Here is a 144,179-nt window from a genome sequence, read left to right as displayed (position 1 = left end):
ATTCACTGAAGCGATCTACACAGGCTTCCAACAGAAAAGTCCCTAATGGAGATGAAAAGTCAGACTTCTGCTCCCAGCTCCCTGGGAGAAAAACAGCCACAGCCAGCACCCTGAGTTTGTGTCTTGGGCATGTGGAAAAACAGGTCAACTGATCCCTGCATGTTTTGGTTCCACCTCTGACTGACCTAGCTTAGTTCCAACCAGGTGACTAGAACTATGTGAAGGAGCATGCTTCCTCCACTTGATTGAGGGGTGGGAGGCAGTCCCAAGGAAAGGGATGGAGAGGAGAAGGCCCACCCCCTACAATGGACCTCATACATATCAAAATTACGTGTAGCAAGCACTGTTAATCATATATTGAAATGGCATTCTGATGAAATGGAAATACTGAAAATTAATAAGAAAAGTAAGATACCCAAACTAAAATAAGTGTTTCAGAATGTGGTTCACAGCTCGAGGTGGCAGCAAAACTGGATATAAGACAAGGGCGCTTCCCTCTCTATACAAACTGTGTTATGGAAAGATTTCTTTCTTCTCCTGGGAAACAGCAAGACACTTGCTGTTTTGCTAGAGTAATTTTAGTAAGTGACTAAGGTAAACATGGCAAGGCAATAAAAATATAAAATATTAAAATGGTTGAATAGACAGAAAGTAGCTCGTATTTCAAGTAAAGACCGGCTTTTGAGAATGTGATGCTTTCACATTTGTCTAGATAGGGATAAAAGATATTTTAGCTTGAGATGAAATTATGTAGATATGAACTGCAGAAGTGGGGAAGCTTCGGTCCCTTCTAAAACTACTTTTTCTGCAGTTACCAAATGCATATGAGTGCTACCATAGCTGAACTGCCCACGTGGCACAAGAAGCCCATGCTTGAAAAGAACACACCATAAGGTACCATTACTATTATTAACAGTATTTGTACAAGGGGGTACCCAAAAAAAAGAAAATCGAATTATCTTTTGGAGGGTGGGCCCCTTGTAGTACACTCGGAATTTGTTCCTCCAGATCAAACAATCAACCAAAGTTTTTATCTGGAAGTTTTGAAAAGCTTGCATCAAGATATGCAGAAGAAACATCCTGAATTATGGCAAACAGGTGACTGGTTCTTCTGCCATGACAACGCACCTGCCCACACTGTGCTGAGTGTTCAGCAGTTTTTGAACAAAAACGGCGTGACCTCTGGAGTCCCACCTTACCTATTCACCCAAATATGTTTGTTTGTTGTCCCAGATGAAAAAAGCCCTCAAAGGGAAACATTTTACTGATGCGGAAGAGGTGAAACAAACAAAAAAAACAGCAGAAGCACTAAAAGACATCAAAATTGACAAGTTCAAAAACTATTTTGAGCAGTGGAAAAAGCATCTTGATAGGTGCACTGCTTCAAACGAAGAGTACTTTGAAGGTGACTGAAGTTTAAACATGTAAGAATAAATTGTGTAATTTTTTACAAGTAAATTCCGGGGCTTTTTTGGGAGGGTCCCCCTGGTATAGCACAAGCACAGACCTCCTTAGTAAGTTGGACAGCCTTATCATTTTCTCTTTGCAGATGAGGATACCGAGACTCAAAATGATTAAATTACCAACCCACACAGCTGGTGAAAAGTAGAAATTCAATTGTTGGTCCTCTAAATCCACATCAAAAGCATTTCCTATAACATCATTTTATATTCGAGCAATTTTAGAAGCTAAAAGAGAAAAAAAAAGCTAGCCGGCCATGGTAGCGCACGCCTGTAGTTCCAGCTACTTGAAAGGCTGAGGCGGAAGGATCGCGGAGCCCAGCAGGTCGAGGCTGCGGTGGCCGGGAGCGGCCACTGCACTCCAGTCTGGGCGACAGAGTGAGACTCCAACTCAAAAGAAAAAATAAAAAATAAAAATAAATTAAAAAAAAAAAGAGAAAAAAAGTGGGAATAAACCACTGAGAGTTCACCTGAAACATCTATGCCCCAAAGATTGTTAGGGAGAGAGGTGACATTTATAAAACATTAGGGACCATCCCTCTGTTTCCACAGAGATTTCCACTCACTAACAGTCATTCAGAAAAAGTCCGAAGGCACGTGGAGAGAAGGCTTCCTGGTCACTCTCACAGCACTGTCCTTTTCAATGGAATCACCCACAGAATTCCATTTCCCTCCTTCCCAACTTTAATTCTTTCCATTTCCTCCGAGGTGCCTTAAATCAGGCTAATACATCCAGAATGTTTGCAGACTAGTTTTTTGAGATTGTTTCCAAAAAAATTTATAATGCCTAGAAAGAAAATGTTTGGAAAGCTCCACAGGACAATGGTTGAGGTCGACCAAGAAGAAGGAAGATGGTAGTTGTTCAAGGTCCATTTATGAGTGAGAACATGTGATACTCAGTTCTTTGTTTCTGTGAGATACCACTCAGTTTTATAAGCTCTAATTTCATCCACGTTGCTGCGAAGTTCATGATTTTGTTCTTCTTTATGGCTGTGTAATATTCCATTGTGTATATGTACCACATTTTTTTAATCCAGTCCTCTTTTGATGGGCAGCACGGTTGGTTCCATGTTCTTGCTACTGTGAACAATGCTGTGATAAACATACGTGTGCTGGTATCTTTTTAGTAGAGTGACCTGAGTTCTTCCGGGTATATTCCCAGTAGGGGGATTGCGGGATCATATGGAAGGCCCCCAATTTCAAAATTAAAAGAAAAGAAAAAAAAAGAAGAAGGAAGAGTTACCACAGGGCTGCCTGTGTTTGAATTAAGCACTTGGTCAGTAGAGTCAGCTACCTAGCTCTCAATCCTAGCTTAATCACTTCCTAGTTCTATGATCCTGGGCAAGTTATTTAATCTCTCCGTGCCTTAGTTTCCTAACTGCAAAATGGGAAAATATGTGTCTACCTCATAGGGTTATTACAAATATTGAAGCAGTTAATATTTGTAAAACACTTAGAACAATGCCTAGCATATAGTAGGTGCCATATGTGTGTGTGCATGTTTTACAATAAACTGGACTGAACAGGATTGCTGGAGTCCTTTTGAAATTTAGATAATACTATAAGTGATTAGTTGTCCTTTCGTTTTTAAGTACCTGAACTCTTCTGGAAGTAAGAGTTGGTGGGGTAAGAGCAGAGTCAGCATCCCAGATGAAAGCCTATGGCCTGCCCAATAAAGGGAGAGATGGGGCAAAGGAAGGATGAGGGGCCAAGTACAGTAATTCACACCTGTAATCCCAGCACTCTGGCAGGCCAAGGTGGGAGGACCATTTGGGGCCAGAAGTTTGAGACTAGCCTGGGCAACATAGCAAGACCCTGTCTCTACAAAAAATTAAAATATAAAAAACAAAAGAAGGAGGAGGAAAGGGGAGAATCAAGGAAGGCTCTTTTTCAAAGTGAAGTGTATACCTGCCACCAGCAAAGATGACTGCTAGACATGAAGTAAAACCTCATCTGGTACAACATACAGAACAATCTGGATAAAATTAACTGTCCAAGCACCAGGGCATGGAGAATGTCTGGGCCCCAAGTCAGGTGGAAAGTATAGGAAACTGGGAAAGAAAACCGTGACTCTCAATGCTGAGATTCTCAAGGGTGACATCCGCAGTGAGTAAAACATAGCCTCTCCTCCTCCATAGAGAAAGCAGGAAGTAATATTCAACTTGGCTGTTTTGCCTTGCCTCTGGGTGATGGGTAGAAGCGGGGTAATCTTGCCCTCAAAATTATTAACTACAAGCTCACAATAAAATGGGTTTGGGTCTGTAATTCACATTTGCATGATTTTCCCAAATACCCAATGTGAAAATTTAGCTTAAAGAGGTCCCCAGTTCAAGCACTTCAAATGCAGAACCTCAAAGATTTCTCACAAGTAAAGTTGTAAAAAAGAAAAGCAGACCTTATGGTAAAAAAAAAAAAAAAACAGAGGAAATGAGCCACTTGAGTGAAACAAGAAAGTGATAAGTCCCAGAAGCAGACCCACAAATGCTTCAAATGTTGGAAGTATCATAGCAAGTTTTAAATAAGCATGTTTAAGATTTCAAAGAAACAAAAGATTGTTGAAAGTATTGTGAAAAAACAGGAGTCTATCAAAGCAGACCAGACATATCTAAAAAAGGACCAAACAGAATTTCTAGAAGTGAAACTCTGTATCTAGGTTAAACAACATATTAAATATGGTTGATGAGAGAATCAATGAGGTGAGATGTAGATCTGATTACCCAGAAGGCATCACAGAAAAATGAAGTGATGAAAAAAATGAGGAAAAAGTGAGAAGACACAATGTAGACTCCAGAAGAGGTATCTGAGATAACGTGGAGAGGCAACATTCAAGACAGTATCTGGCAACTTTCTAATATTGATGAAAGATTCCAATCCTTAGATCAGGAAGCCCAAGCAAAGTAAATAAAATGGAGTAACAGATAAGTTATCATGAAACTGCAAAACACCAGAGGAGGAAATCTATCAGAAAAGACAAATGATCCGCAAAGAATTCACAGTATGACTAACAGCTAACTCCCCACAGAATAATGAAGCCAGATGCCTGTGAAATAATAACTTCAAAGAGCTGGAAAAAAATAACTGTCAATCTAGAAATGTGCATCCAGTGATCGAAGCTGGCGCACAGTAGAACAGCTGTAACAGGCATTAAAATTTTGAAAAACTTCCTCACCTGGTGGCAAAGAACTGCTGCGCTGAGCCCACCCCCTGGCCAGGCACCCCTCCACATGGCCCTGCCACCATTACCCCTTTCCTGGGATGACGTCTGTCTAGCAACGGAAATGTCAGTTTGGGCCACAGCCGGGAGCTTCCAGGACCATCCCACCCCCACTAGCCTTCCCAAGTGCCCTCACCCTTTCCAGGGACCAATTAGCCCTTTCATGCCCAGCCATCCCCGCACCCCCTTGACTCCCACTCATCCCTCCCTGTCCCCATTTCCTCCTGGCAGAGCCACTCCATCTTCCTGTGGGAAAGATGGCAACCTCTGGGCAAGGTTGGAATTCAGGCAATTGTCCAGAGCCTATGTGGTTCTCAGGCGGCGGCTGCCCACGGCTAACAAGCTGTCCTTGAGAGCCGTTCTTCAGTGACCACTGGGAGGAGCTGCAACCCCTGTGGATTTTACCTTTGGGAGGGCAGGAAAGGAACAAGACAGCGGGGTGACAGGGCCCGGCCAGCCATCAACGCGGGCTCCGGGGGCACAGTAGGCATTCCCATGGCAGGAATCTTTAATGACAGTAGATCCAGCCTATAAATCAAATCATTAGTTACAATCTCCCCACAAAGAACACTCAAGACACAGATGGTTTAGAAGTGAGGTCTCCTGAGTATTCAAAGAACAGATACATGCAAACGTATACAAGTTCTTTCAAACAAAGGGTAACGGGGGACATTCTCCAATTCATTTCAAGAGGCTTGGTATACTTGATGCTAAAACCAAACATGAACATTAGAAGAAAGTAAAATTCCAGCTTATTTAGGGACATGGATGCAAAGGTTCTAAACAAACATTAGTAAACCAAGTCAGGAAAAGTATAAACCTGATAATGCATAGGCATCGAGTTGAATGTATTCAAAGGGGCAAAATTAATTCAACTTGAAGAAAAAACTAGGAATTCAATTCACTGCTTTAACAAATTCAAGGAGGGAAACCAAATGATCATCCTAATAGATGCAGAATAAACTTCAATAAAATATAATAACCATTTGTGATTTTTAAAAATCTTTTCACAAACCAGCAATAGAAGAGAACATGTTTAATCTGATAAAAGTGTAACTATTTTTAAATCATGCAAATATTTTGCTTAACGGTGAAACATAAATGGATTCCCTTTAAAATCAGAAAACAGACAAAGATGCCTATTGCCATTTTGTGTTTATTGTATTGGAGATACTTGCCAGCGTAAAACGAGAATAGGAAATAAAAGGTACAAGGAAGGAAAAGAATGAAATCTCTCATTATTTGCTTATAATGTGATCAACTATATAGAAATCCAAAAGAATATATACACTAAAAGCTAAAATTAATGAATTTGGCAAGTCTTCAGAATAAAGAATCAATGCACAAAAACTTTGATTTCACAAGCCGGTCACAAAGAAAAAGTAATTTAAAGTAAGATACAACTGGGAACTCTGCTTCTGATAAAAGCAGATGAGGTGAATTTAATTTGCACTAACCATCCTACCTAAAATAACTAGAAAATCTGTACCAAATATACAATGTTTTATAGCTTGGAGGACAACAAAATAGGAAGAATTTGTGGCAAAGATATAAGAAAATATAACACACCATAGCAGTCACCAGGAATAGAGATTCAGAAAGTCAGAATATAAAGGGAGAATGAAAGGTTGGTATGCTGTATGAATGTCAGGCAAAATTGACTTGAAGGCAAGAAAAAAAAAGACTTTTAAGAGGTAAATAGGGACATTTCATAATGATGAACATTAATTGTACCAGAAAAGGTACAATTAAGTAATATGGTCTCATGCTGCTGCTTTATTCCATTTATATAAAGTTTTAAACCATTTTATTTAGAAAATTATGGAAGGGAGGAAGGGAGGCAGTGCTCTAAGCTGAGAATAATGATCAGAATAATCATCATGTCTCAAGTAGAGAAAGGGGGTGTGGACAAGGAGAGGCACTCAGCAAGCTTCAGGCAATATTCTATTTCTTGGCCTGAGTAATGATTACTCGGGTGTTTATAATAATTCATTAAACTGTGCAATTTTTATGTGTGTGTTTTATTTAACAAGAATGCAGTTTTTAAAATGGCATTTGTAATAGCTACAAAAATAAGGTTTTTGCAGAAAATCATGACTTTTTATGGAATGGCATTAAAAATACATAAGTAGGCGAAAAAACATGGATAGGAAGACTCGATTTTGTGCAAACCCTCAATTCCATCCAATTTAGTATAGATGCTATGCAATATATATCAAAACCCAAACATGTGTTTTTATGCAACTTGAAACATTGATTTTATAATTTATACAAAAGAGATGAACAGTATGTAAGTCAAGGTTCAAACAGACAAGCAGAACCAGAATATCAGAGAGAAAGAGAAACAGACAGGCATACAGAGAGAAACAAGAGAAAGACACAGAGATTTATTATAAGAAATTGGCTTATATATGATTGTAGGAGCTGGCTACACAAGTGCCAAATCCATACATGAACACAATGGGACTCCACAGGAACAGGCTGGAGCTCTCGTCTACAGGTGGAATTTCTTCTTTCTTTTCTTTTTTTTTTAAGAGTTGGAGTCTCACTCCATTGCCCAAGCTGGTGCGCAGTGGCATGCTCACAGTCACCCCAACATTGAACTGCTGGGCTCAGGCTATCCTTCTGCCTCAGCCTTCTAAGTAGCCAGAACTACAGGTGTGCACCACCACACCTGGCTAATTTTTTGATTTATTGTAGAGACAAGTTCTCACCAAGTTGCCCAGGCTGGTCTCGAACCTCTGGGCTCAGGCAGTCCTCTTGCCTCAGCCTTCCAAAGTGCTGGGATTACAGGCTTGAGCCACTGGGCCTGGCCGAATTTCTTCTCTTTCCTGGGGAAACCTCAGTCCTGCATTTAAGACCTTCCAACAGATTGTCAGGACCACCCAGATAATCCAGGATAATCTTCCTTACTTAAAGTCACCTGATTAAGGGCTTTAATTCCATCTGCAAAATTCTGTCATAGCAACACCTAGATTAGTGTTTGCATAACTGGCCTGTAGCCTAGCCAAGTTGACAGATCAAAAAAGCCATCACAAATAGACAAGACATATTTGCTGAAACAGACTTGTCCTTCCAGGTAACAAGGCATATGATAACATTGTATTAATTAGGCTGTGTGGTAGTGAAGAGCACAGAGTGGAATTGAAACAGAATAGAGAGCTACTAAACAGACTCGCATATGTAATGAAAGCTGAAAAAATGACTGAATTGGCATTGGAGATTGGTGAGGGAAAAGGCTGGTTATTCAGAAACTGGTGCTAGGAGAACTGGTTATCCACACAGAAAGTAATGAAAATCAATCCCTAGTCATACTACACACACACACACACACACACACACACACACACACACACAGAGAGAGAGAGAGAGAGAGAGAGAGAGAGAGAGACTGACAGACAGGGAGAGAGAAAGAGAGGGGAGAAGAGAAAGAGTTAACAAAACTATAAAGGTAGAACATCAGCTATGTTGACAGGCAGCAGTGCTTTATGATAAAAATGATCCCTGATTGATAGACTACATCTAGCCCAGGAAGACTATAAAAGAACCATAAATACCTGGTCAGAAGCTTCCTTGATGCTATGTAACTTTTAAGTAGGCCTTTCCCTTGCCAGAACCTGGAAATCATGACCATGGATACAAGAAATACTTGTTTCTACAGAGAGATTTCTACCGAGAGATTGGGGCTTCTAAGTCATTGTGATGCCCTTCCCCATATCTGAACTGTCCCTATGGGGCTAAAAAATGGCTTCTGGCGTCCTGGGTGGAATCCTGCTAAAGAGATACAGAGATGTGCCCTGCCAGCATGCTGTACTTCGTGTCATGAACCCTGGCACCAGGACAGCCTATTCAGGCATGAAATGTCTAACTGATCAAGCATTTGGGAGAACTGCCCACACAAACACACACATAGACATACACATACACATTCCACGTGAATTAAGAAAAAAATATTAAAGGTAACTTTTTAAAACATTTAGCAGCAAATCTAGGAGCATTGATTAATGACTTCAGAGTAGGGAAGGATTTCTTAAACACAAATAAAAGAAACATTGGTATATTTGACTATATTAAATGTTTCAAAACTTTTATTCATCTTATTCATCAAAGACAACACTAAAAAAGTGAAAAGATGGGCCACAAACTGGGAGATAACATTTGCAAAACACCTAACCAAATATCGCAAATTAGAAATACCCATGACACAATATGGAAAAATAAACTCTACAAAGTGGGCAAAAGACATGAATAGGAGTTTCACAGAAGAGGAGGAAAAAAAATAACTATAATTCCTTAAAAGACATCCAACTTTACTGTATTAGGAAAATGCAAATGAATATCAGATATCATTTCACATATATAGTGAAATACTCACACCTACCAGATTGAAGAAAATGTAAAGTCTAATGTACCAACAGTAATCAAGGATGTGTAGCAATGGGAATTCTTTTATATTGCTAATGTGATTATAAATTGAAACACAATAACTTTGGAAAATATTTTGATGTCTCCTAGTAAATTGGACATGCACGTACTCTTCCACCCAGTAATCCTCTTCCAAGGATTGTAACAAAAGAGAAACTCTTGTAGGTGTGTGCAGAAGGCATGCTTAAGGATGATCACAGCAACATTATCATCATAGAAAAAAATGGCAATGTCTTGATGTCAGTCAAGAGTAAAACTAATCATCAATTTCGATATATTCATGCCACAAAACATTACACAATAATGAAAAAAAGCCAGCTACACATATCAGCATGATGAATCTCAAAAATATATGCATGAAAGTGCAAGATACAAAAGAACACAGACTGTAGTTCCACTATATAAAGTCCAAAGACAGGCAAAACTAAATAATGCATCGATTAATGATAGATGCATATGAAGTAAAATTAAAAAGAGAAGCAAGAGACTGACATGCAAAGATTTTGGAGGGTGGTTCCCTGTGGAGCAAGGGCAGAGAAATATACATAATCAAGTGGGACACATAGAGGAATTAAAAAATGCTGGAAGCAGTCTGTTTCTTGAGCTAGGTGGGATGTATGTGGGTGCTCATTTTATTTCTATTATTATTCTTATAAATATACATATATGTATATTTGCACATTATATATTTATTGACATAAAAATAAATTTTGAGGTGGGGTGTGGTAATCCCAGTGCTTTCGAAGGCCAAGGTGGGAGGATTGCTTGAGGCCAGGGGTTTGAGACCAGCCTGGGCCATGTAGCAAAATCCTGTCTCTACAAAAAATGTTCTGAAAACTTAGCCAGGCACAGGGGTGCATGCCAGTAGTCCCAGCTATTCAGAAGGCTGAGGCAAGAGGATCACGTGAAGCCAGGAGATTGAGTCTGCAATGAGCTGTGATCATGCTTCTGGTACTCCAGCCTGGGTAACAGAGCAAGACCCCATCTCTACAAAATAGAAAAAAAAAACAAACGTAGGCAGGGTGGTAGCACACCTGTAGTCCCAGGTACTCAGGAGGCTGAGGCAGGAGGATCCCTTGAGATCAGGAGGTTAAGGTTGCAATTAACTATGGTCATGCCTCTGTACTTTAGTTTGGGTGACAGAGCAAGACCCTATCTCAGGAAGGTGGGTAGGTAAGTAGGTAGGTCGGTAGGTAGACAAACACATAACAATTCTGAGGTAAGGAGTATGCCTTAAAAAGGATGGATGCCGGTTGGTTCCAGCAGCTACATGCTGGAGAAAGAAGCTTCTACTCCATTCCCAGAAGATGATGGGGCGAGGGATGAACCCACTCATGGTACAAGCGAGTCACCCTTTATAAAGCTGTTTTTTTTCCTGACTCACTCCTGTCAAACCTCCCCTTTAACCCAAGACCTCAGCCTCTGAAACCAAGCTTGCCCATTTCCAATTCCACAGCAAGCAGAGTATTCATTTCATACATACCTTGTTGTGAAAGGAAGCCATTTTGCAAATAGTTTGTGGCAAAAGGAAGGCAATGCCCCCATCACTGACATCACTGTCACTCCCACACCTATGCAGCCAGCAAACCTCAGTTGTAATCTTCCAGATTGCCAGTTTTCTTCCACTTGGCTCCTTCAGGTGGCCCAGCTAAAGCTAGTTCTGAAGACATTTCATCCTCTGTGGCATTTGGCTTAAAACTTTTGCTAGGGAGAACATGAAATGTTAAAGCCAAACTCCCCAGGAGGTTTTGCTCTTAACTAGAGTGTCTTCTGTATTTCACAAGATTCTCCCTGGCTGAATAGATGCCCTGTGATTCCGTTTGCTTTCCTCTCCAAAAGCTGCAGGGAAGGAGTGGAAAATAACACTTATTCCTAATTGTGATATCAGAAGTGTGAAAGAGACTTTTATGAATACTATTAAGGTGCATGAGAAAGTAGCTCCCAAGAAAATAGGCTCAGTTCTTAGTTTCCTTATGTCATATTTTTTCACTTTTAGCCAATAACATCTTTGTTCCCAGCACAACCTTAGTTCCAGGCTCCTTTGCCTTCCAACTTTCTTTCCTTTAATCTTGGCAAAAATCACCAGGAATAATAAACATGTCACTGTCTTCACAAGTTAAAAATATAGGTGAAAAGCTTTCCGTTGATTTATCAAACAAGTCTGATATGGGAAAATGTCATCATAAAACAGCTTTATGTTTCTGTCCCCTGCTTCTCCCAGGCCCTTGGTGAAAATGCGGGCTGTCCCTGGGGTCCTCCTGGTCAAGCACAGCTAACGCGAACGTTGTCAAAGTAGAAACTTGAAACTCCCGGCCCTGTCTGAATCCAAGAGGGCACAGAACATGCAGTTGTGCCCTCTCTGCTCCTCCAGCAAGGCCTGGCCCCGGGCAAGACTCCAGCCCTGCAGAAACAGCAGCGTCAGCATCTCTCCTCTTTCACCAGCCAGCCTTTCTCCTCTGCATCTGCCAGCCAGCTCCCCTGGTGTTGGATGCCCCTCCCGCATTGAAGAGGGAGAGAAGGTGGGAGGTGAGGGGGGAAGGAAAGTTTCCCCTGATTGGCACCATTGTGAGCTGGCTTCATGCACTCTGGGGCTGGCAGTGGTGTAGAGCTGACTGTTCCTATTGCTAGAGCTTTGGCAGAGGTGTTTGGTGACCCCCCCCTTATCAATCTGGATCGTTCCCTTCTGTTCTCTGGAACCAAACTCAAGCATCTCTATCCTGACTGCTTGAAACTCTTAGGAAATCTAGTCCCATCTTCAGCTTCTTTTAGCTGAACGATATTAGCATCTCCAGGCAGCCCCCTTGGATAAGGCTTGAGGTGACCCTATGCTGCATTTTTCACTTGCAAAAGGATGTCATCCAGTGGAAATCTCATCACCAAGCTCTGGTCCACCCCAACCCTGGAACTGTCTCCTCATGCCACTGCCCTACCAGTCTCTCAACCTTTAGACTTCTTGGGAGAGTGTCAATCGTCAAGCCACACTGACCCTGTAACTCCAAGAGGTACATACCCAGCTCTGGAGTGGTCTGTCAAAGCTCCTGCATGGTTTGAAGCCAGGGGCAGGCACCCCTCTCTCCTCTCCCCCTTGAGGGTGCTGATGGGGAAAGGGCAGACACAGCACATGTACAACTTTTTCTATACACCCTTCCCCACTCTCTGATGCCAGTTCACACTCTTGCTGTGGGAACAAGGCTTGGAAATCATCAATTCAGCTCTAGCTTTGGACAAATCCTCCAAAAATGGGTGGTCTCTTCCACCGTTTACTCCGAAAAGGATCTTAGGATCCTTTTCACTTAACACCATTTCACTTAACACCATGATCCAACTAGGTCTTACACTGTGCAGGGCAATTGGACACACAATGATGAAAGGAAGTGGTAGTGGGGGATCTTATCCAAGCAGGTCATAAGGGTCTCCTCTGCCTCTCTCCCAGTTTGCAATGAGGACACTTGGAATATTTTAAGGAAGAAAATAAGCTGAGTACAGTGGCTTTCACGCCTGTAATCCCAGAACTTTGAGAGACAGAAGTGAGAGGATTGCCTGAGCCAACAGGTTCAAGACCAGCCCAGGCAACTTGGTGAGAACTCAGCTCTACAATAAATCAAAAAATTAGCCAGGTATGGTGGCGCACACCTGTAGTTCCAGCTACTTGGAAGACTGAGGTGGAAGGATCACCTAAGCCCAACAGTCAGAGGCTGCAGTAGCCATGAGAATGCCACTGCACTATAGCCTGGGTGACAGAGTGAGACTCTTACTCAAAAAAAAAAAAAAAGGAAGATAATAATGAGATGTATATTTTGAAAAACCCATCTTAGTGGCAGGTTGGAGAATGACACACAGGACTTGGAGACCGGAAGCAGGGAGGCCAAGTGAAGGTACAACCATCTTGGGTGAGAATAGAACTAGATTTGGAAAACCACTTGGGGAGTTCACCCATGTTGAAGGTTGCATTCATCAGAACACAGGCTAAGATGCTATAACAAGGAAACCCAAAGTAGAGCAGCTTAAATGTCCCAAGTATTCCAAATGTGTGAATGAGCTAGGGCAAGGCTCAGTCGATGACAGGCTGGGGGTCCAATCCAAACCACTGCCTGTTTTGTGAATGAAGTTTCATAGAAACTCAGCCACATTCAATCATTTTTCTGTTGTCTATGCCTATATTCCCTCTACAACAGCCAAGCTGAGTAGTGCCACAGACATCCCATGGCCAGAAAGGTCTAAAATATTTGCTTTCTGACCCATTACTGTCCAACCAACCCCTGGTCTGGGGCAAATTAGTTGTCTCCAAGTCTCATGTCATCCAGGGCTCCAGGCTGGGTGTGATCTTGGCCATCTCCAACAGGGATCTCTCACAGTGGGCTCAGGGAGGTTATTGCAATAGTCACCAGTTCTCAGTCAGGAACCCAACCTGTTCTCAGCTGTCACCCAACACCATACAGCCGCAGAGGAGGCTGGAAATGCAGACTCTCTTGCCACTTGGTGGTGGGTCCAACTGAAATTACTCTCTACTGCGTTTTATCTACTCTTAAGACATGCATATTCACATTCTGACATCGCTGAAACTAGCACTCATTTTACAATCACCGTCAGCCTGGATTGAAGTGGCATTTCTCCAGAGTTGATTTGCATCTCTTTCTCCCAGCAATCTAGGGATGTTCCCAACAAGAGACTACTTTGAGTTAAATTCTCTGCTTGATTTTGTTTTTAAACCACAGTTAGTATGAATTCAGACCACAAGCCTACATGAATAGTAGCTCCTGGTTTAAGTTATCAGAGGATATTTCCTTTTTTCCTAACTCCGCTGCTGTGAGACATGTTTCTTTCCTGTCTCTGTGTATGTGTGTGTGTGTGTGTGTGTGTGCGCGCGCGCCTGTGTGTGCACGCACGTGTGTGTGTTTGAATGGCGTGTACTTCTTAGGTCCCCTTCACTGAGGCGTGGCCCTTGGTGTCCCACCTTTGTTTGGCGGTTTCTTCCTAGACTCCCCATTCTCGAGTGTTTTTTCTTTCTTAGTGATAATATAAAACATGGTGCATCTTACAGTAAAGACATCTCAGATTTTATAAACTGTGGTAAAAGAAAATAGAAGGAGAATACCTATCGGCAGGCAGGTTAATAGTCTGCTCCAGGTGTTAAAACACCAACTAGAAGTTTATAAGATGGAGAAAACAAAATGTTTACCCAAACTTTTCTCAGTGAGAGTAAGCAAAGTTGGAACAAATGTCTTAAGGGTTACTGTGTACTGAGATCCCTGAGGGCCTTGTGTGGATCATGAACTGCCTTCTAAGGAATATATGGGGATGGTATGAGTTCATTGCTAGATGATGGCTGTGCTAAGTGTGGTATGGGAGGGTGGGGCGGCATGGAATTGCTTCAGACCTTACAGGAACTACACATGCCACTAGCTCTCCTTCTTGAGGCTTCTTCTATACATCCCTGTCCTCTAAAAAAACTGAACAGAAATGTAAAATAAGAGTTAGAGGAGCCCCCAAACATTGAATCTACAACCCATGACCACAAAGGACAGTTGTGTAAAAGGTGATGAGTGCCTGAACCAGGATGGAGTAATGGGGATAGAAAGACAAGGATGAGACTAGAGGATAAGCAGGGATGATGGTGACCCTGGCTTCGGGCTGTGATGACTCTGTGTGGCAGTGCCATTACCTGGACAGAAAACACACTCAAAAGACAAAGCAGATTTGGGATGTGAGGTGTGAAGTGTAACGCATGCCAAGAAGGAAGAGATGAGCCATTGGTGGTTAAAATTTATTAAAGAAAAGAAAAGAAGGGGGCTGGTGACTGGTAGAGAGAAACCAGCAGTCTGCTCTTTTGTAGACCACTTATAAAACTCCAGTCTTGGCTTAGTGGGTTTTGAGAAGCAATTTTAGAGAGTTTTGGATTGGGAACCAAGAAGTAGTTTTGGGAGTTTGAGTCGTCTGTCTTCTGGCCTTCAAATGCAGATATTGGTACTGCTGAGGTGGGTCCTATGGCCTTGAAGTGCAGATGTGCACACTAAACCAGTCACACTTGTCTCTGAAATGCAGTCTTAGAAAAGCAAACACTGACAGTCAGTACCAGGCTGTTATCAGTCACATAGACTTGGGATGCGGTCTTGGTCTCAAGGAAAGCAGATATTGGCAGTAAACCAATTCATAACAGGATGCTGTTAGAGCACAGCGTTAGTTTTTTGGCCATTGCAACTCTGTGCTCCGTTTGTGAGATTTCTATGATGAGCTGTTTTAACTGCAACCTCCTCTCCCATCTCCCTACAAACCCTATCATGGAGGAAATTTGATTATTTGGCAGGTAAACTATATTTGAGGTATCTTGCTCATTTAATAGAAAAAGGAAGAAAAGGAGCCAGAAAATGAACATCCTAAACATACTCAAGAAAATAGCTTTTCTTTACATTTTAAAGATCATTCAATAATCAATCAGAAATGAACAGGGGAAAAAGTATGATATCTGAGTTTGGATACAAATAGAATGCTAAAGTTAGCCAACTAAAAGCATTAGTACAACAAGAAACACCTCTAATGTCTAAGTGTGTTATATAATAAACATCTACATTCCAACTCCTTCTAAGAATCCTATACAATAAGCACTCTCACTTTCATGATGCAGAAAAGAGGGTCAAGGTCTCCAGAGAGTCCTGAACAAGTTACTTTGAGACTCAGCCCCTCTTTTCTGCATCATGAAAACCTGTTCAGAACTCTCTGTTGATCTCACCATCATTGCCACAATGTCCAGCACATAACAGGAAGTCACTAAGTATCGGCTGGCTGACTGGCAAGCTTCTGCGGCATAGTGAGGAGCTAAGTCTCAAACTGGACCCAGATCAGAGGTTCTTCCACCCACCAGATTCCCTCACCTGGAGGACTAATTCTCTTCTTGGTCTCCAGGATAGTTCCCACTATTTGTGTTTCTCTGTCCTTTCCTTCACCTCTCCTCTTGTTCTTCCCACCCTTCTTCCTTGGTTCTATAGCCCTTTCTTGATCTACTGCATCTTCTTCTTTTACAAATAACCTAAAATGATTTTTAAGGAAAATAGCACAGCAAGAATAAAAACAAACAAACAACCAAAAAACCTGGAAACATCAGAATGAAAGAAAAAATGCAGATCTTAAAAATAAAGACTCAAACACTTCAAAACTTACATAAGCCAAGTTTAATTTTTTTAAACAGAAACAAATTTAAATTAGGCGGTGTGCTTTCCCAGAGAGAAATATACAAAGAGTATACACTCAGAGCCTCATTAGAATGAGATTGATATTACAGCATGATTATGACTATCTCTGGCTATACAAAAAAATGTGCTAATTAGGGTGTACTATTTTATTGCCGCCTTTCATTATCTAAGCATCAGCTCTAATATTTTATAGATAATTTTCTCCTCAATTACGATGGCCATTATTGGCCTTCTTCACAATGTCTTATCACATCTCTTGCCAGATTTTTATCTGGGGACACATTTTTCTAGTATGAGCACCATCATGCAGTCAATGCTTGTCTAATGTATTGTTATACTATAAAAAAAGATTTTAATCTGCTTAATAGGAACAGCAGTCAGCAGAATTCCTTGCAGAAGTACCAGTTCTCATGAACAACACTGTGGCTCACATGATATGGTGAGGAGGCGGCTATTTCTGTTCACAAGATAACTTTTGCCATAAAATGAAAATAGCCCAAGTGTCTTTACTCAACAACCAGCCTTTTTGGTGGGGAGAGGACTAAAGGATGATTAGAATTATTGTAATTTTTTATGAATAAAATGAAACAATTTTACATGGCATAGGTTGACATACACTTGTCACCATATATACTTGATCAAAATCAAAGGAGGGTCATGCTTTTTGGGACTTTTCAGTAGGATGAAAAGAAGCATTTCCCTATTTCTCCCAGCATATCTCAAGCAAATGCTGAATGCACACATTATATTTAAACTTGATGATGATAGGGAAACTGGGAATATAGGAAATTAAGAAAATATGGGGATCAGTCAACTGTATGCCATTTTGTCAAGTTAATTTAAAAAAAAATATTACCTGAAAAGAAGTAAAATCCTACTTCTTCAACCTTTAGTTTCACTAAAACTATTAATAACAAAATGTGGCTGGGCTCAGTGACTCAGCCTGTAATCTCAGCACTTTGGGAGGCTGAGGCGAGTGGACTGCCTGAGCCTGTGGGTTCGAGACAAGTCCAGGCAACTTGGCGAGACCTCATCTCTACAATAAGTACAAAATTAGCCAGACATAGTAGTGCACACCTGTAGTTCCAGCTACTTGGAAGGGTGAGGCGGAAGGATGGCCTGAGCTCAGCAGGTCGAGGCTGTGGTGGCTGTGAGCATGCCACTGCACTCCAGCCTGGGTGACAGAGTGAGACTCGAAAAAAAATTTAAAAAATTTTTTTAAAAATGTATCATCAATAATTTGGTCCTGCAAAGGCAAAGGCCTTTGTTAGATTATAAATTAGACTATGACAAGATAGAAATAAATATATATATAGTTTTTATATAGATATAGATATAGATATAGATATATAAACTAAGTACTTCAGGCTCACATGCACTTTGGCATCATGGAAGGCAAAGGCATTTGGAATCAGAAGACAATCTAATTAAATACATTAAAGATTTCTAATCTCTTGTCATGAGGCAATAAATATCAATAAAAAGTGAGTTTTCAAAAAAAATCTTGCCGGGCTCGATGGCTCAGCCTGTAATCCCATGCCTTGGGAGGCTGAGATGACTAGATTGCCTGAGCCCACAGGTTCGAGACCCGCCTGGGCAACTTGGTGAGACCTCATCTCTATAAGCAATCAAAATGAGCCAGGCGTGGTAGCACGCACCTGTAGTTCCAGCTACTTGGAAGGCTGAGGCGGAAGGATCGCCGGAGCCCAGCAGGTCGAGGCTGCAGTGGCCGGGAGCGGCTACTGCACTGCAGTCTGGGCGACAGAGTGAGACTCCAACTCAAAAAAAAAAAAAAAAAAAAAATCTTAGAAGAGAAATTGTTAAAATGGAATACAAGCTCATAAAATAATTGGATTTAAGATCACTGATGTAGACTGACATTTGTAGTTCATGCTGAGGTGTGCAGCCCAGACCCCGCTTTCTGAACAGAGGTGCCCATGGCCCCAGCTGTTGAGTGAGCTATTCATTACTTTCTCTAGGCTCTTCTCCTGGAACTGCCCTCAACCAAGGGAAACAGCCTTGTCCAAGCTTATGCCTCCTTTCCAGGGGCAGCCCACATCTTATTACTAGCTGTGCGGTACAGAGGTGCCTTGCTGCCTCTGCTGTGATGCTGAGCTCTGGCTTGGATTAGGGAAAGCCTGTGTCACGATTGCACTGCTGTCTGAGTTCTCCCACTGCCCAGGCTTGCTTCCCTCACTCCTCCCAAGTATTGCTGAGCTATTTGGGAGGTCAAGGTTGGAGGATTACTTAAAGAAGGACTGGGCAACATAGCAAGACCCCCTTCTATCTAAAAAATATTTTAAAAATTAGCCACATGGAACATGGGGGCTCACTGCAGTGAGCTGCAATTGTGCCACTGCACTTTATCCTAGGTGACAGAGCAAGACCCAGTCTCTAAAAAGGGGGAGGGGAGAAACAATGTCTGTATGTCTGTATGTTTGTCAACTCTCAGAAGAGAGGTTTTGCTGAGAGTCTGGAAGATTTACAGGTAAGTTATCTCAGCTACAGTACTGGAAAATCCACAGTTTCTCAGGCAGATTCTGTTCTGCCTGAAATGCTGTCAACCTGAGAAGAATGCAGAGGTCTCCAGTGATCAACAAGATGTGATGCATAAATATAATGAAGCTGTCTTATCTGAATATATCATCAAGAGGCAAAGAAAACAAAGTGCTCCAGTTTGGGTGAAGCCTTTTCCTTCCATCTTTAATAAGGCAGCAGAAAAACACCCGTGATTCGTATTCCTTAATAATATATTCTCTTTCTTCCAAAAGCACAACAGGACTATGAAACTGAATTTCTATTTCAAAAGTTAATTTTCACAATAGGCTTGTCAAATCTATTTCCTCTGCCTCTGTAATCATCCTCTTTACCTTCCTACACATCCTGTTTACAAACTCAGTGTTCCCTCTCCTTCCTCACCCCATCAACACCCACAGACACCTAGTACATTGCATTTTTCCCCACCTTCCTCACACCCCCACGCAAGCTAATGAGTTTTCTCCACACGACTTCTTAGGGGTTGAACTCCAGCATCTTTACTAACCAACTGGCAAGAAGTTTCCCAGAGGATTCACTACTCATTACAGAGAAGAGGCCTCATGGAAGGCAAAGGCATAAAGGTTCAAGTTTCGAGACCTGACCTGTCAATGAGTCAAAAAATCAATTTACTTGTTTGTGACCAGGAGTTAAAATAGAGTGAGGTTGGAAATATCAGAGTTCCTTGCATCTAATTAAGGATAAATACTATGTTAGGAAACTTTCGTATTTGTGTAGATGTATTGAGCTGCTATGTAGAAGTTTCCTTCTTAAGTTGAGTTGCAATCCAAAAAACTGGAAAAGCACTGAGGCAGAAATTTCGAGAAAGAGGGAGCTTTCCACAGAGTGAAATGCAGCAGACAAGTCTAGAAAGACAAGAGCTGAATCAGTGTTCATCGGATATGGTCAGCAGAGGTCTGCTGACCAGACCAGAGCAGTTCCATGGTGTAGTGTGTTAGAAGCAGAGTCCCCTGGTAATGGGCTCAGGTGGTGTGTGGAAATTTAGAAAGGGAGAGAACCTCTTTTTCTATATTTATAGTGATATATGTTATTATATATGAGGGAGGACCCCCAAAACCCAGAACCTATTTATTAAAAATTATGTATTTATTCTTACATATTTAAACTTCAAGTGGAGAGTACCCTCAAAGTACTCTCCATTTGATGCAATACACCTATCAAGATGACTTTTCCACTGCTCAGAACTTTCTGAACGCATCAATTTTGATGCCTTTAGTACTTCTGATATTTTTGTTTGTTTGTTTCATCTCTTCCACATCGACAAAATGTTTCTCTTTGAGGACTTTTTTCATCTGGGGACACACAAAAAAAGTTCCTTGGGGTGAGATCAGGAGAATAGGGAGGGTGGGGCTTGGGCGTCATAGCACTTTTGGTCAAAAACTGCTGAACACTCAGTGTGGTGTGGGCAAGTGTGGTTGTAAACCACCCATCATGAAATGGACAAATGCATTGAAAAATCCACTGAAGCCAAATGCAGGTTTTCAAAACAACATTAGCTGGTACACTGATGCCAATGGGTTTCTAGAACACTTACACAGTGGAGAAAGCCTGTACTATAAGGGACCTGCCCTCCAAAACATAATTCTGGGCTTTGAAGGGACTCCCTCTGTATTCCCATATCGTTACCTATTCTGAGGATCATCCTTGGGGTGCCTAGGGAGATAATGAATCTGAGGAGAGCGTTGGAACCTTGGAACAGTTGAATAAGGTAACTTTTCCCCTAAGACCTCATTTTCAAGAACCTTGGCAGAGCAGAAAAAGGGAGACAGCTATGGAGGATACTTGAGATAAGGCTTTCTGCCTATTTAGGACGGGGTTTAAACCTGCCCCTAGAAAGCGGCTGAGACATGGAGCAAAGTGGATCACTGATGGAGTGAGCTCTAAGAGCAAAAGGATCAGAGCATGGCTGGAGGAGCTGGTTATGATGAGGAAGTGGGTTCCGGAGAAAGGACAGCGTTCCCCACAGGCACACTGTGGGTGCACGTGGTGGCAATGGAAACCAGCGATTCACGTGAGAGCCTTTATTTCCTCCATAAAATAAGGTGGGCATTCAGAAATATCTAACTGTGCTGCCTTCATCATTTTAAAAATGTTGCATTTCTTCCTAGGGGATGCTAAATAGTTTCCATTATGGAGTCCACAAGTCAAGCAAGGATGTTGCCCAGCCAGGCCCGCACTAGCAAGGGAGCCCAGGAGGGTCTTGGGATGTGCTCCAGCCCCTGATTAGCGCGAGAAGGAGATGGTCCCGGGCATGTGTTGCCGGGCAGTGGCGGGACAGGCCATGCTATTGGTGGAGACAAGGTGCTCTGGGGCCCGCCCATTTGAAAAGTCAGCATGGGATCAACAGGCAATACATCCAGCGCCCTCTGGTGGCAAAAAAAGTAGCAGGTTGCACCTATTGACTAAAAGAGAAACCCCTGCAAACTGTCTACAAAGGACCAGGCGGTAAATATTATTTTAGGCTTTGAGGGCCGTCTGGTCCCTATACGTTTAAAAATAGGTTGGTTATGTTCCAATAAAACTTTATTTACAAAAACAACAGCAACAATAACAGGTGGTGGGTCACAGTTAAAGAGACCCTAAACTTGAGTATTTTAATAGGAATGTTATTGAAAAAGTTTCATGTGGTCCCAAAGCATATTGTGGCTCAGAGAAGGATATCATTTAGACAGTGGCCACAACATTAAACAAGTCCTAAAGATGCACAAATCATTTTAAAATTATATGATAAAGGGTTATAACTACTACTCAGATCTCTAGAAAATTGTTTTATGATGCATACAGTTTTGCTTCAGACAACAAAAGGGAATATCTTTTAAATGTATGTACTGATCTATTACTACATCCCATGCCAGTTACCTATTTTGAGGATCACTCTTAGGGTGCCAAGAGGGATAATGGATTTGAAGAAAATAATGAAACCTTGGAACAGTTGAATAAGGCGACTTGTCTCTTAATGACACTAAAATGATTTTCACGCTGCATGAAGAATGCAGATGAAGTTTGAGATACAGAGCTTGAGTGTTTTCTAATCTGAGATACTGTGTCATATAGTTTGGATGCTGTCCCCTCCAAATCTCACGTTGAAATGCCATCGCCAGTGTTGGAGGTGGGGACCTTAGTGAGAGGTGTTTAGGTCGTGAAGGCGGATCCCTTATGAATGGCTTGGTGCTGTTCTTCAGGTAATGAATGAATTCTTGCTCTAATAGTTCACATAAGAATCGACTTTTAAAAGAGCCTGACACCTCCTCTTTCTCTCTTGCTCGCTGTCTCGCCATGCAACACTCCTACTGCCTCTTCACCTTCCCCCATGATTGTGAGATTCCCAAGGCTCGCCAGAAGCAGATGCTGGCGCCATGCTTCCTGTGCAGAGCCAAGTAAATCTTTTTTCTTTATAAATTACCCAGCCTCAGGGATTTCTTTATAGCAATGCAAAACAGACTAACACATCACGACTGGGGGATGTCTTCCAGCAGTTCAGGAGTAATAAGGGCAGATTGCAAGTTTGGAGATCTTGGGCCTGAGTGTCAAGCACAGACACACAAATGAGTGAGACTTGGTTCCTGCTCATAGGAAGTCCACAGTACCTGGGCTGCTGTGCCACCAACAAGTCAGGAAGTTGATCATATATTCTAACCACATCTGGCCAACAGGGCTTCCAGTCTTCCCAGGAGGCACGCACCCAGAGGTAAGCATGGTTTCCGCCTCTGTTAGTAATGCTTCTATGTCCATCAGTTTGGATATACTAACAAAAGGAGCTTTAAGGTTAGCACATGGCTCATGAGACCAAAACATTCTCATGCCTGCATATGGAGCGACCGAGCAGGCGTTTCAGAATGGTAGAAAAAGCGATAATCATCCAAAACCTGTCTAGATGACTCTCTAGACAGTCTTGGAGTAGGTATTATTCCCATTTCACAGATGAGTTAACTGAGACTTGGAAATTTTTCAAAACAACTCTCAAAGTCACAACACTAAGTGCCATGGCTGGATTTAAATTCAAGTCTGCTTAACTCCAGAGTACCTGTTCCTCCCCGTACACTAGAGCATGCTTCTCTAAGTACATTCCCTGGACTAGTCACAGCACCTGAGAACTTGTTAGAAATGCAAATTCTCAGACCCCACCCCAGACCTATTGGATCTGAGACTCTGAGTGCCGCCCAGCCCAGCCATCTGCTTTAACACTGCCACCAGAGAAGGCCAGTGCCTGCCCAAGTTTTAGAACTACTGCACAATGTTGCCTCCAAGAAAAAGAAGATACTGTAGAAAATGCCAGGTTCCATGAGGGTGATAGGCTCGGCCACACCGAGCAGCCAGGGACAGACCTAAGCAGATGTGGGTAGCGGCAGGGCAGCTGGCACAGATTCTTCTGGGCCCTCAATCCAACCAATTCTTTTTATTTTATTTTATTTTATTATAGAGGTGTGGAGTACAATTGAGGATTAATGACATAAGTTGGCTGTATGCAGGTGACGCATACTGGCCCTCACTCCCCCTGGTAGTAGACCAGGTACCCTTTATGTTGACGTGTGCCCCCTACCCTCTACCCTCCCTCCGTCTCCTAACGGTGCCCAGTGACTGCCACTCCTTCCTTTGTGCTAATGTGACTAATGTTCAGGCCCCACTTATGAGTGAGAACATGTAGTAATTATTTCTTTGTTTTTGTGAGAGTTCACTTAGTATTGTTTCTGACTCCGTCCAATTTGCTGCGAAGCCCATGATTTTGTTCTTCTTTACAGCTGCGTAATACTCTATCAATAATGTATATGTACCACATCTTCTTTATCCAGTCCACTTTCAATGGACAGTAAGTAGTACTGGTTTCATGCTTTTGCTATCGTGAATAGCACAGCTATAAGCATCCATGTGCAGGTGTCTTCTTTGGAACAATTTATGTTCCTCCAGGTATATTCCCAGGAGACAGATTGCTGGATCATACAGAAAGTTAGTTTTTAGTTCTTTTAGGAATCGCCACTCTGCTGTCCATAGAGGTTTAATTAGCTTACACTCCCACAACAGTGCAGAAGCATTGAACCAGTTCTTTAAACAGCAAGCAGCTGTAAACAGACGGAGAAAACCACACCAGAGATTCCTATTGGGTGGTTGACATAGTCTCTTCTAACAACCTACCCACTACTCAGATTTGATGTGGAATAAAATGTTTGGTCATTTGTCCAGGGTCAGGTTACCACAGGTGACAAGCCTTAGATTCTCAAAGGACTACGTCTGCCTAGGTACGTCCCAGGGTCATGACATTGACCTGCTGGCAGGCATCTGAAGACAAGCAGCCTTCTTAGGGAGAAAGCCACCCTCAAGCTGGTATCCCACCTCACTGGTGGTTTTGCTACACTGCACACCCTTCAGGTGTCCCAGAGAACTCAGCATGACTGGACTCACTTTAAATCTGTCAAGGCCCCATAACATACCTTCCCAGATGCACCTGCGTCGTCTGTGAGAGGCAGAGTGGAGCATGTCAACTCCTACTGCCATCAGTGATATGCCCCTGCCCCTCAGATGTTCTAGAAGGATCACAAGCAAAAATAACCCCAGCCCAACAGACCCAGCCCACAGCCCATTCTCGAAACTCCCCAAACTAACGCCGAAACTCGCCCCACCCATTATATGCCTCTGGGCCAGTGGGCAGGACCAAACTCCAGGAAGAATATTCAATGCCCAGACAAGTTAAATGTGTTGTTTTGTTTTTGCAAGCAGTGCTGAGTGAGGTTTAAACAAACAAGCACTCACACCTACAGCCAAGGGGTGGCAGCGGGGAGAGGAAGCAGCAGCCAGGTGTGTAGACAACACAGGACACTTGGGACCCAGACAGGAACACACAGTCTCCTAGGAGAACCAACGAATATTTTCTCTAGGTGCTCAGTCCAGTGAAGTCCCATGGGGTGCTTGGCCATCTTTTTGCAAGCTGCTGTTTTAATGCCGCCCCCCTCTTCCGTGAGAAAGCATCTAAAGAGAGGCATTTGCAGACCTGCATTTATGTGGCATCAGGTGTGGGGTGTCACTCTGTTATGTTCTGGTACAAACCCGGCTTCTTGCCATGGGAAGACTAAGACCTTCTTTCTACCACCGGGGCGGTACAGACAGTTTCCAGTAAAATTAAACACTGCTTAGTCACACACAGTTTTCTATTCTTGCTGTTTTCTGCTTCTTTGGTTTCATGATTGTTCCTGAATGGGAGCCATCATTATTCATCAAATCTTTCACAACAACACTTTCTAAAAGGAGGACTTTAAATAATAAATCATGAGTCACCTTCCTCATTTCCCCCAAACTACATGAAGGTCAAGTTGCAGCATCATAGATTGTCAAGTGTTCATTATCGCCTTTTCTCCAAGGGTAGGCTATTAAAGGTAGTGAGGATAAAAAAAAATCATTCCTAATTAGCTCACTTGAGAGCTAATTGCCAATTTTTGAAGCACGTTAAGTCTCTCAGAGAGCCGATTACCAAACTCACTCCTGTTCATGCTGAAAATGTTCCATTTTTTTTCTGGTCACTCATTAATCCAATAGTTTATCTCCCAAGTTTCTTAGGATGTACGCGCACAGTTTGAGATGGTAGAGCAAAGAACCTAGGAACATTTCTACTGCACTTTCCACAGGACAATATGATATGGAGTGGGCTGGGGACAGAGGGGTGGTGGAAGGATTGGGGGGTGTGGAGTCACAGGGTTGACAACTATAAGTAGACACAAATAAAGGCCCAATTCTGCAGGCATTTCACTAAATTCCACTCAGTTTCATGTCAGTCTTTGCCTCTAACCTTGGCCCAAATCATCTCAATAATCACAGAACCATCATCACTGCAATACGAACAACACTGAATGTAACCACAGGTCCACAGTATCTTGGCTGGGGGAGGGGCACAGCAATGAACAGGATCCCAGATGCTAGGCAACAGAGACACGGATTTGAATTCCAACGTTGTCACCTACTGTCTGATCTTGGACAAATGACTAAGTCTAATGGAGCCTTATGTTGCCCCCTGGCCCAAGGGAAATGCCACTGCCTGCCTCATGAGATTGTTCTGGAAAAGAGATAGTTCTGGAAAACAGAGACTGTGTTCAGTTAGGTCAGGGTGGGGCATACGGTAAGTGCTCAGTGGGCGGCTGCCACAGTGTGTGGTGTCCTCTTGCTGTCAAAAAAGGGACAGCTCATGTTTTGTTTAGAAGCTAAATGTTGATGCCTCAAAAGAGACTTGGAGGTTCAACCCAATCAGATCCTTGCCCAGTCGGGACTCAAGAGCCCTTGGCTAAAGTGCATGCTTGTAGCAGTGACTGCCCGCTCTCAGTTTAAAATTACACTATCTTCTGGCCAGCTGCCAGGCATAAAACCTTGTCTCTAACCTTCCACACGGCCTGCTAAACAAAAGCAGCCAGATCAGGTTCTTCTGGTTGGGTTCCCTTTCTCGCCAGCTGTCAGCTTTTTTAAAAAGAAACTACACCAGCAAGATGGGCGTGTGCCCAACATGCTCCAGTCAGGCTGTGCTCATGTGTGTACTCTGGCAGGTTGTGTCCATGGGTGAGCAGTGTCTTACATCGACTTGTCCCTCCTGCTACATAAAACCCTCCTTGGAGAGAAAGGAGACAACACAGCAAGAGGTGAAAATGGAGGAAGTTATGAAAATCCAAGGTGAAGCAGAGATCAAAATGAGCACCATAGACCAAAGCCTAGAAAATTGAGGACATGGCAGAGAAGGGGACATTTTGTGGAAAAGATCCTTTCCTCAACTAGGTGTTTAGGTTTCTTGGAGGGATCTAGTTTTACCTTGAAGATTGCTAGTTAGTAAGTCCAGTTAAAACGAGGGGGTTACCATGAGACCATTGCTAACTTAAATTTGTCCATCCAATAAATAAAAATTGTCTTCATCATTACATAACACAAAGGGTAGATAGATAGATACATAGATAGATAGATAGATATCTACACACACACACACACACACACACACACACACACACACACACACACATACACAAAATCATAGGTGAAAAAGCTTTCAGATGAAGTTTTTTCTGCAGAACTGGTGTGTGTCCTCATTCCTGAAAACACTACCCAGTTGACCACACACTGTTGGTTTGGTGGCAGGAATTACAGAGCTGCTAATAACACTACTATAATAATAACAGCAAGACTTGCAATATCAAGATCCACTTCCTGAGAACTCTTATTTTATGCGTCCCATTTAATTCTCCCCCTAAGCCTGTAAAAAGTTATTACTGCCCCATTTCAGAGACAAAGGACTCAAGGCCCAGAGAGGTTAAATAGCTTGTCCAAAGCCAAGTGGCAGAGCTGGAGTCACACCTATGCCCAAATGCATATGATTCCACTGGCATGCTGTGTTGACTCTTGACAATTTTAACTTGAAAGTCCTGTTTCAGCTGTAAGAAAGAACAAAATCCTGTCCTTTGCAGCAACATGGATGCAGGTGGAGGCCAGCATTCTGAGTGAATTACCACAGAACCAGAAAACACCACCATATGTTCTCACTTATAAGTGGGAGCACACACGGGCATAAGGATGGGAACAACAGAAACTTGGGACTCTGTCTACAGGGGAGGGCAAAGGGAGGGGGCAAGGGTTGAAAAACTGCCCACTGGATACCATGCCAACCACGTGGGTGACGGGCTCAATAGAAACTCAAACCTCATCATCACACAATATGCCCACTCAACTAACATGCACTTGTACCCCTTGAAACTGAAATAAAAATAAAAACAATAAAAGGAAAGTGCTGTTTTAAAGTTCACACCTAATCTGATTCTCCTGAGCATTAAAAATAAACAAACAAAAAACCCCACTCTTTCATTGTGCAGTCACCTTCTTATGAATGTATTTTAAAATAATCTGGTTCCTGTTAACTGGCTTAGTATTGGCCTTGGGCTGCCAGCTGCTGAAAGGGGTGACAGGTAAGGAGGGCCCATTACATGATTCTACTTTTGAATGTCTTGAATTTTCCATAATAAAAAGTTGTTTGGTGTTTTTAATGGGCTCTTTGGAAAGTTGGATGAAGTAAGATGACAATAATTGGTGAAGTGAGATTTCAGGTCTCTGCAGATATCACTGAATGGCAATGTCCCTAATGGCCTCCTACTAATAAGCAGCTCCAGCGTGAGTCCCTCAGAGCTCGGGGTAGCCTCACCACACACGCTGCAGCCTACAGCCTGGCGTCAATCACTTTTACAAGGGTAGGACTGGCTGTTCAGAGAAACTTTCCGACACAGAAAGAATTTTCCCAGCCTCCACCCATCCAGGAAGCTCATCTTCTCAGGTGTGGCAGGTGTCCCAGGAGATGGTGAAAGTGCTGCCGTGTGGGATGTATGAGTGGTCCACGTTTTCTCCTCTCCTCACTGTGAGTCCTTCAGCGAGATTTTTGATAGATCTGGTAAACATTCCTCCAAATTTCCAGAAAAAAAAAAAAACCTACATCCAGGCAAACATTTCATTTCTTACAGGTCCCTCTTTTAATGATCAACAGCTTTGATGATCTCAACCTCTCTAATTTTATTTTTTGGCTATTTTATCCACTGAGACATTTCTTGTTACCAAGAAGAAATAAAAGGTTATGAAAAAAAGGGGGGTGAACAGGTCATACTCACATGCTTTCCTGCTTTTACCTATCACTCCCATAAGACAAACAGCCAGGCCATGTACTGTACTCCTCCCTTTCCTAAAGGAAGGGCCAGGCGGCGAGGGGGTAGCTGACCCAGAGCTACATAACTCTCCTCCCTAGAAAAAAGGAAAAGCTGTCCTTTCACATAATTAAGGTTTTCTTATAGCCACAAGAGGGGCCTTTTTGAAATGGGCTTGGTGTGTTCTCCTCTTAGAACTGTTTGGTTGGTGACACTTGCATTGTGAAGCTTATGTTTGGTTCCAGCACCCGGAAGTTGAAGAGCATTACAATGTCACCAGTATAAATGATCAAGATGAAAGTGATGCTCCCTTCTACAAGGAAGGGGATGGTAAATACATAAAATCCCAAAACTTAAGACAGAAGTTAAATCAAACAGAACAGGTAAATGTAAACTAAAGGAGACAGGCTGAAGGAAACAAGGAACTAGGTACATAAAATTTCTTAGAAAAACTTAGGCATCCATACACCATTCTGTCCACTTCTAGTCCACTAGAGCCATGATAAACTTAGTAGCCAAGGGTGGGCTTTATACAAAAACAAAAAACACATAAAACACGTAAGTTCTATTTGTTTCTCAGTGCCAATACAGCTCTCATTAGAGAAAACCAATTTGGGCTGGGTGCAATGGCTCATGCCTGTAATCCCAACACTTTGGGAGGTGGAGACGAGAGGATTGTCTGAGCCCAGGAGTTCAAGACCAGCCTGGGCAACTTGGCAAAACTTCATCTTTACAATACATAAAAAAAATTAGCAGGACATGGTGGTGCACACCTGTGAGTCCAGCTTCTTGGAAGGCTGAGTCGGAAGGCTGCCTGAGCCCAGAAGGTTGAGGCTTCAGTAGCTGAGATTGTGTGACTGCACTCCAGCCTGGGTGACAGAGTAAGACTCTTGACTCCAAAACAAAAATCAGGCCGGGCTTGGTGGCTCAGCCTGTAATCCCAGCATTTTGGGAGGCCGAGGCAAGAGGATTGCCTGAGCCCGCGGGTTTGAGACCAGCCCGGGCAACTTGGCAAGACCTCATCTCTACAATAAATAAAAAAAATTAGTCGGGTGTGGTGGCACGTGACTGTAGTTCCAGTTACTTGGAAGGCTGAGGCAGAAGTTTCGCCTGAGCCCACAGGTCGAGGCTGCAGTGGCTGTGATTGTGCCACTGCACTCCAGCCTGGGTGACAGGGTGAGACTCCGACTCAAAAAAAAAAAAAATCAAAACAAAAAGACCCACCAATTCGCTTATATGCCATGAACTTATGAGTTGGTGGCATAATCTTTATAGGCTCAAAACAAAGAATGCCAAAATCTTAGAAAGGAGAAAATGGTTACCCCCAGATTAGGGAGCAGGGTATAAAACTACTTATGGGCTTCGCTGCTTTCAGCTCCCTAAGTAGCATAAAGGAGGTGAACAAAAAAACAAAACTGGAATTATCTTGGAGGGCATGCCCCTTGTACACTTAGAATTTCTTCCTCTGGATCAAAGGGTCAACCAAAGTTTTCAACTGGAAGTTTTGAGAAGGTTGTATCATTATTTGCAGAAGGAACATCCCAAGTTGTGGCAAACAGGTGACTGGTTCTTCCACCATGACAATACACCTGCCCACACCACACTGAGTGTTCAGCAGTTTTTGACAAAAAAACGGCATGACCTCCTCATGCCCCACCCTCCCTACTCACCGGATCTGGATCCAAGTGACTTTTTTGTTGTTTCCTTGGATGAAAAAGGTCCTCAAAGGGAAATATTTTGCCAATGTGGAAAAGGTGGAACAAAAAACAGCAGAAGCACTAAAAGGCCTCAAAAGTGACAGAGCTGGAAAACTGTTTTGAGCAGCAGAAAAAGTGTCGATGGGTGGATTGCATCAAAGAGTACTTTGAAACTGACTGAAGCTTAAACATGTAAGAATAAATACACAATTTTTTAAGTAAATAAATTCTGAGTTTTTTGGGTTGTCCCTTATACACAGACATACAACCTAAAATGCTAAGTGAGCCCAATGTGTAAATATATAGAAATAAAAGAAGGTATCATTATTTGGTTGGTTGAAAACAGGTTTCTAAGGAGTCCAGTTGGCCAGAAAACCACAACCCGAAATTACAAGCTGAAGCTAAAGGCAGTGTGCTAGGTTCTACCCTTTGTCAATGCAAGTCTATAGGAGGTTACTCAAAACTACCAGCAATTTAGATACTTTATGGACCGAAGCACACTATCAAAGAATTTGGTTATCTGCCATCATTCGAACATACAAAATAATAATTAATTTTAAAAAGTTGTATGGCCAATGTCCAGGGTAAGTTTATTTTACAGAGAGAAAAAAAAAACAACAAAAAAAACCATGATTTTCCTAGACACCATATAGTGACTGGCAAGTTTCATTTCTCTTTTATCACAGCATACCCCCCAAAAAAGAACCAAAGAAAAAAACCCGCAGAAACACACCAAAACATACCCCATTACCCCCTTAAATTAGCAAACTTAAAATTAAATCTTGAAGAAGTATTTTGTTATAATTTGATTCAAATTCTATTTACAAATTATATTGCACTTATAAAAATAGCAACATTTCTATTTTGATAGTAGTTTATTTTGCTTTATTGTGGTTTCATATCTGGATATAAAAACTTTAAAGCTTTCTTGAATTAAAAATCATACTTCCTTTTGCAGTACATAATTTATTTACCCACTGAATTTCTGAATCAGGCTTTTCTTTTTGTGCTTTTCTACAGTATTTTATTTTACAAAGGGTATACACCTTCGGAATAGGGACAGTTGAACACTGGACTCACAAGAGATTCATTCAGGAAAAGTTAAAGTGTAAGAAATGAAATATTAGTAGTCTAATCCTTTGGTTCAACATTTTTTTTAAAAAAATCAACTGATGTAATTTATAAATTGTTGGTAATTCATCTTTTTGGTTAAAAACAAATCCACCATGTAGATTACTGATTAAAATACAACACTGCTTTCAAAGTACCACATTCCTGGTCTCATTTCACCGCCCAAGGATGCTACCATTTACAACTGGTTGGACGTGATGACACAGGATACAGTAAGGCACAAGTGGATGGTACAAATCGAAACAAATACTTAAGGACTTGTTTTTCTGCACAAATACTAAAATATGTACCGTTTTCAAGATAAAATAACACAAAAGAAATACATTTTTAATGAAACCTATACAAAGTTTTTAAATTTACACCATCTGAGCTGCCAAAAAAGATTTTTTAAAGTATCCATTTTTCCCCATACATAAAATTCTCTCTCATCAGTAGGCCCAAGAGAACTTGGGTTCAAATGTCCCAGCACTTTGTAGAAGGGAGGAGGACAAACATTCCCCTTCCTGCTCTCCCTTACCCCAACATAAGACAAAAACAAAGGTCCGATGTTTACAGTAGTGTATTCTACATGGTACAAACAACTGCAATTAAAAAAAGAAATCATGCCGGGAGACCATGGGTGTGAGTGAGAGTAAGGCACTTCCTGGGAGAGAGCAGCGTCCCACACTCCACAGGAGATGATGCACAGGTGCTGGTCACACAAGGGTCACAGGGGCTCCTCAGAAGCAGACAGGAACGTCTCGACAGCAGAGGAAGACACGGGAGGTAAAACTCGAGGCGCACTTCTACACAGATGTGGTCACTCGGTCAAGAGTGTGATTAAGCTCGTTTTTGTTGGAATCCAGTCCTTTAGCAGCATTCATGTCATTCCGTAAATTTTCCACTGTCTTTTTCATGCTCCTTAACTCCCCTGGGTGTGGGGTGGCTCGTCTTAGAAGTGTCCTCTAAAAGCAAACAGTAGAGTGAATGTTTTGCATTTACTCCATGACTTTTTCAAAACCTGCGGCTTCAAGGCATTAGCATTCCAACATAGACCTTACCTTCTTGGAAATTACAAGGGAGAGTGGGGAAAAGAGCTTTCCTGTGCATTTATCAACTGCTCACGGGCACTGAATGGAAGATAAAAGTGTTTTCTATGACTTATCTAATCACAATGGGATGGTTACTTTTAGAACAAAATACATTCTAAAATATGAGATTAGTGTGAAATAAAAATAAACTTCCAAAATAGTAAGAACGTTTTTTAAATTTAAAATTTGATTATAGGGTATGGAGAAAGAAAAAGATAAAGGAGTAAATAATAAATCCTAAATAGAAGTCATTATAAGATTTTATTATTACTCAAAGTGACTAGAGCTCCCTTCAATCCTTGAAACACGAGAGCTGAAGAAAGAGACAGCAGGAGAGAAGGATTTCCTTTCTCATTTTGCTGCTGGGTATGCTGTTTATATGGCTACTTATGAATACTCACATTCTTCTAAGAAAGACCAGAGTGTTGGAAGTTAAGTCACAGGGTATAGGCAATTTAAAAAATATTGTCTTATTTAATATGGTACATGATCTTAGCTTATAAAACAGTATTTACATCTTTCAAATGCCCTACCCAGGAGCTTCAGGAAGAATCAAACTAGGTTATCAAAATGCTGGAAGAGAAATATTGAGACAAGGAAGTAACTGGTGAAATAATCACACTCTAGCAAGTCTTAAGGTCAGCAGTGAAAAGTTATATATGTTGAAGTTATTTTGTCATCCCTAATTTCCATTCTGTACTCTCCTACCATAAATGCTTAAAATTCCATTTGGTGACAGCTAAAATAACAAAGACTTACAGGCAATAACTTGAAACCGCCCTTTGTTTGGGGGGCTGAAAGTATTCCCTCTAACTCTGCTTGTGAAAATCTCAATTAGTGCAAGGAATTTAAAAGCCCAATTCAACTCGTAGGAAGATGTCAAGAATTATTATCAACTCCTAGAGATGCTGGATACCTGACAGACATTTTCAAGTATGAAAGCGAGTAAGGGTGGTTGGTACTTTCGAATCTATTCCTGATTCCTGAATGAAAATCTGTTGAGGTAACCCAACTAAAATCACAACGCTCCACAGGAAGGTTCCAGTAACCTGGTTCCAAAATAAAGAGGGGGATGTCTGGCACTAAGTCACCTCATGGCAAGTGAATGGAGTCCATGCAGCAAAGCCATAAGTGGGGTGAAGAGTGGGAGGAGACCTCCACCACTGGGAAACAACAGAAAGAATCCCCAATCAAAAGAAGACATACGAGCAGCCAACAGATACATGAGAAAAAGTTCAGCCTCACTAGTCATCAAGGAGATGCAGATTAAAACTACACTGAGATACCACCTAACTCCAGTCAGAATGGCCATCATCAATAACTCAAAAAATAACAGATGCTGGAGAGGATGTGGCGAAATGGAAACACTTCTACACTGTTGGTGGGAGTGTAAACTAGTACAGCCTCTGTGGAAAACAGTGTGGCAATTCCTAAAAGTTCTAAAAATCGACCTTCCATATGACCCCGCAATCCCCCTACTAGGAATATACCCAGAAGAACACAAATCACTCTATAAAAAAGATACCTGCACACGTATGTTTATCGTAGCATTGTTCACAATAGCAAGAACATGGAACCAACCATGCTGCCCATCAAAAGAGGACTGGATTAAAAAAATGTGGTACATATACACAATGGAATATTACGCAGCCATAAAGAACTTCGCAGCAACCTGGAAGGAATTAGAGCCTATAATACTGAATGATCTTTCACAGAAACAAAGAACCGACTGTCACATGTTCTCACTCATAAGTGGACCTTGAATAACTATGGTAATACTATAAGAAAAGGATTGACAGTGGCGGGAAACTGCAGGGGGCGGGGCAGGGAGGTGAGATTGACAGTAGTGGAAATCTGCCTGGGGAAGGGGAGCCATACCTCATCAACAAGGCTACCTGCACAATGAATATTTATACCTCACAATTTTAAAATAAAAAAAAGTTAAAAGTTAAAAAAAAAAGAAAACGGTGGGAGTGGGAGGGGAAACTATCACAAAGAAAAAGCACCATAAATTATTCAAACAAACAAAACCAACAAAAGTTCCATGTGCCTTATTTAACTTTTGTGACCTAGTACCAAGAAGAACCTAGTTTTGTCTTCTAAAAAAGTTCCTAAATGCTGAAGATAAAACAGAGAGCACAATATTTGAAAATAAAATCCTTTTTATAGGCCATTCTCAATCTTTGACTTTTCAACATCCAGAGAGGCAAGGAGTCTCCATTTCCATACCATTTCATTGTCGTCTTCATCTTTTTCATCTTCCAAAAACCGAATGGCACTGACTCTGTGGACTGCACGCTCATTCCAGGCTTCATCAGCGACATCACTGACCAAGCTCTCCAGCGCGCCACAGCGAGACAGATTCTCTGCAGAGAAAAGGGCACGTCAACAGGGAGTGATGGTTCACGTGACCGGCAGCTGCTAAGCAGTAACTTCAAGGCCAACTGGGCAGAATCCATGGGAGCAGAATCCATATGGAGTCTAACTCCAGAAATAAGGGGAAAGAATCCATATGGGGCATAACTCCAGAAATAAGGGGGCAGAATCTCTATGAAAACCCAAGGATATAACACAAGAAATAAGGGAGGCAAACCCTTGTCTTAATCTCGAAGTCTTGGCTTTAAAAAACAACAAAAATCATCAAAAAGAAAAAGGCCTGGGACAGAGTTGTCCCTTCTTTTTTTCATAATATACAATTATATTTGAAATCATATAAAATACCTGCTAAGTTAATGATTTCCTATTTCGTTACAGAATGTCATAATAATTAGGAGTCCCTTTTCCATAATCCTCTTTTAATAACTGCAAACATTTTCTGACAGTGATGTGGCCCCACGTGTTGGACACCAGTGCTCTCCTCAGTAACATATTCTACTGCAGTTTTCTCCTAGGGTCTTAAGAGCTCTTCTAATGCGGCTGGGACTGACGTGCAAGGTGGCTTTGGGACCTCCCATTTGGACCACCATTCGCCCCAGGGCATTCCAGTTCTGCTCTGTCAAACTCAATTCTCAGCAAAGGAATTATAATAGCATTTGATGTTAGTGTGACTATTTAAAAAACATACACAAAATTTACATAGTAAAGATACAATGACTCAAAATAATTCACTGGCTCAAAAAAAATTATGCCAATAGTGTTAACTGTGAATCCTCCAAACTATCAGCTTGGATTTTAAGACACTTGGTTAACTTTTTTTTAGAAGTACTGTATTTTCAGCCTTAGCTATAATTCAGAACTAAAATGCTGGTTACAGAATTTCAGACATGCCTTTTTTTTTGCTGCAAGGATGTAGGGGAACTTTTCCAGAGGAGTTTCACAAAGGCCTCACCTGAGCTGGCTTGAGGTGCAAATCAAACAAAACACACTCATATATGGAAGAAAGAGGAATTATGTTTGAATACAAGGGAAAACTCCAAAAAACTGGAATAAACTGGAATTATTTTTTGGAGGGCAGGTCCCTTGTAGTATAGACTCCCTCCACTAGGTGTTACGGGAATCCATCAGCATCAGTATACCAGCTAATGTTGTTGTAAGAGGCTGTGTTCAACTTCTGTGAATGTTGTTTTTTTTTTTTTTTAAGTTGGAGTCTCACTCTGTAGCTCAGGCTGGAGTGCAGTGGCATGCTCACGGCCACTCCAGTGTCTACCTGCTGGGCTCGGGAGATCCTTTCATCTCAGCCTTCCAAGTAGCCAGAACTACAGGCGCGCACTACGGCACCCGGCTAATTTTTTATTTATTGTAGAGATGAGGTCTCACCAAGTTGCCCAGGCTGGTCTTGAGCCTGCAGGCTCAGGCAATCCACTAACCTCGGCCTCCCAAAGTGCTGGGATTATAGGCTGAGGCACTGAGCCTGGCCTATTGTGACTTTTTTTGTGGAGATTCTTTCAGTGAGTTTGCCCATTTCATGACGGGTTATTTACAGGAACAACCTGCCCACACCATACTGATTGTTCAGTGTGTTTTTTGTTGTTGTTTTTTTTTTTTACCAAAAACAGCATGATCCCTGTGCCACACCCTCCCTATACATTCGATCTTGCCCAAGTGAACATATATTTATATATATATAAATTATATTATATATATATTATATATATATATACACAAAAATATATATATATATATATATTTTGTTTGTTTGTTTGTTTGTTTGTTTGTTTGTTTGGGGTATCCCTGGATGAAAAAGTCCTCAAAGGGAAACATTTTGCCAATGTGGAAGAGGTGAAACAGAAAACAGCAGAAGCACTAAAAGGCATAAAAATGGACAAGTTCAAGAACCGTTCTGAGCAGTGGAAAAAGTGTCTCAATAGGTGCACTGCATCAAACAGAATACTTTGAAGGTGACTGAAGTTCAAACATGTAAGAATGAATATATAATTTTTTATAAATAAATTACTTTGTTGAGGAGTGCCTTTCTTGTATTAGCTCCTACTCATTCTTGTGGCCATGTGAATATTGACCTTAAATTAAATTCACCTTGGCATGTGGGTTCAGAAGGCAGCTGAGGAAGTAAGACACAGGTTAAAATCTTCTCTCCTGTGCTGTGATCTGTGTCTGTCTGGAACGTCAGCAGAGGCTGCGACTGGTTGTCAGACAACCACAGTGCCTTTAACTTCAAGGCAGTCAGGGACAAAGGCAGGTGCAGCAACCTAATTTGAAACAAAAGGAGACATCGCAACCTCAATTTTTGTAATTAATTCAATTTCTGTCAATAAAAAACAGGATAAAAAATTAGAAGACAATTCCTGAGATTTGATTCAAACTGAAGAAGAGGTGATGTCCATAAGAAGACACTTGGCACACTCTGTGCAAGTAGACTCTAGCAGGATCCTGAGTTTACCTTTTCTGCTATCACCTCTCTTCTCAGAACTTCCAGGCCACAGGGCCAAAGACATGTGTGATTTCAGGACACATTATTAGATCTTGTACTAGGCTTCAATTTGAAGGTGAGAAAAAGTCAGCATAATTGTGGAAGGACCCAGAAGCAGGACTTCTTACTGCCTCCAAAGGCAGCAGTCTTGCTGATAGGGCTGGTGTGAGGTGGGGGTGACCTGTCTCCAGGAACACCTGGCAAATTAGGTTGGGAGGAAGGAGTTGGCTGGAATGCCAAAGAGTCTAAGTTGCAGTTGAAATAAAGATTAAAAACGATTTTGCATGGATTTCATTTGCTTTCTCTGGGGAGATTATTTCAGGTATCCCATTTTAAATGTGTATATTTTTGTTTCTAGAAGCTCCCACTTCTCAGACTCCTACGTGATAACTAATATCCACATCAGATTGTTTCTGTTTCCAATGAGGTAGTACTTCTGAAAGTATTTTAAACATTGTAATGTGACATTCAAGATTTGTCTTATATTTACGTTTGAGCAAAGATTTGACAGACTGTCTACCACCAGTAAAGTCTATTTAGTAAAGACCACTCCCAGAAATCACATGTATACCTAGCTCCAGTTAACACATGTGGGAAATCTACTCAGACATCTTACCAACAGATTAATATTGAATTATCATGTATATGTATAATATATACATATATATACACACACACACCATTTGAATTGACAGAACTATGTACAGATATGAAAACAAGTTGCATTCCAATAATGTAAAACTAACCAGGGTAAAATTAGGACTAAACTGGTTACTTTAATAAATGAAGTAAAAAAAATATATATCAAGAAGTACATAGCGAATACTAACAACAAATGCATTATTATTTTTTTTTTTGAGTTGGAGTCTCACACTGTCGCCCAGACTGTAGAGCAGTGGCACGCTCCCAGCCACCACAGCCTCAACCTGCTGGGCTCTGGCGATCCTTTCGCCTCAGCCTTCCAAGTAGCTGGAACTACAGGTGTGCACTACCAGGCCCGGCTAATTTTTGATTTATTGTAGAGATGAGGTCTCGCCAAGTTGCCCAGGCGGGTCTCGAACTCACGGGCTCAGGCAATTCACTCACTTCGGCCTCCCAAAGTACGGGATTACAGGCTGAGCCACCAAGCCTGGCTAACAAATGCATTATTAACGAACTTTTCACAATAATGGTATGTTTTGCAAAATATTTCTAATGTATTAGTTACAAAGATGGGAAAATATTTTCTTTTCCTTAACAGTTGAAAGCTGTTAGAGAAGGCTGGTCTGGCCACATATGTGTAGTGGATGGAGTACTGAGAAGAGCTGTGAGCTTGTAATTTATGTGGGAATGAGGTTCTAAAGCTGATGCCTCTATAGGAACTACATACGTTAAAGTAGCATTGAAAAGACTCTGTGTATTGTTCACTACTGTATTTCACTAAAGAGAGTCACACTGGATGAGAAAGATGTATTTTTAAGTCCTAGAATCCACCCAGTGCCGTGATATGCTCAGACCAAAAGAAGGACGCTTCAGGGAGTTGGAGGGACAGCAGGGTCACAGCTCTATCTCTCCTCACGGTCAGGTATTTGTTCTTCAAGAGAATCTAGAGTGAAATCTCGAATGCTTACACAAAAATGATTTCTCCCTCTACCCAAAGGCTGTTGCACGCATGTACACTCAAATGTAAGAAAGTTAATGGCATGTATTTGCCAGGCACTGTGACGGGAACTTTTAAAAATACACTGTGAAAGCTTAAAGCACATCAAACTCTTTTATTCTACTGAAGAAAAGGATAATTTCTCTTGAATTTGTTTCCTATTTCCTTTAAAAAAGGACCTAAGCTAGTATGTTTAGAGTTTTAAGTCTTGGGTATGAAACTCGGTCAGCATCTCTACCTTTCCTAATCATGAGAGCACAGAGATAAAAAATCAAGACTTGAGAACTGGAACAATACACAGATACTCAAACACGGTCATCAAAACTTCTCAGACTAATAACTGGCTTCCTGGCTGAATGTCAAGCAAAGGCATAAATAAAAGGCTAAAAAGAGCTTCAGTGAAAAATAACAGCTTCTAAGGATTTTTATACCTTATGACAAAAGCTGAAATAAATTACTAGACTCTATGACAAATCTTACAATCATATTTCAACTCAGATGAACAAGTGGCCTAAAACCCCAGTTTTCCTGCAAAGAATCCAAGTTTTGGCCTGAATATAGAGCTGCCCACTGTCTTGTAGACAGAAGTACTAGCAGTGGTGTCGAGGAGAAAAAAAGGCCCTGTTCCAGTCTGTCCAGTCTGCACACAGAGATGCTACAGGCTGGGCCGACTCTCACTGGCTCACTGTGGCCTGGGGAGAAAAAGACATACATGGCAAGCCATCACAGCTACAAGTCAGAAAATAGAAAAAAAAAAAAAAAAAACCCAACACATTCCTGCTTTCCAGAGGAGTTAATAATACATTTTTGGTTTATTCTGGTACCTTCTGTATACTACGGAATAAGAATCAACACAAGAAACCACAGACTCATGTATATACAACTCTGTGTTCTATTTAGGACCACATCCCTCTAGAAATAAAAACCTGTGGTTACTATTCACACCAAAGGTACGAGGATGAAAGCAAATGAATAACCAAACCATGAACCTCTTGTCTCTAGTTATATCTATGGCCAACCCAGCCCCAAGTGACCCTCCATGCCTCTGAACTACTACAGCAACTACTTTGTCAAATTTATGTAACACTTACACGTGGCCTGATGATTAGTGTACATTAGCTAAATCTATGATTGAAGACTTCTTACAATGTAATGTTTCACCTGCCTGTTACCCTCTACTAGAATTTTTCATTTTAAGCAAAGTTTTCCAGAAATATTTTAAAGTACATATAAATTAAGAACACAATCAGTGAAAAAATTTTAACGGTACCAAAATATCTAAAATGAAAGCCCCCTATTCCCTCATGACTCTACTCCTCCTCCAGGGGAACTGCTATGACTATTTTGGTGTAATGCATACGTAAATTTTTGTTTTAGCTTTAGAATCGAGGTCTCACTCTGTTGTCCAGGCTAGAGTGCAGCGGCACCACCATGGCTCATAACAGCCTCGACCTCCTAGGCACAAGTGATTCTCCTGCCTTAGCCTCCCAGTTAGCTGGGAACATAGGTGCTCGCCAACATGCCTGGCTAATTTTTTAGTTTTTAGTTTTGGGGTTTTTTTTGTAGAGACAAGGTCTCCCTTATGTTATCCAGGCTGGTCTCAAACTCCTGAACTCAAGCAATCCTCCCACCTCTCAGGGTGCTGGGATTTCAGGTGTGAGCCACCAAGCCCAGCCTGTTGTTATTTAGGTGGAAAAAAAGTAAAAATGAGAGCACTACATACTTCTCAACACTTGCTGCTGTTTTCACTTGCTGTTTCCTGGGTATCCTTGTACATCACTACATAGAGAAATGACTCATTCTTTGACTGTTGAGTTAGTTTTCCACCATATGACTTTGCTGTTGTGTTGTCTTTTAATGTTTTTAATTCAACTCTTTACATTAGATAATACATATATACACAGTACAAATTCAAAAAATATAAACTATTTCCCAACTGACAGCTATTATGTTTAGTGTTCAGTACTACTACTTTTACTAATATTGACAGCCATTATTTCCAGTATTCAGTACTGCCAATCTTGCAAGTAAGGAAGATTCTCAAATACCTGGATGAGTGTGTTTGGTGGATATTCCTATGGGAGGGTATCTAAGAATCAAAGAATTCTGTGTTCTGTGCCCCTGGGTAACTAATGATACAAGATACCTTCTTCCTTACTGTCATAAAGGGTTTGATACCTCATTTTCAAGTGGCATGTTACAGTAATCCTTGCAATAACTTATCCTATCAAACTTGTAAAAGAAAGTTTCTGGAAACTAACAGTGTGGTCTCCCTGCTGCCATGTGCTATTTTGAAATGCTTGAGAGAAGAGGTAGAAACTTCTATTATATTTGGTATGATTTCCCAGGGTGTGACATTTCTACAAACCAAAGGCTGATAAGGTAGCCATTTATTATTATTATTAGTTTCTATACTGATATTTTAAATAAGTAGTGATTAAATATTTCAATAGGCTTAAAATCTGGTTATGAATCTATATATACAAGGACTAAATGACACACTTAACTAACTCAGATGACAGCAATGTAACTCAACTTTTTAATTGGGTTTTCTCCACCCTACCTCAAGCATAATAAAAATTTAACTTTCTCTTCTTCTGAGAACTGGAGAATGGGGCCTTCTCTCTTGTAAAACATAGTTTTAGATATCAGAGTTATTTTTCTGCTCAAGAATTGAGGCAAATTCATGCTCACTAGTATGGCAAGAATCAGGGAATGTTTAGTCATTGAGTTTCTATTGCTGGGGGTGAAAGGTCAGGAAAGAACTGCCCTCCTAAGCTATAAAGGCTCATGTTACGCTTATTAGTTCAGCAGAAATCCAACATTCAACTCAAATTAATCCTGAGTTTGCAGCAACCAGCTAGTGGTCTTAAGACTCTGTCAAGATGTCCTGAGTGCATTAACTTTTAAAAGGTGAGCATTCCCTGAGGTTATAACTTACCTCTAGATTCCAGCTGAGTATGGCTGTTTATTTAGCACCACTGTCTATTATCCATTAGCAAGCGTGAAAAATGGTGACTCGTGCCTGACCAAAGTGATCAGCTAATCAGTACTTGAGAGACAGTCCCCCAAAACGTCCTCAAGCTGCTGGTCTTTACCATTTACGACCGCTGACATTTCTCCCTGGTTGGACACTTTTCTCCTATCTAACTACATCACACTCCAAAGCAAACGGTAAATTCCTTTGGGCAAAGAAGCCTGTGATGGAAGACATTTTGCTGAGGTCCGCTATTCATCCTGTGAAGCTATTAACATTTTCATTCTATCAACAAATATTTACCAGGTATCTATGATGTGCCAGGCACAAGTGACATGATGGCACATACATCAGAAGATCTGACTTTAAGTAATTTCAAGTCGAGGAGGGTTGCCCACATGTAAAGAGGCAATTATCATATGGCACTGTGAGTGCCACAGCAGGGAAAATTCAGACTCAGAGAGATCTCCTGGAGAAAATAAGGCATGAGTGATAAAAGGAGCCAAGAAGGCAGAGAGGTGGGTCTTAGATGGGAAGAATAGCTAATACAGGTTGAAGGGGAAGAAAAGTGTGTATGCCACTTGGGGAGCTAAAACTAGCTCAGAATGGCTAAGACAAATCAATGTTCTACAAAGATGAAGAAAAGGTTTATTCTGGAAACAGGTGAGCAGTCCAATACAACTTTGGTTCCAAAACCTGAGAAATGCTGCTGCTGTGACCTTAGGGATACTAGTGAGGGACCTTAACTTTTTTTAGATTATGAATCATTAAAAAATTCCAACATCAGCTGTGAAAATGTTGATGAATACAGAGTTTTGTCTGCAATCTCAGGGAGCTGAGAGTCACCAGTAGAGCAAATTGAGGCACCTGGTTAAAGTCAAGTTCAAACTCAACCAAGCCCATTTTGTGGGTAAGGAAACTTTGAGGCCCATGATGGCTTACAAAAGCTACTTTAAAAAGCTAAGGTATGGGCAACCTCCTCAGGTCCCCTCCTGCTGTGGGAGCTTTTCTATCCTCTTAATAAATCCTGCTTTCTAAAACAAAAACAACAATAAGAAAACACTAAGATACAACCTAAGTGTCCCCTTTCTCAGGCCAACTCTCCTTCCCTTATACCACTGTACAGTCATCCGGGAAGCATTCCTACAGATGTGTCTGTCCACTTGCCCTCTAAAGGACCCCATGGTCAGCCTGTCCTGGCCTTCCCTGCTCCATCAGGTCCAAGCATGCTAGCTCCCAGACTAGAAATACCCTGGGACCTGGGTCATTTGACTAATAGGTCTCATTTCCATAAAATGTCACAAAGGCCCAGCCAAGATGGGGGTGTCTGTACATTTGTTTCTCTCAAGCAAAGCAAACCAGAACAGGCTTACCGGTTCCCTGCCACATCTAGGACGTGAAGCTCTGTCGCCTGTGACACTTCTGCAGGTATCCGAGTTAGTCTGTTGTCACGCACGCAAAACACAGTCAGGCTGCAGCATCCACCAATCTGCAATGGAAAAGAAAATACATGTTTCCGGTTTTGGGGGGTAGATGGGGTGGAACCACAGTAACTTGCTTATCACACAGTATGAAACGGATGCATAAACATACACCACATATTTCAAGTCTCACTGATGACCAACAGTGATTAATTGAAGGCATACAAGACAGAGTCCCACAGATTCACAAAAACTTCTGCGAAATGTTATATATACATGTCCTAAATTAAATCAAGGAAATCAGTAATACCGTTCAAAAATGTCATTCTGAAAAGAAAGTCGTTTTCCACTGCTGATATTTAATTCAACTGCATCTGTTAAATATGTTAACCAAACGGTACAAGTCCCGACAAACATTGTTCGGCAATATGGGAGTTTAACAATTCTGGTTTCAAAAATTAGGCCAACAATGATTCTGATAGACACGTATATAACTCAAGACTTACCCATTGTATTTACTTCAGTGTTCCAGTTTATTTTTTAAAACAAGGAATGTTTAGTAGACTATATGGTACATGAATTCCCACCATATATCTTTTAATAGCTTTTGGACATTCATAAATTAATTTGGCAAATCACTTTCCTTTGATGAATGCAACATTAACCATATCTTAGCAAAAAGTGAATTTAGTAAATATATACATTCATTTACTCAGATATGACCTGTTGGTAAAAGCACATAAATCAGATTGGGTGTGTTCAGGGTATGGCTGTAGATGAAGCACATAAATCACCATCTGCATCCACATCCAACTTGACAATCTTTTTTTTTTTTAAGTGAGCAATTGAAAGGTAACTGAGCTTTATATACATCTGGTCTTCAAAAAAACAAACACAAAAGAACTCAATGATTCCCTTGAACAAACTGAATGTGGTTTTTACGGTTAGGAAAGCTGAACCAAGGGGGTGGAAAAATAACTCAATCCCAGACACAACATTCTGCAGGATTCTATAAAACAACTACGTTCTTCTTGTACTCACTGTCCTAAGAGCAATTGCTAGAAAAAGATCATGAAGGAACCTATTGATGTCTCTCTGACACATGGAAAAACACTACTTCAGAGTCTCCCACTTGAGGAAGAGCATGAGACATGAATGGTCAAGGATATCCGAATATATTTATATCTTCTGCCCTTTTCTATTTATATATGTGTTTAATATGTGTCTATAATATCCTAAAAAGCAGAATGCATATAAATGAATGGCTTCATAATTATGTACAATCTTTTTCTTTTCTCCCCTAAGAGTTAATAGATTTTAAAATAATGTACTGAACCATAGTATTTAACCATACTAGATATAAAATAAAAATAAATGTATAAGAAAACATGGACTAACATTTATCTCTGGTCATGTGGAAAGCACCCAGATTGTGTAGAGAAGCTTTTAAATTGTTCCCTTGATTTCTCAGTATTCAAATATTCACATTTCCCATCCCAGCAAAAACGATTTATTCACCATACTCTAAAATACATCTTGTGTCTTTGATCCCACTGTTTCTTAGAGAAACGCCTTTCTTATTTCTGTCTTTTTAAATCTTAACAATCATCCAAAATTAGCTAAACATCCTCTATTCCTCCATAAAGTCTTCCCAAAACCCTCTGGTCCATATGACAAATTGCTCTTTGTATTTATTTTGTAATTATGGTCTAACTGTCTGACAGCAGCACAAAAACCTTGTGAAGATTTCTAAGATCATTTGACTGAGTTGCTGTTTAGCTCACACACGTTTCCACATAACCAAGGTTCCTGGGCATGTTTAGTGCCCCATCCTACCTACCCGCCACACACAGCCTATCTGCCTACCAAATCTCGCATTTAGGTATGCTTATATACTTTATTTATTTACTTACTCATGAAAGATCGTAACCTAAAAGTTATGGGCTTGTATGTGTAGCAATAGAAGCAACAAAACTCTTTTTTGTTCTAAGTAAGAATCACCAGAGTAGCTTCTCTTAGGTTTGTAACTCATAGGGCTCCAATAGAGTGCCTTGGAAGAGATGTGCAGCCAGATCCTTCATGTGGCTTAGTATGTCTTCCCTCCCTCAAGAAAGGGAGACATCAGTTTTACTCCTGGTGCCCAGGAATATCAAGGAAGGAAAGCAATCAAAACCCTGATCCTTTTGAGGACAGACATAATCAGATTCTCTAATAGATTTAGATAATCCCAGCAAGGATCTGCTGGTTAGAAGGAATGCCCAAGGTCCATGTGAGGCCTCCTTCCCCCACACTCACCCATGGGAGGAACTTCTGCAGAGACCTGGGTCAGTGGTGGGGCTGCATGCCATGAGGGAGACCTTCCAGGTCAGCCTTTGGCTGGGGCTGGAGACCCCTCGACCCTGCCATGCTGGCCTAGCTTCAAAGAGACAAGATTTATGTGTGTCCCAAGAAGGTAGAACACATATCAGTTATTCAGATGATCATCCTGACGGGATACTAAGCTCTGCAGGGCATATAGAGCTGAGACTACACTGTGATCCTGGGAATCTTGTCAGAAGCTGTTCACTGCTCTAAGCCACCTGCAAGGTATCTGTTTTGGGGATCTGCTGTATATAGCACGTGAATATTTTCTGCTTGTATCATGTGCATATACTATATAGCAAAAATTAACTAATTAAAGTGGGCCAGAGAGGGCTCTAAAAGCTCTGGACAAGTTAACATCCCTTAAGTATCCAGGGGGAAACAGTGTTTATTTCCAGTGCAGCATGTGAACTGTCTACTGTGTTTATAGTATCTTTTTTTTTTCTTTTTCCTTTCCCACTCTGATCTCACAGCCATTGGAGACTTCAAGGGGTGGAAAGCAATTGTGGACAAGAGCCTCTTAGGTCCTCTGGGTTGTCAAAGCAGGCAGTGTGACCTCCTGATCCCTATTGTCTCTGATTTTGGGAAAACAATGCCAGCAAAGAGCACATGTTGTTGCAGAGTGTGCTGGGCAGGCCTTAATCACTGACAAAGGCACATGCTGTTCCGGGCAAACACTCATACACACAGAGCCCTCTTTCCGAATCAGTTGGGAAGAGATGGCACGAACCTCTGGGTTTCAGAAAAGATTAGGAAGCATCCAAAACTATAACGCAAAAGAGAGTTCATTATGGACGTCAAAAGGGATGTAGTGCGATAGAGGGGTGGATGCTTGGAGATCACACAGACCCAGGTTACAACTCAGGGTCAGTCATGTGCTATGTGAGTTTGGATATGTTACTTTAACAAAAAGTAACAATAAGGATTAAATTAAATGAACCCACATATATACTTTTGCACCCATCACAAAACCTGGTCTATTTTTAGTGCCAAATAAATGTGATAACTAATTTTTTTCCAAGAAGCGAAAACCCCAGATCCCAATGATGAGTAAAATCAACACTTGAGCACCTACTGTATTCTAGGAAATATTGGAAATCTCTTTCCTGAACTCATTTGAGCATCTTAAACAAAACAAAACAAAAAACTATCTCCCTAGCAATACAGCACAGTGACATTTAGCATTAATAACACTGAAGAACTGACATTAACTCAGTATTATATTATAAATACCATTCATGTATATTTTGGGTTCAGGAGGCTGTGTGGACAGGTCCCTTAGTGGTCACCAGGATAAAATGTCTGTATCACTTAGGACTTCTGGGAAGTAGAGTCTGTTTAAGTAACTTATTACCAGTTATGTAGGAAGCTGATTATTTTTAAATTTCCCTTAAACCACATAATAGCACCTTCCCAGAACACAAGGGGTTGAACTTGGATTCTCTGAAAATTACAGAATGTAACTGGGAATCCTTGTTTAGCTGTTTTGTGTCTCTCTTAATTCAAAATGATACTGTTTTTAAACTGTTTGGCATTGATCTAACCCATCTCAAGGAGACAGGACCTGCAGATCATTGAGCAAATCTCTGCCCAACTTTCACTAAGTGTTAATTGCCTGTAGGTTACATCACCCTAGAGGAGATAATCAGACAGATTCAATGATTCAAAGAGAAAGCCTATGTTAGTCACCTTTGTCTGTTTATATCTTGCAAAGGCCTGCTCTAAGTATAAAGGAACTTTCATTTTCCTTCAGTATTTTACTTTCAATATTATTTGTTACAGAATTGAGCCCACATTTCACTGGCAAAAAAGAAAAATGTACAATAAGCAAAATCTGGCCAGAATTTGAACAGAAATAATATGATTCATAATTTTAGAACCCCATCATCATCTGAGGCATATTATTCAAATGTTCCCTATTTCATAAATATTTTGGGAAATCATGTGGTTTTAGGATTCCCTAAATTTCTGAATCACTGACATAAAAATATCCACAAATAGCAATGGCATTCTTTTTCTGATTATAAAAAAGTAATTTACACTGACTTTAAAATAAAAACCATTATACACACACAGGAAAGCACAGTGGAAAAAAGTAAATCAAATCCTACCACAAAGGGATGATCAGTATTAACTTTTTAAGGTACCATCTTTCAGTATTAATGCCATGCATTTGTGATTATACATATACACTTTAACAAATTGAGGACCAACACTATGATCTTTGGCACCTTTGCTTATGTACGGAATCAAGAACATTCTCCCATGTCATATGTTTCTAAAAGGATTTTTCTTGACTGCATAATTACTTCCTTCTATGGGTGTATCACAGTTTATTTAACAAGCTGTCATTTATTGCTGTATGACCCTGGGCAAGTTACTTAACCACTTTCAGTCTCAGTTTCACAATGTGTTGAATACTGATAATGATTTAATACGCCTCATAGGTGAGCTAGGTTGTGAAAATAAGAATAAGTGTAAAAGCACTTGACATAGTGCCTGGCACATGTTGGCTGCCCCCATCCACGCTTGGTATGGTGCCCGAAACATTCTGGATCAGGTGAGAATGATTCTTGTGCCTCAATCTTACTATATCTCCATGAATGTGTTCTTAGGATAAATTCCTAGAAGTAGAAATGCAGAATCAAAGGGTATATATATTTCGAATATTTTCAATAATCTTACCATATTCCCTTCCAGGACTAGGCCATGATGATTTATACTTATACAATAGTATACACTTTCCTACAGCCTAGCCAACATTTAGTATTATTATTTCTTTAATCTTGAAAATATGTCAGGTTAAAATGCTTTCATTAGTATTTTGGGGAACACTGATGAGGTGGAAATTGTTTCACGTTAACTGCCACTTCTGTTTTTTCTTCTGTAAATCACTTGCTGATTTTTGTGGAAGATTCTTTGTTTTCATCTACTTTTCAACAGTGGGTACATCTTTTCCTCAGTGATGTAAAAGAACTTGTAACAGAGTGAAGACACATCTCCTTTGAGATGGTATAAATATCTATCTGTTCCAGACCGTCTTTACCTTCTTGAAGATCAGAAATCTAATTTTCATGTACCCCTTAACTGTTTGAGGTTTGTTTTTTGTTGTTGTTGTTTTTGTCTGTTTGTTTCAGTTGGAGCATCACTCTTTTGCCCAGGCTGGAGTGCAGTAGCACAATCAGGGCTCATTGCAGCCTCAACATCCTGGACTCAAGTGATCCTTCCATCTCAGCCTCCTGAGTAGCTGGGACTACAGGCACGCACAAACAAACTTGGTTAATTTTTTTTTATCTTTTTGTAGAGATGAGATCTTTCTATGTTACCTAGACTGGTCTCAAACTCCTGGGCTCAAGCAATAGTTCCGCCTCATTCTCCCAAACTGCTGAGATTATAGGTCTGAGCCACCGCACCTGGCCAACTGTTTCTCTTATGACTTATTTCCTCTTTCTAGTTTAAGAATTCCTTCTCCATCTTGAAATCTTATGGTCAACTACATTTTATTCTAAGATTTTTAAGAGCTATATCATCTATTTAATCAATAATTCATTTTAGAATATAATGGAAACACAGTAAAAGAATTTTGAATTGCAATAATAAGAAGGCAGAAAGCTACCCACAAAATGAATACTCTATCTCCACAGACATGTCTGAGTATCACAGTAATGTTTATGGGTAGCAAATATCTACAGATTGCCTGATAAAGAAAAGCTTTGATGAATGATTTGCAAATTTTATCTTGTCTCATTTGACTGGACAGATGTGACATAGTTGGGGCCACTTTCATTTTGACTTAATGGAAAGTCATGCTCATGATCACACATATACCAAACTCCCTTTTTATCTAGGAATCACAGTCCTGCAGTTTCTTCCCCTGAACTCTTCCCGCCACCAAACTGTGAGATTTTAAGGGAATGTCCTTTCCCCCAAAGTATATACACTTAAGCAACAGAATGAAAAATGAAAGACACAAATAAGTGGCTTGAAAAATCAGAGCATGCCACATGTAGCAAATAAAGCAAGGCTTCCCATTAGAGAGAGACTCAGATGATGAACTGCTGGGTGATGCCTTTCAGAACTTCTAAATGACTTAAAATGTAATTCACAGAAAAGCATTCTTCTGATAGAGAGTAATCTGAACAAATATGAAAAACACATAACAAAATAAGGTTCCAGGCCATGCAGTCATTAAAAAAAAAAGAAAGAAAACTGAATCTAGAGAAAAATGTCCAATATTTTACAATGGAGAACACGCAAAGCAGTCAGCCGATTTGAATCTTCATGCATTTAAGAGGAGTATGGAAGTTAGAGATGCAACTGCAGTCTGAATGATACTTACAAGGTCACAAGTTTACCTGACTTTTCTAAATTTCCAAGCAGCTAACAATTAAGAAAACAAAAAACATTCATTGATTTGCAAATGTTTACTACAAATAACACCACAAAACACAAACAGAATCTTTTATCATGACCCACACAGTACAAACATTTTCCCCTCAACCATTTGGGAAAAAAATGCAAATAAATGCTGCTACAGACTAAGGAGCTATGCCATAACACTGACAATATACAATACTATCAATTTTTTTTTTAAAGGACAAAATATAGAAAGGAACCACACAGCACACCAGACCAGTGATAATTAATACAACTATGTAGTTGGGGCATACAGATTGAATTGGTGGGCATTTCATTTTAGATGTGTCATGTATGCAACTTAAGTGTTCAAAAACAAAAAAAGTCCTATGTTTTTGAAAGGAAAGAATCCAGTCAGGAAAATGCAAGACTTGATCAAGTGGCATCAAGCTTGGAGGCCGAGCAAACAACACACACAGCCACAGGCCTGCCACACTCACTGCACAGACTCATGACACGATGGTGCTGCCTAGGCCAACGGGATGTGATGGGAGGTCAGGAGGCTCCCAGTGGTTTGGCAGCTTGGCCCTGATAGTCAGAGGCAAGCACTCAACCCCTCTACTGGGTGCCAAACTGTGGCTTGCAGCAGAACTGGAGATGTGTGCTCAGCATGTTTCTGACTCCGGAGGTGAGTTTGTGTGAGGAGTGAGTGTGTGCTAGAAAAGACCCAGTTCTGAAAAACCCAACCACCATTCTCTGCCTTATCATGTAGCTGAAGGAAAAGGCACAGACTTGATCCCTTTATAAAGCTCCAAATGCCAGAAAACCAATCACAATGGCTCAGAAAATGAACAAAACACGATTGCTAAAATGCCCTGAAGCTGGAAATACTTTCTCTTTTTGCATCATGGAAAGCTGTTCTCGTAAATTCAAGCAGACACAAAACATGTACTAGGTATAACCCTCTAATCAGAAACACTAAGTGTGAGCTGCATTCTTTTAAATTGAACAGAGGACTGATACCGAATGATGGTTTTATAAAAAATAAATCTCTTAGGTTCTAGTCTAGAACATGTTCCTGCAAAAGAGTGAAAGAGAGCAGCAGGGACGCTGGGGGTGGTGGTAAAACTCCCTGGACTTAGCATTAAATTAAAAGTGCTCTGCTCACCGTTTGCCTTGAAAACTCTTCTAAAATGTATTTATTTTCTAAAATGTCCAAATGAAGAATAATTTAACTTTTCTCTATCAAATCAGGGTCTCTCCTTACCTCAAGGGCACACATATGAAAAGGCTGGGCTGAACCTGCATTGCCTGAGTCGCCATGTTTTTATAGGGAGATTTATCTTTGGAGTCTGGTTCTACCAACTATAGCTACATGAGCCCTAATAAGGAAAATTTTTCACTGGTCTCAGTTTCTTCATCTGTAAAACAAGGACAATATCATGCCTTCAAAAGTTGCTGTGAGGATTCAACAAGTACAACAAATACTTGAAAGCACTGAGGACAGTTCCTGGCCTTGAGAAAGCAAGTAATAAATCTTTTCTGCTTCCATGTGTACATTTATGTGTCCAATATATTTCCTATCAGCAAATGCTATTCAACAAGAATAAAATTAATGTTCAGAATATCAGATCTATGTTTTTTTGGTTGACCACTTAGAAACTGGAATCAAAATATTTTGATTAGCAGAATCTCTTAGTTGTGTCCCAAGTTTAGCTGTGATACAAACCTCAGTCTTTCTGCTGGAAACTGTTTTATTTAGATGCCTGTGTTCACAAATGAGTGTGTCAGAATATGATCATGTTTATGATAAATGTCCTCATGCTACCACTCAGGAATGCTGGCCACCATGTTGTACAGGGGAAGACTGGGATACCATGAACAGAACACCAGGATGAGGAAGGAAAAGAGGGAGTTCAGATATCCTGAGACATGGCCCCATGAAAATAGGAACCCCTCAAGTCTGGCTGGTCTGATGGCAGCTTTGACATTATTGCAAGATAGATGTTAGAAAGGGTCAAAACAGAAACATGATAAAGCCACACACGATGGCTCTTGTCTGTAATTCCAGCATTTTGGGAGGCCAAGGTAGGAGGATTGTTTGAGCCCAGGAGTTTGAGGCTAGCCTAGACAACATAGTGAGACCTCATTCGACAAAAAAAAAAAATTTTTTTTAGTTGTGGTCTCACTCTGTCACCCAGACTGGAGAGCAGTGGCACACTCCCGGCCAGCGCAGCCTTGACAAGCTGGGCTCCGGCACTCCTCTCACCTCAGCCTTCTAAGTAGCTGGAACTACAGGCACGTGCTACTGCGCCCGGCTAATTTTTTATTTATTGTAGAGATGAGGTCTTGCCAAGTTGCCTGGGCAGATCTCAAACCCATGGGCTCAGGCAGTCCACTCGTCTCAGCCTCCCAAAGTGCTGGGATTACAGGCTGAGCCACTGAGCCTGGTCTCGACAAAATTTTTTTTTTTAATTAGCCTGTTGTGGCCTCACATGTCCGTAGTCCCAGTTGCTCAAGAGGTTGAGATGGAAGGATGGTCCGAGCCCAAGAGGTCCAGGCCACAGTGAGCCATGATGGTGTCACTGTGCTCCAGCCTGGGCAACACAGTGAGATCTCGACTTTAAACTATATATATGTATATATGAAGAAAACTGTACCTGACAGTGATCATATCATACAAAGAAATACCATAATCACCAACAGATCACTTGAGGAGGAGAGTGAAGTAAAGGCAGCTTAACCTAGGTTCAAGGCTATATTGCTAATAAAAATTCAAGCTCAGCACTACCGCTTTCCAGTCAAGCTCGTCCAGTTCCCAATAGCAAGCATGCCTTCCTCTTCAACAATGCATGAGCTACCTCCTTGCTTGGTATATCCTCGTCAGCATTTCCTCCTCCCCTACCAGAATGTAGTGCCTCGGAGTCTACACATCCAGCCTCTGAGTCCACACAGCCACTCTCCACAGTGGATGGTGATTATCTTTCCTTTTGCTTAGTGCACTCATACACACAACAACAACAACCTAGGATGCTGCCTTTAGCGTCTCATTTGCCTTCCTCTACATGCATGCCTTTATCAGGAGACATGAACGGTCCAATGTAAATCTCTGCCCAGAAATATGGCTGCATCAAGATTCATTTTTATAGTTCCAATGGCTTATGGGACAGAGCTTAATTTCATACTACATTCAAAAATCAAACCCGAAATCATCCAATTCTTCCTTTGCCAAACTCCCAAACTACCCATTTCTGTCAATGGTGCCACCATTATTTATATGTTAAGACCAACATGTCAATCTCTCTCTTTCTGCCATTTAAAATTGTTATCAATTCACTTTTACCAACTCTCTTTTATGTTATTGATGGCCATTCTTTGATATAATTCCTCCAGCCCACTCTATAGTCACAGATGAAAGTTTATACCTTTAAAAAGCAACATGTCTCTTTAAATATCTGACATTTCTGATCTCTTGTGTGTTGTTATTTCCTTATAATTATTACATATTATTTCTCTAAAAGCACATACCTCTTTTGGTAAAGATGCTAATTTATTTCTGTCTGCATTCAAGTTGCTCAGCTTCTTTAGTTTTCCAATACTCTTGGGTAAAGTCTGTTAAAACAGCAATTTCATTTTGAATTTAACACATTTTTAACATAGCTTGCAGTTAAACAGATCTTTGCAAAGACTTAAAGAAAATAACTTCATCTAGCAAAAGAAGCAATTGTTCTCACTGAATATTAGATACTTGCAATATTTACTCAGGGGATGTAAAATTAAATATTTTGAATTTTGTCGAAATGACAACATGTTTTAAGAAATGAAGTCAAAGGCAGAGACCTGAGAACAGGGAAGCACCTTGTAAAGAGGAAATGAATGCCCCTCAGCTCAGGTAAGTGAGGATTTGCACCCTCAGATTCACCCCTGTCCTGCCTATACCTTCAGGGGCTATACTGGGATGGTGGCTTAGGTGATGGTGGAAGCCAGAATGCAGGGGGGGATTCAGCACCCGCAGCAGGGCACCATGAGGCCAGGGGAGGAAGCGGGCCATGGGATGGGAGGAAGGTGAGCAGGCTTGGTGTGGGGAGCAGAGCCCTATCGGAGTCCCACTGGAGCCAGGCCAGGGTCCACGTGAAGTCTTCAACACTGCAGTGGAATCCAGGATGAATACTGTTGTTATAATTGTTATGATTACTACGTGTAAGCCTAAAAACACAAAGTAGGACAGGAGGAGCTGGGAACTCCCACCACACCTGCCAGAGGCTGGCCGCTTGAGCCACCTGAGACGCTGCCAGGTTCCCGACCCAAGTCTGTGCCCCATCCGCTCTCGCCGTCACTATTCTCCTAAAGAGCATTACTTACTCTATGTATAGAAAATGGAGACAGGGGGAAATGAGGGAAAGGGAGTGTTAAAATAAAGTGACAAAATGAAGATGGGGAAAAGAGAAGAGAAAGGTAGGAAAGAAAACTGAAGAAAAGAGGGTGGTTATGTGACAACCAAATGGGGGGAAAGAAAAGTGAAACCGAAGGACTGATGACAGCAGGATGGGAGAAGACAACTGAGATCTGCAGCCACCCTGCCCACCCATTCTTGGCAAGGGTGCACGCACTGTCTCTGTCCTCGGCGGAGGCATAGGGAACCTGATCCAAGGTGGGGACACTCACAGCCACCTCCACTCCCAAGTTCCAGGACGGGGTACAAAGTAGCCTTAATCAGAGGTCACCAGTTTCCATCCTCTGGGTTCCCACAAAGAGCGCTCGCAGTCCCAATCCCACCGGGGGTTTCCCTGACCAACCTACATTTCTTCCCCTTCCCTCTTGCTCTTCCCATTTGCGCAAAGAACTCAGGGAGAGGCCAGAGGAACCTTGGAGAACATTCCCTGTGGCAGTCTCAGGAGGCCACGGCAGAGGCATCCACACCTCCAACTGTAGTGGCTTATCCCCATACCTCACAGGGATTCCTGTGAGACATCAGCTCTATCCCCATATTACAAGCACCACAACTGGTACACAAGCTTGGCCTGGGGAGGTCAAATACTACTTTCTTTACTTAAACAAGAAAAAACTGATCTTCTGTACGTCACGCATTTGCTCTGTAAGTCCCTTTCTGAAATGTAACATGGGGAAATTTCCACTGGGTCCCTTCAAATTGCAAATAAAGAGAATCTGCCCAAGTATGTCTTTATGTCAGTGTGCAAGCCACTCACCAAGAGCCGGTTTTCGGTAAGAACTAGCTCAGTGAGACTTTCACAATCCCCAACTGCTTCAGGCAACTGTGTGAGTCTGTTCTGATCAAGCTTCAAGATCGACAGTTTCTTTAGTTTTCCTGTAAAAGCATTATTTAAACTCATTAGTTATGATTGTTTTCCTAATCACCACTTGGTATTTCCTATCTGCTATTCTTTGTTTTAAATAGTTACTTATTTTTCTATCCAGCTTTTCACAATATGAAATGATGTCATTCTTATTTAGATCACTGAATATTGAGAGTTGAAGTAATTTGTTCAGAACATCAAAAGCAGGCAGCAATTACAAACAAAGCATTTTAAAAATCATAAAAACATCATATCAAGGCCAGAAAATTAAAAATCAAACAAACAGCTGGTTCTCAATGAATCTTTAAGAACAGGAGGTGTTTTGTGTATGAAGACAACTTTCATCTTACTCTAAGAATCATCCTTATTAAAAACAATAAAGTGTGGTTTATTAAATCACCTATGAATGAACAATACTCAGTGAAGACCCCTACATGAATGAAGCAGTAGTCTCTGGAAAGCCACAATAAGGACAAGTCTACTTCACTCAGGGCAGGAAGATATGACCCCCTGATGATGCTTGGTGTCCACAAAGGAGAAGAATGTGCCTTCCTGCAGCCTCCTCAGAGGCCCCATCAGGTGAAAAAAAAAATCCTGAATCATTCAGATCTGCACTATCAGCTACAAGTCAGGGGACTGAGCCTAAAGAGCAGATGCCCTTCATGATCTACTGAGTGGCTAACATGAGGAAACTGTCCCCATTAAATCAGACAGCAGCCTCTACTCTAATAGAGATATATAGTTGGAGAAAGGAAGATATTGGAAGGCTTACCTTGCCTTGTATGCGGATATAGGGCAGAGTAGGAGGACTAGCCAACTCTTAAGTTCTTTATTTGGCACAAGCAATAGCTTACTAGCACTGCACCTGGAGGGTTTCCACCTGTCCTCTATGTTAGGAGACATGGTGGCATTCTCTGCAGGGTACACTGAGTGCTACAACCAAGCACCAAGACACCTCATACCAACAGAGGAGTCTGCTTAACAGTATTACTGGCAAGTAGTCTTGCAGCCACTCCTTGAATACTTCTAGTGATAGGGTACTCATTACTTCACCAAGCAGCCCAAACTAATTTGTAACATATCTTTGCTTTTTAAAGTTCTGTCTTCACAATCCTTTCACTTCACCCATTTGAACTAGATCATGCAATAAATCCACTCCTCGTTCTGCAGACAGCCCTTCAAAGGTTTGCAGATCATCTCATGCCTGCTACTGCTTCTCACTCCAGGCAACAAGATGTGCCCCATTTCCACCATCCCTTTCAGATGCCACAGATGATTTCCAGTGAACATCTCTACAAAGATTCAAAATCCCCATCAATTTTCCAAATGGTTTTAACTGAAACACACTATCTGTATTCCTACTGGGTTGCTAGTATCAGTTACTGTTTCATCTTGACCAAATATCAGAGAGGAAGTGGTCCTCTGTCACACAGCTTCTCCAACTACTGGAAACCTTTCAGAAATTTCCTTTCATGGGTTTTGAATAAGTTAAATCCTTTAACTCTATGGTTAAATATAGTTTCCTACAACATCTAAGTGGCTTTGCTATGGTGGAACTTCTAGTCTGTGCCTGTTTATATCTTCTCTATGTTTGATTTCTCACACTGGACTGAGTACTTTATAGTAAGGAAAAAGGCCTATATTGATTTTTCTTTAAAAAAGAAAATAGCATAGAATGGTTTAAGGATTGTTCCAATGTACTAGAAAGGTTCTACTCAATCATACCACTCTTTTTTGGGCAGCATCTTCCCTGGATCATGCAATAAGGTCAAAGTTTTTCTCATCTCACAATTAGGATGCCAAATTAGAAACTTCTTAGTGATTGCTCATATGCCTTAAGCACATTTTATTATTTGAGCTAATACCTCCTTAAATCATTGAGACAAGATGCAGATGAAGTAGATATGAGTCAAGACTTAAGACTAACAATGTAACCTGTAATTGCTACCATCACAGATGACAGAATCACTTGCATATACAGAAACTTCAGTTGTATTAAATATTATTTGCTTTCCTTCTTCAAAAGCAAAAAGTAGATTTTAAGGAGTCACACCCCCAGCACCGAGGGTGGTGACCAAAGGATCAGAGTGTGCTCCAACTGTTCAAGGCAACAGCAGGCAGCTCCGTCAGTTAGTTATTGTCCATGCTTACCAATGCCATCTGGAATCGTTTCTAATAAGTTCTGGGAAATGACTAAATCTATTAATGAAGTCAGGCCACTGATTTCTTCAGGAAGTCTTTCCAACCTGTTTTCAGAGACATCTATGCACAGCAGGTTCTTCAGATTTCCTATTTCCTGTAACAATGACATGGAAAAAGAAACTCATGCTTAAACCTGACACAGAGGAATGTGTTGCAGTGACTTTTCACAGCCAAATCCTAAAGCAGTCCTCAGGATTTGTCTTTAGCATATATTCAAATGTGAAGGCAGAAGCGAATGCCTAGACCCCTTCCAATCAAACGGGAGGTTGTATAAATCAACAGACATAGAACTGGGAGGGCAGCCAAGCCTTCTACCTTCAGGCAGGCAAGGAATCATTCTCACTTAACAGATGAAGAGACCGGAGAACAAATGACTGCAAGATTACACAGTTAGGAGGCAAAGGATGCTGGAATCCAGTTCTCCAAGTTTGAAATCAATCATTAGTAAGCAGCTTACACTGCAGAGCAACTCTGGGGTTTTCCTTCCATGACATGAAGTACTTGTTACCACAAACATCAATGCAGTAGCTCACCAGAAAAACTGAAGCAGACCCATCGACATCTTTAACATCAACAGAAAAGAGAAGCATACTGTTTTTAAAGGAGAACAGTCTATCCAGGATTAGGACAGGTACCTCAAAGAGTCTAATATTTTATTTAAGAGTTCTCTTTCCTTCCATTCCCACAATGCATACTTTCTCTCTTATAACTGCCTCCACTTTTCGGTTCCTATATTCAATTCTCCTATATTCAATTCCTACCCTCATTACTCTTTTCACCCTGATTGTCAGCTCTGTCTCTTGGACTCTGGTCTGACTGCTCTTTCCCAAGTTCATTCTATAAATGGTGCCTCCTAATTTTCTTCCTGAAATCATAGCTAGTTCTAGTCACAAAATCAGACCATCCTTCTACTTAAAAAGCTTTTAGCAGCTCCCTGATGTCTACATAGGTGTACATTTCTCAATCTACATTTAATTTGGTCTAAACTAGTCTTTCCAGCCTATCTCCTACCTAATACACACCTCACCAGCCTGTCACTATATTTCCTGTCTATAAGAAACCAGATCACATTTCTACCAATTTCAGACCAGACCCCTGAAGTTGTTCTACTTTTCATTAATTCCTTTTAACAATATCTTATATCCTTCTTTTTCCATCATCACTGAAGACAAGAAAATTATTTTGATTATCTGAGACTTTTTGTGTATTTATTCCTGGTTTAAGACAAGTTTATACTATAGGGGCAAATGAGATTTTTTTCAATTAGTGATTTACAATACAATCATTGGAGCTTTAATTTATTTGTGTGTAGGACAGTACATTTGGCACATAGTCATTTACACACATCTGTACATACACATACTTTGCATCCGTCATGTCCAATAGTTGATGTTTTATTACTCTCTTGATAATTTCATGGGATTTTCCCCCATCCTTTGATGCCTAAAGTAACTAGCGCTCTCTCAACCAGAATTCCTCTCACATTTTCCAGAGAAATCTAAGTATTAATTGATCAGTATTAATCTCTTTTTCCCAACTGTAGCCAAGATCTCAGAAAAAGACTTAAATTAGTTCCTTAGTTCCATTAGTCACTAAGTGACATCGTGGCAACTTCAGTGCCAAAGCTATGACAACTGAAAATGTACTTAAGAGCTTTCTTCTAGTGTCCAGCCTCCCTGCATTGATGTGGCATCTTCCACTAAAGACACAGCCCCTGCACACCTGGTTCCCACTGTTGAGCAGAGATAGCATCTGGACTACTTTTAAAATACAAGCACCTACATCAGGAAATGCACTAACTGTAAAAACTGGTTGTAAGACACACTAAGGCATAAGATTCAGTAACAGTTTAGAGAGAAAAATGCCCAGGGAAAATGCCTGGATTTTTGTTTATTTTCAGTTTCTCAGTTTCTCAGAATATGTGCCTGTTTGTTAGGACTCCATAGGATTACTGGGTACTCAGAAGTTGTACAAGACTCCACTTCATTTGGGACATGGTTCTCATATTTGGCAACAGCAGGAAAAGCCTCAACCCCCATAGCATGCCTGCTAAACCATGAGCAATATTTTGAAAAAATATGAAATGAAGAAGTTTAACATTGCTTTTATATGAACCAATACAGTGCAAAATGTGGTCAAATTATCCCAAATCACAAAGAATGGCAGAAACGTACACAACAGAATCATGGATCCTGGTAACTTATAAATCTGCTGGACTTAAAGTAAACTACATAGTATCAAGGATGAAATAAAATATAGACTTCACAAATGAAAGGACACATTTACTCTCTTTAGAAATGGTAGATTGAGATTTTCAGTTTTTCTAAGACAATGTAGAATGATGAATGCTCAGTGTTCTTCCAAATATGTTTTTTTAACCAATAATTTTGGTTTTCAAGATCCTTTTTAAGAAAACCTTATGTAGAAGCAGGGACTAGAAAAGGTTCATTGTTGTTGCTGACCTATGTTTTGGGGGAGACACTGTGAAATTTCTAATTACCTGAGGTAATTCTGACAGTTGGTTTCCATCCAACCAGAGATTCTTCAGATGTAAGAGAGCTCCAATTGATTCTGGCTAAAACAAAACAAAACAAATAATGTTATGGTAACAAAGATCATGAAGAAAGAAAGACTCCTAATTCATCAATTAACAACTGGGTACCATAGCAGATGTTCACTGGTACTTCTCTAATCCCAAGCCTCCTTCCTAAAAGTACCCAGACCTTTCCAAGATCACCAGTTGTTTTCACCTAACCATCATCTCCAGTTCATCCCCAAATCATAATTTTTCACCTGTGTGAGCTGACGTACATCCTCTAATGTTCCCACACTACATCTTATGGATATATACTGGCTCATAGGTATCCCTGTAGAACTCTCCAAAATATTGTGTGATCATAACTAAGAACAAAGTTAAATTCAGAATCTCTTTGATACAGACTTACCAAATTATATATTTCATTGTTTCCTAAATCAAGTTCTTCTAGTCTCCGTAGCTGAGTAAGAGAGCTATATAAAAACAGAAAAAAAGTACTTAGAGAGCACTTAGAAATGCTGAGTAACATAGTATTCCTTGTTTGAACTAGTTTCCAAAAATAAGATTCATTTGGATTTTTAATGCTAGAAAATATTGCACAGAAAGGACTAAAAGAGGCTAGCATCTCCCAAACTTTCCAAAACACAAAATGCTTTCTTGACATAATACCATAGTCCTTTTTTTGTTTAAATTCATTCTGTATAAAATCTCCTCTTATTTTCCCCAGAGACTCACTCAGGAAGATACGTAAGAAGATTCTCTCTCAGTTCCAGTGACACCAGGTTATAAAGACTAGAAAGAAAGAGAAGAAAAAAGTATAAGGGAAATTCCAGAGATTCTTGCTATTCCGCCTCCCCCATATACATACTCCACAAGTAGCATTGTTTAATAAAACCTTCTACTTCACTTTCCAGGGTAAAAATACCTACCACCACCGCTCCCCACGCCCCTTAAAAGCAATATAATCTCTACCTCTCAAATTTTAATCTAAAAATATTAATGCAATAATTAATAAAAAGAGTAGTGTGTCATAACTACAAGGCACTCTCAATCAAATGCCTTTGTACATGTGATATGTGGGAAAAAACTCACTAATCCATTAAAAGACAACCACTCCCAGGACCAAGATAGAAGTCAAATGCATGCTTCCAGAATTTAGAATGCCAAAAATGTGATATTACCACAAAAACAGTAGCACCTTTAATTTTGCAGAGCTCAGTGCTCTTCTTCTAAACATTAGTGAAAGACCATCCCTGTTTCAAAGGAGTGGGCATCTCAGTCCAGAGAACCCAAGTGGATCGATCTACTTAAGATGAAGAATTCATAGAACAAGTGGTGGCAGCACAAGGGAAATAACTCCCACTAAAATGCATTAGGAATAATTTAACAGTGCACCTTCACAGTACCTGGAACACGAGACTGAGTTCATATATGGTATCTATAATAATGTTGCTTTTATTTCTATTAAACCCTTGAATGAAGCCCTTTTCAGCAGATTCTCCTGCTTTTCCAGTGTAATCCTGACTATGAGAAGTATGGTAGAACAAGACAGATGTTCTTCCCAGACACTGATTATTTGAGCCAAATCTTGACAGGCAGTAGCAATTCCGCAACACCAGAAACCCTCATTCAACCAAGCTATGTCAGCACTGGCATAACATTGATTCAGAAAATAAGTGACTTATGTATCATCCCAATGGGCACTGTAATAAACTCTATAGCCACCGAAAACGACAACTCACGTTTTGCTAATATCACCATAGTAACATCCGGATTTGGAAGAATTTTATTTCTGAGCATACAGAACATAGGAAGTCAGACATTATCCCAAAACTATAATCTGCCGTAATCCTCTATTCTCCCTCCTTCCAACAAAAAAAGCCAGATTCATGCATACACAAAGCTGGTTTCATAACATCGGAAAATGTAAATTTAATTTAAATGAATCTTATCTACACAGGCTTAAAACCTGTTTGCCAGAATATACATTTTAATGGTACTATGAAATGCACAAATTCTGTATAGCTCCAATTTTATAAAATAGTTTTCATAATTAAAGAGCAAACAACGATCAAAAAACTTTTTTATAAAACAAAAATCTGTGTTAATACAGTAAACATACATTTAATACCAACACTCTTCGAATAAAATGGAACTAGGTGGGGAGTTGCAATGGCCTAGCTCTACTTTCTCTTGACTAAGTGTTTCAGTAGAAATAACAAGGGAAGGGGGAGGTTGCCACCCAGGACCTTCTCCAAAAGCAGTTGCAAATCATGGTGATAATACTTGAAAAGCAAAAGTAAAAACTTCAAAGGGCTTTGTTTTCAGTTTTGCATACCCATGTAACCCCTAACCAGTTTTGCTGGGGAGGTGGTAATTCCATGGTTATTGTTACACTCAAATTTTAAAAATCAATGACAGGATTGTCATTTTATCTATTCAATATTCATTACATTCACACTGATTTTGACAAATGACATCCACTAATAAAGGAAAGGGGGAAAATCCTTCTTTGCTTCAAAGATTTGGGCATTTGGGCATCCCCAAAAGCATCTTCCAAAACAGTTTACACAGGCTTCAATGCTGAGTGTTGGGCCAATTTTCTGCAGTCTTGGTCAGAGCATTTCCCGCAAAACACAGACAGAAGCCTGGGGGAGAAACAAGGAGACCCAAATTCTGCATGCCTTTATCCGTTACTTCAGTTAAAACATGATATTATAGACACACAAGAAAGAGTCAGGTAATTGTAATACTTTTACCAATGTGATTAAAAATTAAACACTTGAGATACAATATGAGAATGACTAGACTTTAACAGTCCTACTACTACTAATGATATTGGCAACTTATTATATGACAGATATTGTTGTAATTGCTTTACAAGAATTGACTTAATGGATGAGAAAACTAAGGCACAGAGAGGGAACTTGAACAATGTGTCACAAAACTGATAAGTGGTAAAGCCAGGATTCACTGGGAAACTGAATTCTTAACCACTATGTTCTGCTGTCTCTCATTTTTGAGTTGGCAGGTCAATTTTGTAAGTAGGTACACATTTACATAAGTATATATTCACATATTAATAAAATATATATTCTATATAAATGCATATATTATAATACATAGATATATAATAATATTTTTTCCTGTCTTTGTCCTCCATGAATCCAGCCTCTCACCACTAAACAGATTCTCACAGGAAATAAAACTTTTTTTTTTTTTGAGTTGGAATCTCACTCTGTCACCCAGACTGGAGTGCAGTGGCCGCTCCCAGCCACCGCAGCCTCGACCTGCTGGGCTCTGGCGATCCTTCCACTTCAGCCTTCCAAGTAGCTGGAACTACAGGTGCGTGCTACCACGCCTGGCTAATTTTTTTTTTTTTTTTTTTATTGTAGAGATGAGGTCTTGCCAACTTGCCCAGGCGGGTCTCGAACCCGCAGGCTCAGGCAAACCACTCACCTCGGCCTCCCAAAGCACGGGATTACAGGCTGACCCACCGAGCCCGGCCAAAACTTTTTAAAATTTTAACAAATTCATAATACTCATCCAGGGATTTCTCTTAGCAGACACAAGCAGGTAAGAACATACAGTCTTACTTTTTTCACTAAAAAGGTAGCATCCTATTTACATCTGCCACTTTGCTTTCCTCACTTAACAGACTTTTGTCTCGTTTCTTATTTATACAGTTTTTTTTTTTTTTTGACAGTTGCTTGGTATCTCACTGTCAATATATATATACCTTAATTTTTTTTGAGTTGGGGTGTCACTCTGGCACCCAGACTGGAGTACAGTGGCACAATCATGGTTCACTGCACCCTCTATTTCCTGGGCTCAGGCAATCCTACTTCCTCAGTCTCCTGAGTAGCTGGGACTGTAGGTATAGGTGCACATCAACACACCTGGCTAATATTTTTTTTTTGGTAGAGACAAGGTCTCACTATATCGCCCAGGCTAGAGTATACCTTAATTTTTCTAACTAGAATTCTATTAACAGACATTTCGCCCTTGAGTTTTAATTTCTGTGTAATACTGCTGGAACAACTTCCTCCTCTTCTTGAAAAAACACGATTTGCCATACCACTACCACACTCCTCCCCCGCACCCCCAGTCAACTCCTACTATTCCTACCACCAAAGGAAGGTGGGGGTTGGGGAAAACACCTCATAAGCTCCTGCAGGAAATGAGTGCATGAAATATTTCTTCTTGGCACACCCTTACTCAATGTTCTACACAGTTCATGAGAGTAGGGACAAAAGTTACACTCTTTTGTAAGTCAGAATGTAGGCCAACTGTATTTTTAGGATTCTATTTCAGGGACTTGAATGAGTGGTTACTTTAAGGAATTCACATCTGTTCTCTACTATGTTTTAAAAACCATTTTTAATCCACTTGGATTTCTTTTCCATTTAGCGGCCAAAATCATTACGAAAATGAAGAATAAAATAAGTGAAGACCGACCAAGCAAACAAATGGCAGCATACAGTAAAATCATTAAAATATAAATTCTGCAAACACTGATGGCTACAATATTTGATTGAGAAAAACAATATTGATGGGAACAAGGGAAGTTGCTTATACATTCATAATGGTTCTGCTCTTTCAACACCAAATTAGTATTTAAGAAATCTTTGTTTACAAATTTCCTTATGATGCCTTTACTGTGGAAAACTTTTTAAAACAAATGTTTACTTTTGGTTTTGAAGCAATAAATATGTTAAAGTAACTACGAAGCCTCAGCAAAAAGAGCATTAAATATGGTAATAGTTTTATAAAAGAAGACTTACTTCTCTTAGACAGTATGCACTTCTAAACAATACAGGTAAGCAGTCCAGCAGTAGGCCTTGTGAGCCAGGGTCATGTGGCTCACTTAGTTCAAGCTCACTCAAATTAAGGTCATCATTCCCAAAGGCAGCAGACACAAAATCAAACCCACACACTCTAGTTCAATCTGCCAGAGAACCTAGGGCCTACTCACTTGCTCTACTTCTATCAGCAAGTTGTCATAATTAAATGTTCATTGATAATATCTATTTAGTGACCGATAGCTGTTTTGGATGCTATACTAGTTCGTTACATATATTCCTTCACCTCTAAGAATGCTGTTTTTGAAGGAGATCATTTAATTAAACAGGGAGTAGGAATATTTAGGTTAACTTCTTTTTTAAGGGTATTAGCTTCATTAATGGCAAAGAATATGGACTCTTGAGAGTTACCACAAGTAAAGACAGCAGTGTGTTTCCAGAGACACACAGAGGCTTCCTAGATTCTCAAAATGTTCCATCCATTGCCACCAGGGCTTTTGTGTTCTCCCAACCTTCCCTCTTACTCTATATCTCTTGAGCATTTTAAAAACTCTAACCATGTGCACCTGCCTGATCACCAGGTGCAAGTAACTAGACAATATGTTAGCAAGAATAAACTATATCAGTTTACCAGGTATAAGTAGCACCATCTTTCAACAGTACCAGGCTTCAAAATTGCCTAAGGTCCATTATATTTTTTATAAGATATAATTCACAAACTATAAAAATCACCTTTTGAAAGTATAAAATTCAGTGGTGTTTAGTAGATTTATTCACAAGGTATATGAACATCACCACTATCTAACCCAGAACATTTTTCATCTCTCCCCCAAAAAGTTTATATCCATTAGAAGTGACTAACATCTTCCCCTACCCTCCAGTCTCTGGCAACCAATAATTTAATTTCTGTCTTGATGGATTTGACTATAATAAACATTTCATACAAATTGAATCACACGATATTTGATCATTTGTGCCTGGCTTCTTTTACTTAACACGTTTTCAAGGTTCATCCATGTTGTAACATATTGCAGTACTACATTTCTTTTTATGGCAGGATAATATTCCATTGTGTAGATATGCCACATTCTGTTTATCCATTTACCTACTGATGAAAATTCTACTAGTTTCTACCTTCTTGCTCATATGAATAATGCCAATAATAATACTACTATAAACATTCACGTACACATATTTGTATAGGTATAAGTTTTCGATTCTTTGGGGTATATATAAATAAGAGAAGAATTGCTGGGTCATATTGCTGGGTCATGCCCCAGTTTTTGAAAGAGGATTTGTTCAAACTGTTTTACAAATGAGCTATACCATTTTACATTCCCACCAACAACCTATGAGGGTTTCAATTTCTCCGCATTCTCACCAACACTTGCATCTACTCCTAAGATAGATACACGTGCACGCCTTCCTCTCCCTCCACTGCTGCCCTTCCATGCCAACTAACTTCTGCAATGATATATATAGTCATTCACTTAATTTCACCCCAACTTACTCTAAAAGGGATTTACAGAAATCTTTTAAAATATGCAGAAATCTTGAAAATATGCAGAAAGGTTTATGAAACAAAGTTAGAGCCATGAAAGGGCGGAAGAAATTAATGTGCTCATTGTGAGAAGTATGCAGCACCCTCAAGGAAGAAACTAAGTTCAAACGCCAGCTCTATTGCCCACCAGGACACACACCTGGGCAGATCACTTATCTCCACTTCACAAAGGAAGCTAATGACACTCAGGATGGTTAGGGCTAGCCATAGGAGCAAGGGTGCTGTCATGAGACAGTGCGTGCGTATCAGAGTCCCACCCCACTGCAGTTGTTCTCACTGGTCATCAGAATTAGCTCTAAGCTTTCTGGCAGCAAAGACAGATAAGAAAATGTGAGAAATGTCAGAAATGTTATTTTTTAAAAAGAAACGTACCAGTTCTTTTGATAAGGTATTTTTTTCCCTAAAAATAATTTTTTCTCTCCCTAATGGCTCCTTATATCAGAGAAATTAAGTAACATCAACAGACAATAATTATTCTTCGTTAGAAGGTTTTAGAGCAACAAAAATTGTATTTTTATAGTTGTTTCTTTATAACAACCTTTAATAGAAACTGCAGGACAGGCTAATGTGGTCCTATCACAAAGCTTCCAGAACTTGAACTTAATGTGATATTGGAAGCAAGTGGACCGAAGGAGGCAATACTGTGCGCCTTGTCATGTGTATCTGTTTAGTATGCAAAGACAATGTCAGGGTAAGTACAGGCAAAAAGAGAGTTCACAACCAAGGTTCCTGCAGTATCAGAGTACAAGGTGATCCAGGTACACACTGGTTATATACATACAATTAAATGCTGAACAACTAGACTTCTGTGTATAGACAAAGGACTAAAGTGCTTATTATGTGGAGTGTGAAAGCTAGGTCAGGGAACCTGCAAGTTTGGGACCTATTGCACAGCTTCCAATCATTGGAGAGGGCATGACGGAAGAAGTAGAATACTAATCATGAATGAGAAAACATCTCAGTCAATTTGGAAAGGGAGGAGACTTGTAAAAATTTTAAAAGTTCACCTGAATTAGAATAAGCAGGTTGGAAAATGAATGAATACAATTGTTTTAAAATAAAAATTCGTCAAGTATATGAAAATCCTACAAATGCATGCCACTGATACAGTTAGAACGCTCAGCGAGCCTGCCATACCTGTGACATGGAGCTATATGATAGCAGGTGCTCCTTACATTTTTCACTTTGTATAACGCTATTCCTTGGTTTTACCCACCACCACCATGACTGTCGTCAGTTACCAATTCACCAAAATCAAGGCAACTCATTATCTTATTTTTTAAATTAATCTTTGTTTAATGTATGTATAGCTCATATTTATTTCAATGTTTAACATTAAAGGTATTTGGGGTCTTTTTTTTAGAAGTTTAGTGATGTTTTTGTGACCATATGCTATGGGAATTTAACTCATCTTTATATCAATTAGTCTATGGTAAAATTGTTTCATTATACGTCATTTCACCTAAAAGTCGCAGTTTCTAAGAACCTATCAAAGACTTACTCTAAATAATTGGAAATACTTCAGAATAAAATGAAAATGTTTATTCTTTCAATTTATATGTATTTTTTGCAAACAACTACTGGGTTGTTAGGACATAAATACTAATGAAGATATTTAGACCTAACTACTTAATGAGTGAACTGTTAGATATTTCTAGGAACACTAAGAAAAAAACCACCGAGCCTAAATGGCCCTCAGAATCAACTGTCCTGCAGTGACAGCAGCTAGAAGACTGGAAAACACAGCACTGGGACCACGAGAGCTATATTCCAGTTCCAGCTCTGCCATTAACTCCCAGATACTCTGCAGGTTAACTGCCCTGGGGAGAATCAGATGCATGATGGGAGAAATAGCTGCAGATGCCCCAGCTTTGAGGCCCTGAAAGTCTTCTCATCCTAGATAAAGGCTTTAGCCCTCCCCTGCCCATCTGGGTGCTCCTGCCATCCTGAGGAGGTCCGAGTCTTGAGGAATCCATAGCTTCCCCAGTTGATGCCAAGTATCATGCTAGGTGCTGAGAGGAGAAACATAGGCCCTGTTGTCACAGATGCTCAAAAGGTCAGCACTACCGGGGCTTGCTCATTTGGCCACGTGAGCAGGATTAGTTTATGCAAAAACTCCACTTTAGACTCCACAAAGATAACAGCAAGTATCAATCAATCAAATGGCCATGCCATTTCCTTCCAAATTGTGTTTGGAATATTAAACTGGTGTGCCTTCTTTACAAAACCATTTAATCACTGAGAAATTGTCTTGGTTCTAAATATTTTGTTCATTCACTAAATGCATTCAATGCTCTAAAGAAACCATTTGGGAATCCTTTGAGAAATTAGAGAATCCTTTCCATGAGGAAATTTCATACGCTTCAAATAATGATTTGCTTAAAAGGCAGTGCATACGTGAGATTTCCTCGACAATTCACTATTTCAACTGTTTCAAGTGCCTTTTCCACATTGCCTAACATACCTGAGTTTTATTTCTACTAAGTGCCTGAGTTTTATTTCTACTAAGTGAGAACAGCCTATTATTTGAGCATGCATAAATCTTAAATCCAACTGGAAAAAAATCATACAGTGTCTTGCGATAGTAACAAAACTATTAAAAACCAAGAACAGAAAGCTTTATTTCTCATTTAATTCCACAAACTAGCTTAATAAGAATCAGTTAATTTCAAACTCAATGTGGCATTTTATTTTGTAAACAATCAGTATACATAATGCTATAATAGCAACACAAGCAGATTAAGTCTAAAAACAAAACAAAACATACTACCCTTAATATAGAAAGGGCACACACACAAGAAATCCTGAACACTGACAAAAACAAGTACAGATATTAACAGAAAAAATGGAATGAATATTGTAGTTTATTCTTAAAGTATTAAATAACAGTTTCCTTTACAACAATGGAGTAGAGGGGTAGAGGGGCATATTTTCTCTCAAGGCATTAAATCTTTTTAAAAAGACAAAAAAGCTGGGGGAAGGGAGGGGCAAGGAATCTGGGGCAAGAAGGGATGACCATCTGGGCAGTCACAGGCTGGGAATGAATGGGTGGGGCGATGCCAAGAGAAGTAAATTCCACAGACCCTGAGGTGCAAGAGGAGGACAGGGTCAGTTTGGGTGTTTAAATGGCTACTACATTTAAGGATTTTTAATTATAAATATATGTAACTAGATACAGCAAAAGCAAAGTGTAAGTGCATGAAATCCACAACAGAACACTGTTGTTTCCTCGACAACTGATACCACAAACCCAGCATGTGCTGGGGGCTTCTTGTCTTCTCCTCCTGAGAGTTTAAGGGCCCAATTCTTAATTAGCAAGTCTGCCAGCATAAAGTTAAAACATCAGTGTGTATCTCAGAAAAACACTGACTTGCTGGCTGAAACAAGTCAGTCAGTTGTTTTCTGCCCACTCAGGAGGGAAAGGAGAAGGAAAAAGCTGTCTGTCAAAAACTAGAGCAGACCCCTGGAAAGAGAACTTTTGCAGAACAGGCATGTCAGACAGACTACATTCAACTGCTTAGTGTGGTTCTCAAAGAGCAAGTTTGTGTTTTTTCTTGGAACTTGGGCAGGACAGGTAAACACAAGGAAAATAATTTCTGATGGTAGGGAAACACTGGTCTACCAGGGTAGGTCAGCCCAGTTGGGTTTTCATGTTAAGTGGTTAAGCTTGAGTCACTGCACCAGTCTGATTTAACCTACTGTATGTCCTGGAGAAGTGAAAAGGGGTTGCAAAGATCATTCAACTACTTCTATGTGGGAACGTCTAATAGAACATTTATTAAACAACATATGTTTTCTTCAAAGGATCCTATTTCTTGCCATGGCTGGGTCTTCCATGACCTCTAAATCGGCAACGTGGACACATACCTGTATCATTCCATCCTTCTCTCAGTTTCACTCCTGCTCTCCAATCACACCATTCTCACTCCTTGTTCCCAGACCCACAACTCGCCAACACTGTCAGACGTGGCTTTTCTTTAGGGGCATGTACTTTAAATTTTCTACAGAGTCATTTGCTAGATCTCGAGCATGGTTTAAAACTACTGAGTGGCCGTTTCCTCCAGTGTTTATTAGCCATCTGTATGGCACATACTACTTTGATTAACTACGTTGCAATGTATCAGTTTAAAGACAGCTTCCAAACAAATTAGGTTGTTTTTTTTTAACCAGTAACAAGTAGCAGTACCCCTTTTAATCATTAAAACATGGGAGGCTGCCAAACACGGGAGGCTGGCTATGATCGTTTTTGAAGGTAACATTAAAGAATGAGTAAATGACTTTTTAAGTAGAAAAATAAAAGCTTTAAGAGGGAAGGAGAGTGGAGCTGGGGATATAAATGCCCTTTCACCCTGATACCTTCAAACTTCACATAAAAACTTACTTGCCAATATTCTCAGGCAGAGACTGCAGTGAAATGTCATTTACAGAAAGACACGTTAAATTCTGTAATTCAGGAAAGCTTTCTGGCAACCTAAAACAAAAAAGTTTTATAAATTAAAGAGAAAACATGTGTGCACAGAATATACCATGAATAAATATGATGATTTCTTCTACATGCTGATTGAAATAACCTCCTAAAAATGACATTATATATGGCATGTTTGCCTTTTCTTATATGTAAGACATGTGGGAGAAAACAAAAAATAAACAAAACCAGTCTTCACTGACCTAACAGAAGTACAGGGACATGGTAAATACTTATTGACAGGGTGATCTCAGAAATAATTGAAAAGATATGCAAGCTCTAACAATAAAAGGGGAAAAAAATGTTGTAAAATTATGGAATGCTCTGTGCATAGAGCATTCCATAATAAATTATTGCTGCAGCTAATAGTACCTAAGAGTGAAAATACTTTACTGATTTTCAGAAAACAAAGAGAAAATTTCATCAGCCCATGAGATTATAATAAAACACAGGACAACCGTTCGATAGTGTTTCCTCTTGCAGTTCATAATACCCAGGAGAAAATGACAGACTACTCAAAATTGATTAGCTGACAGCCAATAGCTACTTTCTTAACATTTTTCTTTTAATTCTAGTCAAGGTGTCAATCACTTGAGATAATTATATGGTTTACTATTTTCTACACAAAAGGAGATTTTTTTTACATGTCCTTTAAACTCTACAGAATAACAAGGTTTCAAAATAAAATCATTATTTAAAATTTACAAAGAAAGTTTAGTTTCAATATACAGAGTGGTTACCAGTGTTTAGAGAAGAAGAAAAACCTAACTAATGGCAAAAAGATCTCATTGCACCTAAAATGATAAGGGTCCTTACACATAAATCCACTATACAGACAACAGAGTTACTTTTTTTTTTTAATCAAGAGAGAAATTTCTGTCTTTAGTGACAGTCTGTAGATTTGAATCTTTCATTTTTCTCTTTCTAGCTCCTTTAAAAAAAAAAAGTCCTATGTTACAGTTTGACATTTAATATAAGCTAATTCCAAACTTCAAAACCAAGACCAGGCCCACAAGACCAGGGTATTAACTAGAATGTTCATAATCATTAAAATATGTTCTTAGGAAGAGTCACAGACGCAAGATTTTTACTTATAATTCAAAAGATGCAACTTATCTCTTCTGCCTGAGTTTTTTTAACCAAAAAAGTATATATCATTTTATAATTTTTAAACTAGATAAAATGTTCTTAAACATAAAGAAAATGAATTTTTAAAGAGCTGACTTGCTTTTTTTTTTTTTTTTTAACCAGCTGTGAACATTAAGAGTCAAACCAGTACACAGATGTGATGAGGAAAGACAGACTTGAGGTTAGGAGAAATGAACTATAGTCCAAGTCCCTTGCTCATTTGCTACCTGGTCTTAAAAGGTAAGTTGGCCCGTTTAAGCTTCAGTTTCTCTAGCCATAAAATATGTAGGCCAAGCTAAATAACTTTAAATCTCTTCAACTCACAGATATCTTAATTCTTAAAAAAAAAAAAAAAAAGTACACTTGCCATATTAAAACAACTTTGACCTGACAAATAGGAGGCCAGGAAGAAAAACTGGCAAAGCCTCATACAATTTAGATGTGTTCTACTTGACAGAGTCTTGAGATAATGGTAAAGTCAAATGCCAGCAGGCATTAGAAAAGGAGTATCAAAGAAACAGAAAAGGGAATTAAGCAGGTGAGTTATTAAGAACACTCAACAGCAACATTATGAGTACTTCCCAGCTTGCCAAACCCTAAAAGCTGCCTTCAGCTTAATTCTCAACAAACATTTATTGAACACTTACTTCATTCCAGAAATTATAGTAGGAAAGCACAATAATAAATAATAGAGAAATATAAGTAACTTTCTCAGTCTAGCTGGGGAGTCCTAATCAAAGGAGACCTTAAGAGTAAATATCAAGTGTTATGAAAAAAGTATGCAGAGTATTACGGAAGCCAAGGTCTGTGGGAACTACTCAGGAAAGGCTTCCTGAAAATGAAAGGGCTGGCATTGTTAAGGAGAGAGAGGCATGACGTCAACTAACTATGAACACTTTTTTACAGCAGAGAGAGACACCTGACAGGGAGCTGAGGGTGATGAGGGTGGAGAAAAAGGCCAAGGTCAAATGCAGGTCCAAGGGAAGTTCACACAGCACATCAAGGAGCTCTGACTTTATCACCTAGATAAAGCTTCAGAGCTAAAGTTATAAAGACAGCTATAGATAGAGCTACAGAGAGGTTTTATGAAGAGGACAATTGCATGGAAGATGGTGAGGCCACAGGATAAAACTTGAGGCACAGGATGAGTTAGGAAGTTATTAGGTTACAGTTTACCAGATTCCTATCTTTCAATAGTAAACGTTACAAGTAACTTAATCACTGAAGTTCACTAAAAAACATATTCGCTTCTTGAAAATAATAAGGTATGGGAAAAACAAAACTAAACAAGGTATTCCCCAGCACTCCATCCCCAAAAAGTCCCAAGCAATTTTGAAATGGATGAAAAGAGTTGTAAATTTTAGTTTAAGCACAATTTTCCTAAATCCTCACTCAAAAAAAAGAAAGGGAAAGGACGAGTACCCCTCTTCTGAAGTTGCTTACAGAGTCAAGAAATCTTAGAAACAAACCCACCTGACCCAGGGAGACTTCTAAAACAGACTCCCATGGGCTGTCTGAACTGCCATGCAAGCACAACTCAATTGTTCCAGCAACACAGGTGCCTGGAAGCCAGTGGACTAATGACTAAGCCCAGGGCCATAGGAGAGGCTCACAGCAATACCATTTAGCCATACCTGGGCAACATGCAGTGTCATACCAGGAAGGGAAATGCTGGAATAGGTACTAAAACAGTGACAGGTGGCTTTATTTGGAGGGGTAAACCCAAAGAAATCTCCACAGCTATTGCTGAAGCAAAGAAATAATGACATTGAAAGAATTTTTTTTTTAAAGGAGAGATAGAGGAAAGTTGAGTTAGTAAATATGTTCCATTACTGGATTAAAAAAAAAAAAAAAGACTTCTCCTTGGATAACTGTGGTATAAGCTATCTGGAAGTTCAGAACCCAGTCTTATCCCACAAGACAGGGCAGATCAATAGGGGATTTATAAGCTACTACAGTGTTCACATTCCTTTAGAAATGCACTTCTCATCCTGTTTAGTATACACTGCTGGGCCTCCTCTTCTCCCTACAACAAACTTTTACTGTTTCCATCAATAACATAGAGTCCCTTTCATTGTATACCACTATTTATAAATAAATGTCTGTAAAAGTCAACCATCCTTGATAAAGACAGTGATCCACATAGGTACCTCCAAGATAGGTAACCTGGCTGTATTCTTTGCTTGGCTCTCAAAAAAGATATCCTTAGTATTATGGATAAAAAAGTGAGCAGTACCTCGTCAGCGGGTTTCCGCTGAAGTCAGCTATCTGCAGTGCTTTACAGAACGAGATGCTTTCTGGAATTTCAGAAATATCTGTAGAAGTAAAGAAAACGTCTATCATTTACCACCATTATTAACAGTTTTCATTATTCTCAAGACAGACCAAAGTCACAAGAGAATATCTGGAAATTACTACCTCCATTCAAATATGGCCTGGATTTATAAAGCATTTTTCTACATTTATTTTATAATTGATTTCCTAATAGAAGATATAGTCTCAACAGAAGCACATTAAAGAAAAATATTAATAATAACAAATCTCTAACAACATTACAGCTAGATAGGAGAAATAAATTCTAGTGTTCTATAGCACTGCAAGATTATAGTTAACAGTAACATATTACATAGTTTCAAATAGTTAAAAGAAGGATATTGAATGTTCCCAACACAAACAAATGATAAATGTCTGGGATGGTAGATATGCTAAATTACCTTGATCTGATCTCTATACATTACATGTATGGAAACATCACTATGTACCCCATAAGCATGGAAAATTATTATATGTCAATTAAAAATAAAATAACAGCCACCACTGCCACCACCAAGCCCACTACTCTCTCAATAGTCACTGATGGCATCTGTTGTAATCACCATTAGACTTTTTTCCTTATGTTTTCATATGATTGTATCAGTTCCAGGTATTCTAAAGTAGTATGTTTTAAAATTACGGATTTTCTCCTGATTACAAACATTAATAGTTGAGAAAATACAGAAAAGTATGAAGAAGAAAATAAATACCACCAGTATTCATCACCCCAAAATAATCTTTTATTCTGTTTTTAGTTGTCATGTATAAAGACATGTGCACACACACACAGAGCATGTGTATAAATAGATGCTATTTCACAATATTAGGTTCATGATGATTTTTTTCACTTTACATTATTTTACAAGTTTTTTACCTTTATTTTTCCAAGAAGTCTGCCATTCTTAAGACAGAAAAGCACGTAGCATATATTTTCATGCTTCATTTAACCAGTCCCCTATTGTTGGACATTTAGGTTGTTTCAAAGTTCCTGATGTTATAATTATATCTATGCACATTCCTGATTCTTTTCTTAGGCTAAGTTCCCAGAATTACTGTGGCAAAGGCATTAACATCTGTACAGCACTTGAAAAATATTGCAAAACTGCTTTAGAGAAGGGCAGACTATACCTATTTATACTTTCATAAGCTTGCACAGGACGCCCAATTCAGCGTCTCTCCTCTTTTTTCTTTCTTTTACATTTAAAAAATGCCAATTTTATTGGTAAGAATAGTCCAGCAATTTTTATTTTATATTTATTTTATTACTAATGAGACTAAATATTTTTCTTATATTTACTAACCACTAAATATTGTGACTTCAAAAATAACCCAAACTGTTATTTTAAATGCCTCTTTCTCTTGGTACAAGAACGAATAGCTTTTAGGTCTTTATAAAGTTAGTTCATAGCATTTAATTTCAAGAATACATTTATTTTGGACACATTAACGTTGAGAAGGGCTAAAATAGAAAAAGGTTCTCCTGGGCCCATGCTACTTCTTCCACCAGTTCAACTAATACAAGTTGCGCCAGAATATACTTAATATTTCTAAATTGAGGTGGTAGGGAGAAGGGAGAATTTTTTTTTTAATGGATAACTTGCTTTGACAACCTCAGAGTAATCAGATACTAAATGAAAGCTTTTAGTTCAAATTTAAAAGCATAAAACATTTGACACTGTAGTATCATTCTCTTCACACATTCTCTGCCTTACATGGCCACATAATGGAGTGACAAACACTATGATTCTACTTTTATTAATATAAGATATAGTCTATTCATCTATCTAGCTATCTCTCTCTATAGAGAGAGAAATGGATGGAATATATATATGGAAACTATCTATCTATTATATCTATATATACATATCTATCTCCATGTTGAAGTCATAGTACCACCATGTTTAAAAATGAACATACATAAATCATTACCGCAATAGCACCGCTATTCAGGCAAGTGAGGTAGCAATGTTCTACTGCTTGCCTTGGTCTGAAAAGTGCTAGTCATCCAGGACACTCCATGACAACTCCTCTTCTTGCCACTATTTCAGGTCCTGGAGAGCAGTGTATAAGGTTGAGAAAAGAAGTGTCTCTATCAACACATTAAAGGCCATATGTGACAAACCCACAACCTAACATCATACTGGATGGGAAAAGTTGAAAGTGTTTCTTCTAAGATCTGGACAAGATAAGAGTGTTCACTTTAACCACTTTTACTCAATATAATACTAAAAGTCCTAGTCAGAGAAATTAGGTGAGAGAAAGAAATAAAAGGCATCCAAACTGGAAAGGAAGAAGTTAAAGTATCCTTGTTTGCAGATGACATAATCTTATACACAGAAAACCCTTAAGACGCCATCAAAAAACTATTAGAACTAATAAACAAATTCAGTACAGCTGCAAAAATTAGTTCTATTTACCAAAAGTAAATTATCTGAAAAAGAAATCGATCCCACTTAAAATAGCTACAAAAAATAAAAATAAAATACATAGGAATCAATTTAACGAAGGAGGCAAATATCTCTACAATGAAAACTATAAAACAACGATGAGAGAAATTAAAGAATGCACAAATAAATGGAAAGATGTCCAGTGTTCATGGATTAGAAGAATTAACATTGCTAAAATATCCATACTACTGAAAGCGATCTACAGATTCAATGCAATCCTGCTCAAAATAACAGTGACAGTGCTCACAGAAACAACCCTACAATTCATATGGAACCACAAAAGACTCTGAATAGTCAAAGCAACCTCAGCACTGAGCAAAAAGAACAAAGGTAGAGAAAACGATCTGGCTTCAAAATATACTATAAAGCAATAGTAACCAAAAAAAACATGATACTAGCATAAAAACAGACACACAGACTACTAGAACAGAACAGAGAACCCATATTCACATATTTACAGTCAACTGATTTCAACAAAGGTGCCAAGAAGACACACTGGGGAAAGGACAGTCTCCTCAATAAATAGTGCTGAAAAAATTGTATATCCATATGCAGAAGAATGAAACTAGACAATCATCTCTTACCATTTACAAAAATCTACTCAAAATGAGTTGAAGACTTCAATGTAAGACCCAAATCTATGAAACTACTAGAAGAAAACATAGGAGAAATGCTTCATGAGATTGGCCTGGACAAGAAGTTTTATTGAGTAAGACCTCAAAAGCACAGGCAATAAAAGCAAAAATAGACAAAATGTTATCAAACTAAAAAATTTCTACACAGAAAAAAAGATAATCAATAGAATGAAAAGATAACCCATGAAATAAGAGGAAGTATTTGCAAACTATGAATCTGACAAGGGGTTAATATCCAGGCTATATAAAGAACTCAAACAACTTAGTAGAAAAAAAATTTCATTTTAAAAATGGGCAAAAGATCTGAATGACATTTCTCATAAGAAAACATACAAATGGCTAACAAGTATATGAAAAATGTTCAACATCACTAATCACCAGGGACATGCAAATCAAAACCACAATGAGACATCTTCTTACCCCAGTTAAGATGACTAGTATCAAAAAGACAAAAATTAGCAAATACCAGCAAGAATGCAAGTAAAGGGACTCCTCGTACACTGTTGATGAGATTGTAAATTGGTATGGCCATTATGAAAAACTATGAAGTTTCCTCAAAAAATTCAAAATAGAACTACCATATAAGCCAGCAATCCCACTACTAGGTACACTAGGTATTGAGCCAAAGGAAATGAAATCTGTATGTCAAAAAGATATCTGTGCTCCCATGTTTACTGTAGCACTATTCACAATAACCAAGATGAAATTAACCCAAGTGTTCATCAATGGATGAACAGATTTTTTAAATGTGGTATATTTACACAATGGAATACTATTCAGCCATTAAAAATAATGAATGAAGCCGGGCTCGGTGGCTCAGCCTGTAATCCCACGCCTTTGGGAGGCTGAGGTGAGTGGATTGCCTGAGCCCATGGGTTCGAGACCCGCATGGGCAGGCGAGACCTCATCTCTACAATAAATCAAAAAATTAGCTGGGCATGGTAGCACACGCCTGTAATTCTGGCTACTCGGAAGGCTGAGGCGGAAGGATTGCCGGAGCCCAGTGGGTCGAGGCTGTGGTGGCCGGGAGCGGCCATTGCACTCCAGTCTGGGCGACAGTGAGACTCCAACTCAAAAAAAAAAAAATGAATGAAATTCTGTCTTGTCCATGAAGAACCTGGAGAACATTATGTTAAATGAAATAAGCCAGGTCCAGAAAGACAAAAACTGCATGATGATCTCATTCATAGGTGTAATCTAAAAAAGTTGGTCTCATACAAGTAGTGAACAGAATAGTGGTTAGCAGAAGGTAGGAGTGGCAGAGGAGTAGAGGGGGATGGGGAGAAGGCTAACAGGTACAAAGTTACAGATAGATAAGAGGAATAAGTTATAATGTCCTGTTGCACAGTATACATGTGAACTATTGTTAATCATGATATACTGCATATTTCAAAATAGCTAGAAGAGAGGATTTTGAATGGTCTCACCACAAAGAAATGACAAATGTTTGTGGCAATGGATATGCTAACTACCATGATTTGATCATTGCACATTATATACATGTATTCAAACACCATGCTGTAGCCCATAAATATGTACAACTATTATGCGTCAATTAAAAATAAAACTTTAAAAAAGATACCTTCTAATAAACTGTGGCATTGAGAAAGAAAAAATAAAAGAGGTATCTTTACAAGTACCGAGGAAGAAGATCAAGCCACACATTAGAATACAAATTCTGGCCAGGCATGGTAGCTCACACCTGTAATCCCAGCACTTTGGGAAGCTGAGGCGGGAGGAAGGCTTGAGCCCAGGAGTTCAAGACCAGCCTAGGCAACATAGCAAGGCCTCATCTCTACCAAAAAAACAAAAAAAAATTACCCAAGCATGGTGGTGCATGCCTATAGACCCATCTAGAAGAGAGGATCACCGAGCCCAAGAGATCAAAGCTGTGATGAGTTGTGATTGTGCCACTGCACTCCAGCCAGAGTGACAAAGAGAGACACCTGACTCAAAAAAAAAAATGTAAAAGTAAAATACAAATTCTATAGTGGTTCATTACTCTATCAAAGAAAAAAAAAGATCAAAGAAGCAGAGTATAAAGAAGAAAGGTATGGCAGTTATGTCGAAGTCTTAAATATTACTCGGGGTATCAGAACCTCACGGGGCCAACTGAGGAATCAAATGAATAGTGGCTGTAAGAAACTCTGGTCAGGGTGGGTCTGAACCTCAGGGATCAAGATAACAAGCAACAGCTAGAGAACACAGCTGGACTGTGTTTAGACAGAGCTGACCTAGAGGTTGGGTTTGTAGGAAGGTATTCTCTCCTCAGAGGAAACGTCTCTTGTGCCTAAGCCACAGGCAGCACACAAAACCCAGGTCTCCCGACTCCCAGCACCACAGCTCCCCATCATAAGTGTGCTCCTAACTTGACCTTCAGAACACGTTTGCCTGCAAAAATAAAAGCTTTCGCCAAGAAAGGCAATAGCGTGACTTAAAGAATCCCGATTACTGACTGACTTTAAGCAAGTTACTTACCCTGAAATATTCAGCTAACATGTCACATCCTCTGAGACACTTTCCTAGCACCCAAGATTAGGTTGGGGTCTCTGGCTCTCAAGTTCCTTGGGCCTCACCTTTTTAAGATGTGTTACAGTGGTGAGTAATTGTTTGGTGATGGTCACTCTCCCTTACTAAACTCTAAGCTCCTCCCTGGGAAGAGACTGTGCTGGCCTTTTCAGTCGCTGTTTCTCCAGAGCTGACACATTATTAAGTATTATCATAAGCAGCCCGAAGGTACCGAATGAAAGGATGAAAACGAATGTGACGAAGCCTTTACAAGGACGTTGCTCTTTCATTTAACACACATTTTCTCTATTTTACCAATAAGAAAACTGCTTAGTCCCAGATCTTTTACAAGAGATACTATAAAGCTTGCAGATTATTTCCAGCTGTAATCACCTTTGATTCACAAATGCTCCGCTGGGGACAAATATGAGGGTTTAAGACTAAAAGTTGTTTGTTTGCTTTTTTAATTTCCCAATGAGGCCTGACCATAATACCTCATTTAAAAATTGCAATTTGAGCCGGGCTCGGTGGCTCAGCCTGTAATCCCGCGCCTTTGGGAGGCTGAGGTGAGTGGATTGCCTGAGCCCGCGGGTTCGAGACCCGCCTGGGCAGCGAGACCTCATCTCTACAATAAATCAAAAAAAAAAATCAGCCGGGCGTGGTAGTGCATCTGTAATTCCGGCTACTCGGAAGGCTGAGGTGGAAGGATCACCGGAGCCCAGCTGGCGAGGCTGTGGTGGCCGGGAGCAGCCGCTGCACTCCAGTCTGGGCGACCGAGTGAGACTCCAACTCAAAAAAATTGCAATTTGAATCTTTTCCTCGGCAATCCGCCTGCCTCCACCTCTCTCTCAGACACTCACATCCAATTTCCAAATCCTTTTGCTATTCTCTAATTATTTTTCTTAGCCATCTTTTTCTGTCCACTCCTATTACTATCAACCTAGCTCAGGCCTCAAACATCTAGATGACAATATCCTCTTAAACTATCGCTGTATACAATCTGTTCTCCATCAAATCCAAACAACCATAAGAGTAATATCTGTACCAGTTTTCCATGCTTACTAAGTTTATGCCCTTGGGTAAACCACTTTTACCTATCTGTGCCTCGGCTTCCTTATCTGTAAAACAGATCATCAACAGGTATTTTAAAATCATGCCAGTCTATCATAATGTAAGTGCTACAGAAATTGAGAGTGGAGAAAACTAGACAAAGAAGGATCCTGTTGTGCTTTGAATCAAATAAGTGAGAGCAGAGGAGCAGCACAGGCACGGACGTGACCTCTGATGTCAAGTGAGGAGAGTTGGGCCTGGGGGAACGATGGTGCGGTTTGCCTGAACTTCCGGGTATCAAAATAGTAGTATCTCAAGAGAAAGCTGGAAAAATCTCTTGGTAGCAGATTACCATTTGCCAGGTTGAGCTGCTTACAATTAATTTGTTAGGGTAAGTAACTTGCTTAAAGACAGGGAGTTGCTCTTCTATAAAAAGAGAATAATCATCCCTCCAACTTAGGGTCACTAAAAGAATGAAGGGAAATAAAATAAATGGCACCCTAGAATACTAGGTGGGGGGATCAACAAAGATGACCGCTGTTTTCCATTTAAGACCAAATAATCTGAAGAGCAACATCATTAAAAGAAATAAGATTTAGAAGGTTTTTGCTAGTTTTAAGTATTTGAGACACAATAATGATTAAATTCTGAATAAGTATCTATTTATCTACAAGTATTAGAAATATTATTATATGCTTATTACTATTACCTATATAGCATACTAATAACACTTAGTATGATTCATGAGATTTCACCTCCTTATTAAGGAATGTAAGCCAAAACTTCTACTTGGCAATATTCAGTATGACTAATACTTTTTAAATCATACTTTTAATTCAAACTGACCTTGCCCCATATGCACTCAAGAATAAAAGTGTAAAATTTGATATTTACAAAATGTCTATGTAAATGCCCACAGTCCTTCATGAAGAGAAATGCCCAGGAGTTTCCAAACTCAAATATACTCAGAAGGAGTAAAATGAACGATTGTAAAATTGATCTTTTCCCTGCAGCTTTCTTAAGCTAAGCTTTAGTTCTGACGCATTGTGAGCAGCCATTATTTCTGAATTAGAATTTCTCTGAAATAGTGAGATGGACAGTTTTGCTTTAAAAATAAAAACACAAAATCTATAGTTTACCAATATAACCCTAACTACAGCCTGTCCACAGGAAATTCATGATCAGCCCTAAGTTCTGTCAATGCCAAGAGCCACTAGGCAGACAGCAATCCTGGCACCATTTGCCAGAGGGCTGTTGGAACAGAATATAGCTTTCACAACAGATTCTGCCATTTAAAAAGCAATCTGAAAGGACATTCCCTGCCCTGCATGGCACTCATATTCTTTTCTCAGCACCCATTTTTAACATGCCAACCCGGGACTCTACTCCACCAACCACAAAAGTAACGCTTATGCTTACTTGAGATGCTTCTGTAAGAAATTAAGCTTTCTTTTGCCCAAGGCCTCAGAATCCTTAAGGTAGACCCCAGTCTTTCCTGGAAAGCCATCCCCAGTTTAGGGCCCCTCCTCTGGGGCACACAAATTGTACTACGTGACTTCTCAAGTTCCTTCTGAGTATATCTGAGTTTGGAAACTCCTGGGCATTTCTCTTCATGAAGGACTGTGATTTATTCTTCTTGAATAAATCAATTACTCACTGGCATTTCTTTTTGTTCTATATAAACAGCCTGTTTTCTCCTCCTGGTTTTAAGACCTGCCTGACATTAGTAGGTTATAATACTAGGTTCTTTCCACTGAGAATACTATAACACAGGAAATAAAACAAAACTTAAGTACCATATATTTTTGTGGCTATTCTACAAGACTACAGTATCTAATTTATTTGATGGCATTTGGCAATAGAAAATTTTAAAAAGATTAGAACCGCTTAAAGAAAGCAAATTATTACATTCATCAATTAATTTGTCTGTTTTGTAAACATCACAAACAATAATATATTAAACCTCAATACATATTGTACAGAGAGTAAGTGGAAATTTTACTATTAAAATGGAGCAAGATCCATGTAAGTCCCCCTCCATACTAATTCCATCAGCATGACCATCCCACAGCAAGATGGCTATGTTCTCTTACTACAGTGTGCCAACAAGGCCAGCATCCTGGATTCGGGTCAACATAGACCAGTTTCTTTCTCCAGGTTCCAGCCTCACTGCACTCAAAGGGCTCATTACCATTGTGATCATGAAACTGCAGCAGCAGCAGAATTTTACCGAGTGCTTCCTAAGGGTCAGGCCCAGGTCTAAATACTTTGCACAAATGAACTCATTTAAAGCTTCACAACAACTCTAACGAGGTAGTTAACACACCTCCATTCTCTGACTGGGGACACTGAGTTACCAAAAGGGTAAGAGCCTTGCCCAAGGTTACATAGCCAATAAGTGAGAAGGCCAAGATCTGGCCCTCAGTCATCTCACTTCAGAGCCCACAATCTTCACCAGGAAGCTATCTTGCCTCTACTCTAAAAAGAACAAGTGAGAGTCCAGAGATGTAAACCACCTGTAGTAGCTAAGAATGACGCTGTCTCCAAATCATCAGCAGCTCAGTTTAAGGGAACCAGGGAGAAAGTGTATCATCTGATCTGACTTAGGGCAGACCTACATGTTTTCTTTACCTAATTCTTCTGATTATACCTGCCAGACTAAGATTCATTTTCAAGATACATAATAAAAAATGTCAAAATAAGAAAGAGAAAACTTTATATTTTTAAAATTTTAGACTCAGGGGTACATGTGCAAATTATTACATAATGCTGGGGTTTAGGCTTCTAATGAAACCATCACCCAAATAGTGAGCATGGTACCCAATAGGTAATTTTTCAAACTTTGCCTCCCTCCCTGCCCCTTTTAGGAGTCCCCAATGTCAATTGTTTCTGCCTTTCTGTCAGTGTGTACCCAGTGTTTCACTTCCACTTACAAGTGAAAACATGCAGTATTTGATTTTTCTGTTTCTGAGTTATTTTACTTAGGATAATATCCTCCAACATCATCCATGTTGCTACAAAGGACACAATTTCATTTTTTTTCATGGCTGCATAGTATTCCATGGTATATATGTACCACATTTTCTTTCTCCTATCCACCATTGATGGGCACCTAGGTTGCTTCCATGACTTTGCTATTATGAATAGTGCTGCGATAAACATACAAGTACTGCTGTCTTTTTGATAAAATTATTTCTTTTCCTTTAGATAGATACCTCGTAATAGGAATGCTGGATCAAATGGTAGTTCTAGTTCTAGTTCTTTGAAAAATCTCCATACAGCTTCCACAGGGGCTGAACTAAATTACATCCTAACCAAAGTGTAGAAGTCTTCTTTTTTCTCAACATCCTCATCAACATCTGTTATTTTTGACTTTTTAATATTAGCCATTCTGATTGATGTGAGATGGTATCTCACTGTAATTTGAATTTGCATTTCTCTGATGATTAGTGATGCTGGTCATTTTTTCCTAAATTTGTTGGCAACTTGGATGTCTTCTTCTGAGAAGTGTCTGTTCAATTAAAAGTATAAGCCTATTTAATTATTTGGTATGGTTAATCTTTATCAACTTTTGATTATGACACAGTACTAAAATTAAGTACTATATGGCATTTGATTAAGTACATAATGTTAAAATGTTTCATAATTGTTTCTTACTTAATGTAGCACCACTGACCAAAAGGCAATAAAATGTCTTAAAATTTCAATTAAATCTTCAATAAGTCCCCCTAAATAATTGGGCACCCAAATTCTTGTTTGAAGCATTTTGCTCAGCAGATATTATCTATAAAAGTCTATTCACTTTCCCACCAGATGTATCCTCCACTAGGTCAGGGGCCAGATCTGTATTTGTCTCTACTGTTCCCTACCATCACCATAATGTGGGGCCATGGCAAGCACTCCACAACTGACCAATGCCACTGGGTCTGGAATCATCACAGATTCCATGGCCAAAATCCTCATTTAATGTGAGTAAACTTCAACCACACTGGGCCTCTGTTTTCTTGCAAAAGGAATTTTGGAATCTCTGTCTCATCCACTTCACAAGTCTATTGAAAGGTAAAATAAGAAGGTATGTAATAATATGGTGAAGTACACAAATGCATGGAACAGAGGGGAGTGGAGGGCAACCTCCCGACACGGCACAGGTTGGTTTTAGTGTGGGTCACTTTTCATACCAACTGGCAAGGCCCGGGGCATATGCTTTCATGTCCTCCTCTTACCCTGGACACACACTCAAACCAGAAGAAAAAATATATCAAGAACTCCATCCATATGGAAAGCACTGAGTCTTTAAAGCACTGAGTACTTTGTCATCAATATCCAATCCTGGATAAAATATCATGTAACTGAAATCAAGAATTTGAAGACAGTGCCCCATGGTCACATCACTGATGTTAAGCCAAATCAGAGGCAAACACAAAATAGCATGACATAAATGAATGGTACCAAATAAAACTCCATGAACTGCCTGCAAGAGGTCCACGGCAGAGGCAACCCTAAAAGGATCAGTGATTCATAAGTCACCACATGGACATCAGAGACTGCTGACCTTCCACATCAACATTCTTTATACTCAACACTTGTTCAAGATGAACAATCTCCCTATTTGAGTTGAATTACGTTTGAGTCTAGGAAGAAAAAAATGTATAAGATGTGATATACTGACCGGGCTCATTGGCTCAGCCTGTAATCCTGCGCCTTTGGGAGGCCGAGGTGAGTGGATTGCCTGAGCCCGCAGGTTCGAGACCCGCCTGGGCAACTTGGCAGGACCTCATCTCTACAATAAATCAAAAAATTAGCTGGGAGTGGTAGCACACACCTGTAGTTCCAGCTACTTGGAAGGCTGAGGCGGAAGGATCGCCGGAGCCCAGCAGGTCGAGGCTGTGGTGGCCGGGAGCGGCCACTACACTCCAGTCTGGGTGACAGAGTGAGACTCCAACTCAAAAAAAAAAAAAGATGTGATGTACAGACAAGCCCACTTATGTTTTCTTTCTCATGGAAACTATTCACATTTGTATTGAGTGTCTTCTACATTTAACATTAAAAGTCTATGGATGTTGCAAAAGCAAAATACAAGATCATACAGAACTTGACCCTCTTCCCATCCAACACTGTGCCCTACCATGAGAAGACAAGAATTAACACAGATTAATATTCCTACTTGCACACTGAATTCTCAAAATGCTAGAGCAACTTCGGCTAAGAAAACGCACATGGTGGCTCATCTGGCAGATGCTGACATAGGTGCTCCCACTGGTCGCCATGGAGTTGAACATGCACATACAATGACCTCTTCTCAGCCATACAGATACGTCATATTTTTTAGCACAATATATATATTTTAGTTGAACATTTGAAATTGCTTTCCAACTACTGACTGCTCAGAGAAGCCTCAGTTGATATTAATCACCTGATAGCTGTCATCACTGTCACCTTAGACACAAGTAGTACGTCCCAGGCCCTGAGAGAATAGCAGGGACAGACTCAGAGCAGGAAAAGTGAAGAGGAACTACTTCCCTCCAAGCACACTTGACTACATGACTCCAAATAAGAACAGGTACCATTTTTGAGGACATGTTACATACCGGGTATTGTGACTATCATTCTGTACTCTTGCAACAAACGCCGAGACAGAGAGTAGGAGTTCCACTGACAGATGCAGAAGCAGTCTTGTACACATTAACAGTTTATTTACTCTTTGAAATTCCAGTCCCTCTGCCTCATAGCCAAGGAAGGAAGACTGCAAAGTAGTGGCTGAGGATCTGGAGAGTCTGATCCGATCAGCACCAGACACGCTGAAATTAGAGACACTGGAAAATGTGTAGGGAGAGGCAGAAGGAGAAGTGAGAAATACAGCCGAGGTTCCGAGGTGCCATTTGCAGTCATTTTACACAGCGATGGGGGAGGGGGGTTTGAGGAGTCTGAGGATGAGCAGGGTGTAAAACTGTTGTTTAGAGGTGGGCAAAGCCCCCTGCCCGAGGGGGCTTCTGTGAGGTCAGAAGCCCCCTTGGGCAGGGCAAGAGGAATGCAGAGGAGGCACAGAAGTCAAGAAAGCAAAGAGCATCACCCAAAGGGTGACTCAATGTGGCAAGGCACCAGGTGAGACAGACACAGGAACTTGCTGTCATCTGGAAGACTTGAGGAGAGTGACTTGGGGGAAGCCAAGCCACAAAGCTTGAGAAACCAGTGGAAACAGAGGAGGTGGATGGAGCGAGCACAGAGCAACAACTGCCCAATTCTAGTGGGAGACATAGCATCCCTCATTAGCAAAACGAGAGAAATGGAGAGAATGTGATACGGTTCCCTGAGGACGAAACCGAATTTATTTATTTAAAATACTGTTGTTTAATCTGAGATGATATCCTGACGGCTAGGTTGCAATCTCTTTGTCTTTTACTACATGATAGTGATAGTTTGTATTATCGAAACAAAGAGTTAGCAATCCTGTGTGAGACCCCATTAAAAAAAAATTACATTGCCCCATTTAATCTGAGAAGCTTGGGTAGAGAAGAGGTGAATAGCTTGAGAATACCAAGGTCAAGGGAAAGTTCATTTTAGTGTGTCTGGGTTTGATTTGTTTGTTTATTCAAAAAATCTGAGCAGTCAGCAGAAAGAAATCCTTCCTCAGAAGACAACATGGGGACAGCCACACAGTTAAGGGGAGGATTTGAACATGAAAACTTCAGAATCCATCCACATGGAGACACAGAAGAGGAGTTTGGGGCAGAAGGCCTGTCTGTGAATAGGGTAAGAAAACCCCATAGATCGAGAGTGGGCTAGCAGGATGAGAGTCACCAGTCCACAGGAGAGGCGAATGACAAAATCCCAGATCTTAAGAAGGAAATGAGAGGTTGCAATATGAATGCTTCTGGGCAAAAATGAACATTGCATCCACTTGGAAATGCTGCAGGGAGAGAGTGAGGGAAGGAGGGAGGAGGAAGGAGTGAGGAGGAAAGAGGGAGGAGGGAGGAGGAAGGGAGCAGGCGGGTGGGCAGGTCACATTGGCAGGAAACATAGGATCCTACTATGTATGAAAACCATGAATCAAGACCTGGCCAAAGACAGAATTCAAAAGCAACAAAGAATAAAACAACTAGCAGTGAATGGAACAAGCATGTGAAAAGAGATGCTGACAGGCTGTAGTAAAATACTGAATGCTGAGATGGGGTACATTCAGTACATCATATTGCTTCATTTAGAATTATTTACTACTAGGATAAAACAAGGGCCTTGTGTGCCAAACAGGCTGGCTAAGACAGTCTGAATGCTGTGCTGTCGGCTGCCTGACTCAATCCTGCTTAAAAATATCTGGGATTGTCAAACAAGACTAAATATGAATGCTGGATCCAAGTCTGCATTTGCTGCCACAGCTGTTGTTCTGGGTGTGCAGGAAAAAAATGCTAAATGGAGATTTTTTTTCAAATGCATCCCATTTACCGTATTATTCCAACCACCACAGACTCACCCAGAAGGCAGCCAGCCTTGGAGACAAAGCCAGAACTCTAAGCAGCCTTCCCAGTGCACATGCAGGTTCAGTGGCATGGTCTCCACATGGTGCAGGGGGAAAGCAGGGCAGAGAGGGCTCTTTGTGCAATTCTGTTTTGTAAAGTCTTGGTACTTGCGCTGGCAAAAAATTCTCTGTACCCGGAGGGTTTTCACCTAATTCCAGCCACAATTGCCAAAATAACCTCAGCTTTTCCTCCCCCACAGAGTTGGCTTAAATAAAAACAAACATCTCTTGAGGGACAAGATGCTGATTCACCAAAGAAAACAAAAATTAACCAAAAAAAGAACTCCAGAATATTTAATGTTGGGTTTCATAAGGAATAATGTGGGTAAATGGGACAGTTTGGCATTCTTTTTACTTACCCTCCTCCCAAAACGAATACATACTTATAGATATGATTCTGATTAATAGCTACTTATAGTTCAAGAAAATAGTAATCAAATATCAACAACTAAAAAAAAGTTCTATTCATCAAATACTTCACCCTTCACTCAAAATTGCAACTCACTTTAATTATTCTCATTTAATAAGAACAAAATTATAACTACCAGTATTTATATATCAAAATTATCTAGAGAAATGGAATCTTCCAATGGATGATTGCTTTGATCTTGAAATGAAGTCTTGAACTTTCCCCTATGGCTTCTCCATCTTCTTTAGACCACAAGAATCTCTTCATCCTCTGGACTGCAGATACTTTCCAGCCAGGTCAGGCTCTCTTTTGGCCTGAATTCCATGGTGCCAGCCTCCATGCCCTCTTGTGCTGCCTTTCTAAGCATCCCTTATCTTCCCAGCAAGGACCTATGGCTCCTGCCAGCCAGGATAGAATCCTACTGTACTGTGTTCTCCTCTCACACCCCCACAGCAGAATGTTTGTCAATTAGAGACTCAGCCACAGGCTGAATGAGTCGTTCAGACCCTAAAAATATTCTCTGGGTAACACACAGAGTAGGTGAGAGGGTGTGGGGCCAGAAGTGAACACAGTTTTCCAGAAATGCAGGAGAAGCCCATCTGGTCCAGATAAACTAACCAGAAGCCTGATCCTCAACAGTCTCATCACTGTTTTCCAAAGCGCAATCCCAACCCAGGTCCAATATAACTGCTGAGTATCCCAGAAGTTGGAGATTCTTTAACTCCAGAATGCCAAAGAATCCCCCGGACTATTTAAGGAAGAGTCTGGTCCCACTCCTGGCAACTAATTCAGCAGATCAAGTTTAGGAGAAGGAATCTATATTTCAATCCAGCACTCCTATCCACTATTCACCTCCACAAGAAAGCATTTCTGCTCTTACACCAAAGCAGATCCAGCTTTTAAAGACTGCACTGCAGGCTTTGATAGACTGTCCCCAAATGGGAGGTAGCAATGTGACAAGAGAAAGTTGCACCGTCATTTAGTTGAGAACGTAGAAAGGAGGTGGGAAAAGCATGGACAGAGGAACTGTTTGGATCTAATTTCACTTCTCATTTTTAAATAAAATTCATCCTTAATACAAGTACACTTTTTCAAAAGCAACTCTTAAAAAAAAAGAGGTCAAACCAGAAAATGGAGTGAAAAGGCATTCTAAAAAGAACCTCAAAACATGTTACATTACTCAGAGAAATATTGCAGATAAAGAGCTTAAGAGTTTAAAAATTATAAGCTGTCAACTGACAGATGAAAAGGTAAAATATGTATAATACATTTAGACTTTTTTAAAAATATCAGAACTTAAACACTGATAATGGTGTTATCCCCTTCAAAGTATTCAGCACATACCGCATGCACATAGATTGTTCTGTTGTTGTCGCTGGGGCCTTTTATAGAATTACAATGAGTAATTCTCACAACTTAAAAATTATAAGAACATTTTGCAGAACGAGTGCTATCTCTCTGAATTATAGAAAATTCAAGAAAGAGAGTCAGAATAAAATATACAGTGTACTTCAGAGGACCCTCACCCTGATGATGATATACTATGGCACGTTAGATCAATTTTCCTGTCCTAAAGCAATTCTCACGGGCACCCCCATCTGAATTTAGGACAAATGGGAGAGGGAAGGTAAAATGTTTGCTTTTGCTCAGGGGTAATCCAGGTCATTATAACAGATGCTTGAATTTTAAGCTGGGAAAAAAATCATTTCCTGTACTTGGTAAAGTCAGTGCTCCATGGATTTAGCTGATAAGGGTCACATCCTTTTGGCCTAAATGCTATTTAGTTTCTTAACTAAGTCAAGAATTGCCTAGGTTCTGTTTCATATGAATGGCTCCCAACTCCAATTTAAAATTGCATGAATTTTCTTGGAGATTAAAATGCACACTCCTGAGTTCCTGCTCTGAAAATTCTGATTACATAGTCCTTGGAAGAGGTGAAATACGCAATTTTAAGAAGAATCCTATGTAAGTGGTCCCAGAGCCCACCTGAAGAAAGAACTGCTCCAAGTGAAGGAAAATAGGCCATAATCTAAAGTCTAAATTTTAGGTAAAAAGAATTCTTGCTTCCATCATTCCGGAAAGCACCCTCCTCTGAGGCCTAATGATCAGTAGGGCATTCTGATTTGCTGAACTTCAAGATGTTTCTCCCCATCTTTTCTTTCAAACCTACAAACATGGTTGTGCCCATATGGTTTGAACATCTCTGGGGATAGAACATATCTTGTTCTTTCTTGGCCTGGATTCTTCCTTCTACTGTACTTGTGATAATATTCCAGTTATCCAGAGAGAGCATAGAAAAGTTTCCAGACAATCTACACTTACTATAGAAGGTCTGGTGTGCTTCTTTTTAAGAATTTAAAATGTAAGATAAGTATCTCATCTTAAAATTCCATGGAAGTACTAAGCCTGTCATTACTGATTTATTCTCTGCCAGTCATCTACCAGTTTCTGAATAGGATTAACTTCATCTACATAATTCAAGAAATCTGTACCTCTAAACTGGATAAAGGAGCCATACTCCAGGTTCCCTCTAAAATTACAATAGAAGGAATGAAAACAATGGTCCCAAGGACAAAGCCTAAGAGATCACCTCATTTACTTATTTGTTCATTTATCTAATTATTTAAGCAAACTAATATTTAATTATTTATATCAGGTCATGTAGCAGAAAGGAGGCAAAGGTGAGGCACAGTCTTTGCCCACTATGATCTCATAACACTGTGGGGGAGAGAGTTATAGTAGTAATAAGCCCAGTACAGAGTGATACCAATACTGGCAATCCTCTGCCAGGGGAGGGAAAGTCTGTGGTACAGCCTGACGAGGTTCTTAAGCCCGCTGCCCAGAAAAACCAAATCTGACTTAGCCATTACAGTTAGAGAAAGAGTTTAGTATTACAAAGCACTAAGCAAAGAGGTGAGGAGAAATTACTCAAATTCATCTCCCTGAAAATTCAGAGGACATGTTTTTTTAACAGGAATGTGGCAGCAGAGAGACAAGAGCTGGCAATTGGTTGATGATGTCATGGGGTATCAAGACTATCTTCTTGTCATACAGCCAACTTCTGGAAGGGGGACAATTTCTGGGAGAGGATTAGCCAGCTTCCTGGTGTTCTGGGCCTGGGGAGGGGTTGGGGTCCATCAGAGAACAAAGTCTAAAAACAGATCTCGCCGGGCTCGGTGGCTCAGCCTGTAATCTGGTGCCTTTGGTAGGCTGAGGTGAGTGGATTGCCTGAGCCTGCGGGTTCAAGACCCACCTGGGCAACTTGGCAAGACCTCATCTCTACAATAAATCAAAAATTAGCCAGACGTGGTAGCATGCACCTGTAGTTCCAGCTACTTGGAAGGCTGAGGTGGAAGGATCGCCGGAGCCCAGCAGGTCGACAGAGTGACCTGTCTGGGTGACAGAGTGAGACTCCAACTCAAAAAATAAAAATAAAAAATAAAAAAATAAAAATAAAAACAGATCTCAAATACCATTCTTAGGTTTTACAACAGATGCTATCTATAAGACAAGTCCAATGACCATTAGGTACCACCCCTTGATCCTTGAGTCATTATGGAGGTATTCTCAGAGGAAAGTATGAGGGGATGATAGGATCCCTGGAGAATGAAGCTGCTTTTGTCCTTCAACCTCTACTTTTGTCCTCAAGCAGTCTTAGGACACTATTTAAGAGATAAAATGTTCATCAGCATTCAGGAACAGCTTCCCTTTCTCCCCAGAGGTCAGGACATGGAGGTAACGGCCCTCTATTGGAGTGAAAACAAACTTAGAAATAATAGATTTGTTAATTTCTAGCCATTGTTGCAGCTTTTAGGGCTCAGGTCTATTCTATAGCTTTTACCCTGTGGCTCGATATTAATTTTGTATAGGCAGTTTCATCTGGAAGTGGGAAGGGCAGACTTTTCCTGTAAAATAAACTTGGAAATTCAGTGGGATAAATGCAATTACAAAATAATCTTAAAAGGAGGGAACATTGTCTGTTTTTGGTCCTCAACACTTAACATGGAGTAACAGGCCTAAAATGACCAGAGCCCATTCTGGTCCCAACCATAGCCAACAACCAGATCCCAGAAAAAGAATACTGGTGCTTGGCTGCCCCCACATTTTACCTACTGGGTTTGCAGTAGCAGCAGCAATGCCTGCACAGCTCATTCCCATGCCAGATGCCGATCAAACACGTATGCATATGAGCAGAGTGTTATGAAATTCCTCTATTAATTATATCGTCGTTAGCTGTCCAAGACACACACTACCAGCATAATTGCTCACATCCCTTTGGAACTGGCAGATCCAGCAGGAAGCAGTGATTGCTGCTGTTTCCTCCAGAAAAATGGTGATTGCGGATGTATTTCAAGCCTTTCTCTGATCTCTCAAAAAGAGTCATGGAAAAAAAAGCATAAAACAATAAGCGATGTGCGCTGTAGGCCACTTGTGACATTGCTTTTGCTGTCACAGACGGCTTCTCAAATGCAGCCCCAACGGAAACTCCTCAGTGCACACTGATTTACCACTCTGCCCCATTTCACACTGCAGCCCTGTTGGATGAGCTTCCCTGCCTGGAGCTTCATGATAAGCTCTCACAAATCCCTGGTTTCTCTGCTGGTTTCTCCCCAAGCTCCCTATCAGGTTTATTTTCACCAGTTCTTTAACGATGGTGCTTCTCAAGGTTCTGCCTTTCTATAGGCTGTGCCTGGACAGTTTCTCCCTTAACAACAGCTTCACCTATTAATTGGCATGCTCTAACTCCATCCCATGGGCCCATCACCTCCATAAGGTTATATGTGAGGACCACTGCCCTGTTGTTTCTCTTTGCTCAACCTCCGCAGTACCAGTAACTATGCTGACCAGCCCTCCTACTAAATCTTACAAGGGCTCCTCTTCCTCTGTTTTCCTTTAACTAGGGACATTCTGCAAACTCATCTGCCCTTCTACCTCTATGTCCTCTGCCGGAGTTACTTTATTCATTCCCATAGCTTAAATCATCACTGACAAATGGATGACACTCAAACTTGTATACCCTGCTAAAGTTTCTCCCCTAGCCTCAGATCCTTACATTCAGCTGCCTACTGAACAGCTCTATTTAGGTATTCCAAAGTTCCTCACCCTCCACAGGCCCACAGACAGATTCATCTTTCCCCTCAGAACTGATCATTTCTTCAGTCTTTCCCATCTCTCCTGTCATAGAAATTGAGAGTTTACTCCAAACCTGAACCTCTCACTCATTGTCTCACTCCAGCAAGTTACCTCCTAGTGGCCCTCAGGCCTAGTTCAGCATCTCTTGTGCTACCTGTTCCCTTCTCAAGTCCTTCCACTTCCCTGGCCTCCTTCAATCTACTTTATTCTCCCTGCTAGAGGCAGGGTGATACATGAGCCACTCCCCTGCCTGAAACTTTTGTATGGCTCCCCACAACTCTCTAGCAAACATTCCTTAGTGAGGACACAGGCTTTTCATGATCTACCTCCCTTGTTCCATCTTCTGCCATCAGCTCCAGAACAATCTTGCATTTCCCCATATTTATTATATTATTTCAAACCTTCAGACACACATTCATGCTACTTCATCTGCTGAGAAATGTCCTTCCCATACTTGTCTCTAAGGGATACTTGTCCTTCAGCACCTAGGTGTCATCTTTCCCAAGTCCCTTGATACTGCTTACTTCCCCAAAAATGATGGAGACTCCCTCCTCAAGCCCCCTCATGCATACCTCTGATGTGAGACTTGCCCCTCTGTCCTGTCGTTGAGATGGACTTGGTCTTTCCACCCTTCTGGCCTAAATCCCTTGAGAGCTAAATTGACTTATCTATGGGTCCTAGCACAGAACCCAAATATTTGGTGCTAAGTATTTAAAAAATGAATAAAACTCATTCTAAAAATCTATTCCTGCCCCTATATCCCTTGCCTCAGTGAAATAAACACTCTAGCCAAGATTTTCACTTGTGTTTGCTATGCTATTTGTAATCAAATACTCAGCCTTTATTTAGAACATTTCTTTGAGTTTCTCTCTTCCCATTTGGATCCCATTTGGAAAGAACAGTTGTTAGCACAATAAAGAGCAGATTTGAAGATAAGAATAAACCCGACTGGCAGTAAGAAAGGGCTCCAGAAGACCAACGCATCTGCTCAGTAAATATCAATGAGCAACAAGAAAGATCTCATCACCATGCTGTGAATGGAAGGGCAAGATTTTGATCTGAATAAAGAGAAGTAATCATCTTTCCCCTCCAATGACCAACATGCAAAGCTCCTGAGAGAACAAGGATCCAAAAAGGAGGAATGATATTCCATGCTCATGGATAGGAAGAATCAACATTGTTAAGATGTCCATCCTACCAAAGGCAATCTACAGATTCAACACAATACCCATTAAGTTACCATCATCATTCTTCTCAGACCTGGAAATGACAATACAGAAATTCATATGGAAACATAAACGACCACTAATAGCCAAAACAGTCCTTAGCAAAATAAACAAAGCCGGAGGTATCACACTTCCAGACTTCAAACTTTACTATAAGGCTATAGTAGTCAAAACAGCCTGGTATTGGTACAAGAACAGGCACATAGACCAATGGAACAGGATAGAGATTCCAGAAGCAAAGCCTCAATTCCTCAACCAACTCATCTTTCACAAAGCCTCCAATAACAACCACTGGGGAGAGGAGAACCTATTCAGTAAATGATGCTGGGAAAAGTGGCTGACCACATGCAGAAGATTGAAACAGGAGCCCTACCTATCACCATACACAAAAATTAACTCTAAATGGATCAAAGACCTAAACACAAAACCTCAAACTATAAGAATCTTAAAAAACGTGGGAAATGCCCTTATGGAAATTGGAACTAGGAACCAATTCCTATTCCTATTCAGAGCCCCAAAGGCCAATATCTTAAGAAATAAGATAGACAAATGAGACTGCATCAAATCAAAGAGCTTCTGCAAAGCAAAGCAAGAGAAACCATCAAGAGAGCAGGAAGACAGTCCACAGAATGGGAAAAAATATTTGCCAACTGTATGCCTGGCAAAGGCCTAACATACAGGATCTACAAGGAACTCAAACGTGCCAAAAGGAAAAAAACAAACAGCCCCTTCAAAAAGTGGGCAAAAGACATGAATAGACACTTCTCAAAAGAAAATATATGGGCAGTCAACAGACACATGAAAAAGTGATCAGCCTCACTCATTATCAGAGAAATGCAAATCAAAATCACATTGAGACACCACCTAACCCCTGTAAGAATGGCCATGATTAATAAAACAAACAACAACAGATGCTGGCGAGGATGTGGAGAAAAAGGAACACTTCTACACTGCTGGTAGGAATGCAAACTAGTGCAACCTCTCTGAAAAACAGTGTGGCGATTTCTGAAAGAACTAGAAATTGACCTTCCATATGACCCAGCAATTCCCCTATTGGGAATACACCCAGAGGAACTCAAATTATTCTACGAAAAAGATACCTGCATTCGTATGTTTGTTGCAACTCTATTCACAATAGCTAAAACATGGAACCAACCATGTTGCCCATCGAAGTTGGACTGGATAAAAAAAAATGTGGTACATTTACACAATGGAATATTATGCAGCCATAAAGAAGGACAAATATATGGACTTTGCAGCAATTTGGATGGATTTGGAGTCGATCATACTCAGTGATTTATCACAGAAACGAAGAACAGAGTTCCATATGTTCTCACTCATAAGTGGACCTTGAACAATTATAATGCTATAAGAAAGCGACTGGCAGTAGTGAGAAACTGTCAGGGGAGGGGCAGGTGGGATTAGCAGTTGAAGGAAACTGCTAGGGGAGGGAGGGACAAACCTCATCAACAAGGGTACCTGCATGATCAATGTTTATATATCTAACCCTGAATTGTACCCCACATCTTTATAATAAATTTTTTTTTTAAGGGAGGAATGAAGAGAGACTTCTGGAAGGAAAGGTGCTTTCTGTGATGGTGATAAAGCACATTTCTACATTTGACTCAACTTAAGACCACATTCACACTGGCACAGGTCCCTGCCACACTGTGTCCCAGCAGAACCTAATACAAGTAGCTCATCCAGTGTCAGGTGAGGAGGTGGAAATGCCAGTGACTGGTTCAGTTCCCTCAGGTGCTTGCTGCAGTGCCAACTTATTTTACACCTCTGTGGAGAGACCTCAAGCCCCTCATCCCCTCTGGTGATACCAGGGTTTACACCTGCTCTGGGCTGCCTTTTGTGCTGGAGGGAGCTGAGTCACTGGCACTCAGCCCTCCCAGTTCTTTCCAATTTGCTCAGACCCACTTGTTAGCCCAGCACTCAGCAGCCTTGCTGAATAGAAGGTCTATTCTTTAACATTCTGTAACACCATCAAACAAAGGTTGAACAACAAGGTCAAGTACTTCACAACATCAATTGTTAATGTGTATGGTACTTTCAGCAAGCACCTCCACAAGCAAAGAATATGTTAGGCAAATATAGGGGTGATTGCTTGAGAGAACCTTATAAAAGCTGCACATTTGCTTGGCCGGCCTCTGTCCACATTCCTTCCCTCTGTACCTCTAACTACATAGCCCTGGGGGGAACTGCCTCCCCCTCACTTATTGCAACACAAAATCCTAACTCTGATGAAGACTTCTAAACTGCTTACTCACTTTTCTTCACTGTGGCTGGCTGGCTCTTAACTCATCACAACCTTCTGGAAATCCCCGGTCTTGTGGGTTATCTATCCTACACCAGCCTTACCTTTGAAACTTATAGCTTCCCGTTGGTGTTTAAGTTACAGAAAAGGCAAGAGTTATTGACTAATCAGCCTTTTAAAAAAATTGTTTAAGTACAAATAACGGCACGGGAAAAGTTTACAACCTATGTTAAGTGTTTAAAAGCAAGATAGAAATATTATTTGCGTCGGGCTCGGTGGCTCAGCCTGTAATCACGCGCCTTTGGGAGGCTGAGGTAAGTGGATTGCCTGAGCCCACGGGTTCGAGACCTCATCTCTACAATAAATCAAAAAATTATTAGCCGGGCATGGTAGCGCACACCTGTAGTTCCAGCTACTTGGAAGGTTAAGGCAGAAGGATTGCCGGAGCCCAGCAGCTTGAGGCTGCGGTGGCCGGGAGCATCCATTGCACTCCAGTCTGGGTGACAGAGTGAGACTCCAACTCAAAAAAAAAAAAATAGAAATATCTATTTGCTGAATGATCCCAATTTTGTAAAACTGGAAATGAAAAGAAAAAAAGATAAATATGTAAAAACATTACTGATGATTATTTCTGAGTAGTGGAATATACAATTTCTATAGTGGGGAGACAGAATTATGACTTTAGAGTTCAACAAACTTGAGATCAAATACCAGCTCTACTACTTACAAAGCATGCAACCAAAGATTTTAACCTGAGACTCAGTTTTTTCACCTGTTAAAAAGAGGCTGCAAGTCTATTTCTTGGGGGTGGTTTGAGGATTAAATGGGATAATACATATGAAGTACTTGGCCTCACACCAGGTACACAGTAAACCTCCAATAAATATGTTGATGAGAAAGAGTCACACAGTTCTCTGCTTTTCAAAAATGTTTTTCACGTTTTACCATTGTTAGTTCTCAACAATGAACATGTACTTTAAGAAACACAAACCAGATAATAAATGACCCTAATAATTCATTTATCTACCCTTCTCAGGGTGCTTTTTTTAGTCTTCTTGGGAATAGGTCAAATGTAATTCCTATATAAATAGAGAGAAAGAAAAAAAAAACAAAAATGAAACTTGCTTAATTAACACAACTCTATGTGGCAAAGAATAACTTCAAAGAAGACTTCATGTAGGATACCATCAGTGAGACAAAACTTAGTGGTTAACCAGGTCAGAGTCAACCAACTTCTAGGTTAGTCACAGTTTGCCCAGAGCAGATATGACTATAGAAATGTGCCACACTAAGAAAATTCACATGCGACCTAGTGATCAGTACGAATGCCAATGGAATGAGGTAGTGATATCACCATATCAACAAATCACTGCTCCTCAGTGTTCACACCAGAAAATCAAATGCCCCATCACAGTGCCTCACACTCTGAGAAAACAGCATGCGATGATCCACATCATCAGTAATCAGAGATGGACAAAGTCACATTCACAGGAGAGAGCTACACCTGCTTCCAAGGAACCTAGGACATTCATGTTATCTGATCTCTTTACTTTTCCTTCAAAGGTAAACCCCACACATTGAGTTTTTGTCTTTCCTGATTCTATACTTCTGGCAATGCACCAATCTTTTGCCAAGACAGTACAACAATTACCTCAGAAGAGTTATGTCATATCCACCTTTTATTGAATGACACCCCATTACTGGTCACAAAAAATTTACAAGCCACCTGCTATGGTCTAAATGTTGGCATCCCCCCCCCCCCAAATTCATCTGTTGGAACCAAATACCCAATGTGGTAGTATTAAGGGATGGAACCTTGGGAAGTGAGTAAGTCACAAGGACTCCACCCTCATGAATGGGATTAATGTCCCTATAAAGAGTCTCAAACCAGCGCCTCCCTCCTTTCTGCCATGTGAGGACATGGCAACAAGGCACAACCTTTAAGAGCAGGTCCTCACCAGACATTGAATCTGCCAGCACCTTGATCTTGAACTTCCCAGTCTCCAAAATTGTGAGCAATACATTTCTCTTCTTCATAAATTACCTAGTCAGCCCAAAGACACCACTTCTTAGGGTAGGCACTTCTATAGGTGGTTGAATGTATTCACTATTTGGTATATTTTGGGGTTTTTGCAAGTTTAAATATCTAAGAAAGACTTTTCCCAGTTTTTATCCTCAAATTCAGAGGCTAATTAGTGTCAACATTGTCTATAACCTTTCTCTCAAAATAAAACTATTTGCCCTGCCTTTATTATCTTCAATATGCTCCAAAAAATAAGAACAAGTCCCCTATCTCAGCTCCACCACTAACTAAGAGTATGATTTGGGGTCTATCACAACTTCAAACCTCAGTTTTCTCATCAGTAATCCTGAGATGCTAATGCACACACCTAACAGGATTAGCATGTGCATTAGATAACATGACACACGTGGTAAAGCAGAACAATGTCTAGCATTGTAGCACACAGAATCTAGAAGTCACCTTAGGCAGAAACCTCACCTCCATTGCTCAGTCCCACACACCTGCCTGTGTTCTCATCCTACCCTGCATTCTTATTCTCACAGTCCTAGTTTAGATCTTTCTGATCCAAAATGAAAAGGGATAGGATTAATCATAGCACCTAATGCTGAGTGTTCATTCTATATGAGGCACTGATCTAAGTACTTGACATACACATCATCTTTTGACAGTTAAACATCTCTATAAGGTATGAACTATCATAATCTTCATTTTATCAAAGACATTGAGGTAGACAGGGATTAAGTAACTTGCCCAGGATAGTGATCCCTGGCTCAAAAACTTTTAATGATCCCATATTGCTTACAGCAAAGTACTTCAAGGACCCCTCAAATATAAACCTCTAGTTTCTAAGACAGATTTGTAAGGTATGTAGTTTTTAAAACTTCAAGTAGAAAAGTCACAAACATTTGCATAGGTTTTATGCTATTAATTAATCAATGGCCACCAATCATGTTAACCTATGTGTGGGTTCATGCATTTTTGTGCAGATGTGGCAAGAAAGACTACCCTGTCCTCTTTGGGCATGCATCTAAGTTTCCTATAAACGCATAACTCACTAAGAGGTTGTGACAGTCCAACGGGACTGTGTGTGTGTGTTTACTAGGTGTGATGGTTAATTTTATGTGTCAACTTGACTGCACCACAGAGTGCCAAATAAACATTATTTTTGGGAGTGTCTGTGAGGGTGTTTCCGGATGAAATAAGCATTTGAATTTGGTAGATTCAATAAAGCAGATTGTCCTCTGCAATGTAGTGGGCATTTTTCAATCCATTGAGGGCCTGAGTAGAATAAAAAGTAGAGGAAGGAGGACTTTGCGCCTTTTAAGTTCCTGACTGTCTGCATGAGCTGGACCACCAGTCTTCTCTTCCCTTTGGACTGAGATTCACACCACTGGCTCCCTGACCTCTCAGGCCCTCAGACCCATGCTGGAATTACACCACTGGCTTTCCTGGGTCTTCGGCTTGCAGAGGGCAGATCATAGAACTTCTCAGCCCCCATAACTGCATGAATAAATTCCTTATAATAAATAAACAAGCCCCCCCCCACCCACACACACACTAGTGGCTCCATTTCTCTGGAGAACCCTGACTAGTACACTAAGCCTGAGTGTGATCGGTGGCATAAAACCATCACATTCCAGCATTCAATTAAATGCCAGGTATGAAAGATAATCTAGTGTTCACCATTGGTCATGTATCTCCTCTTCTTCTTCTAGCTAACTGCATTTCCCAGCTCCCTTCAGTCAAGTTAGTAACATGAAATTGGCCAACAGAACATGGATAAAATTATGTACACTACTTCTAGATATAGTCCATAAAAATCTCCCATACACAATTCTCCCTGTTTTTCCCCCCTTACATAAGGACCTTGGAGGCCACCAGTTAGTGAATGAAGATGAGGTATCACAAGAAGAAAGAAGTCTGGATCCCTGAATGACTCTTCAGAGCAGAATCTCTCACTACCTACTCCCTCATATTCACACACACACACACACACACACACACACGTGCTCTAAACTGTAAGTTGAACAGTAATAAAATTCCTCATTGTGATGAACCACTGGGACTTTCATTAATAGTAAGTCTTTCCTAATACACAGAGTTTAGCATTTTACTGGGCAGAGCAAACCCTTTGCAGCACAGTAGTAGCTATACAATAAGAGAAAGAATCCCATGACAATTCAAATAGTTGTTCTCATTATTAGGTACTGGGTGCTTCTTTGATTTTTTATGAATCTTCAAATTTTCAGTGGCTAGCTAAGAGGTAAGCACTAAGATATTTGCGTTTTTAATGATACTGTTGACTCTGTAAAGCTACAACAACAAACATTTGAAATAAATTTCTAGCAAGTAAGAATGACAACCCAGCTGAGAAGTTCACTCATGAACTCCCTCCAAATTTGCACCTAACATATAAGAATTGTTAAAAACTGTCTGATTTCAACATCTAAGCAAAAATGCCCTACTCCTCTTTCAAATCAGTTGCTACTGACATCTCTTATTGGCATCAGTTACCGACATCTTTCAGTGTGTCATTAGCACTTTATACCACAGTATAACAGTCATTAATGTAAAGTTACTTATGCTTGACTGTTGTGTCTGTAAATGTACTTCTTTAAGGGACAGAAGAATTTAGTATGGCGCCTCACACTTAGTAGGTACTCAATAAATAGTGCTTGAAGTAAAAAGTAATATTATTAATATGAGCCATAGTTGTTAACTGTAAGCATTTTTTTTTAAAGCACCAGTTTAAGTCTTTTCAAAATAAAAAGAATCCAGAATGATTTTCATTGTTGGCTTTTAGCAGACATCTCAGTGAGATTGAGGTCTCACACCGTGCTTACAACTAGCAGAAAAATCAAATCTTTTCTATATATACTGCTCAAATGGCTTTTTTTTTGAGTTGGAGTCTCACTCTTTATCGCCCAGGCTGGAGCACAGTGGCACGCTCACGGCCACCACAGCCTCGACCTGTTGGGCTTAGACGATCCTTCCGTTTCAGCCTTCCAAGGTCATTTCTTAGCACTGCTTCTCATTCCCTCTTGGCTCCTCAGTCCTTTTCCAGGATTTGTCTTTTCTAGATTAATAAGCAGAGAGCGCTGTCTGCAGCGGTCAAGGGATATTGCTGTCACATCCTGATAAAAATTTGTCATCCGACCTTTAGCTGCCTGGAGGCTGAGCACCACTCAGCTCAAGCCAGATTCACATGACAAAACAGGTCACCTCAAAATCAGAATGAAGCAAGCAATGTGGCCACTCATTCTCAATCATTTTAGAGCTGGAAACTATCAGCCTGATGCTACAGAAAGCGCTTAATTAAAAAGTGAGCAGAAACTGTCATCCCATATGTTGGATTTTTGTTTTCTTTCAGGAGAAGCCACTGCAATTGTTTTTGCTTCTATAACTTAACTCGTTGGGTGTAAATCTACCATTGTTTTGGAACACTCAGGATCTAATAATACGGAGCCTAGCATGTAAAGACTGTGTGAATGAACAAGTTAGGGAGGGACAGAGAGAGAAAGATAAGAAGCTACTTAAAATAGACAAAACATTTGGAGAACCTCTAACAGAATAAAGAACATGTTGACCTAGAAAATATACGCAAAGGTGTTGTTCACAAAATCAGATCTATTATAGATCTTCTAACTTCTTTTCAAAGAGAGAATATTATATAAACCTACATTACAGTCACAACTTTTCTGATAACAGAAAAAGTTTCTTTACTAATAGAATAAAGAGTAACAATTTGCTTTTCCTTACATATGTTCTGGCAAAGCAAGTGGAAGGTAGGCAATCCAGAAAGATCCTTCTAGATGGGAACAAAAAAGAACTAAGGAATAGCAAGAAGAAAAGCAAGCAAAAGGTGTAAAATATGCTCATCAAAAGGGATCTATTTGTAAAGTTTATCACAACTTTTCCAGTGTTTGAAATGTTTTCACATTTAAACAACACACCCTGATGTTTGCAGAATGAAAGGATAATTAGAAAACATGACAGAAACTCAATTCCTTTCCACTTCCCCTTCTAAAATAATTACTAGAATCCAGAATTCAACTGTGAGCAGAAAGTAATTATACTCTTTCCCATATTAACCCTTCTTTCTAACAAAAGAGAAGGTAAAAGTTGAGGCAGAGAGAAGGCTTGTGACAGGGAAGCAGAAATCCTTGCAGAGTCAAGAAAGCATGCTCCATCCAGGATGAACACTGCAGGTGGCCCCCGCAAGGTAGAGTAAGCATAGTGTCGTGCCTCCCTTTGCTGGAGGTCTCCTGTGACACTCTAACAGTGATGGTGACAAGGAAACTCTCCTCCTGTCATATATTAAGTCCAATCATGGGGGCAGTTTGCTAAACAGAGGGCTAAACGCCACCCCAAGTTAGGCAGCAAGACAAGAGAGAACAATGGCTTAATTGTGGCAAGTCTGAAGTCCCCATGGGTAAAAACTGACTTCTGCCACACTTCTGGTGTGGGTGTGTGTAGTTACTACCCAAAAAAAGGCTAATTGTTCATAACCAAGTAGGAGGACTTTTAGGCACACTAGATTTACTGCTTGCCAAAGAGTTTTTTCCACAGCACACTCAAAAGCACCAAGATCTGATGCTATCATTTCGGCAGGCTTCCAGATTGGCTTTAGAATTGATTAAACTAACCCAGATATAGACCACAGACATTGATCAGCATCCGGTGGTTGGACAGAGGATAACTAATTCGAGCATTTAATCAAAGTCCGGCCTCCAGAAAAGAGTGGGACAATGGCCCTGCTGGTAGGAACTCTCTTACTCTGCAGTTTGGTCCTGGTGCTAGTGATGACATTTGTACTAAAACTATCTTACTTTAAAGTTCTTGTTAACTCAAGTTTACAAAATAATTAACAAAGGTATGTTGCCTCTAGCCATGTTTGGTTTTTGTTTTGTTTTGTTTTTCTATCTACAGTTCTATTTGCCCCATGGAAGAAATCAACCCATGACTTCTTTGGCATGGCATGCCAACACTAATCAATGTTCCCTTAACTTCAGCCATCCCCACTCCACCTTCGCAATTTTTGTCATACTGGGATAGTCACTGTATTCTTGAATACTTGCCTCATCCTCTTAAATTGGTTTTGTAAATCTGAATAAGATTTATTTCAATGGAAGCAAATTGTTTTGAAATCACTAACATGAATTCATATATATTATCACCACTAGATATAAAAATAAATGTAACATAAGTGCAACATAGTGTTATCAAATTTTACAGATGTAATCCAAAAGAAATAAAATTGAATAGAAAAGGATAACTTTCTCACATTGATTCAATAGTAAAAATCGCTGTTTTCCAGTACCACTTAAAATCATGTGTAGCAGTGTCAGCTGTATATGCCTTACGTTTTGGGAAAAATGGAACTAAATGGCTAATGATACAGTACTGTGATGTAAGTCAAATTACAGCATAGACTACCAAATTCAAATTACTAACCCTTGGGGCAGGATTCATGAAGCATGAAGAAAGTGTGCCCTAGATTCTTGGATAGCAAGATCCTACTATGGGGTAATACTTCTCACACAATCAGAGGCCATTTTCTTCAAACAGCAAAGAATCCATGAGCAGAGAAAACAAATGAAAGTACAGGCATTGAAACATATACATTTCACCACCAGCAGTTCTGAAAACAGCTTCAGAACCAAATTCTAAACCCATATGCTTTCTGTAGACAAAATGTTAACAGCATATTCAGATTTTAATTTAATTTTAATCTACTCCAATCATTCTTTAATCTACACTCAGGGCACACCTACTTTCTCTTTTCCCATATATATTTTAGCCATTTACCTGCTTTAAAAAAATAGTAATCTACCACGTTTGGACACGAGACGCATGTCACTACCCTCAAGTCTCACTGGGCTCATACAGAAAGCAGGGCCTTGTCCCATTCCACGAAACACAGCCAAGCAGCATCTGAAGGGGCCTGCCCAAAGTCAACTGTGTGCTGATGGCAGAGCCAAGGTCCAACCCAGGGTCCTCTCTGCCAGCACATCTAGTCATTCTGAGGACTGAACCACACGCACCGTTTCCCATCCCAAGCCTCCCTACTTGTACCTCAGAAAAAATCCTCACGGCCTAAAGAATCCACATGTGCGGCCCTCTTTTCCTCTTTTTCCCTAACCTTGGTTTTCTACTCTCTATTCTAATGTAGCACACTCCTCTTGACTTTGTGCCTGAAACATCAGAAAACACAGCCGCTAAAGTCAGTGTTTGGAGGTCTTGGCAGTCCCTCTTGGTCCAGGAATTGAGCCTGTAAAAACTTCTCATTTACAAACTTCTTTAGAGAGAAACACAAAACTTGTCTTTTCTCCCTCATTTGAGTAAGGAAATATCAGGAAAGGTCTAATTTTGCTTTTGGGACCAAAGCAAACTTGGCTTAAGGCGGCTCCAGCATCTTACACTTTAACCAGGAGTACCCAGAAGATCTCCCACCATCCACATGGGAAGGCACAGGGTCACCCAAGGCAGAGCCAGTGTGGTCCGTGACCACATGGTGCTGCTGAAGGAAAGTGGGAAGCAGATTGGAAGGTAGTGACATCTAAGTGCTTGCTACTCAGTGTGGTCAGGGGACCAGCAGGACTGGCATCCCGGGGAGTTTCTCAACAATGCAGAGTCTCACTCCAGTCCTACTGCATCAGAATCTGCATTTTAACAAAATTCTCAGATAATTCCTTCATCCTGTGGATTAGAGGGGTCTGATACCAAACACCTTACCTTCCTCTTCCATGGTCAAAGCAATGCTTTTTTGGAAAACTGAGAACTAAGAAAACCAATGAAGGTCCTATCATGACCATGGCCAGCTCTGGTTATAAGCCTGTTACAACCTGGGGGCTGGATAGGGACCCAAAGAAACAGCCTCTGATCAGAGAGAGTGGGTGCCCTCAGCTGGGGTGACAGAAGACCAGAGGCCTGAACAGGCCTCCTGGCACCAACTCCAAACTCTTACAAATGTACCTGCACAAAGTCGGGTTATCACATTGCCTCTCAACCTGAAGGCTCTATGACTTTCATTTACCTACTCAGTTGCCTGGGATATTCACATTAATGTGATTTTTATCTGTCTCAAAAATGAGAAAGGAAGCACAGTGAGATCTGCCTGACCTGGAAAAGGCCTACACTCCCTGTTCCTGTTGGTTATAGTAAACGGTGACCTCGTTCTGCTCTGTCATTTGTGCAGTTTCTTTTTTGTTTTTGGTACAAACTCAAGGAAATCCCTGAAACTGCCCGTTCTCCATGTTGTCTCCCCCTCTGGTCCTCACACACACACACACACACACACACACACACACACACACACACCACACACATCCTCATAATACTGAGCCAGAGCAAGGTTCTGAGTATGACAGAAGGGAACAGTTAACTCTCCCTCATCATTTCAAAAAAGCAAACTTGGCTTGGTAAAAGATCTGCAGGATCCTTCAGGAGACTCCAACTCTTGCAGAAGGGAAAGTTGAAAATGAGGGGGTGGAAGAAAAGTAGAATAGGTATCTTCAAGGAGTGGAAACACTTTTGTGTCCTGACACTGACTCTAGTGAAAGCTTAGCTTCTTTTATCAACGTGCTGGAAGGTAAAAATGGACACATGAGAAGAGGCGTGGAGCCCTTCTTCCTTGCTATGAATGTTTGAAAAAAAAAGAGCTGATGTGGGAACTGGTAAACTGGTGGCTGCCCAGTGCTGGCTTCCCACAGAGCATCCCACTAGAATTAATCATTGGCCTGGGAACTTTGGAGTTCTGGTTTCCTTCCTCCCAAATAGCTGAAGCCAATACTTCCCCTCTTTTTCAAGTATTTCTGGACCCCTGCTTATTTTTCCTTTCTAATGCCAATTTCAAAATTGCTATCTTATTTCTTCAGATTTTGTGATTTCAGTGACCATTTTACAAAGTCACTGCTTCCTTGCAGAGTTAACAGCTGGTCATTCTTCATAACTGAGATGACTGCTAAGACAAGAGAGTTGTTTTATTTACAACACACACCTTAGATAAGTACCATACAGGATAATCTCTGGGCAGTTCTAGCCAGGCAGGCCTCCAATGCCCACCCCACTCCACACTCCAGTGGAAGGGAAGCTGCTCACCAACAAGCCTCTGTGCTAAGGGGCGGGACCACACTTGGTACTGATTGCCACCCACCTCCTAGGACAGCTGATCTTTAGGGTGGCTAGTTACTAGAGACTATGTCTTATGGTTGGCATAAAAAAATAAAGTTTGGCCAACCATGACTGAGAAATTTGTAACTGTCAAACAGACACTATGCCAGGGGCAGAAGCTAACAAGTCCATAAAAAGTTGGGGCAGGAGAGGTCATCACAGGCCAGTTCCAAGACAGCAGATCAGTGAGGAGGGAAAAACAGAACATTCACAAACAGAAGTAGACACACCACAAGACAGGCCATGAAACTCCCAGGATGGTGTCAAACACGAGCTCAGTGCAGATAGTTTTGGTGTGTTAGTTCTATCCCATTCTTACAACCAAATGCACTTTACCTAAGCAGATCTGGGTTCCCTGACACCAAATAAGCCACTCCAAAACAAGCATCCTCCTCCCCTAAAAATTTTCTTTTCACTTTTCCCAGTACCTTCAAGGTAAAAAATAAAATTTTCATGAAAAATAAAAGTAGATACCATGTCAAGATCATGTGACTTGGCCAAAAGACAATTTCTAATGGAAGTAATGTGATAGATGACAGCAATTTGAAAGTTACTAAAAATTAGAGGGGAGGATGAATCATTTTTCTTCACCAAGTTTTTAATCAAGCACCAATGATCACTGCTGCTTTTTTATTTTTTATATACATATTTTATTTTAAAGATGCAGGGTACACTTCAGGATTAGGTATATAAGTGGACATCATACGGGTAAAGTTTGGGCCTCCCTTTGGTCCCCACTTTGTCTGGTTTGAGATCAGGTATTCTTATTGATGTTGTATCCCCCACTGTTGCTTTATAACAATGATCCACAGAAGAATACTATATCTGGATCCTGGGGTTTCTGTGGAAGATATCAGATTGAAATATACAGATCAACAGCTCATTGAAAAGAAACTTACAGATTTTACAGGAAAGCAAAAGCAAAACACAAAACAAATCAGGCATGTAATATAAGAGAAATAAGATAATTATCCATTTTATAAATAATTCAGACTATGTGTGGGCCTACCTTGAGGCAATTATACCAGGGTCCTTACAAAATCTGAACTGCATCACTAGACAGGACCACAGGGAGCTGCCATTTCAACTTAATAAATCAAATATGCTATAACACATAGAGAGAGCCCACTCAGAGAGCGCTCCATGGGGTATAAAACTCAGGGTTAAGCCAAAGTAAAGTGTTTTTGGGTGCCCCATTAAGATACCTATTAGAATGTTCAATAAAAATGAGTCAACATAATAGTGAAATCTAGAAATCAAAATAAACTCACAAATACACCAGACAAACTGAAGTGGGCAAAACCACCACTGTCTAATTAGAAATAAAATGACAGAAGATGTCTGAACAGCAAGCAGGTCTGCTCACTGCAGACAGAGCACACCAAGCAACTGGGTCACAGCCAGGTGAAACCAACCCTTTCTCAGGACAGGTTTTCCCTGCCTCAGCAGCATCAAGTGCTGGACAAGTGACCATTCCACCAGCCCTTGACGTCCTGTTCAGTAAAATGAGTGGGTGAGGTTAAATAATTTCCCAGCCCACTCAATAACACTAAGAATCAGACAGAACTTACTTGGAGAAAGCTATTTTCTAACAATGGTGTAAGAAATTTCTTTCGGCAAATACTTCAAAAATGGCATTGATTTCACCCCAAAATTCATACATAGTTTTCCCATAACTATCAGTTAAAGCACCTCCCATAACACGTATCCAGTTACATTTATTTCCTAAAACACCCCCAGCATCTGAAGGGACAAATGGATAATCTAAGCAGAATCTCTCTTACCATTTCGAGACACATCTAGTTCCACCAGCTGCATGAAGTTTGCTATTTCTGGAGGGAGCCGCTGAATTTCATTATCACTAAGTCCAAGCTTTCGTAATTTGACTAGCTGGAAAAATTGCTGAAAGACAAAATAGTTTCACACAGATTTGACATATATTTGCATTGTAAAATGTGGGGTAGTATGAAATTTAAAACAATGTCTTTTTAAAACTAATAAAGATTGTACCAATGTCAATTTCCTGATTTTTGATAGTACACTGTAGTCATATGAAGATGTTACCATTGGGATAAACAGGGTACAAAGAACCTCTCAGTACTACTATTTTTGCAACTTCCTCTCAATCTACAATTATTTCAAAATAAAAAGTGTTTTTAAAATTAATGAGAAACTTAATGAGACTAGAAATCATTCCTTTAAGCTCTCCAGGAGATAATCACATCATCTACTCACGGAAATCGACATTAAATCTGCAAAGTCAAATAAACATGTGAAAATTAAAATAAACCATTAAAAAAATCATTTTAAGAGGAATTAAATATAACAAATATCCCACAAATGTAGGTAAGTAAAATAAATACTTCTGACCAATCTAAAAAAGAGTCTGCACTGGATACTTCAATTAACCATGGCAGATTGAGCACATACTTTTATCCCCATACTCTTTTTAAAAAATGTGCTAAATGACACTAAAGGAATTTATATAGAGATGGACATAAACATAAAAATACAAAATAAACCCATGAAGACAATTAAAGAGGGGGGGGGGACAAAAAGCAAACTTAGATATGCAACAAAATCCTTGAAGTTAGACAACAGATGGGTGAATAGTAACTAATAAAAGAATCCAAAGAAGCTGAAATGTAAGCCTGTGGGGTGAACAGCCAATAAGAAATTGGGTTCAAGTACCTCTGAAGGAAGGAAGACTAGTTGAAAATTTATATAAGGCACAGTTAAAGCCCTTATTTTCTTTTCCACCCAGCAAAGCCAGGCAGGAGCCTAGAGATTCCCTCTCTAGAAGACTTGAGCTCAAGCACAGCTGAGAACAGGGATGAAATAATCCTGCTAAAAACAGAAACCAATCAAAGCCTGATCAGTGAGATCCTATCCTTCCTACTCCCCCGAGTCAGACCCCCAGCACGTACACAGACCTACAGATATGATCATTCTACAGAGAAGCTCTGGGTTATAAGCCTTACCCACACACGATCTTTCAAAGAGGCCCACCTCACCTCTGGTGCCTTGAATCTTTAGACAGAATCAAGATTCTGTAGACACTTGAGGAAAGCCCATAGCATGCAAAAAAGTATACTTTGTGCGTGTGTGTGTGCGTGTGTGTGTGTGTGTGTGAGAGAGAGAGAGAGAGAGAGAAAGGAAACACACCTCAGAAGAAACAAACATAATACCGGGAGCAGAAAAAAACTTCATCAACCAAAAAGTATAATTAATATCTTCAGAGAAAACAGAGAAGATGAAGCAGCGTGCCATAAAAAGCAAGATTAGAAGAATTAGAAATCAGCTCTTAGAAATTAAAAAATGTTGTAGTATAATAAAAGAATCCCATAAACAAGGTAAAAAAAAAATAAAGCCAATAAAATCCCTCAGAAGGTAGAATAAAAAGACAAAAAGATAAGGAAGTGGGAGAAAAAAGACAGGAAGACTAAAGGATCTATTCACAAAGTACTATATCCAAGTAACTGTAACTTAAAGGGAGAAAACACAGAGAAATGCAGGACATGCTTTTCTGGTTTCTAAAGGGCCTATAAAATGAATGGAAAAGACATATATCCAGAAATACTATAAAATGTCAGAAATCCAGAAATGAGAAGATTCTAACAACTTCCGGAGACAAGAGGGAAAGAAAGGAAAATGGTCATAACAAAGAATTGGGTATAAGAATGGCACTGGACTTAAGAGCAACCTTGAAAGTAAGAAGGCAATACAGCAATTCCAAGAAATCATTTATTCCAACCTAAAATTCCATACTCAGCCAAACTATCAGTCGTGTATTATGACAGAATAAAGACATTTTCAGTCACACGTGGTCTTAAAAAGTTTATCTTCCTTGCACCTTTCTCAAGAATCCATCAAAATGTGGAAGTAAATTTAAAAGGAAAAAGATCTGAGAACTAAGAAATAGAGAATCAACAAGACAGAAAAAGACAAAGGACATTCTTAGGATAAAATCGTGAATGGAATTCTAAGATGTCAACAGAGCATCAGGCACTGAGAGCAACCTGTTCCAACTACAGCAAAATAATGAAGGCTCCCAGAGAAGTTTTGAAAATAAATAAATAAAAACACAGCTGAGGGATTATCTGATGAGTTTGGAAGTATCAAGAGGAGATTTACAACTATGTCAGAATATTTGGTGATAAATGAGACCTAGGAATAGAGAAAACAAAGCAAGCAAAAAGGGAGTTATTAATTCCAGGAAAAATATAAAGTAAAATAAATAATTATAACTATATCATCTGACTATTAACAATATTTACAGTCATAATATTACAATATGTATATTGACATAACCAAAATATATGTTATATCAATATTTAGAGAATGGGAAAGAAACTATAAGAGCTAAATCTAAAGGAAATCAATAAATAACTGTGAAGAGGGGGGAAAAATCAAGCTGTAAAAACAAGCCACTTAGCAATACAGAGGCAAACACTGGTAAAAATAGTCAAGAGCTGGGGTTCCCAAAAGCTGGAGGGAGGCAGGAGGAGACAAGAGACTTCCGCTCTCAACTGCTACACAACACAGCTTATTGGAGTTTTGTGTGTGTGTGTGTGTTTTTAACTATTTGCATATATTACTTTGCTAAAAACAAAAACTGAATTTACAAAGGAAAAAGTCTCTACTGAGATTACAGAATGCTCTAAATGGTAATTTTATAGGATGCTAACATTTAATAGGCTTCATCTTTTTTTAATTGGTAAGAGCGAATGCATATTTAAATAATCATGCAAGAAGGCACCGCCTTTTGAACAGCAATTGGGCAATACCCAAAAGAAAAAAAAAACTTTTCAAGGCCACTAACATACTTCTGGGCATATTTTCTCACAATATAACTGAAAGGAATACACAAATATATCTTTGCATTATTTATGTGGTGAAAATTAAAAATGTAAAAACAAATAAAAACAAATATTATAAAGACCATAGAACTTGAAGGAGATTTACAATGCAAATATAACTAAAAAAGAAAACAAAATTGCAAGTACACAACATAAAAAAGCAGGTGTGAATGGATAAGAAGGGACCTGGGAGGAAAATGCAGTTGTTAGGTGACTAGGATAATACATTAATGAGTTTTTTAAATTTTTTTCATATTCTTTTTTGAGTTGGAATCTCACTCCATCACCCAGGCTGGAGTGCAGTGGCATGTTCACAGCCACCCCAGTGTCGACCTGCTGGGCTCTAGCAATCCTTCCGCCTCAGCCTTCCAAGTAGCCAGAACTACAGGCACGCACTACCGTGACTGGTTAATTTTTGATTTATTGTAGAGATGAGGTCTCGCCAAGTTGCCCAAGCTGGTCTTGAACCCGTGGGTTCAGGCGATCCACTCACCTTGGCCTCCCAAAGTGCTAGGATTACAGGCTGAGCCACCAAGCCTAACCAACAGATATTTTAAAGTAAAAAGAACTATGAATCTCAGCTAATGAATGCTACCAATTAGCTATATATGATAATGAAGAAAGTGTTCAACAAAAGAACTAATCCTTTGGATTTCTTTAATCAAACAGTTGAGATTTAATTTCTTAAGGAAAGATATTGAAATGTCTCTATAACAGCAGTACTAAAGCATTAGCTAACACAAAAGCCATAAAAGAGTCACATATTTGAATAATTAAGCTTATGCCAATTGTTCAAAGAGTCTGACAGTTTCATAATACATCGATGTGTTTACTCAAGCATGAAAAGCTCATTTTGTTTTCCAGGAAAGGCATCATAGAAAACTACAAAATCCATCACGATTTCCATACATTCAGGGACCATTCAGAAATAATACAAGAAATCAAATCAATAAGGTACTTAAATCCACAGTGAATAGTAATTTAGCTTTATGTCTATGGAAACGATAGCCTACAAATCCTCACATCCAAAAGAAGTCATAACAGCAAGCAAATGTAAGGCTTGGTTCTGCATATTAAAAGCATCCTCTACTAGAGCCTGTCACAATACTCAACTTGGGAAGCGCACACCAGATGTAAAAGCAACCCTATCTGACATGAGCAAAACGAAGCCAGTAATTCCTCAATCCTTTTCCCTCATTATCCTGATGTGATCTTAATATGGTGTCTGAAGATTGACACAAACTATATTAAATTCTCAAATTTTCAACTTCCCCAGATAGGGAAAAAAACTCAATGAGCTATAAACCCTTTTGCCTCGCTTTTGAGATCAGTCAGGGCACAGGGAGAACAATTTGTGGAGCTATCTTGGCAGGGAGCCTCAGCACAGAGCAGTCACATGATAGAGCACACAGACACCATTCTTCAGCTCTACCATGTTTGATTATAGCTCACTGACCCACTTAGAGCACATTGTGTACAATTATATGCAAAAAACCCAAATTGCCTTGGATTGTTATGCCACACCAGTCTTCTTATAGGCACCATTGCTTTCAGTAGATACAACTTTTAATTTAGCTAAACAAAATGTTTCTTTTTCCCATTCTTCATTTCTGACAAGATTCCTTTTTCTTCTTTCTTGGTCAAGTGTTAGTACCTCCCTTCTGCTTTTTAGAAAGAGACAATGGAAATCTGTCGTAAAAGAACTGTGTCCCTTTTTATTATATGGTCAAGAGTTGGCCAATTGTCCCCTAGCTCCCCAAACTTCTCCTGCATAGTGTACAGAAAACATAAACCGCTGTTTCAGATTCACTTGGGGGACAATAGCATAAAGCATGTAATAGACTCTTGAAAAACTGTGTAGACTCCTAACCACAATATCAAATTTACTCACAGATTTCCCTTCTGAAGACAGTCTAAACCATCACCTAAATATTGACCCCTTTCCATCCTTTATAACTGTCATGACAACAATATTCTTATGCTCAGAAGAATTATTCATAAAGGCCACTCCCAGCCACTGTAGCCGCAACCTGCTGGGCTCGGGCGATCCTTCTGCCTCAGCCTTCCAAGTAGCTGGAACTACAGGCGCGCGCTACCACGCCCGGCTAATTTTTTGATTTAGTATAGAGATGAGGTCTCGCCAAGTTGCACAGGAGGGGCTTGAACCCGCGGGCTCAGGCAATCCACTCACCTCAGCCTCCCAAAGCACGGGATTACAGGCTGAGCCACCGAGCCTGGCTTATGCTTTATTTTATACGATTTTTTTTTCTAATTTTTAGACTACTTACTAATCAGGAAAGAAAATACTAATTTACACCAAGGATATCAAATTCTTAAACTTATCTGAGTTAATAATAATGAAAAGCAAGTTGATCCAGCAATCCCACTACTAGGTATCTACCCTAAGGAACAGAGGGCATTATATAAAAAAGACACCTGCAACCCACATGCAGCACAATTCACAATTGCAAACACGTGGAAAATGTGGTATATACACAACATGAAATACTATGCAGCCATAAAACAAATGAAATAATGTCCTTTGCAGCAACATGGATGGAGCTGGAGATCTCATCCTAAGTAACCTGGCTCAGTTAAAGCAGAAAATTCAGATAATCATAATATCTCACATTCACAATTTGAATTTGAAAAAGTTTTAGTGAACACTCAAAAATAAGAACTACTAGTTAAATAAGTGTTAATAAGATCCTTTTTTTTTTTTTTTTAGTTGGAGCCTCACTCTGTCACCCAGGCTGGAGTGCAGTAGCACACTCACGGCTACCCAGTGTCGACCCGTTGAGCTCGGGCGATCCTTCCACCTCAGCCTTCCAAGTAGCCGGAACTACAGGTGCACACTACCATGCCTAGCTAATTTTTTATTTATTGCAGAGACAAGTTCTCACCAAGTTGCCCCGGCTGGTCTCAAACCCTCAGTCTTAGGCAATTTACCCGCCTCAGCTTCCCAAAGTGCTGGGATTATAGGCTGAGCCACCGAGTCCAGCCAAAACTTTTTTTTTTTAAGTGTGTTTTGATAAAGAGGTATGGAATAGGAATGACCTCAACTAAAGCACGTGAGTTCTCTGGTCTTCTGTTTTCTTGTCTAAAAAATAAGCATTCAATGATCAAAGAGCTCTTTTTAGTCCTAAAAACTATAGGACTGCATTTCAAAATATCTTCAATGTACCCAAAGAAAAATGAAAATCCTATTAGCACACAATATAACATTAAGCATGAAGTTAAAAATACATAAAATTACAGAATAGATTAGCGGTTGCCTAGGAAATAGGGAATGACTGCTAATGGATATGGGGTTTCTTTTGGTGTGATGAAAATGTTCCAAAATTAACTGTGGTGATGGCTGCACAATTGAGACTATATTAAAAACCACTGAGTTGTGGGATTTAAACAGTGAATTGTATGGTATAGAATTATATCGCAGTAAAAATGTCAGAAAATGCATAGCATTGATAGTCATCACTGAACAAGGAACCTCTATTAGTAATAAAGGACTAAGCTAGGGATGCATAGATACTTTTATTTAACTGAATCCCTGTAATCAAGTGAGATAAAGTTTGTTTTATCTCCAGTTAGTAGATAAGGAAACTAAGGTCCAGCAACTTTGGTGACTTCCCTGACACTGCACACCAGTTAATAACATTAAGAAAAATTCCAAAATAGAATCACAGCAAAGGATCACAGAGTGGAAATTTTCAGGTAGCTATCTGGCCAAAAAAAAAAAAAAAAAAATACACTGATGAAACTAAAACTGTATTCTAATTAGCTAAGTAAAACTAAGTTGTGGCAAAGTAAGCTAGGAAAGGAGCAACTACGAAAATGATGCCGATGCTATATTCCATCTTGATTGATGAATTGTGAGGCGAAGAGCATGGTAAAGAAACCTGCATGTAATAGCAGGCAAATGGGGTTGCTGCCAAGCCAATTCAGGCAGAGAGCACAGACATGTAAGAAATTGAGACAGATAAGGAAATGAATCCATTTCTAGAGGATCATGGGAGTAGAGACAAACACCAAGATAAAGCCATGGGCAGGGCAAGACTGAGAGAGGTAGGGAAAGCAGAAGAAAGAATTTGATACAAGCTTATAATATGATAAAGCAAAAGGGCATACAAAGAAAAGAGGCTCAGCTAGGTCTACTTTTCGGAGGCAAAAGTAGAGGTTATCACCCAGTAGACGTGCAGTCCTGGTGAAACTCAAAAAAGACAATCCTGTCTATTCAACTGGGAAATTGAATTTTTTGAAAATGTTGAACAATGTTCAGAGACAGAGGATGTAATTCAAAAGAGAAGACAAATACTCAGGAATCTGAATCACAAATACTTAGGATTCACAAAACAGAAAGCTTATATACATGTGCTACAAGGCCAGGTAATAGACAATAATTATGAAATGAGGTTAAAAGATTTAATCCCTGAATAAAACTAACCATTTCCTCCACAACATGAAACAGGGAGAGATTTTTCCTTGCCCATCTATTTTCCCAGAGACAAATTAATGAAATAGATTACCAGGGGAATAAAAAAGCCTCTCCTTCTCTAAAATGTAATTTTTCACAGGTTCATGTTTCAGCAGCACAGATACCCTTTTCTTTATGCACAAAGAAAAGAGTGCTGACTCTTTTCCTTACATGGCCCGGGAAAGTTACAGGTAAACCAAATTTCTGAGAAGCAAATTAGTTTCCGCTGAGTGTTCGCATGTGTGCACTTCAGCATTTATGATAAAGACGCTTACAATCACTTTGCTCAAAATACTTCTCTAATTTTTCTGTATTCTGGCCTCCATTAATAATTTTCTTGCAGCCGGGCTCAGTGGCTCAGCCTGTAATCCCCGCTTTGGGAGGCTGAGGTGAGTGGATTGCCTGAGCCCGCGGGTTCGAGACCCGCCTGGGCAGACAAGACCTCATCTCTACAATAAATCAAAATGAGCCGGGTGTGGTAGCGCGCACCTGTAGTTCCAGCTACTCGGAAGGCTGAGGCGGAAGGATCACCGGAGCCCAGCAGTTCGAGGCTGCGGTGGCCGGGAGCGGCCACTGCACTCCAGTCTGGGCGACAGAGTGAGACTCCAACTCAAAAACAAACAAACAAACAAATAATTTACTTGCATATTTTAATGTTTTCAAGGTGCTTTCACACATTATTAAGCTGTCACCATTAATGATCCTTAACAAAGACGTAAATACCCATAATTAAAATAACTCAAAGATGAATCACTTTAAAAATCTAGAAACCAGGAAAGCCTTGTTTATTGTGCTCTGATCAGAAGAGTGGATTAGACTGCTAGTGGCATTTGTAATCATTTGGAGGAAAAAAAAAACTTTTATTAAAAGCAAGATAGATTAGGACAGCATTACTTTAGTGGGAACCTGAATGAGGGAACAAGCTGTTGCCTTGGGAGGACGGGACTGATCACACAAACGGAGAACTGGATGAAGCGGAGTTGGCATGGCACAAGGGAAGAGCAACTATGAAGAGAAGATACCAGACTGAAACACTAACAAGAGGGGGGTGATTATACACAGGACAGTAAATGCAAACAATGAACTATTATATGGCCATTAAAAACCACGTGTCTGGAGAACATTTAATAATATAATAAATATATGTGTTCCAGGACTGAGGGAAAAAAGAAATGTAAAACTGTATATATGTACAGTATAATCCCTATTTTGATTTTTTTTAAAAAGTAGTAAGAATTTTAGGGGAAAATTGCTTTATAAAGGTAAATCTGAGGAAAAAAAACAACTTAAGCCAAATGACTGAGGATCATGTAACTTTTCGATATTGATATTCTGTACCACAGAAAACCAAAGATTTGATTTATCTGTAGAAAGCGTTGCTTTTCCTTCACATTTTAACCAACTGTATCATCAGGCAAAACTTGAAAAGATAGAAGCATATTCATTTTACATACAGGAAAAAGAAAAGTTCTTCCAACAAGAAGTCAACAGATATTAAACACAGTTTATTAAAGTGGTTTATATTTTAACACAGGATTTTCAATGAGGTTCAATTTTTCACACATTGTACTCAGGAAAGCATGACATGACTCAAATGGAATAAAATGTTGTTTAGTGGGCATCAGGCCATGGATTCAGTACCGTGTATCCAGGCTAACAGTAACAACACTCTGCCTGGTTAATAAGCCTATTGAATGCAGGGTTTAGAAGTAGAGGAAGTGTTCAAACAAGTTGTTACTCCTTAGGGACATCCAGGAAACAACACAGGACAGGTGGCTCCATAATTAAAATTCAAGGTAGAAAGTGAAAATCATAATAAATGAGACACAAATTGCCATAAAAGGATAATAAATGTCTCATCATCATAAACTGTATCTGCTATGCTTCTTTGGAAAAGAAAAAAAGTCAGTAAGGCTGTTTTATGGCTGATCATAACACACCAAAAGGTTCAAAGGTTCCTATGAAGCATCAAATAAGAATGGATTTTCAGAGGAACTGGAATATTCATTCTGAATTTCCTCAGTAAATACACCAACATTTGGATCAGCACTCAGTGTTCACTCCATCACTCCAAGTGACAGGTTTAGCAAAGAAAGTGTGGGCAACACTGATGAGTCCTTACCATGGATGAACAGAATACCTTAGAACCGCCTACTAGTTAATGTTTTCCAAATCTGCTGAAGTAATAAACTGATACTGACCCCAGCCAGAATTTGATCTTTCCAGATAACAATCAAGAAATAGAAGAATCAGTCATTGACGTAGTCCTTAAAAGTTAATCTGAGTTAGCAGATTACAACCACTCAAAAATGGACCATAATCTTCTAAGGCAATATTTAATGGCACTTTTAGCATTTACAAATTATGAGTACAAGAGAAAGAAAAGGACTCTGTCTCTTGAAACTTTGTGTCAATAATGCTGAAGATGTCCAAACTTTTTTAACCCATTATCAAGAGATCTTGAAGGATGCAGGAGGGACCTGACTAACCAGTCAATACAACATATTGCAGCCAAGATTAAGCCCCACTATAGTAGCCATGATGTTGCTACATTTATTTAGGAAAGTTTGTTTCAAGGAATTACCACAGTACTTTTCCAAAAGAAGAGGAAGGGAGGGTACGATCAAAAAATAGAATATAGCAAACACTAAAACAACAAATAATCCACATATCAGATGCATACATACTGACATCCCACAAGATTCCAAACAATTTACATGTTCAACCTGCTTTTTGCACTTACTAGGAAGTCATGGGAACTGGATTAATTGTATAATGTTGTTTGTTCAGATTGTTGGGCCCTAACCAGATTTCAGGTATTTAGAAATATAATGATCTAATTATAATCACTGTAGAATTAAATAGTAGAAACAGGCTTAACTTGCCCCCAAACATTTTCTAATATATTCTAAATACACATAAGCTATAACATATATTGTGGAATGTCTATAATCACAATTTAAGACTAAAATAGTTTGGTTTTACTATAAGGATTTCTCTCTACCCAGATAGGCTTGCACTCCAAAGTGTTTATGCTCCTATAAGAGGCGGCCTTGTATCTTCAAAATAAATTATCTCACATTTAAATTTCTCACACATACTAAATTCACACTGTTTCCTACTCATTGACCAAAACAGTTAAGTAAAAAAGCAAGATGGAAAAAATTGAGAGTATATTCCCTAGCAACTCATAAACAGTTATGCAGCAACAAAACAGACCTCATGCTGACAGCCACATTTTAGCTCCACAAACAAAACCAATTATTAAATTCTAATATTAATCCAGATGAAGAGCCACAAACACAAAGCCGAACTGCAAACTTTTTGAATTGCCCTACTGTTTCAGAAGCAAGAGAAATCATTAGTGTCCAACAGACTCTACTCAGCTCCCATGTCCTGTAGTTATCGCTGATGAAATGCTCAAGGCTAGTAAGTCTGTTTTCTTTGAGACAGAAAATGCAGAGCTCTGTCAGAGCCACTTTAGTGAAAGCTGCTCCTTTCGACATTCTTTAAATTTTACTTTTACTGTTTACCAGCAACCTAGGTAAGAAACAAAACTAACATTCCTAGCATTCGTTTACTATAAGAATGTGCAGCAATGCTGGGTGGTGGCCTGCAGGCCACACAATGAGCCATCTCAGGACCAAGCGTCTGGCCAAGGACACAGTTCTTTCACTGCGACTAAGCTCCTTAAATATACTCTGGCAGCATGCTTGTATTTACTGACCAGCTGGTTCTTCTGTATAAACACCACATCGTAAGTACCTTATTCAGCACATCACCTCAAGAGTTTTCAGAGTTAGAAATTGTTCTTCATGATGTGCAATCAAAAATAAATTCCAGAGAAAGGAAATGTAGGAATTCTACAGAATACTCCCAAACATAATCCCAAAGTGAAATGTGAGAGAGAGCAGCATTCCTTCCTCTCCTGGACTTCCAGGAAACAAGCAACAGCTTCCAGGTGTCCAGTAGAAATGGCGCCATCCACTCTCTGTAAGTTCCCAGGGTAACTTTCTGAGGTAGCTTAGCCCCAGCCTCTTATTCCTAGCCCAGAGTCCAGTTTTCTACTTAGATATGTATAAAAGAAAACGAGAACACCCATGCCATGGCTCACTATATCACATCATCAGCACCTATCCAGGATTGATCCTGTCCTGGTACCACAGCCTCCTTTCTCTCTGGAAAACATTTTCCATAGCCTGGCACTCCAGTCCAAAGACTTCTTTTAAGGAAGAACATCCCATATGCATGGGATAAGGGGCACTAAAATTAAAATGCTTCAGTACTAGACAGACTTTGAAAATCTAACTTCAAAAACTTTACAACACTACTTTTTTCAAGAGCAGCTCTAAAATAATGAGAAATGCCTCCAACATGCCAGACATTAGGCCATAATCTCATTTAATCGCAAGAACAACCCTGAGCCGGGCTGTTACTTTGATTTCACAAATGGTGAAACTGAACCACAGAGAGGTTACATGCCTGTGCCCAGATTACATCTCAGCGTCAATGCCAGCACCAGGATTCAGACTCATGTTCAAAGTCCCAGCCTGTCTACTATAAACAGCAGAACAGAGAAGATGCATTGTGAGTTGGCTGCAGTGACTCACACCTGTAATCCTAGCACTCTAGGAGGCTGAGGTGGGAGGATAGCTTGAGGCCAGGAGTTCAAAAATGGTCTGGACATCATAGTAAATCTCCGGCTCTACAAAAAATAAAAACAAAAAAAGATGCATTGTGGGGTCTGATGTCTCTAATGTCAACTCCCCAGTTTACTGGCTGGCTGTGTGATCTCATAAGTTACTTGACCTCTCTTTGTCTCAGGAGTTCCTTCAACTGTAAAAAGAAAAAAAAAAGGATAATAATAGTATCTATCACTCAAAGAATTGCAGAGCAATTCTAAATACAGGTGACATATTCAGAACAGTGTGACACATGAGAAATGTTTAACAAAGTTTAGCACTAATTATTGCTATGATACCTCCTTATACCACACCCTCTTGTATATATCCAAGTTACTAAAACTTGTCAAGTTTGAGGACCTTAGATTCAATTACAACATTTCGCTGCCCTTGGAGGATACTGGTAGGAGGGGACTGAGTGCTAAATAAGGACCATGCTGACACAGTTTAAGATTTCTTTTACTTTCAAAAGCAGAGAAAGCTCACCAACAAAAATAAAAATACATGGTAGACAAAAACCAATAGACTATTGGAGCCAAATGCTTAAAGAGTCTCAGAACTAGTTCACAAATCCAGTAACCCAATCTACCAAGTACTCAAGTAACCATCCAAACATAGCAACTACATTCAGAAACAACTTTTCATACTAATCAAATCATGAAAACCAAAACAAAGCAAAAAGTGAACAAAAATATATATAAAAGAGATGGGAGGATTTCAGGAAAGCTCAATAACATAGACAATGCAAAGTCAGTCAAGACTTTAGGGTGGACCTAAAGTGTACAAAAAAAGCAACACAGGGCAGAAGGGGAGGCCTGGCACCAGACCAGGAGAAGCATTGTGTGTACTAGAAGAGAGGTCCCCAACTCTCAGGTCACAGACCACCAGTCCATGGACTGTTCAGAACCAGGCTACGCAGCAGAAGGCAAGCAGCAGGCCAGCCAAGTGAAGATTCTTCTGTATTTACAGTCGTTCTCCATTGCTGTCATTACCGCCTGAGCTTCACCTCCTGTCAGATCAGCAGAGACATTAGATTGCCTACCAGAGCACAAACCCTATTGTGAATGGCACATGCGAGGGATCTAGGTTGTGCACTCCTTATGAGACTCTATTGCCTGATGATCTGAGGTGGAGCTGAGGCGGTGAGGCTAGCACTGAGAGGCGGCTGCAAATACAAAATAATATTAGCAGTGAGGTTTGACTGCACAGAGACCATAATAAATCAATTTGTCCTATCAGTGAGTGGCAAGTGAGTTGATGTACTTCAATTGTACAGCTGCATCTGGCAGCAAGCTTTAAGTCAGAATCAGACACTTATTTTAGTCTGTGTGTGGCCTGCCCATTATTTTACTTACCACTTCCATCCACACCTCTTTTTATTATTGTGAGTTGTATAATTATTTGATTATATATTACAATGTAATAATAATAGAAATAAAGTGCATAATAAATGTTATGTGCTTGAATCATCCCGAAACCACCACCAACACCCCCACTAACATCCATGGGAAAACTGTCTTCCATGAAATCAGGTTGGGGACTGCTGCAGTAGAACATGGAGACAGCACTAGAGAGGTAGGCCCTCCGGTGATGGCCTGCCTGACTCAGAGTCAAATGGGTGCTTCCCTGTGACAGGACCCCTCGGCCCCCATGCTGACCATGCAAATAGCTAGCAGCACAGCCTTGAGCACTCAAGATGGCAAATGGACTCAATAAGACCTCAGCTCCCCTCCCGCACCAATAGCCTATGACTCTAATGATGAAAAGGAAGGAAAGCAGGTAAGACAAATTGCCTGTGTTTTTTTCTTGGCCTTTGAACTAAGAGCCTCCAATTCGCCAATGGATTCTGTTCCAGACATTCATTTGTAGGTCAGAATGCATTTCCGCATGCACAGGAACACTGCAGATTGTGATTAAGTCTTTAACAAAGCCTATAAAAGTGTGCTTGGCCCTCGATGCCATGTAAACAGATCCTCTCAAAGCTTCCCAATGGCCGCCCACTAGTTACAGGGCAAAGTACAAATTCCTTACTTCACATTCACGGCTCTCCTCACCCAACACATTCTAATAGCATCGACATTTTGGCAGGTTTTGAGTGCTTGCTCATATCTCATGCCACCAACACAACAGTCCAGCAGGCAATCATCATAACCAACTGAACTTTAGAAAGACAACACGGCACCTAGAGCTTTGGAGCCACGCCTTCCACCAGCCTCTCTGGCTGCAAGTCCAGTGTCTTTTGTGACTTCTGCCCCAAGTCTGACCCACAGCCTTTCTGACTTCAGTTCCTACACCCACAGGTCCATTCACCCCATGCCCTAGCCCCATTGAGTCATTCACTGACCATTATGCCTTTACTGTTCGCAAAAACCTATCTCCAGCCATCAGCATCTTACTCATTCTCAAGTGTCTCAACCTCTCTGAACCTTTAACCAACTGCCTGGGCAAAATTCAAGCTGCTTCTCCAAAGCATTTTGTCTCTGCTCCTTCATGAAATTAATAAGCCCCGGTGCAATAAATCACACTGTACACACCATGGTGTCCCTCAGAACCACACCACAGTTCTGTTACTCAATAGCTGTCCAATGCTAGTGAATGTCCAGGAAAGTAACATGACAGTATTTTGACTGTTTTTTTAATTAAAATATTTATTTGAAAATGCATTTTAAGTTCCAACTCAGGATATTTAGAGCACATCTGTGCTTTGTAAGCAACTCCATCTTCATCCTCACAATGCCTAGTCCCGAAAATGGGTGGAGGGAGAAGATTTCATGTCAGAAGTGACAGAACCAACTCAGCCAGATTTTAAGAATTACTGGGGCAATCATTAAGCATATGAACTCCTAGTCCCTCCTGTTGATGCATAATCTCCAGGTACAAGGGTTTGGAAATCTGGTTGCTCAACAAGTGCTCCCAATTAATTCTTGTGATCAAGCTAGTTTTCAGGACAGTAAGTTGGATCACTGGGTCCTGATCCTAGTTGCATATCAGAATCACCTGGGGGAAACCAAGTAGCTCTTACACTAAGATGGACCAGAGGTGGGCAGGTGGGTTAAAGCACACATTTATAATAGGGGCAAAAGAGTCTGCAAGGAGGAGAAAACTGATGCAGGAAGGGTGTTAACAAAAAAATCTTAGCTATTAAAATGGTCTGTGGTCATTCAAAGGGCCACAATAATATATACTATAGAAGATATATAGTAACTCCATGGTAGAAAATGTCATGATGAAAGGGAAGATTACAGAAAATGTCATGATGAAAGGGAAGATTACAGAAAATGTCTAAAGAGGCTGGCAGGGGGCAGAGTTAATGAAAAGAAAGTCAAGGAACTCTAGGTTAAGATGAGGAACAAAATCAATCACTTTTGACACTGGCATAAAGGATTTCTCCCTCGTCCCAAATACTTGTATGGTTGTTCCAAGCTGCTCTCTTGAGGAGCAGGAGAAGATGCTATGGCAGTGAATGCAGGAGCCTGCCTGTCCTTGGCACCTTTAGAACAGGGCACCTCATCATCTACGGCAGCTTCTGGAAACTCTATTCTCCTGTTGTGGTCTCTGAGCCAGGGCACGGTGGAACATCTCTCTTACTTCAAGCTGGCTTGGAAAGACTGGGGAGGTTCCTCTGTCCCAAACATAAACCATAAGAGGTTGTAGGATGGAAGAAGATGTAGCCTCAATAGGGTTACAATAAAATATGAAAATAAAAACATTCAGATCCATTTCAAAAGCAGCCCCCTCCAAAGGCACAGGACCTGGCCAGATGTGAAGATGAGGAGTCCAAAACAATAATAAGATGTGTAACTTGGAGCAGATATAAAGATCATGCCTGAGCAAGTGCACGTGTAGGCAGACTATCAGTTGGAGGGGGTGGCTGACCTAGTGGCAAAAGGATTCCCTGACCTAGTGTTTTCCTTTGAGACTGATGGAGAGAATGGTCATCACAGGCCAGCAAGGACAAGAATAGAAAATGTGATCATGTTATTCCTCTGCCTGACGAATCTTTCAAGACACTCAGCCAGTAAGTTACTTAAATGGGTAAAAAAACCAATAATAGCCAAAGAAGGACAGTGAAAGAACACAGCAATAGGAAAGGGAAGTAATTAAAAAGCATACATCAGGAGATGATGGTAGAAAGTCCAATGAAAAGGATATAAAAATTGTAATTTCAGAACTAGAGTGCAACTTTAAGATTACTCTGTGGCTCTAAAAGCTGGTCTACCTCTTGTCCCCCACTGACTTCCTGCCAACAAGTTCTTAGTCCACTACACTCTTATCAGACTCCTGGGACCCACCCTCAGAGTCTTTTCAGTGAGTCTGCAATGGGATGACACACTGTGGCTTACAAAGTTCCCAGGAGGGCTCTCATGAGCAGTCAAGTCTGGAGATACAGTGCTGAACCTGGTTTTATAGACTTAGAAACCAGCAGGCTGGAGGACAGTATTGAAATGAGAACCCAGCACCCTGTCTCCAGCTATGAAGGTCTTTCAACTCCTCAGTGCCTGCTGCTCTGTTTCTGAATGCCGACACAGGATAATTTCTAGTTCCATTTGCAAAAATATCTTTTTCTCTGAAGCCACTATCAACTTTGAAGAGTGCCCCCCTTCCCTGTTTCTACGACTCTAGAAACTGAAAGCACATGATGATGTTTATAAGACTCACTATTTTTCATAACAATGACTTATCTGCCAACTCCCAGAGTAAATTTTCAAAACAGTGGCGGTAGAGAGAGTTCACTGAACACGAGTAGAAGAGGCTGACACAAAATCCAGGCTCCTTGGCCCAAGAGGACTGACTGTTGCCCATGTTAGCAGGTGCCCAGACAATTGTAGCTTTAAGGTAAGGCAGTCAAATTTTAGAACCTGTTCACTTTTCAAAGATTTCTTCCTCTACATAGACCCACAAAACCTCCACATCCAAAGTGCATTCCTCCACCATGACATAGTCAAGACTTGGAACCCATTGCCACTGTGAAGTGTATCTAAAAACCACATAAACCAAATTTCAAAGGAAAATTCCATGCCCTTTCCCCATGCATGGCTTACAGTAGTGCACCAGGCAGCGGACCATACTCAGTGCAGAGCAACCAGAACAGCAAGACTAGTGATGAGATTTGCAGAGAAGGTCAAACGGCCTATGAGTATCTGAGGCCCGCCTCATAGTGAAAGACTTGCTTGGTATGGCCTAAGAGCAGGAAACTAAAAGAAGAAAAATGTTCCCTATATACTGAGCTATAATGTGACAGGGTCCTCTGGAGATATAGGGAATTCTCCGTTCAAGCACAGGCCAGGTGGCCATTTAGTATGGTTATATGAAGAGAACCAAACAATCAGATGGATGGTTGATCTAGAAAGTGGCTTCTTGAACCTAGGATTTTGCAAGTTCAATTTCCAGGCACACTCTCCTCTTTCTACTCAAAATGTACTATGGTTCTTAGATAACAGCATGTAATAAGCACTTCAACCTATAATTAACTAGCACCAAGCATAGCATTTGCAAGAAGCGGCAAAGCAATCGACGGGTTTTCTAGGGTCACAGGATAGCATCCAAAATTCAGGTTAAGACATGAGGTCACATGCCCTGGTAAGTTAGAAGAAAAATAAAAGAAGCATTGACCAAGTCAGGTAGCAAAAACCACAGCACTACTTTTCATGGGTATTAGAAGAGAAAAAAAGCTTTTGCAAGACAGTTATCATCAGCTCAGCTTTTCCACGAGGACATATGTTACAATATACTACATTCTTTATAAGAGAATTCATGTCCTCCCCTCATGAGTTACAAAGAACCTTTAAATATGGAATTGTAATTAATTCCTGTCAATACTGTCCATGCTCATAGCAGCTTGTTTTGTTTTTAAATTTAAAAATTCACGATAATCATAATACTGTAAGAAAAGGATTGGCAGTAGTGGGAAACTGCCGGGGGTGGGGGAGCTGGCAGTCGAACGAAGTGGAGTTGGCAGTTGAGGGAAACTGCCAGGGAAGGGGAGGGCACACCCTCATCAACAAGGGTATCTACACAATGAACATTCGTATCCCTAACCCTGAACTGTACCCCACAACTATAAAATTAAAAATTTTTTTTAAACCCATGATGAGAACAGCATTATAAGTGGTAATGACATGTCCAAGTGAACAGTTGTGATGCCTCCGACCCAGAGCAGGCTAGCCAAAGCTCAAACTTTGGCATTACAGTAAGGATCAGAGGACCTGGAAAATTTGGAAAACCGTGAAAGCTTAAACTTGGAAGATGTGTCCAAACATCCAGTTATTTTTTGTGTCTATGTGATGTCTAAGCTGGAAGAGTCAGAAATATGACAATGTTATGATAGTGTTTGCTCTAACAGTCCTCTCCAGGACACAGGAGGGTCCACACCTTAATGGGGTTCCACCTCTCTCACTCTTTGCAAATATGCCTTCATCTTTCAAGAATACATGTGTGGGTTAAATGTCCGCAAGAAGTCACAGAGAATGAATTATTGGTGTAGACATTCTTCCCTCACATTAGGAAGGAGCGTATTCCACCAGGACCTGGAATGGAAAAAATGGAGTGAGAGAAAACCTAGTTACAGTCCGTAAGATTTCCATTCTTTGCCAGAGACAGATGAGGTAGCCATTTGTCTGCTAATCCTGGGCAAACCACAGTCAAAATGTGAACCAACCCTTCACTGTCCACACATCTAGTAGGCCCTGGCCTACTGCCTGGCAAATCTATGAGCACTGGAAACGTGCCCTCCCCAGCAGCCTGCAGTAAGACATGCTTCCATTGCTCCAAGTCACTTACTTATGAAGATAATGGAAATGCCAACAACTTTCCTGGCTCTCAAAATGCTAAAGCTACCCACCTGGGTGAGACTATGGCAACACTGATGGAATAAACCTCATCTTGTTTCTCCCTGACCTCCTCCATTCCCAGGATGTACTTCATTAAAGTGCACTTTCTCTGGCTTCATGTGGACCTTCATTTTAGAGTTGCCCATCTGGTTAAACACTACACAGGCAAGTTTAAACCATGTTCTTTGGTCTCTCTCTGGCACCTGAGCCTTTGCTATTGCTGTATCCTTCCCATCTCCTCTGCCACTTTTCTCCCTCGATTGCTATGCTCTTCTTGTCAAGGATCTGTGCTCCTCAGTAGCCACCTGACACTTTAACCAGGATGAACTGTTCTTATAGGACCTAGAAATACACAGCTGGGGTAAGAACAAAAAGGACCTATCTCTCAACATATGACAAGTGCAGTAATTATAATTTCTTTACCAAGTTTTATTTCAAAATCATCAATGGCAATGCATAAATACTTTTGACTAGCCCCATTCAAAAAGCAAAAGGATATAACAACCTCACCACACTTTAAAAAAAAAAAAAAAAAAAAAGGAGAAGGAGGAAGAGAAAAAAAAATCCTAGCATTTACTAGCATTAGAAAGCAAAGCATTAACCTTCGTGTCCTTCCCAAAGTCAGTCTCACAGTGTTGCATCTGTAACATGGTCCAAAGCAATTACTGAAAAAAAAAAATCTCCCCTTAGAGTCATCTTTCACAGGGCAGGAGCTCTAAGAATCTAGAAGTGCTACCACAGAACAATAACCTGGGAAGGAGGAAAGAACATACTGGGAAAAGAAAAGCAAGCAGTTACTTCTCAGACGATAACTGTGACCACCCAATACTCTAAGAGTTAATGAAGATGCAAACTAGATAAGCGCTGCCACTGTAAATCATGCGGACTTCAACATGTAGCGTGGGATCGCTGTGACAGCAGAGTCCCGGAGACAGGCCACTTAGCCATTAGGCATAGGGGACACAGTGCAGAGGGTCCATAACGTGTTGGGGCCCTCAAAAATGTTTCAATTTCTTTTAAAATCAAAAGAAAAAATAGATATGATAATAATGAATATCCAATAATGAATCTAACCTGGATATTTGTCTAGTGAAGTCATAAAACATGACTTGAAATATATTTATTTTAATGGAGAAAGGGATCTGGAAGGCTAAGTGCCTATAACAGGGCCCAGGAAAGTCTCTGTCATTACAGAAAAAAAGCAAGCAAGGCAAATTTCTCAGGGCCCAAGGCAGACACACAGGAACCCACGGGGTGTTCAAAAGACATATGGCATTAACACAAATGCTTTCTTCAGGAAAAGCTAAACAGTGAACTGTGCATATTACAACAGGCATAAAATAAAGGAAAAAATATTTTTTACTTTCAATTGTTCAAAGAAAGAGCGGTATAGGTGACATATTCATAAGTGCTCTCTGAAATACAATAATAAGAAGAAAACAAGCTCTGTTACTGAAGAAGGAACTGGTCAACAGGTTCTTAAGACACTTTCATGCAGTTGGCACTGTGGGATACAAAGGGGAGGAGCCCATAGTGCCCCCACAGTAATTGTTGATATTCTAGTATGGTTTTTTTCTTTTAAGATACAGAGTCTTGTTCTGTTGCCCAGACTGGAGTGCAGTGATACGATCATGGTTCACTGAAGCCTCGAACTCCAGGGCACAATGGATTTTCCAGCCTCAGCCACAAGTAGTTGAAACTACAGGCACACACCACCACATCCAACTAACTTTTTTCTAATTTTTTTATAAAGACAGGTTCACACTAAGTTGATGAGACTAGTCTCGAACTCCTAGCCTTAAGCGATCCTCCTTCCTTGACCTCCCAAAATGCTGGGATTACAGGTGTGAGCTTCTGTGCCCAGTCCTTCTACTTTACTTTTTTTAAAAATGTTTTACCAAGTTTTGATTCTACTACATATATACTTCAGTGTCTTACTTTTTCATATAATATCACATCACAAGTAATTTGCTATGTCCTTAAATAGAGTTCCTGGAATTCACTAGGATATGTGATAACCCTTGTTATGGTATCCTGAACAAAATGGGCTGAAGGATAAAATGAAGGGTGAATTCAAAACTGGTTGAACAATCAAAGTCAATTCACAGAAAACTGATCAGTAGGCTCATGATCTGTTGTTGGAAAGACGATGGGGGTATGACGCAGGACTGAACACTGCTCAATATTTTAACTAATGAATCTGAGTCACTGGCCTTGACCATGTGCAAAACTCCATCCTACAGGCCCTACACACACTGCCTGGTCTTTCCCTCTGAACAAGCCTGTGGGGTAGAGATTTTTCCACTTTGTGTCTAGGAAAGCACATGGGGATGGAAGTTCAAAGAGGTTCAGTAATTTGCTAGAGGTCAAACAGCTGGCAAATAGCAGAATAGAAGTCTAACTTTAGTCTCCAGTTCCTACTTTCTTTTCATCTGATGACATGTTTGTTTCATTATTAGGGGTCCTGAAACTAGGAGGTCACTTGGTAGCTGCACTAAAGCTAATGTGCTAATCTAATGAGATTAAAGTAGAACCCAAGAAAGGTAAAGTCTTGCATTTAGCACCAAAAAACTAAAATTCTGTATAGAATCATGGAGACCCAGCCGAATGCCAGCATGAGTGAACATACCAGAATAGATTTGACTATAAACTCAAAGTAAGCCGGGCTCAGTGGCTCAGGCTATAATCCCGCACTTTGGGAGGCTGAGGTGAGTGGATTGCCTGAACCCGCGGGTTCGAGACCTGCCTGGGCAACTTGGCGAGACCTCGTCTCTACAATAAATCAAAAATCAGCCGGGCGTGGGAGCGCGCGCCTGTAGTTCCAGCTACTTGGAAGGCTGAGGCGGAAGAATCACTGGAGCCCAGCAGGTCAAGGCTGCAGTGGTCGGGAGTGGCCCCTGTACTCCAGTCTGGGTGACAGAGTGAGACTCCAACTCAAAAAAAAAAAGCTCAAAGTAAGTCTAAGAGGTACATGATCAAACTGTAAATACAAACTAAACTATAAGCTCAACATGAATCCAACAGTTATATATATACATTCATATGCTCTAGGACTGCATTCATAAAATGTTATACCCAGGATGAGAGAGGTGGTGGTTTTCTGCCCTGGCTGATAAATCTCATTTGGGGTAGTGCATTTCTAAAAGGGCTTTGGTGAAATGTAACATCTTCACAGGAATGTAACCAGACAAAATAAATGAACTAGAAAAATCTTTAACTGAAGATGAGTTTATATAAAAGGGGGATAGGGTGAGCTCATGGGCAGAAAGGATGGCAGTATACATGCTTCATATACACATAGACCCTCTGTGGTGCCCTCTTCCTTCTCATTTGGTTTTACATTGCTTCGGTCCACAAAGTGGAGGTTTCCAACTCCTTTACAGATATCGGAGCAGACAACATCCTTCTCAATCCAAGACTAAATAATTTAGGATTCTGCTAATATCAGTTGAGACATTACCCCAGGGCTTACTATATGTTTACTTAGCAAATGTTAAGCACTTTGCTGAAGAGAAAGTAAGATCTGAGGGATACAATGTCTTCTTCAAGTAATTTCAAGGTCCTTTGAATGTCATTCACCTCCTTCTCCTTCCTAGTTCTACCTGCCAGAAGCATAAATCTAAGAATAATAAGATACGTGACAAGCAATAAAGGACTGTATTAGGATGCAAACCTGGCAAAGTTATCTAAACTTCATTTCTCCAAAATGCCTCTCCACTTTTAACCTTCATCATTGCATCACTCTGCACTTAACTCACCATTCTGACAAGACACTCCAGTCATCATCCGACCCTTCACTGCCACTCTCTCTTCCACAGCTCTTAGCATGTCTTGTTTCTGACCCCACAGAGCTTGAATCTAGCCTCTGATCATCCCCCACATGGGTCTCCAGTCTCTCAGCCTGCAGTGCAGTTAATTGTGCAAGTTCCCCACTGTCCTGCTACGATGAGCTCGATGCACCCCTGGCAACTTGAAATCCAAGATGCATTTGCTTTGTCAAAGTATTTAGCTGCTCTACACAAGCCTGTATGTACCCTGAATGGCTCACACCCCAAAATAAAAAAAAGCATTTATGAAATGAAATTAATTGAGGTTAAGCACCCATTGCCATTTCCTGGAAATGAAAGGAAAAAGATTCAGCAAATCACTTCACTGCCTGTTCCAGGAAAGATTCAAGGGCACATTAAAACACTCTAATTTAGAAAGCAGTTTTTACTTAACTCTCCTCTCCCATATCTTTCTCCGTGTTCATAACATCATATATAAACACTCGCGCACACATGGTTACATACAGAATCTACCAGTTACGTAAAAACGTAATATACAATTGTATCTGCATCTTTCTTTCTTATATAAAAATATATCAATAAAATTCCTCTGTGTAAAATAATTAATAAAGCTCTACCCCATCTTTGTATGAGCTGCATCATAGCCATAGCATGCCTGTACCACAATTTATTCAACAATTCACTGATAGGCATTTGCTTTATTTCCTCTTTTTTTTTTTTTCTTTTGCCACCACAAAAATGCATTATTGATAAAAAGTTCATCAATTTATATTTTAATGCACTGGTATTTCTAATTATAAAACAGAATGCCAGAACTGAAAATAATTTTAACAGATACTGCCGGAGTGACTTCCAAAAGAACAGTATCTTTCACATGCCCACTGCAGCGCTACATCCAAAGACAGGTTTTTAAAAAGATATTCTATATTAATGCTTATATATACACAGACTGGAAAGATACAAAGTAATAAAAGGGTGGTTTCCTCCTTGGAAGCGAAGTGCAGGCCTGGAAGAGATGAAAGGAACACCTACCCACTTTTCACTGTATATCACCCTCTGGGCTGTATTCATGTTTTACCATGTCTATGTATTACACATGACACATGCAAAGTATAAAATGCTCTTTAAAATATCCTTAGACTTTTAAAAAAAAAATACTGATCATATAGCACACACAACGTTGGCTTTATGCAATTAAGTAATGTGAACCTAAAAATGCATAGAACTTAGCTTAAACTTAATCACATTTCCAATACTTACATTACACCTGTTTCTAGGGATAGACAAATTACGGCAATTTGCAATAAAGACAGAACTGGAGAACATTACACATGCTAAGTTAAATAAGCAAAGCACAGAAAGACAAATACCACATGTCTCAATTATGGTATGTAAAATCTAAAACAATGAACTCATGGAAACAGAGTAGAATGGCAGTTACCAGAGCTGGGACCTGCGGGCACTGTGGGAAAACAATACTCAAAGGGGACAGAGTCTCAGACAGGAGAAATTAGTTGGATTTTTTTTAGATTAATTGCACAGCATGGTAAATATAGCAAATAACTGAGTACTATACATGTCAATATCACTAAGAGTAAATTTCAAATATTTCCATCACAAAAATGTTAAGTATTTGAGGTGATAAATATGTCAATTAGCTTGATGCAACCATTCCTCATTATATTCAAAAATCATAAGAATACTTTGTATCCCATAAATATATACAACTATAATTTGTCAATATATAATAGAAAAAGAAAAGAAAAAAATTAAGAACCGGGCAAAGTGGCTCACACCTGTAATCCTAGCACTTCAGGAGGCAGAGGCAAGAGGATTGCCTGAACCCAGGGATTCAAGACCAACCTGACTGGGCAACTTGGCAAGACCTCATCTCTGTAATAAATAAAAAAATTAGCCAGGCATGGTGACGTGCCTGTGGTTCCAGCTATATGGAAGGTTGAGGCAAAAGGATCGCCTGAGCTCAGTAGGTCAAGGCTGCAGCAGCTGTGGTCATGCCACTGCACTCCAGCCTGGGTGACAGAGTGAGACCCCGACTCAAAAAAGAAAAAAAAAACGGGGGCAGCCATCTTCCCTCAAGGAGCCCAGAATCCAGTAGAAAAAAAAAAACCTATGTACAGTGGCAGAGGGCAGCGGTGACACCGGGTGAAGGACACTTTCCCTCAGGGCTCACCAGGCAGCAGGCAAGCTGGTATGTGGGTGAGGCATGCGACAAGCAGCAACTCTGAAATTAGGGGCTGGAATCTTGGAGGGGGAGATGATGGGTGACTTTTTTCTTCTTCCTCTTTAAACATTTCTGTATTTGCCAAGGCTTCTAAAAAGGGTATCAATATCATTTCCATAACTGGGGGTAGGGGTAGGGGGAGCAAACACCTTCAAAAATATCAACCCAAATGAAATTTTTAAGCTCAAAAGTTGAAGCATAATTAAAATTCTGGCTATCTTCTTTGTCTTAAATGAAGCTAATGTGTTGAATTTTTCAAAGGGGTAGAGAGCTAGGTTTTCAAAGGAAGTTTGGACTGTTTGGGATTGCTTGGCACATTTAAAAGCATTCACAAGAAGTAGCAGAGGAATTGGGAATAACTGAAAAAGATAGAAGTAACTGAAAGAGGAGCTACCCTGTCCTTTATCCTTCCCTCCAACCCTCATGGGGTTACTGTCAAAGAAATATTTAGTTTACAAAGTAGCCTAGAAAATACACAAATTCTTGAATGAGGAACTTTAACCTACCATTTATATATCCCAATTGTAATAAAGCTATATTCAAAGGCAGAGACTACAAATTTAGCCCTGTTTTGATTTTGGTAACTCAAAATGGACACAAAAAGGCTTTTTACTGATTTCTATAGCCACCAAGCACTTAGAATTTCCATCTCAGTGATTTCTCTGTTCCCACGTATTTTTTTTACACAAGATTCAAGAGGCTTTCAGAAGAGACACCAAGGAGTCTGGCTGTAATCCTAAAATACACCTATATATTCTGTCAGGTAATGAACACAGAATGATTAATGTATAATAAGTAGAATACATAGACCCAACATCTATTTTGTAGTCCAAGGCTAATTATCTTGAAGATAATTACCAAGGCAAGAATGAGGAAACATACCAAACGAGAAAAAATGCGCCTTTTGGTAGCATGCTCACTATAATTTCTAAGCTAAAAATACCTAATAAATAGCCCAGTGTAAAAGGCATTGAAGATTAAAGCCTCTTTTACTAAAAAACTGCCTCCGAAACTGGAATTACATTAGACACACCTTCATGCATTTGCCAAAAGAGCTCACGTTATAAAAGCAAAACTTTCAATTAAAATTTTAAGTGATTAGCAAGAAAAGAATGCAGAGTTATTCCACTTCAAAAGTTACAAAGGGGACATGAAAACTAAAAGCAGTAACATGCTTGGGTACTCGTTAGACCTGCTTATATCCTGGATACAGGAAGCACTTTGTTTTGACAGCAGCATGAGCCAAAACCAAAGTATTATTTTTCAGTACTAGTATTAAAAACAAACAAAAATAAAACATTTTTTAAAACTTGGCTTGCCTGTCTTCCAGGAAGATCAAGATCATATTGGCCAAAACAAAGTTTCACAGGGATCACTATCTGTGCACAGGGAAATCTGTCTTCATGTGTGAACACAGGAGAAAGGAGAACTTGCTTAAGATTATCTCCTGAACATGAATGCCCGAATTTCCCTACAGGCTCAACACGCAGAGGCCAACAGTCTGGAGAGTCCCGGAGCCTTGGCAGGCAAGATGATAAACAACTTTCACCACATTTCAATAACCTAAGAGGAAAGGACCGGACCTGATCTAGGCCTCAGGCCCCAGCTCCTGGGGACATACTCAGCTGTGTATGTGTGTCCATATGCAAGCATGTAGAGGAAAAGATTCTTTGGAAGAATAGAAGAGAAAACAAGAGAAAGGAAAATCTCAAGTAGTGACCCACTAAGGAGCACAAGGTAGACCCATGACTTGAAACTACACACGCCGTGCCATGATTAAACCCCAGTGTGAAACAGAACAAAAGGGACCCCTTCATCCACACATCCCACCCACATAGTTCTAGACTGTGTTAAACAAACACAAAAAGTATAAAATGTAATCCTTAGTCTGGGGGTTAATTATATACTCCCTCTGACAACTTTGTCAGAGATTCAGAGTAGGGATGGGGACCCTTTATTTCTTTTTTTTTTGTGTTGGAGTCTCACTCTGTCGCCCAGACTGGAGTGCAGTGGCCGCTCCCGGCCACCGCAGCCTCGACCTGCCGGGCTCCGGTGATCCTTCCACCTCAGCCTTTCGAGTAGCCGGAATTACAGGCGCGCGCCACCACGCCCAGCTGATTTTTTGATTTATTGTAGAGATGAGGTCTCGCTGCCCAGGCGGGTCTCGAACCTGCAGGCTCAGGTAATCCATTCATCTCAGCCGACCCTTTATTTCTAATCATAGGTAACTAACATCATAATATGTCGCCAAACAGAACTAGGTACTTTATGTATATTCACGGGACTCCTCACAATGGCCTTGATGGACTCATCATTCTCACATAAAGGATGAGAAAACTGAGGCTCACAGATGATAAGTAACTTTGCTAGATCATATGACCATTAGACGGTAAAAGTAAGACATGAACCTAAGTCCACTCAAACCCAGAGCCCACTCCACCACTGTTCTCATAGTGTGGCCCTGGGACCATCAGCATCATTACCAACACCTCCACCCCAATGTCAAGAATTCAGAATCATTGGAGATGAGGCTCCTAACTCCACATTTTTTTAGAGAACACACCAGGTGCTTCTGATAAAGAACCAAGTCCATGGTACCTCCACCAGTGACCAGTCAGAGAAAGGCAGCCTGGTTCTTCATGTATTAGATTTACAAGAGGTTTGGCAGTGAGTTCAATTTATGTGTGTGTTGATCAACAATCAGTCTTTGCTACCATACAGCCACGGGTACACCATTCTTTCACATCAGCACTCGGGGAACCTGTTCCCCGTGGTTCCTCATCTAGCATTTCCAGAACTCAAAGGGCTCCAAAAAAGAGTAATGCAGATTCTAGAGCCTATTTTTGTATTGCAAAGGCCAACAGAAATTGCACACTTATCTCCAAAAGGCTAGTCAGCAGTGTAATTAAAAGTGTGCCTTTGGAAATAGGAAAACTGAACTGTTAGCCTAAAGAAGGTAGTATGTCTAGAAGCAAGGTTTTCAACGCCAAGCTGGGTATGTAAAGAACAGCGGCACATACGCCAACCAAGCTGTGCGATGGAAACCCCTAGGAACCTCCTGGTTTGGCCCAACCTTGCGGACTCACTGCTAAGCTAAACAACAGACACTGTGCCAGTACTCCATAGTCATATCTCATTTTTACACAGAACCGTGACATTTCCCAGTCTGATCCATAACCTTTTTCTTTAGACTTTGTCCTTAGTCTGTCCCAACCATCGAATGTACCTTCAAAGTTTACAAACCCCAGGATGTGTAGGTGGCATGAGGATGATTCCCAAAGCGTTTCAATGGTGTTTGGAAATTTGAGAAAGAACCACAAAGTGATTCATTTGAAGAGCAAAACATGCATTTGGATACGTAAGCAACTTCTTGTCTGCTATTTTTTTTAAGTTCCACTACCATGTAATCACAGCTCACATAGTTCCTTCACTGAGTTTAAAGACTAAGAAAATGGAATCTAAGATTTCACTAAATCAATACAAAAAAAATCTGACCTGCATGTTACTTTAGCCAACGAAATTGTACTGAACCCTGTAAAAAATGAGTTGGAGATAGAGAAATGAGCAAAGAAGAGAAAAAAGGGTAGGGAAGACTATGCTGCGAATAAGCCAAAGAGAAAGTAAAACTTAAGAAGCAAACTATGACAGCCACAGAGACCCTCCACAGAGGAAAAAGGAGTAAGGACAAAAGGGTTTCAGAAAAAGCTGGCAAACTTTTCATCACAATCTGCAGTTCCCTTGAGCCACAGACTCAGATTACTATCATCACCTATTAGTTCCCACTGCAGAACTAATTAGCTACTTACTTAGTTCCTTATCTCGAAAACCTTCAAGCCAGATGAGATGACCAAGAAGGCAAGGCGTTCCAAGACTCTGGGATACAATGTGCAATCTCCAGTCCCCTCCTCTACACTCCCAGGACCTGCCACAGTGTATGTGGACCACAGGTGGAGGGGCAGGGAGCAAACAGGCAGCCCACACAACCAAACTCAACCCATACCCTTGGTTCCTAGAGTCCACAGTGCATTTTGCAAATTGTAGGATAGCTATGCATTTTTAATTGTTGGACACTTAAGATTATCAGGACACTGCCCACAAAAAGTGGTTTCCAGAAGAAAATAACAAAAAGCACTGGGTGGGGTGGTGCTGGGTGGGGCATCTGTCCTCTGTAGGGGGTATACGCCAGGTCTGTCTACAGTTAGACACCCCCATCCTACAATCTGCCCACCTGGCCCTGCCGCAGGTATCCAACTGTGTGACACCTGATGGAGCTAAGCCGCCCAGCAGGTAAGTACAGCCACTCCTGGGTGTCCTCCCTCTCCCTATCCCCTCCTGAGTCACATCCTGGAGCACTAGTCTAGTCCAAAGCTGCTTCCTTCCAGGAATCTTGAACTCCAATATCCCAGACATGGCCATGACTTGTCCCGTGGCCTCACTCCCACTATGCCTGTTGTTCCATTTTCTCTCTGACCACCCACCCCTGCTTGAACTCCCTTCTCTCTCTGTCCAGTCTACACTTTTTCATCAGATTCCTCAATGGCCTCATACCCTCTTATCCTTTCACCCTCTTATCCCTCTACCTTCACACCCTCTTACCCCTCTACCCACGATCCACCTTTCTCTGTCCTGCAGAGTTGCACCCTCTAGAAAAAAATTAAAAGGCTGGCACTACTAAAAATTCATGCCAACCCCAGCAATGGCCATTATCTCCCTCTCCCATTCCTTCCCCTCCACCTTCACCACCCAAAGGATCCGTGCTCAAACTCTACCTCCCTCACCTAGCAGGCTGCCCTATCTCACCCTGAATTGAAAAGACAGCCACCAGGCCTGATCTTTTATGTGCCCAACATGCATCCTTCCCCACCTTCCTCAAATTCTAAGGGCGGTACCTAGTCACTCAAACCAAAAATCCAACCATTATCCTAGACTCCCTCAATGACCAGACTCTCCACTTCAAATCTAGTCAGGCACTAAATCCTGCCCATTTGCTTCCTAATTATTACCCCTGTCTCCAGTCTTGTTCCCCTCAAATCTGTCCACAAGTTGCCATCAGGATGAGCTCTCTGAATTAATGCTTGACAAGGCACTCCTCCACCTAAAAGCTAAACTCCTTCATCTGGCATTCAAGGCTGCCTGTAACGGGGCCCCTCATCTCAACACCCTGTCCTTAAACCCTAGGCTTCCAACAACACTGTGCTCTGTGATGCCCCCACATGTGCACGGCTACCCCCCACCTCCAGGAAGACTTTGCTGGAAGCCCCACAGCCAGGGCCTCATCATGGTCCCATTTGCTCAGGTGTCGATTTCATCAATTCCATCACTAAACTCTGACACCTGAAGGCAGGACTATGCAGTCACTCCTGCTTCCCTGGTCCTAAGGCACACAGTTGCCATCCATACATGTCAGCTGCACCAAGATTTCATAGCTGCCACTTGACTGGGCCTGCCAAATTGGTGCTGCGCATGAAAAAGTCTCACCTTTTGGATCTGGCAAACCTGGACTTAACCCCAGTTCAGGCCTTTCCCACTTGAGTGTCCATAGGCAACTGCTCAGCCTCAGTTCTCCCATCTGTAAAATATGACTTAAAAAAAAAGCCAGGCCAGGCTCGGTGGCTCAGCCTGGAATCCCAGCACTTTGGGAGGCCAAGGCAAGTGGATTGCCAGAGCCTGCGGATTCGAGACCAGCCTGGGCAACTTAGCAAGACCTCATCTCTACAATAAAATAAAATAAAAAATTAGCCATGCATGGTAGTGCGCACCTGTAGTTCCAGCTACTTGGAAGGTTGAGGCGGAAGGATCCCCGGAGCCCAGCAGGTTGACGCTGGAGTGGCCATGAGTATGCCACTGCACTCCAGTCTGGGTGACAGAGTGAGACTCCAACTCAAAAAAAAACAAGAAACAAAAACGTCCCTATGAGGAAGACATGAGGACCAAATAAAATCTGTGTAAGTCTCTGCTCAGCATCTGGAACACCACAGGCAGCTCATGAAGAGCCACTGTTGGTGTTTTAGAAATTACAACTGAGGTTTTACTCAACTCTTCCTAGAGCACAAGTAGATTGTGTGTGAGCAGTTCAGGCTTCAGAAATGCCTCCTGCCTCCTGGCCATTTGATGTCTCATTAACACCTCGACTAATAGGCAGGAGGGAGAGGAAATGTCCTTCTGTCAGCATGACTAATGATGTGTTATCTCTCTGTGCTACTGTTGACCCTCTGCCAGCAGGACGTGCTGACTCAGCCCACATCATTCTCCTTCGCAGGTGGACAGCAGACAGATGCTGGCATGCCTAGCTGGGGCAGCTATGGCCTGAGGCCTGCAAAGTCCTCCTGCAGCAGACGCTGGGCTGGGACAGAAACAGAGGCTGTGCTACTGGCATCACTGACCTCACAATATCCCATTATATTGAGGCACTAGAGGAAGGAAGAGACACAGGGAAATATGGAAATATCTGAGGATGTATGTACCTAAACGGCTCCATGAAAAATAAAATATGTTTTTCCTATGCAACAGGTATTTTTTGAACATCTCATGATTAAGGCATGGAATCTCCCAATACTTGGAACAGAAACACGTAAACTAGGCCCCTAATGACAAACTGATAGATAACAAAAAGATACACAGTTAAGATAGACCCTGATAAATATCATGAGAGCTGTAAACCTCAAGGGGTTGTGGGAACACAGAGACATGGACACACTGGCAGCCTCCCTTCCTTTGTGCAGTAGACACTGTAGAGTGCCCAGCCCATACCCACTCCCAGTGCCCCTTGCCTGTTCCTTGCCTACCTACCTCCCACCAGACAGGGAGGAAAAAAAACCCCAGATGCTGTCATTCTCAGCCTCACTGGTGGCAAGGCTGGCCCTGGGCCTCAGCTTGGGATGCCACCATGGGAACACGTCACGGAGAAGTCACACCAGTGCCTGGCACTGCCCCAACCTTGAGGTTTCCTGACATGTGAGATCACTAAATGCCTCTTTCATTTATGGCACTTTAAGTTGAGATTTTTGTTATTTGCAGTCCAGGGTATTACACAGCTGAACCCTCTACTAAGGGGGAAACTACCAGCAAATTGAAACCACAGAAGTTCCCTGACGCTGCTCTTGAACCAAAACCTGAAAACTGAAATAAAACATTTTCCAGTATATAAACTTGTTAAAGACTGTAAAAAGTACACACCATAAGTAAATACCCTCCACTATATCTACCTTACCAAAAACATCTTGACACAGATCTTCTTTATAAACAGTTACTGGGGTAGGAGGTTTCTGGCTGCTGAGCAGGAGTCTGACTCGATTGGCTTCTGGACACGCATCATTTTAGGGAATCACTGTGGTTACCAGAGATTATCAGAGATGTGGGGTGAACATAACACTTCCCCTCTGCCTCTTGCCACTTCACAATGAAGTATCAAAATCCAAGGCATGAGAGTAAGTGTAGCAAGCTGGTAGGTAAAGAGGGCCTATCGTAAAATGTCTATTTTCCATTGACTTTTATGAGCATCCATTTGTAGCACTATTGGAAATATGTATAGTTCCAGAAAGTACATAAGAACCTCTTGATAATACTGACCTTTATGGTCAAAACTAAGAATTTCCTCAAATCAGCTGGGCATGGTAGCGCATGCCTGTAATTACGGCTACTTGGAAGGCTGAGTGGAAGGATCACCGGAGCCCAGCAGGTCGAGGCTGCGGTGGCCGGGAGCAGCCACTGCACTCCAGTCTGGGCGACAGAGTGAGACTCCAACTCAAAAAAAAAAAAAAAAAAGAATTTCCTCATAAGTTAATCACTTGATATACTTTGGGAACTGGAAGAAACAGTGCAAGAGCTAAATAATTATGAGCAGAGTTATAATGAGAGCACAGCTATGATAAAAACAAGTGCTCATGTTGTTCAGTGAGTCTTTGAGCGTTGTCCTAAATGGGCATCCCAAACGGGCATGCTTTGACTTTAAGAATGTTTAAGGATTCGATTACAAGTTACTTCCTGAGGTAAGAAGAAATCCAGCCCCAAAGATGTCACTAACCTTTGAAACAGTATGCTTGAATGAGCTCATTAACACTTGATGACCTGATTCTTAAAATGATATTTCAGCTCAGTGCTCTTTTTTCTAAACATGAAAAATAACCCAGGGGTCATAGAACAGAGGCAGCTTCCAGTTCAGCCAGTGGCTTCTGATGCAGACAACACTGTCTCCCCATGTTTGACCTTGAGGCAGGAAGGCTGGGTGATTAGGAGTACGGGTTCTGAAGCTGGACTGCATCACTACAAATCACAGCTCTGTTACGTAGTAGCTATATGGCCTTGGCAAGTCATTTACCCTCTCTGTGCCCCAGTGCCTTCCTCTACAAAATAGAGCTATTTATATGAAATGAAGCTCCGGTAGTAAGGATTAAATGAGTTAATCATGGGAAGTGTTTAGAACAGATCAAGGCACATTGCTCATAAAACGTTGACTATCTCTATGATAATTCTCAATTACCCAGGCTTCCTCTCCTAAAGTCTAGGTCTCATAAAAACTTCTGCCATGACTCAACTCCAGAACTTAACAGTTCCCTTTACCAGCCCTCCCTCAATCACTAAAGGGTTCTGCCACCACCCTCCCAATTAATGAGACCAAAAATCGACCTCCTGCAGGCACTGTCCCACTGAACCCCCAAGATGTCTCACTATTTTCTGCTACCATCCTAGGCTAAGACACCATCAGCATTTCATTGGAACCTTCCCATTAAAGATCCCTCTTCCCCCCACCCCAGTCCCTCTGTTTCTTCTCTTCCTCCCTACAATCTATCTCTAAACAGCAGAAAGAGTGAACTCTCTAACATAAACCAGATTTCCTGTGGGCTTATGATCTGCCATATTTCAGCTGACAAAATCCCATCTGAACTCCTCACCAGGTGCTCTGGCCCCCACCGACACCCTCACCCTCACCTGGATGGCCCTGCAGCATGCGGGGGAGGTTCGGTGGTGTCCAGAACACAAACTCACCAAGCCCCTCCCGAGTCTTTGCGGGAACCTCTGACACATCCACAAGACTGTCCTCACTACAAATGGCATCTCCTCAGAGGCCCGCTCAGACTTAAACAAGAGCCTCCTTCTGTATCACTCTCTAGGCATGTCCCTGTTTTGTTGTCTTATGGCTTTAATTGTTATCTGAAATTCATCTTCTCCTATCTGTTGACTGGCTATTTCCTTATTTAGAATGGAAGCCCCACACTGACAGCGATCATATCTGCCTCACTAGACAGAACAGTGCCTGAAGCACCAGCAGCTCTTAATACACATGGAGGGAGGGAGGGACAGAGGGAGGGAGAGAGGGAGGAAGGGAGAGAAGGAGGGAGGGAGAGAGGGAGGGAGGGAGTACCTGGCAGGACCCAGCAGAGACCTGTCCAGAGTTGCAATTCCTGAAGAGGGATGCCACTGCAGCCTGACACCAACACCTTGCAGAGAAGTCAGCTACCCAGCAGGGGAGGAGAAAGCTATAGCCTCTGATCCCAGCATACTCCTTGCAAAGCTGCCTCAGTCTCACACTGACCACAGATAATCTTAAGAGTCAATCCCCAAGCTAAGTTGCCCAAAATACAATCTCACAGGCACTCAG

At 40.4% G+C, this 144,179-nt stretch overlaps 1 protein-coding gene across 1 annotated transcript; it reads right to left on the bottom strand.

Annotated features, from left to right (window-relative positions):
• Window positions 1–30,847: 30,847 nt before the first annotated feature.
• On the bottom strand, window positions 30,848–132,379 carry LOC103254672 (leucine-rich repeat-containing protein 1). Its single transcript, XM_008052693.2, has 15 exons — window positions 132,310–132,379; window positions 109,942–109,958; window positions 109,491–109,608; window positions 74,251–74,329; window positions 70,803–70,892; window positions 60,794–60,850; window positions 60,468–60,531; window positions 60,023–60,097; window positions 57,472–57,616; window positions 55,213–55,331; window positions 53,534–53,617; window positions 43,241–43,356; window positions 36,858–37,030; window positions 34,614–34,750; window positions 30,848–32,258 (listed from the first exon to the last, which is right to left on the bottom strand). The coding sequence occupies exons 1-15, from the start codon at window positions 132,377–132,379 to the stop codon at window positions 32,100–32,102; spliced, it is 1,503 nt and encodes a 500-aa protein (XP_008050884.2). The 3' UTR covers window positions 30,848–32,099.
• Window positions 132,380–144,179: the final 11,800 nt, after the last annotated feature.

The sequence above is a fragment of the Carlito syrichta genome, unplaced genomic scaffold (assembly GCF_000164805.1).
Source record: "Carlito syrichta isolate Samal-C Ts95f unplaced genomic scaffold, Tarsius_syrichta-2.0.1 Scaffold287310, whole genome shotgun sequence".
In the NCBI taxonomy this organism is placed as follows: Eukaryota; Metazoa; Chordata; class Mammalia; order Primates; family Tarsiidae; genus Carlito; species Carlito syrichta.
The sequence above is the reverse complement of the archived record's forward strand: the minus strand, read 5'-3'. Positions and strand labels throughout refer to the sequence as shown.

Excerpts from the sequence above, each read along its gene's own strand:
- LOC103254672 (XM_008052693.2), bottom strand. The coding sequence starts at position 132,379 with ATGCTAAGAGCTGTGGAAGAGAGAGTGGCAGTGAAGGGTCGGATGATG. Across the intron at positions 43,357-53,533 it reads TAGCATCTTTACCAAAAGAG|ATTGGTGGATGCTGCAGCCT; the intron begins GTATGTGCTTTT and ends TTTCCATTGCAG. Across the intron at positions 37,031-43,240 it reads CTAGATGTGGCAGGGAACCG|GTTGCTGCACCTGCCTTTGT; the intron begins GTAAGCCTGTTC and ends GTTTCAAATTAG.